We start from the raw sequence: 120,872 nt of genomic DNA on the forward strand, positions 1-120,872 counted from the left end.
AAGCCCTGCACTTCTTCACTCTGCTACTGTGCTTTTTCCACCCTGGGAGAGGCAGCCACTCTCCTGTACTCTTCCCTCCCAATAAATCTCTTGAATGAGGTTTGGGTGAACCTTAGACGGAGTGCCAAGCAGGGCTTTAACTCTTTAGCTGGGGAAATCTTCCCCTAGCAGAGCAGAGTTGTCAATATTCCTGGAGTCAAAACAGTAAGCCAAACTGCAACAGCTTTACTGGGGAGGCCTTCTGGAGCAGAGCTGTCGCCTTAGGGAAACCTTTCCCTAGAGCAAGACTATAAGCTGCTACACTTACTGTACTGTGACTGGCAGAATAATTGTCCACCTGAGCTGTAACACTCAGTATTCCCTGGCCCCCAACAGCCAGCATCCCTTTCCATCTGAGCCACAATGCTTACAATGTTGGTGTATGTAAGTGTGCAGGGTGCCCTCAGAGGCCTGTGCTACATGAGTCCTTGCTGCAGTACTTACAGAGGTGGCTTGAGGGATGTAGCAGACACTAAAACACATGGTAGTCCTTCCTTTGGGATCTTTGGCAAGGTTGACTAAGGAAGGAGTTGCAGATCACTGTGTCTATCCAAGGACATTACCTAGCCTACTTGGCAGTTTTTTCTTTTCCCTGGGTCTAGGGGACTTCCTACCAGAGCATGGGGGCACCACTAAGGTGCATCTTGAAAATGGGCAGCACCAAGAAGCCCTGTGCTCCCTGTGGGCCAACCGTGTGCATCTTCTGTGTCCCTGTCTGACTACTGTCTGGATTTCAGCGGAACTGGAGGAGTGCATTGCACATCTGTGAAAGATTAGGTCTGGGGCAGAAAAGGGTTGCAGGGGTTCAGATGAGTTCAGGCAGTTGTACTTGGCTGCGCCATCACCAAGATGTGTAACCTTGGTACAGGGCTCTCTTAGACACTCCCAAGTTCCTTATTTATTAAATGTGATTTGTTAACCCTATCTAAAAGGGATGGTGTGGACTCATAGGTCACCCACTGGTAAGCACAGTGAGTTCTAGACCAGCCAGGGTTAGAGAAAGACCTTGTCTCAGAAAGAAAAAAAAGCGGTTGACATGAGAAATCCAATCCTTCAGACTCTTAAGTCACTTGCTACAGAACTGGCAGGCATCTGGGCAGTAGTAACTACAGCCAAGTCCACTGCTCAGGTTTCCTGCAGGCAGGATAAGGTCCTCCTAAGACTGTGCCTACAGGCAGCCGTGAAGCACCAGCATGGCTTACATGCTCAGACTAAACCTCCGGAGCCCAGAGAGCTCTCTCCAAAGTTCCAGTGCCATTTCTCTGCAGGAACTTGGGTAGACCATATTCTCATGTATAAGCTAGGAACAAACTTTCCCTCCATTGTTTGTAAAAAAATGGTTTTTCAAGACAGGGTTTCTCTATGTAGCCCTGGCTGTCCTAGAACTCGTTCTGTAGACCAGGCTGGCCTCAAACTCAGAGATCCACCTGCCTCTGCTCCTGAGTGCTGGGATTAAAGGTTTGTACCACCACCTCCCAGCTCTTACCTTCTTCCTTATATAACCCTTGTGTGTCTGCAAACCACTTGCCTCCCCGGTGCCTGAAGAGCCCATCCCCTGATTCCCTAGAACTACAGTTACGAAAGGTTGTGAGAAAGTGTTTTTAACCACTGAGCAGTCAGTCTCTCAGGCGTGCTACAGTCTGGATGTCCTCCAGCGAAGAACTAACTTGTAAAAAACAAAAATTAATTTTGACAAAACAAAAGCATGATTAAAGATCTGGAGAGACACTTCACTCGGTACAGGCAGGGCTTGCCAGCTAAGCATGACGACCTGAATTTGATCCCGAGAACCCACCTTGTAATACCTACGCTGGAGAGGAGAGGCAGAGGCAGTAGAAACAGACCCTCAAGGCCATCCTCGGCCACTTCAGTGAGTCGGAGACCGGGGAGCCGGGGGTGGGGTGGGGTGGGGAACACAATCTAGTCTGAATAGAGCTGATGAGGAAAAAAAAAAAATGTTCCCCCACTATCTGCCCACACCCGTGCCCTTCCTTAGCCAACGCGCTGCGTGACAAGAACGCTGGGGTCGGCTCGAGACCCGAAACGGGGAGCTCCAAGCACGTGATGAGCTCGTGGGAGAAAGAACACTGCTTTAAAATACAAAAACAAAACAAAAACGCTATTGGAGTACTCAGACGTCGCGGGGGATAGACGCCGTCCCCCACCGGCACGCCGGTTGAGCTCCCGCGCACGCGCGCGCCTAGCCCTGAGCTCCTGTTGCGCACGCGCGCCGCTGAGTGCCTCGGGCCGCGCAGGGACGACTAGTTGAGCGTCGATCGGTGGGCGGTGAGGATTGTGGAGCGGCCTCAGCCCCAACGGTCGAGCCTGCCAGGCGGTTCGCAGGCGTGGCCCCAGATGGGGAGCTACTTTGCAGGACTCGCAGAAACGCAAGTAGGTTTTGGAATGCCAGACTCGAGAGCTCTGCTGGGGCTCAGGGGTCCGGCTCGGGAGCGCTAGGGTCTGTGGATGTTCCGGCGCAGCAAGGGCGGTTCCAGGGCGGCCTCCGGATGGACAGAGCTGTAGAGAGAAAAAGGGCTCGGGGCAGGTGCAACTAGGAGAGGAAAGCTCCGGGAGAGGAAGGGAAGGTCCATCCAGGTCACTGGGTTATGACGGTACCAGAGCTCCCCAAAGTAGGGGTTAGTTTGCGGCCACACTGGGAAATGACGGGAGGGCCACATCATTCATTAGCAGCCCCGCTCCTAGCTAGTGCCCAGCAGGTATTTATGAAATGACTTATAGAAATGAGTAAGTGTCCAGTTCTGAGTTTCATAAATTCATCCCACAAATGTCTTTATGTGGCCCCTGTGCTTGAGTCCTCCAAAAGGTATGTTCTAGAAGAGCCCTGATTTGATTAACCTATGCTGTAATTCTCTCTAGGTGCCTTGCGGAGCTAGGCCGCCTCAGGATCCTTTTCGTCTCTTTTGAACCTTTCCGGGCTGCTGTACATTTACTTTTAATCAGAGTGCTTCTCTTTTCCAGGGTGTCCCCCCAAGCTTGCTTTTCTGCAAAATGTTGAGATTTCTGAAGCGGCCTCTAGTGGTGACTGCTGACATCAACTTGAATTTGGTGGCCCTGACTGGCCTGGGACTACTGACCCGACTGTGGCAACTCTCCTACCCACGGGCTGTGGTGTAAGTGGAATGGGGAGGAGAGTATATGATCCAAGAGGCATTGGAACTAGTGATTTGAAGCACCTTGCTATACGGTGCAAAGGGAAGAGAAATTCTGAACTTCTGGGCTTCTCGGTGATGTGTTTTAGCATGTAGGCAAGTAGCCATCACAAGCATTGTGGGTGTTGATGGAACCCCCAGAACAGCCCCTATAGTGTATACCTTTAGGTCTTGCCCTGGAGGGATGTAGTAAGGAAAGCTTACTTAAGAACAGTAGAAGAAATTCTAGTTTGCACCCTTAATTTTCATTCTGAAGTTGAAAGGTAACGGTTTGATAGATTTGGAAGGGAGCTGGTTTTGTTCATAAAGGGAAAGTAGTTATTATTGAAAGGGTGTTTTTTTTTTAAAAGATTTCATTTATTTATTATGTATACAACATTCTGCCTCAATATATGCCCGCTTGCCAGAGGAGGGCGCAAGATCTCAATACAGATGGTTGTGAGCCACCATGTGGTTGCTGGGAATTGAACTCAGGACCTCTGGAAGAGCAGCCAGTGCTCTTAACCTCTGAGCCATCTCTCCAGCCCTGAAAGGGTGTTTATTAACTAATACATTCTTTTTTTACTTTGTTAGAGATATCAAGTAGAATATGATCCCGCTCCAAATAAATTCATTACCCAGCCTCAGCAACCCTAGTATAGTAGATTAGTTTGAAGAAAATCCTAGACATTATATTCTAATAATATTCCATTTAATTAAATGTATATAATTTAATTAAATGGATATATATATTCTGAAAGATGAGATTTTTTTTCAAGATAGAGTTTTTCTATATAGCCCTGAGTGTCCTGGAACTCACTCTGTAGACCAGGATGGCCTCGAACTCACAGAGATCTGCCTGCCTCTGGCTCCCCAGTGCTGAGATTAAAGGTCTGTGCCACCACCACACAGCTAAAAATAAATACTTTTTTTTCGAGACAGGGTGTCTCCGTAGCTTTTGGTTCCTGTCCTGGAACTAGCTCTTGTAGACCAGGCTGGCCTCAAACTCACAGAGATCCGCCTGCCTCTGCCTCCCGAGTGCTGGGATTAAAGGTGTGCGCCACCACCGCCCGGCTAATAAATAATTTTTTTTGTTTGTTTTTCAAGATGGTTTTCCTATAGCTTTGGAGCCTGTCCTAGAACTAGCTTTTGTAGACCAAGCTGGCCTCGAACTCACAGAGATCCTCCTGCTTCTGCCTGCCGAGTGCTGGGATTAAAAGCATGAGCCACCGCTGCCTGACAAAAAAATAAATATTTTTTAAAAGTTTTAAATAACAGCTAAGATTTCTAGTTGGCTATGGAAGTGTTTGTTTGGGGGCTGGAGAGATGGCTCAGTGGTTAAGAGCATTGCCTGCTCTTCCAAAGGTCATGAGTTCAATTCCCAGCAACCACATGGTGGCTCACAACCATCTGTAATGAGGTTTGGTGCCCTCTTCTGGTCTGCAGACACACACACAGACAGAATATTGTATACATAATAAATAAATAAATATTTAAAAAAAAAGAAGTGTTTGTTTGGGGGCTGGAGAGATGGCTCAGTGGTTAAGAGCATTGCCTGCTCTTCCAAAGGTCCTGAGTTCAGTTCCCAGCAACCACATGGTGGCTCACAACCATCTGTAATGAGATCTGGCGCCCTCTTCTGGTCTGTAGGCATACAGACAGAACATTGTATACTAAATAAATATTTTTTAAAAAAAGAAGTGTTTGTTTGTTTTTTTGTTGTTTTTAGCTTTGATGAAGTGTATTATGGGCAGTACATTTCCTTCTACATGAAGCGCGTCTTCTTTCTGGATGACAGTGGACCACCTTTCGGTCACATGCTATTGGCCTTAGGAGGTGGGTAAGAGAAACAGCCATTGTCTTTCAAGCCCGAAATATATTAAGTTTATCAAGTAAAATTTCTCAAGGGCAGAAAATCTGTGTGTTGTTTTCTTGCCTTATTTGGTCCATATTCCAAATTTTCTGTTTTAGGTTATTTAGGAGGATTCGACGGTAACTTTTTGTGGAACCGGATTGGAGCAGGTAAGGATTTTAACTTTCCTTATTAATCTACACATAAAATAATGGAGACATGACACCTTTTATAAGAACCAACAATTGCTATTTATTAATCTGAACCAGGGTATGATTGATTATTTGAATTGAGTTCCAGGATAGCTAGGGCTATTACAGCAAAAAACCTTTCAGAAAGAAAAGAAAGAAAGAAGGAAGGAAGGAAGGAAGGAAGGAAGGAAAGAAAGAAAGAAAGAAAGAGAAAAAGAAAACTTTGGTTAAAGGGGCTAGAGAGAGGGCTCAGCAGTTAAGAAACCTGTTCTTCCAGAGATCCAGGGTTCGATTCCCAGCACCCACATGGGGGCTCACAACCTTATCTGTATCCAGTTCCAGGGGACTTGACAACTTCTTTTGACCAGGCATATACAGTCATATATGCAGATCCGTATAGGTAGCTGGGAAGTGGTGGTGCACACCTTTCATCCCAGCACTCAGGAGGCAGAAGCAGGTGGACCTCTTAAGTTTGAAGCCAGCCTGGTCTACAAAGTGAGTTCCAGGACAGCCAGGAGTGTTATACAGAGAAACTTTGGGGGAAAAAGAAAACAAACAAACAAAAGCACCCGTATACATAAAATATGTAAAAAAAAATTTAAAAGAGAAAAGTCTGGTTAAAGTTTGAGTGTTTTGTGATTGTAATCGCTGATCTCTGGCTCTGTGCATATGTCCTGTGGGTTTGGTAGCCTTTTCTATGTGTGAACTTTTATGTGGCCACAACACTTTTAGAGCTACTTGGGGTAAATATACTAAGTCTCCATTAATTCCAGGATCCTTACTCATCATTCCTATGCGTGGTGAGAGCTGGTCTCTTGACTGTGTAAAGCTGGTTTCAGTATAGTGGGCACACGGTAGTTAATGCGTGCGTCCCGCCTGCACAGAGGGGCTGAGGCAGGACAGCACCTGAACTCAGGAGCTTGAGAACCTCTATTTTTTTCCAAGATGGGATTTCATGATGTAGTTCTGGCTGGTTTGGAACTATGTAGACCAGGCTGGCCTCAAACGCACAGTGATCCTCCTGCCTCTGCCTCTCAAGTGCTGGAATTTAAGGTTGCATCAGTGTGCCCAATGGTGAGACCCTGTCTCTAAAAATCACCCACCACAAAATCCCAGCGCTCATTTTAAAGACTTTACCCCAGGTTTCCACCCTTGGTTGTTTCATTTCAGAGTCTGTGAGCTGCCGTGTGTTCTCAGTTCTGCTGTGTGATTCCCTTTCCAGAATACAGCAGTAATGTGCCGGTGTGGTCCTTGCGCCTGCTGCCAGCCCTTGCTGGGGCCCTGTCAGTACCCATGGCCTACCAGATAGTGTTGGAGCTCCACTTTTCTCACTGTACCGCCATGGGAGCTGCCCTGTTGATGCTTATTGGTAAGCCTTTGGTTCCTGCCTGCCTGCCTGCCTTGGGCAGAGTACAGGAAAAAAAGCAAACATTTTGTGGCGTCTCACCACGAGGCTAGAAGACCTGGTGTTAGAGAGTGCACTGCCCTAGTGCACACATCTGCTTCATCCTGTTCCAGATTCGCCTCCACAAGACCCACACTTCTGGGCTGCCCTCTGATGTAGTGCACACATCTGCTTCATCCTGTTCCAGATTCGCCTCCACAAGACCCACACTTCTGGGCTGCCCTCTGATGTAGATTGATGAACTATGAGCTCAGATTCTTATCAGAAGTGGAGATGTGGCCATAATGATTAGATTAGAGGTGGGACAGTGCTCAAGGGCCTATGTACACCATTGTATAACACGTGCACACACGTACACACACTAGACAGTGCTCAAGGGCCTATGTACACCATTGTATAACACGTGCACACACGCACACACACTAGACAGTGCTCAAGGGCCTATGTACACCATTGTATAACACGTGCACACACGCACACACACTAGACAGTGCTCAAGGGCCTATGTACACCATTGTATAACACGTGCACACACGTACACACACTAGACAGTGCTCAACAGCCTATGTACACCATTGTATAACACGTGCACACAAGTACACACACACACACAAACACATAAACACACAATATTTTGTTTTTTGAGACAGGGTTTCTCTGTAGCTTTCGAACCTGTCCCGGAACTAGCTCTTGTAGACCAGGCTGGCCTCGAACTCACATAGATCCTCCTGCCTCTGCCTCCTGAGTGCTGGGATTAAAGGCACGTGCCACCTGGCACACACACAACTTTTAAAAACATTTTAATACCTAAAGAAAATAACCCTGAGCTTGGTGAAGTAACACAGTGATCAATCACTTGCCTATCATTTATGAGGCCGTGGGTTCATCCCCAATGCAAAAGCAAAACTATGCCATACTGGTTCTTGCTGAGTCTGGAACCCTAGCACCTGAAAGGCTGATGTGGAAGAGTCTTGAGTTTGAGGTCAGCCTGGGCTATATACCAAGAGTTTTTCTCAAAATTTTTTCAAAACTCCCTTCTGCATCAACTATGTAAAGGCTTTTTTTCTTGGGGACTGGACAGGTGGCTTAGATGTTAAGGGCATTTACTAATTTTGCAGAGGTCCTGAGTTTAGTTCCTATCATCCAAATAGTGGCTTACAACCATCTGTAACTCCAGTTCCAGGGGATCCAATGCCCTCTTTTGATTTTCATTGATACCAGGCTCTTACATGGAACACATATGTACATATAGGCAGACCACTCATGCATATAAATATTTATAAAAGAAGATTTTTGCCCCCTTATTTTTCCCTTAAAAGACAGTAAATTAACTAAGTGCCATTTATATGGTATTAGGCGTTTGGGTGATTCGTAAATGATTTAAAATATACAGCAGGAGAGGTGAAAGGTTATATGCAAATATATGTCTTTGTACAAACTGGGCGTGAGCATGCATGGACTGGCATCCTCAGAGGGGTCCTCAGTCCAGTCTCCATGGAGACAGCTGTCTGCATCTCCTGTGCATGTGCTGCTCAACACTGACAGCTGTTCATCTCTGTAACAGAAAACGCGCTGCTCACTCAGTCCAGGCTCATGCTGTTGGAGTCCTTACTGATATTCTTTAACCTCTTGGCTGTGCTGTCCTATCTGAAGTTCTTCAACTCCCAGACACACAGGTAGGCAAGTGAGGCAGGCCTCTGGCGAGGGTCTGGCTGTGGCGCCTAGCTGAGCAGCCCCTCCACCTCAGCCTCCAGAGTGCGCCAGCTCTGGGCCACTGCTAGTGTCTTGTATCTTGAGGAGCTGCTTGCAGAATGCCTTTTGATTACCTAATTCTGTGGGTCGGCCCTGAGCCCATGACTTATAATGACACCCTTTTTAACTTTAACCCACAGTAAAATTTTTCTTGACAAAAAGAAAAATCCTTTTGAGCCCCAGACTGGGAGGCAGGTTCTTTTTATGTGGCTGGTGCCAGGGCTGGGCAACCTCAACCTCTCAGAGAAACATGCCTGCCCCTAGTGTCAGATGAGTCTTGTAAATGCTTCCTTGTCCTGTTCTTATCGCAGCCCTTTCTCACTGCGCTGGTGGCTGTGGCTAATGCTGACTGGGGTCTCTTGTTCCTGCTCAGTTGGGTGAGTTAGAGCCCCTGACTTGGACAGTATTCTTCCTGTCTATGGGGTTTTCTGTCTTATAACCTTCTCTCATTTCTGTCTTTTTCAGTATCAAATACATGGGTATTTTTACCTACTTGCTTGTGCTCAGCATCGCAGCCGTGCATGCCTGGAACCTGATCGGAGACCAGACCTTGTCAAATGTAGGTGGTCCTGTCAGTGTCACGTGAGTCTGCTGTGTGTGGGGTTGGGGGTATAAAACTGTCCTAGGGAACTGCTGGCTCAAAGGGTGGATCCTTGGGGCTTCAGGAGCAGGTGGCAGTGAGCCGCTCACCTGTGCGCCTCCACTAGTGTCTGCATGAGAGGTGGGGCTTCTCAGTGACTTTCCCTAAGCCTGCATGCAATGTCTGAAAATGGTCCTGCTGCTCCACAGACAGGAAACCTTTCCTCTCCTCCCCTGGCAGATCTGCGTGTTCGGTCACTTGCTCGCCAGGGTAGTGGCCCTGCTGGTCATCCCGGTTTTCCTGTACTTACTGTTCTTCTATGTCCACCTAATGCTGCTCTATCGCTCTGGGCCCCATGACCAAATCATGTCCAGTGCCTTCCAAGCCAGCCTGGAGGTAAGAAAAATGATGTCCAGGTCGCTTCAGAACAAAGACAGTCAGAGGCTCAGAGTGTCTGTCTAAGCATGGTCAGATCCAGCCCGGGTGGTTCTTGTAGCCCCCAGAGGATCAGGTCCAGCATGGACGGTTCTTGTAGCCCCCAGGAGGAAGCGGTAGGTGGGTCACCATGGGTCAGGGCCAGCCAGGGCTCTATACAAGACCCTAAAAGCAAAATAAATGAATAGATAGATAGATAAATAGGTAGGTAGGTAAGTAGATAGATAGATAGATAGATAGATAGATAGATAGATAGATAAAAATGAAGTGTCGAGTGCGCAGTACAGTCAGGTGATCAATGCCGAGTGATCCAGAAGAGTTCTGAAGTATAGACTGTGGGAACAAGTGAGGCTGCCTCTCTTAATCTGACTTGCAGTTAACCGCCTCCTGAGATAGACTCGGGCCTGAAGTGTGACATTCTGACTGCAGATGTATCAGGTTGAACATCTCTAACATGGAAGTCTGAAATCAGCATGTTCCCATCTCCAGAACCTCTTGAGTGCTAGCACGACACTCAGACAGCTTTGGATTGCGGAACATTTTGCATTTTAGACTTTCAGATTGTGGGTGGCCCCAAACCCCGCCACCCCCCCAAACTGGAACACCTCTGGTTCCAACATTTCGAATAAAGGGTACTAGGTTATAAAATGTACCAAGCGTGGTGAGGAGTACAGCCTTGGGCAGGCCGGCTCATGCATCCTGGCTCTGCTGAGAAAGTGCATGTCCCCACACCTTGGTCTCCTCTCCTCAGCTCTTGGACACAGCTGCTTGGCTCACACAGAACACCTGTAAAAGGAATTTGTGAGCCGGGCAGTAGTGGCACACGCCTATAATCCCAGCACTCTGGAGGCAGAGGCAAATGGATCTCTGTTGAGTTTGAGGCCAGCCTGGTCTACAGAGCAAGTTCCCAGGACAGGCTCCAAAGCTACAGAAAAAATCCTATCTCAAAAAAATGAAGGAAAACAAAAAAAAAAAGGAATGTGTGGACAGGTCACCTGAATGCACACACCTCAACAGTTTGTAATTCAGTAGGACCCAAGCCTACAGAGTTAGTTACAGCTGATTCTATGACCATATTTACCACTACCCCATCTGTCATCAAGGCCAGTTGAGAATTGCTGGTCTTCATTCAATGAGATGGCTCCACAGTAAAGGGGCCGCCATGAGCCTGACACCTCTCTCCATCCAGGACCCGGAGGGTAGAAGGATAGTTCGTCTCTTGAGCTCACCTGAGACCTTTTCTGTTTGTCTTAGGGAGGGCTAGCCCGCATCACCCAGGGCCAGCCCCTGGAGGTGGCCTTTGGTTCCCAGGTCACTCTGAAGAGCGTCTTCGGCAAACCCTTGCCCTGCTGGCTTCATTCCCACAAGGACACCTACCCCATGATGTAAGGAAAGTGACCATTTTAATTTGCAGTCACAAATTGATTTACTAATCACAAAATGTTTTGTTTTCTCCCAGTTTGCTTATATTAAGAGTTATCAGTTTCTAAGTCTAGAGGGACAGAAGCAGCGGGGCCCAGGGCCCAGGATCACGATATCTGTGGCTCCCAGTGTGGCACAATAGAAGGGCTGTGACATACCTTGTGTCCTGCAGGGACCTCTGAGCAGCTCTGCCTGACAGCAGTGTTGTGTTTTCTATGCCCTCTGGTCTCTGAGACAGGCTGTATGATTGAGTTACGCATCAGGCTGGGTGGTCTCTGCAGAATGCAAGGCAGAGCAGAGCAGCCCATGTGTCTCGGCTGCCTGCTTCAAGTGTATTCTTTGTTGGCGTCTCACACAGATATGAGAATGGCCGTGGCAGCTCCCACCAGCAACAGGTGACCTGTTACCCCTTCAAAGACATCAATAACTGGTGGATTGTAAAGGACCCTGGGAGGTGAGTCTGGTTCCAGCTGCTCACAGCACAACTGGACAGATTGTTCTGCTGCGTCCTGGGCCTCCCCTTCCTGGGTGCTCCCTGAAAGACCAGCCTTAGAGCTAGAGTATGTGCCTGTTAATTCGTGAGCTGTTAGTGCAAGGCCAGGGCCTGCTCTGGGTCCTCAGTGACCTCCTCAGCATCTCTTAGTTGTAATGGGGCCGGTCGCTCCAGTGCCCTTCCATATCTGCTCCCCTGAGGAAGGCCTTGTGAAGGAGCCCTTCTGCACTCAGCCTCTGTCTAGGCCAAGGCAGTCTACCTGTTCATGAGCTTCCACCCTCACTGACCATTCCAGCATCACAGCCTCTAAGAAGGCCTAGACCAGGTTCTCTGTCCCTACAAATGAGTGTCATAGCTTCCAGTGGCACACACTTACCATCACCAGATCCTTTGCCATCTCTGCATTCACCATTCTTGCCAGGAATGTGAGGGCTGGATCCCTGGGGAGGCCTCCTAGGCCAGTCCATCTGAAGGTGTACCCTCCTCTCCCATCACTGTATCCACCTGTACATGGTTGCTGGCTTGGTTTGCATGTCTACGTGTAAACCAACTGCAGTGAGTGAGGCTTCCCTGATCACTGCTGGAGACTTGATAGGGTCTGAGGGGTTGGGTGGCCTTTTTTAGTTTTTTGAGAAACGGTTTCTCTGTTGCTTTGGAGCTTGTCCTGGAACTAGCTCTTATAGACCAGGCTGGCCTTGAACTCACAGAGATTAAAGGCACGCACTACCACCTGGCTATGGGTGGCTTTTTTGTCTGTTTGGATTTGGTGTGGTTTTTTTTTCTATCTTTAAGACATCTCTCCTTATAGCCTTGCTTCAGTTTCCCAATCCCCTTTCCTCAGCCTTCAAATGCTGAGATTATAAACTTCTTAATGTATTTATTTATTTATTTGTTTATTTGGGGGTATCAAAAAAGTATGCTGTCAACATAAGGATTTGGGGGTGTGCCTAGTTTATTTTTCATAGACAAATGTGGCAATGACAAATGGAATCACATTTGGCAATTTGGAAAGTGACCTTAGGTTAAGAAGTGTTAGAGGAAACGTAAGTGCCTTGATTCTATACAAAGTCACCTCGCACAAGGTATGCATACATTGGGGTGCACACTCCCCAGTGTCTGCTGGGAGACTGGAGCCTTGGCATTCCCAGGGAGTCTATGGTAAGTGGGTACTGGGCTGGATGGCATCCTGACAGTGCTGTCTTCTAGACACCAGCTGGTGGTAAACAACCCTCCCAGGCCTGTTCGCCATGGAGACATTATAGAGCTCGTTCACGGCATGACCACCCGCCTCCTTAACACGTGAGTGCTCGCCATGCTTGCTCTATCAGGATGTCTCCTCTCGCTCCCTCTCACCGCCCCACTCAGCCTGCTTCCTGCAATCTGGCTTCCTACCTCTGCCTTACTCCACTGAGGCCGCACTGGGCCCTTGAGAAGACAGAGTGGAGTTTCACTCTCTGCCCACAGCCCTCCCTCTCGAGTGACTCCCTCAACTCTCCTGAGGCCTGGTGACCCTGACTTGTGTCACCCTGGGCATTTGGCCTCCCTGCTAGTCCTGCAGTAAGCAAACACAGCATCTCTGGGCTGCCACACTCACTTTTCTCTTGGACTGTTGCTAAGGTCACCATACCAGAAGTCCTGCCTGGGTACTGTCCCTTTGTCCACAGCCTGTGTGCTGCTGTCTGACTCCACAGGGCACCCGGTGCATCCTGTGAAGTGACTCCTGCCTGAGTGGCCAGTGACAGGCTACTTCTGGCCACTAAGGCTGAATCACACCAAGAGCCTGCTCTCCTACCATGAAACCACTCTGTACTTGCTGGCCCAAGGCTGACAGTACTGCTTTTCTAAGTTCTGCCAGGCCAGTGACTTGGTTCTTAGACTTAGGACTTCCACTCCCTGTGGCAGCCATCTTTTCTCTGAGATTTGCTTCACCTGTCCAAAAAGTGAATGACACCCATCGATGGTTTTACATCAGCTCTGGCCAACAGGACAGTCCCATCTGTCAGCCCGCCAGTTGAGACTCCGTTCTCAGATGAGTCCAGGCTGGAGGAGTGGCCTCTGTGGGAGCCACCTTTCCAGCAGCTTCCCCAACCTTGGCGGGCAGAGCCAGCTTTGCGCTGAAAGCGCCTCTTCAGGCTGTGACACTTGGGGCAGCTCTGCTCTCTGCTCTTCAGGCACGATGTGGCAGCCGCTCTGAGTCCCCATTCTCAAGAAGTCTCCTGTTACATCGACTATAACATCTCCATGCCTGCCCAGAGCCTCTGGAAGCTGGTGAGTTCCATGTGGAGTGCTGGCTGGCCAGTGGGTACACCTATTTCTACCTCGGAGTACCCCAAATGCCCCTTTGGATAATGTGTTCAGATGCCAATGGGGTAGGGAGCTGCTATTCACAAATCAAGCCTGAGATGTTGCCTTGGGGAGCAGCCCCTTCAGCAGGTCTAGAGTCTTCGGTATGTCAGGGATGGAGAGGAAAGTTCCAGGGGCTGTGACTGGTCTGTGAGGCCTGCGGGGTCAGGGGCTGCAGCTGGAGTTGCTTCCTGGCCTGCTCACTGCTCACCTGCTGTCCTAGTTTCATCCTCTTGTGCCAAGCACCATGACCAGGACCAACCAGGAGGGCAGTCAGGGCAGAAGCTCAGCAGGAACCAGAGGACTGCTGTTCCTGGCTCACTCATATCAGTGCTTAGCCAGCTCATGTACCCCCAGGACCACCTGCCCAGGGAACCATACACCACAGTGCACTGGGCCTTCTCCTGTTAACCACCAAGGCTACAGACCAACACGACAGTCCCATCTGGGCAGCTCCTCAGTTGAGCCTCCCTTCTCAGATGACTCTGGGCTGTGTCACATTGACAATTAAAGCTGATTAGGACACCCTGTCACCACAGACAAGAGCTCCAACCACTTTGTGACCCAAGGGAAGCTTCTCAGCCAATTCTCAGGAGTTAATAGGAGCCCTAGAAATTGCCTGGTGAAGGACTTGGCCATCAGAGGGTGATTTTACTGAGACAGTGGCCTGCATTCACCTTCCCTTCTGGTGGCGGTCACTTGCTCCCCTTACAGTCAGGTCTCCTGGGAAAGTTGCTGTACAGAAGCGTTCTGGACCCGCAGACTGAGTACTAACCACTGCAGTCCTGGGCCATTGCCTAGGAGAGGTCCTGCTGCCCTAGCTTCCGGCTGACTGCAGCAGCCCTGGTCACTCAGCTTCCCTCCCTAGGGAGTTCCATGCCAATTTGATAAGGCACCCCTTGCCAGCTCCCTCGGCAAAGCTGTCCGAGGACTTTTCTTTTCTTTTTTTTTAAAGGTTTATTATATATACAACATTCTGCCTGCATGTATGCCCACATGCCAGAAGAGGGCGCCAGATCTCATTACAGATGGTTGTCAGCCACCATGTGGTTGCTGGGAATTGAACTCAGGACCTTTGGAAGAGCAGGCAATGCTCTTAACCACTGAGCCATCTCTCCAGCCCCCTGAGGACTTTTCTTAGACGTATCTGGCAACATCTCTGCCGTTTTCCCCTTGTTTGTGCCGTGCGTACTCGTAGCCCTCCTGTTCTCCAGCCTTTCCTTGAGCGGCTCTGCCTGGGGACAGTCCTGCGCCCCTTCTATGGGAAGCTGTCTCAGTAGGAATGGCGCTGAATCTCCCTGACCTCCCTGCTACTATGCTATTAATGGCTCCATCACTGATCCCCTCCCCTGCCCACTTCCTGACAGCCCTTTGAGTACCACTTGCTACAGGTCAAACAGAGATCCCAGATAAGGGGAGCAAGCTCAGGAGTGGCTACCCACTCGGTGCTCCAGGATGCCTTGCCCCGCTCAGCCTCTTGAGATCTGTGGTTCTCATCATGAGTCACAGTTGAGGCTCTAGCATATCAGACTGTAACAGGCAGTGCTGCCAGGGCCAGGACTCTCCTGGGCCAGTCTTGCGGGGCAGTGCTGTCCTGACCTCTATAACCACCGTATACTGGCCAGATAAAGTCTAAGAAACTCCCTGTTTGGGCTAGAGTTCTGAGTCATCTTGTGACTGACTAGATGGCTTTTGAGTGTCTGTGGGAAGTGCCATTTCTACAGCCTCAGACAGGGACTGGCTCACATGCTGTATTGTGAGGGCTTGTGGGGGGTCTTGGAGTCCTCATGGCACCAAGGCCAAGGACTTCTAGTGTGCTTCCTTTGTATGAGACCCACACTGGTTTCATAGCTGTGTGATTGCTCTTAACTAAGACAAAACACCGAGAAGCAGTAGGTGTCTGGTCTTTAGCTGGTCATTTAAGGCAATCTGAAAAGGATGCTATGACGAGACATATTGGGTTTTATCCTTGGTGTGTGGTGCTGGGGATGGGCCTCACAAATGCTAGGCAAGTGCTCCACTGCCAGCCCCCAGGGTGATAAGATCTCTCTCTGCAGGACATTGTGAACAGAGAGTCCAGCCGGGATACCTGGAAGACTATCCTGTCGGAAGTGCGCTTCGTGCATGTGAACACGTCCGCCGTCTTGAAGGTGAAGGGCAGCTCCTGGTCGGCCTGTGCTCACACAGACAGGCCATGTGATGAAAGTCATCCTGTGCTTACAGTTCACGTAGTGGCCAAGAATCCTGGGAAGACCTGGGGCGGGATCTGCTGACACAGCCCTGCGGTTAGCCAGCCCTATCACGTTCATTCCCTTTCTTGGTTTTGCTAGCTCAGCGGGGCTCACCTCCCTGACTGGGGGTTTCGGCAGTTGGAGGTGGTTGGGGAGAAGTCACGGGGCCACCACGAGAGCATGGTGTGGAATGTGGAGGAGCACCGGTATGGCCAAAGTGAGTTGGTGAAGTCCTGGGTCATGATACCTGGTTGTCTGTGGATCTTGTGGCACTCAAGGAAATACCAAAACAACACTGTTGGTTTGGAGGAACCGGAGTCCCTTGCACTGACCCATGATTACATGAGGACAATTGGGAGAATGGAACTCATGCTTCCTGGGTTCACTAGTCCCGACTTGGGGAGAATGGAACTCATGCTTCCTGGTTCACTGGTCCCGACTTGGGGAGAATGGAACTCATGCTTCCTGGGTTCACTGGTCCCAACTTGGGGAGAATGGAACTCATGCTTCCTGGGTTCACTGGTCCCAACTTGGGGAGAATGGAACTCATGCTTCCTGGGTTCACTGGTCCCAACTTGGGGAGAATGTCAGCTCATGCTTCCTGGGTTCACTGGTCCCGACTTGGGGAGAATGGAACTCATGCTTCCTGGTTCACTGGTCCCGACTTGGGGAGAATGGAACTCATGCTTCCTGGGTTCACTGGTCCCAACTTGGCAGGGGAGTTCAGGGTGTGGTGGTGGGAACCAAGTGGAACCATAACAGTCTGGTGAGGTGTCCTTGTGGGTTATTGGAAAGACCTGGGGGCAGCCTCTGTCCTCAGCTCTTCAGCTTGTGTCTCTTCCTTGGCGTTCACTCTCAGGCCAAGAACAGGAGGAGAGGGAACTGGAACTGCATTCACCCACCCAGGTTGATATCAGCAGGAACCTCAGCTTCATGGCCAGATTCTCCGAACTGCAGGTGACAAGTAGCTGGAGGGACGCCATCCTTGGTCAGCGGAAGCCAATTTCTGCCCATGAAGGCACTGCGTGCTGCCAAGTTCTGAAGTTCAAAGTCCTCCAACCTGGAACTTGAGACTCTGTAGCAGAATGAGTGTCTTCCCCTTCTGCAGGCTTCGTGAACCTGCACCCAGTAGTCAGGAGCAAGGGGTTTCTGCATCAGTGTGACATTGCAATAATGTCAGGGTGTCTTAAGGCCTCCCATCAGGTCAGAATGGGCTACATTCAACTAGTCTAAAGTCAGGCAGTTTCAGAGAGTCCATGGCATGACTCCTGTCTCTTAGCCTACAGAGTAAGTGCTCATCCATGAAGTCAGCCCTGAGCCCATAGCCCAGCTTAGCGTGCAGGGCCCCTCCTGCAGCACTTGCCAAGTGAGCTTAGTCTGGGCGGCAGTTGACATGCAAGGGACAGTGGTTTTGTCACACACTGACATCTTGGCAGCTGGAGGCATGGCCATCCTCTGCAACCTGTGCTCTGTTCTGTGGCAGTGGAAGATGCTGACGCTGAAGAATGAGGATTCAGAACACAAGTACAGCTCCACCCCGCTGGAGTGGGTCACCCTGGACACCAACATCGCCTACTGGCTACATCCCAGGACCAGTGTAAGCAAGCATGTGTGAGTCCTGGCTGACTTCCTGAAGGTGGCCGGGGTTTCTCCAAGGCTTTTTTTTTTTTTTTTTGGTGTGGGAGGGTGATTACTGGGCAGTCTGAGGCCTGAACTGCTCATTTCCAAAGAGCAAGGCCTCGCTTTCGTGCAGTCTGTTGAGAGATTGAGAGAATCCCCCGGTTAGCCTTTGTGGACGCCCACTGCCGCCTCACTCCTGTCAAGACCATTTAGAGCAGTGTTGCCCTGCAGCGTCCAGCTACTAGGCCGGCTGGTGCTGGCTATGTTCTGTACGTTATGGGTGTAATGTATGTTCTATATGTTATGTTATGGCCCTGGTTATGTCACCTCTGCCACAGCAGAATGGAAGGAGCATGGGCTACATGGAGGCAGAGCTGGGCATAGAGTCACCTAGGGAGTAAATGCTAAGATCTCCCCGACACACACACACAGTGGAACTGAGGGCAGTTACCATAGACGGCATATGAAGTAAGTCCCAGGGCTGCCCCGTAGCTGTGTGTGTGCAAACTGAAATCTCTTTCCAGGTATGACCTTCCTGTGAATAACTGCGTTGTTAAAAGAGGAGTCCCAAGCCAGGCATGTTTGAGACAGGGATCGTATATATGGGGCCAGGCTAGGCTACCTAGGAGAGTCTCACATGAATAGGGGCTGCGGGTAGATCTGTGTGCTCAGCATGCACAGACTTCCAGATCCGTGCTCAATTCCCAGTCTCCATTACTCCTAATTTCAGTTTTGACAAACAGGATTGAGAACCCTAGTGCATGTCTAGAAGAGTGGCTGGGAAGTTCGTCCAGATGTGTCCAGGCTAGAGTTCCAGATATGCCTGTGTGGTTTTGGACTGCTGAAGTCCATTTGGTTTCTCTCATGGCCATCGTCGTCCTCTTTGGATGAGGGACAGGTGGTGAGCGGCTCCTTGTCTTTCAGGCTCAGATCCACTTGCTTGGAAACATCGTGATCTGGGCTTCAGCCAGCCTTGCCACAGTGACCTACATCCTACTCTTCCTCTGGTACCTGCTCCGCCGGCGAAGGAGTATCTGGGACCTCCCTAAGGGTTAGTGTCTCCTCATAGGATGGATGTATAGGTGACAGCCAGCAGGTAGGGGCCCTGAAAAAAAACCTGTTGTAGTTAAGTTCCACACCACAGCTGAGACTTGTTTAGCAGAGAGTGCAGGGGACAGAGGCTTAGTTCTGGGTTGCCAGCAGGAACCAGCCATGCTAGCTGAGGCACAGCTGTCAGCAAGAGGCTTAAGGCCGTGGTGGTGAACAGCTGACAGAAACTGCATTTGGAAAGAAAACTTCAGCGCTGGCTTACCATCGCCTGGTAACCTCCAGCCCAGAAAACATGGCCCCTCCTTTCTCCTGACTTTTACTCCCATTCTCGGCTGGTCACAAATGTGTGAGAGGAGAATTCTCAGATGAGAGCAGCCTGTCTTTACACTGGTCTTGAGCTAAGGCTGGAGGGGACCTTGTAAGACTGGGCCTGGCCTCACTCGAGGCCTGCGGCCTTGAAGAAGAGCTGTCAGGACCTAGGAAGAAACAGCAGTGTCATGGATCAGTCCACTTGGTCCTGGGGGTTGGGAGGGTGAGGAGCTGAGGACAGTATGTGACAGGAGTGAGCCCATGACTAACCCAGTGGCAGTGCTGCTCTGAGATACACTCTTCCACAGATGCCTGGTCCCATTGGGTGCTAGCTGGAGCCCTGTGTACAGGTGGCTGGGCGTTCAACTACCTGCCCTTCTTCCTGATGGAGAGGATGCTCTTCCTCTACCACTACCTGCCGGCACTCACCTTCCAGATCCTTCTGCTTCCGATTGTCCTGCAGCACGTCAGTGACCACCTGTGCAGGTGCGGGCAGTGGGCCTGAGAGAGGCTTCACCACCTGCAGACCAGCATTCCAGGACAGCAGAGGCTCACTGCCCAGACTGGGGGGATGTGGCAGGCAGAAAGCCTTTGGTTGGCATGGTGTGGTGGCACACGCTTTTAATCTCAGCATTTGGGAGGTAGGGGCAGGCAGATCTCTGTGAGTTTGAGGCCAGCCTGGTAAATTCCAAGACAGCTAAGGCTGTTACACAGAGAAACACTGTTTTAAAAAAAAAAATCAAAAAGAAAAAAGAAAGCGTAGGTTTGGAGCAGAGGGCCTTGATGTGGAGGGCGTGAGGCACACAGCTGGCATTGTAGGTAGAGTCATAGTAAATCCCAGAAGCAGTGATGAGGGTTATGTGCAATGTGTCCAGGCAGATAAGGGCTGGTGGGGGCACAGAGAAGCAGGGGAGGCCTAAGAACACACAGGTGAAGTCCACAGGTGTCAGCAGATAGACAGCAGGTTCCTGGGAGATGGTTGGGCAGGGTTGCTGTGGGGAGGCAAGCAAGATGCTCTAACCTCACTCACCCTGCTGCCCACAGGTCCCAGCTGCAGAGGAATGTCTTCAGTGCCCTGGTTGTGGCCTGGTATTCCTCTGCATGCCATGTGTCCAATATGCTACGTCCACTAACCTATGGAGACACGTCACTCTCACCAGGAGAACTCCGGGCCCTTCGCTGGAAAGACAGCTGGGACATTCTGATCCGGAAGTACTAGAGAACGAGAGCACGAAGACAAGCATGCAGAACAGGATCTCAAAAATGTCGTCTCCCACCAGCAGAGGCCTCAGCAGGCAGGACTGGCTGGGTCCAGGAAGGACTCCAGGGATTAACTGAAGAGCCCTGTTCACTGGTTTCTCCTCAGAAGTGACTTTTTCCCTCTTCACACAGTGAAGAGTATGCCCTGCCACAGCATCACCCATGAGGCCCAACTCTGACCCAGCCAGTATTTGAGCTGCCAGTGTAAGAACACCAACACAGGCAGGAGCCCCCGGCCAGGGACAGGACTCCTGATGAGCCTGAGCTTCCCCAGCTGTGGGCTAAGCCCCCCGCCTTTCACAAGGCCTGCAGTCACACCAAACAACTCACTGTCTGCAGGCACAGCCACCTTTGTAAAGCCTACGTGGAAATCTGACAGCGCATTAATACCAAGACTCCTCACTGATCTGTATTTTAAAAACCCCTTCTGGGAGATTCCACCAAGTGTCTTCACCTGTCTTCCACAGCCAAGATGTCATCCATACACTTCTTTGCCTTGAATTTGCCTTTCCTAATGTAAATAAAAAGGAACACATTGATAACCATTTTTTTGTGTTATTTATTGATTCTTCCTCCAAAGAGGGGTTTCAGTTCAACAGAACTAGTACAGCACTAACAGAAACCAGCCCCTGAGCTCGGTGCAGCTCAGCTGCTGTCACGAGTGGGAACCACAGTGGTATTAAGCAAGAACAAAAGAGTGTGTGCGCCACGGCCTGTGACAACAGCCAAGGACACTTTTCCAGAAAGGGCCATCCCATGACATCATAGATGGACCATTGTGAAGCCATGAGCTCAGGTTTACCGTGCAGGAGAATGCTGGCTTCAGGCAGCCATGCTCACATGACTGCTCTGCACTTCTGTGATCCCCTGGCTGGAGATAGATAGCCTACCCTGGCATGCTAATCATGAACTGTACCAAGTGGTTGTACAGACAGCCCTGGCACTCAAGGCTTCCTGCAAAATTGTGAAGACACTACAGCCACAGGAGACCTAAGGGCCTGTTGCTGTCTATCCCACAATCCAGGCCCCAGAATACCCAGGAGTCCTTTATATTAAGTGTGATGCCTCTTGGCTTCAAGTGGAGAGACTTAGGGTTCTTTGCTGCCTCAAGCTCCTTAGACTGGACTAAGTCTAACTACCCAGTGGTAGGTTGTTAAACTAGGTTCATAGATCACAAACAGCCTGCCACAAAACAATAAGGATATATGACATATCTTCAAACTTTCCTTCTGCAACACGAACACGAACCACACAATACTGGGAAGCACGTCACTGTGGTTCACTGTCAACACCAGGCCAGCCAGTGCCAGGGCTGTTTCCTCAGCTGCCCCATAATGTATGTCCTGCATCCCTCTGGAAGCTGGCACCATGGGCTTTCTATGCAGTCTGGGACACTTCTCAGTGACCCAAAGACCTACTGGCTCCTCCAATGAGAGGAAGCGGAGGACACTGGAATGCTCTGTCAGCATGAATCTGCCCTCCCAAGTAAGGCAGGCCTTGGTCCTAGGTCATGCTGAGAGGAATCCCTGACTGTGCTTTTAAGAGCAAGTGGTTGTCCCCAGGCCCAGACCCTTAATCATGGGTCTGTGGGGAACCTACATATGCTGGTTTCAGTGGGGCCTGCTGCTAGACTCCAGGTGTGAGCGCTTGCCAGTGGCCAACACTCCAGGGTGCTCTCCTGGTTCAGGGAAGGTCCTCTTGTAGTTGCGCCCATTGGGCCCTCCTCGGTGCCGCTTGCACAGGTCACCATTGAGAATGTCCTGGATGTGCTGGACAATCAGGTTGATGGCAACTGCAATGAGACATGGAAATATCACATTCACTCCTGGAACCCTTGTGGCCTGCCCTTGCTCCCCTACTCTGTAAAACACTCAGCATGCAGGAAAGCCACTGAGCCTGCCTACCTGCCTGCAATCCCGACTTCCATGCCTGCTTGCAGTCCCAACCTCCATGCCTGCCCGCAGACTCGACCTGCCTGCCTGCCCGCAGTCCCGACCTCCATGCCTGCCCACAGTCCCAACCTCTATGCCTGCCCACAGTTCCGACCTCTATGCCTGCCCACAGTTCCGACCTCCATGCCTGCCCACAGTCCCGACCTCCATGCCTGTCCGCAGTCCCAACCTGCCTGCCTACCTGCCTGCCCGCAGTCCCAACCTCCATGCCTGCCTACCTGCCCGCCGGCCCTCCATGTCTGCCTGCCTGCCTGCCCGCCAGTTCTCCATGTCTGCCTGCCTGCCCGCCAGCCCTCCATGTCTGCCTACCTGCCCACCGGCTCTCCATGCCTGCCTGCCTGCCTGCCTGATATCTCATCCGACGAAGGCTTTTGTTGACATTGACTGAGTCTGATAAAAACACATCTCTATGGCCTAACAGGCCCTGCCCAGCAGCTCTAAGTGTTTGCAAAGTACACATGAACCCATGTCCCAGGTAAACACTGGCAGCTCCCATGCACGTACTTGGGAAGCCTTGCTAGCTAGGGTAAGCCTTGGGAAGCCTTGCTAGCTAGGGTAAGCTGTCTCTGCCTGGGAGTGGGGCTGGGGCTGCTTACCCATATTGTCTACCCCTCGAGGGATGATCACGTCAGCATACTTCTTGGTCTGAAAGACAGAAGGGTCTCCTGAAGCTGTTTCCTCTGGGTGACTTAAAGGTACTCAGGAACAAGGGATGAACGCCTGGGTGTTGGTAGCACTGGCAAGTTGGGGACAGCCTTACACAGGTGAGAGACGGGGTCTCAGCCATGAGGCAGATTACACTAGACTAAACTTGAACATCAGTGTCCCACTGTGTCTGCCTGGTCCCAGCTGAATCGCTGGCCTAGACAGGTGTGACACCTCCCACAGTTCTTGGCCTCTGAAACTGGGACTGAAGTCTGCAAATGTCCTATAGGAGTGAGCGTGACAGGACAAGATCCTTGCTATGCACAGGCCTGTTACCTGGCCCTGCACTGCATGGAGACACACATGGCACCTGTTCCACACATGTTCTAATGCCAGTGACAGCCCAGCAGACGCAGCTGAGGAAGTGCAGAACCGTGAGGAGAGCAGAAGGAAAGACCTCGCTGAGGGGACATAGCTGAACCAGGCAAAGCCCAGAGAGGGTAAAGTATACTATGGACCCAGGTTGATACCGCCAACCTGTGTGTTTGGGTCAGGAAGGCCTGTCCCTTGCAGAAGACAGGTTGCGGAAGGCAGTAGAGACTCTTCCCATGAGAGGCAAGAGCAGACCTGGGCTGGTACCCACTCTGGCAGCACTATCAGGTGAGGGGAAGAGGGGCTGCAACCCACTCCCCTTCCCCACCAGCCTGGGAAATGGTTCTGAGGGCCGGCTGGCTTGAGTGACGGGGAGGAAACTCCGAGGAGGTGAGCAGCACCTGGTCAGGGAAGGACACGGCAGGCTGCTCAGGAGGCTGCTCTGAGGCAGGGTGCAGGGCTTGGCTGCCAACTTAGCAGCTACTCAGCAAAAGCCCAAGAGTATAAGACTACACCACTTCACACTTTCCAGAAACGTCAGAGAGCATTAGTATTAAAGAAAAAACTCTGCTGGGCATGGTGGCACACGTCTTTAATCCCAGCACTCGGGAGGCAAAGGCTAGTGTGGTCTACAGAGCGAGTTCTAGGACAGGTTCCAAAGCTACAAAGAAACCATTTAAAAAAACCAAAAGGGGCTGGAGAGATGGCTCAGTGGTTAAGAGCATTGCCTGCTCTTCCAAAGGTCCTGAGTTCAATTCCCGGCAACCACATGGTGGCTCACAACCATCTGTAAAGAGGTCTGGTGCCCTCTTCCGGCCTGCAGGCATACACACAGACAGAATATTGTATACATAATAAATAAATAAAATAAATATTTAAAAAAATAAAAAATAAAAATTAAAAAAAACAAAAGAAAAGAAAAAGAAAAAAAGAAAAGGTTCTTTTAGCCTGGTGTGGTAGTGCACTTTAATCCCAGCACCCAGAAGGGGCCTTTTCAGTAGCGGCAAATGGAACTTATTTATCCTGTTTTTGATAGTTCTCGTTCCTTTACTTTCGTGGCTGGGGGAAGTCTCCATTTCTGGGGCACGTGCGGGTCTCTCCATTTATCTCTCTCTGGCCTGGAATCAAGCTGGCCTTGAACACATAGAGATCTCATGCCTCGGAGCTCTGGGGTAAAAGCGTGCACAACCATGCCTGGCTTTTATTTTCACCTTTAAGGGATAAAATACTGGGGGCTGAGAGACGGCTCAGCAGGGAGTTAAGAACAATGGCTGCTCTTGAGAGAGGACTCACGGTCGTGCCCAGAACCTACATCAGGCAGGTAACAACACCTATAACTCCAGCTCCAGGGGACCCCACACTCTCCCTGGCTCCCATGAACACACACATGCACATACACAACACACACAATACTTGTTCTTTTGTTTTTTGAGACAGGGCTTCTCTGTGTAACAATCCTGGCTGTCCTGGCTACTCTGTAGACCAGGCTGGCCTCCAACTCAGAGATCCGCCTGCCTCTGCCTCCTGAGTGCTGGGATTACAAGCACGCGCAACCACCGCCTGGCCCCAAGTAAGTACATATGTACATATTTGTATGTATATACATGTGCGTGTTCCTTTTTTCAAAGGCAAAATACTACTAAGCTTCTCTTTAAAATGCTCCAGTCTGAACTGAGCATGACGGCACACACTCGAGCTCGGGAGACTAAATGTGGAAGCCTGCCGTGAGTTCAGGGCCAGCCAGCGTTAGAACCCTCAGCTCCCTGTCACCTCCCTCTACCCCTGAACTGGGTACACTTCACTTCTGGTGAACTGTACAACTTCACTTCTGGTGAACTGGGTACAAGTTCACTTCTAACTCCAGAAATAAAAGATGGCCAACAGCAGACTCCTAATGTAAGTCAGCAGGCTCTGAGTATCTGGTCCAGAGCAGCCGGGAGGCCTCAGACCCTGGAGATCAGCCAGAACACCCAGGAGCTACTCTAGGCTCTGAGCAGAGTCCAAAGTCCTTACAGAGCAGCTCCAAAGGGAGTGAGCAAGCCACGCAGGTCAGGCTTCAAGGGGAGCTGCCAATGCAGATGCACCAGGGTCCTGCCTGAGGCGAATAGGCAGACAGTGTAGGCAGGGACAGGGGGGTAGGCTGGGACCCATGTTCAGTTCTGAATGGATAAAGGCAGTACCGGCAGGCAGAACTCCTCAAAGGCTGGTTTCACGAAGGTGGTGTACTGGGTCAGTATCTGCTCCAGGTCCCTCCCTCGATGCACGTCCCGGAGAACTGCAGCAACAGGAGCAAGGCACCACCATAAGCCCTCCTTGGAATCCTGGAAGACTCCAGCCCCAGCCAGGGACCTAGAGGCCCTTACCTCTTCGAGACAGCCGGACATCAGAGTCTGTGTCCACAAAGAGGCGCAGGTGGAACATGTCCCGGATCTCCTGAGTGTAGAAAACCAAGATGCCCTCGAATAGAACCACGTCAGCTGGGTAGACCACTGTGGTCTCTGGTAACCTGTCAGGGAGAGGCAGACGAGGCCCTGCTTGATAGTCCACAAAACCAGAGAGGTGGGATCCACCAGAGGACAGTGGGTGTGGCCAGCCCTCCCAGGAACTACTGGCTTACCTTGAGTGGGTCACAAAATCATAGGTGGGGACCTCGACAGTTTTGCCTTCGACAATGTTTTTTAGGGTCTTGTGCATCAGATCATTATCAAAAGCATCTACAAAAAGAGCAAAAGCCAGACTGCCCAGCTGCCCTGGGGAGAACTGCCCCTGCCCAGGGTCAGCACAGTGGGAGGCGGGGCTACTGAAGCGGCCACAGCACACCACCAGGAATAGACTTTCTCCTCTGCCCCTCTTTGTATCTGAGAAGAGCCGGTTAAGAGTGTGTTCTCTGACCTTCTTGTGTCCCTAGGACAGCTGACTTTCTAGGAATCACTGGCACCTCCAGACCAGGAAACAGCTCCAAGGCTTTGACTACCAGCCTCTCTGAAGATTGCTCCCAGCCAGTTTGGGGAATCCATAGGTCACCCAGGCAGTAGGGTGGTGCAAAGAGCCCCCAGCAGCAAGGTGCTGAGAGGCGATTTCAACACATCGAGAAGTGACTCGAAGACCCCTCTGCTACCTCCTTCCCAAGTGGCTCTAGCCAAGGCCTTGTGCCCCATGACCACAGCAATTCATCAAATCCTCCTAACCTAACATGGGTCGACTACCATGGGTAATGAGGGCGAGCTTCACGAAGCCTCTCTGCTCCTGTGTTCTAGTACAGCCTTGGCAGTTGGTATCCGGCAGCTCTGTTCAGCCTTGGTCTCTCTGCATCGCATCCTACACACATGCAGCCTCCCATGGCCGTCTGCATCCAGCAAACAGCTCGGTGAGCCCCTAATCTGGCAGCCTGCATCCCACAGGCATCTCCTACAGCCCTGGCCCAGCAGTCTGCATCCACAGGCACCTCTGTTGTCCTGCAGTGTGCGATCCCCGGAGAGCCCGCGTCCACCCTCCACCCCCACCTCTCCAGGCAGGCTGTCTGCATGTACCTGGGTGGTCGAAATTGTACTGTCCCTTCAGGGCCTTGGCCTTCTGCTCCGCAGTCAGAACCTTATAGAAGCAGTCCTGGCTCAGGATGACCAACTTGCGCTGCCGGCGGTCCACTTCGTTCTGTCCCAGCAGCTCCATGATCTTCTCGCACACAGTTGACTGGGGACAGAAAGGGCCGGGAGTGGGCTTGGGCAGTGACCCACCAGCCCCCGGGGGCGGCCCCTTGGCTGCTAGCAACAGGTGACGCGGCTGGGCGGGAGGCAATGGCGCCCCAACCCGCGGCCGTCAGTCCCTCCGCGAGGCCCGGGCGCAGGCCACCCACCTTGCCGCTAGCGGTGCCGCCGCTCACGCCGATGAGGAACGGCCGCGGCTGGGGACGATCGGCCTCGGGCGCGGCGCTCTCGCAGCCGCCGCCTCCCGCCGAAGCCATGTCAGGCGCCGCGGCCCTACATCCACCGACTCTGCCCGCTCCCGCCGGGACGCTGGGGCGAACGCCGTGCGCAGCGCTTCCGGGGACCAGCACGCATGCGTGCGGGGGGCGCGGCTCTCTGGGTGGAGGCCTAGGAAGGCCTGGTGACTCCTGGGTGACCCCGTATCTGGAGGCGGGGCCTGGATGTGGCTCCACCTCCCTCCAAGAAGTTTTTGGTTTTGGGTTTGGTTCTCTGTGTAGCCCTGACTGTTCTGGAACTCTCTGTAGACCAGGCTGGCCTCAAACTCACAGAGATCCTCCTGCCTCTGTTTTCCCAAGTGCGCCACCACCACCTTTCATTTTATTTTATGTGTATGGGTATTTTACCTGCATGTGTTTGTGTACTACATTCGTGGAGTTCCCACAGAGGCTCTTAGAAGAAGGATACTGGCTCCTCTGAGCCTGGAATTTCAGTCAGATGTAAGCTACTGATGGATGCTTGGAATTGAACTTAGGTCCTCTGGAAGAGCAGTATCTGCAGCTCCCACACCTGGTGTTTAAATTCTTCGTTGTTGTTTGCTTTGTTTGAGACAATGTCTAGAACTTGAAATGTAGACCAGGAAAGCTTTGAATTCACAGAGACCTCCTATTTCTGCCTTCCGAGTGCTGGGACTGAAGGCGCGTGCCTGGTTTTAAATTCTTATTGTAAGCATGCTCCTGACGTTCCTCTACTGTGAATAATGAAGGTGTGGGAGATGGAGTAGCTCAATTAGCTGCAAGCTCCTGGACTCTCGACCTCGCTGCCTGCCCTGAGCAAAAGCTCAGGCCGTCTAACAGTCAACTCAACGATTTTTATGCCAGCGCTAACTTTTCCAACAGTTGGCAGAGGCCTGAAGAATGCTACACAGTGACCAGAGCTCCTGAAGGCACAGCCTCAGCTAGGGCTGTTCCAGTTTGTTCCAGACTTTTCCAGCATAAACCTCTGTAAACGCCAGATGACGGCAACCATCCCACCTAGGCCAGAGCAGGAGCAGGACCTGATCATCCAACTGATCAAAGCAAGCCTAGGAGGGTAGCATGGGAGAAAAGGATAGCCCATCTCAGAGCAGAGTCAGACAGGCTTCGGGAAGTCAGGGAAGGACCTGAGAGACTCAGGACTGAAGAGAACAACCGTACGACCCGGCTGCTCCCTGCTCTCCCCCACCCTGCCCACATCTGCCTGCTCATTTAACTCCCTGTCAGCTTAGCAGGCCAGCTAGGTCCTCGTCTGTACTTGCCCGTATCTCTCCCCACTCCTCATACTCCTATTCTTTCCATTTTTACTTTCCCTGAGGACATACCTGACCTGGTGTGAGGAGCTCTAACTCAGTCTCCTGAGAGATGGAGCCCTTCTGCATCATCCGGTTGCATCTGTGCCTCCCTTTATCTACCTATAGCCGAGCTCCTCCATCTCCACCACAGCCGAGCTCCTCCATCTCCACCACAGCCGAGCTCCTCCATCTCCACCACAGCCGAGCTCCTCCATCTCCACCACAGCCGAGCTCCTCCATCTCCACCACAGCCGAGCTCCTCCATCTCCCCCACAGCCGAGCTCCTCCATCTCCCCCACAGCCGAGCTCCTCCATCTCCCCCACAGCCGAGCTCCTCCATCTCCACCACAGCCCAGCTCCTCCATCTTCACCATAGCCAAATGTACAAATGGAACATGCTAGATCTTTGGGGCTCTATGAAAATGAATTATGAACATAAAAGGATGAGAAGAACCTCAACCAAAGGATAGGAAACATTTTCTTTCCTTTCTTTTTCTGTTTTTTTTTTTCGAGACAGGGTTCTTTGTGTAACAGTCCTGGCTGTCTTAAAACTCTCTTGGTAGTCCAGGCTGGCCTCAAACTCACTGAGATCTGCCTCCCTCTGTAAGTGGAGACTGCTCATTCATTTTCTGGCCACCTAGACTCAAATAATCACACAAAAACTATATTAATTAAAACACTATTTGGCTGATGGCTCAGCCATATTTTTAGCTAACTCTTTCATCTTAAATTAACCCATTTCTGTTAATCTATGTATTACCACAAGGCTGTGGTCTACCAGTAAGGTTCCTGGGATCTCTCTCCTTCAGGAGCTATAAGGCATCTGCCTGACTCCGCCTCCTTTCCTTCTTTATCTCTGCTTGGAATTCCCACCTTGCTATAGCTATATTCTGCCCTGCCATAGACCAAAGCAGCTTCTTTATTAACCAGTGGTAATAAAACTTATCCCCAGGGGGCTGGAGAGATGGCTCAGTGGTTAAGAGCATTGCCTGCTCTTCCAAAGGTTCTGAGTTCAATTCCCAGCAACCACATGGTGGCTCACAGCCATCTGTAATGAGGTCTGGTTTCCTCTTCTGGCCTGCAGACATACACACAGACAGAATATTGTATACATAATATATATATATATATCTTATCCCCAGCATACAGAGGGGAATCCCACATCATGCCTCTGCCTCACAAGTGCAGGGAGTAAAGGTGTGCCACCACCACCCGGCAAGAAATATTTTCTTTTCTTTTTTTTTTTTTGGTTTTTCGAGACAGGGTTTCTCTGTGGTTTTGGAGCTTGTCCTGGAACTAGCTCTTGTAGACCAGGCTGGCCTCAAGAAATATTTTCAACAAACTCATTGCAAAAACATTTGTCAAATCCCTGTCCAGGTCAAGAGGCATTTAGAACACAAATGGACAAGTGAAGAAAGTTCACTCATCAAGTTATAGTGAAAACACTAAGAATAAAATATATTAAATGCTATAAAGGAGTCGATATAAACATAGGCAGGCCCCTGAGAATAACAGCTGATTTCTCAGTAACATCTAAAGTTAGAATAGATCAGAATGATGTATTTCAAGTTTTGAAAGACCACAGCAACCTGTATACCCAGCAAAACTGTCATACTTGAGAAAGAAAAAATTTCCATGATAAAAGCATGCAAAAGAGACTGAGTGGTCTGTGAGTTCGAGGCCAGCCTGGTCTACAAAGGGAGTTCCAGGACAGGCTCCAAAGCTACAGAGAAACCCTGTCTCGAAAAACCAAAAAAAAAAAAAAAAAAAAAAAAAAAGAGAGAGACTGAGTGGTGGTGCACACCTTTAATTCCAGCACTCGGGAGGCAGAGGCAGGTGGATCTCTGTGAGTTCAAGGCCAGCCTGGTCTAGAAGAGCTAGTTCCAGGACAGGAATCAAAAGCTACGGAGAAACCCTGTCTTGAAAATCAAAAAAAAAAAAAAAAAAAAAAAAAGCAGGCAAAAGGAATTTATGAAGACTAATCTCTATAGAGAAAACTGACAAGAATGGTCTGGACTGAGGAGAAAGATAAACACATCCAAGAGGCTAGGGGGAAGCATCACCATGCTAAAATGAGAAACAGGAAAGCAGGCAGCACAAAACTGGCAGGTATGTGCCAACATCCAGGCTCAGATTGAGTCTGAACTACCTGTGTGCCTCTGTAGCTGAGAACGACCTTGAAGTTGTGAGATCCTGCTTCAACTTCCGAACCACTGGGTCGGCAGGCATGCATGCTACGCCCTGCCTGGTTTATGTGGTACTAGGGATTGACCCCAGTATGATCGCCAAGCACTCTACCAGCTGAGCTATTTTCCAGACACGATGACTTACTTTTTGTTTTGTGATCTCCTTCCCTTGAATATAAACCCCACAAGGCAGGAGTGTTAGTCTGTTTTGTCCAATAATTCACCCCTGGAATTTAGAGCCCCTAACACTTGGTGAATGAGGGAATGAACAAATGAATGAGTGAATGAATGAGTGATACAAATGGCAGCTGGGTAGCTATAGTTCCGCGCTCTTCATACTCTAGCCCACTTCCATATCACCCTAGCACCCAGCTGATGGGTGTTCACCAGCCATGCAGACATCCTTCATGAAGCGGACCCTTCTGTGAAGAGGTCACCACGGACATCAGCTACCCTCTCTCACAGACAGTGCGGTGAAGTCACCGGTACTCTGTCCTGTGTCTGTGTACACCATGCTGAGCTTCCCTGTTCAGCCACAAATAAAGCTGAACAGCAGCAGGCTGGTGTGATCGTCACCTTTATCGCCACCGTGGCAAAGAACCTGAAGGAAGCTACTGGGAAGGGCTGCTGTGGCTCAGGGAAGGCCCTGCGGTGGGACTGGGAGGTCACGGCCACGTTACAGCCATAATCAAGATGCAGAGAGAGACGAATGCTGGCACTCAGTGTTCACCTTTAAAAATATATTTATTTATACTTATCTTTCTTTTATATGCATTGGTGTTTTGCCTGCACACATGACTGTGAAGGTGCTGCATTCCCTGGGACTGGAGGTACAGACAGCTGTGAGCTGCCATGTGGGTGCTGGGAATCGAACCCTTCTCTGGTAGAGCAGCCAGTGCTCTTAACCACTGAGTCACCTCTCGAGCACCCCCAGCTTTCACCTTTGTGTTTGATCTGCGATCCCAGCCCATAGGGTGGGCCTAAACACTCTCATAGACACACCCACAGGTGTTTCCATAGGATCCTAAATCCAGTCAAATTGACAATGAAGGTTGACCATCACAATCAGCATGAAGGTACATACTTATAATCCCATCATTTAAGAAGCTGATGCAGGAGGACTCCAAGTTTGAGTCCAGCAGCGTTATATAAGAAGACCCTGTCTCAAAGAAAAAAAAAAGCAACCAAACTCGTATCGATCATCATATCATTGGCATTGTGTTTCTTCTGCAGCTTTTGCTCGGTCATGATGAGTTCTGATCTTTGAGCACCACAACAGGAAGCAGCCTTCTCCCAGGGATGGTCTGGATAGCAGGACCACAGACGTCAGTCACACTAACCTAATGGAGTTTCTGAGTGGTATACGCTGTCCATGAGGACGCTGGGGAAGTCTGTGGAGGCTGATACAAGAGCTGCAGATGAGGACCATGGTGTGATAGTAAGATAGGACTGTCTGGGGGCCTTCCAGCCCCTTTAGGGCCTCCAGAGCAGGCTGCAGTCCGAGTGGACCTCCTGCTACATGAACTGTTCTCTAAGTGGTCCCACCTATGACCCTTTCAGAAGAATCCAGAAGAACCCCAAGATGGCAAGACAGGCCCAGATCCTCCCTGAAAAAAACAAAAAACAAAACAAAACAAAAAACAGCTGGGCAAGTTTGCTGACATCAGGGAGGAGGGAGGTGGGGCAGGTCAACTCCAGAGATAGAAGGAAGTCAACTGTCAACGGGGGTCAGGAAGACTTCCTGGGGAACAGCCAAATCAGGTCTTCTGGGTGATGGAGATTGAGACAGCGTTGACATTTGGGATCAGAGAGCACAATGGAGAAGTTTGAAGGCAGGTGTGCAGTAGGATTTGTGAGGACATTATCACTGATGCTCGGAAGCCCATTTATTTCATCAGCCACCAGGGAACAAGAAGCAGAGTGAAAGTGGCCATCAGCAACAGCTCTAAAAACGGGTCTGGCCGTCCCATTTGAAGTTGGGAGTTTCTGGGGTGGTGGTGGTTTATGGCTCTAATCCCAGCACTCAGGAGGCAGAGGCAGGTGGGTTCACTATGAGTTCGAGGCCAGCCTGGTCTACAGAGCGAGTTCTAAGACAGCCAGGGCCACACAGAGAAACACTGTCTAAAAAAAAAAATTCAAAACCAAAATAAACAAACAAAAAAGTTAAGGGATTAGTTCAATAGCACACTTGCCTATCAAGCATGCGGTTCAATTTCCAAGCAAAAATGAAAACAATAAAGAGAGAACCGAGGAGATAGCTCAGTTGGTAAAATACTTGCCATGACAAACACAAGGATCACCCGAGTTCAGCGGTTAAGAGCACTTGTTACCCTGACCTGAGTTCAGTTCCAGTACCCATGTCAGGTCACACAGCTCACAGTCCCCTAACTCCAGATCCAGTGCCCCCTCTGTCCTCAGAGGGTACTGCACTCACACAGCACCGCCCTACATCTTTTATTTTTAAATTTTTATTTATTTATTGTTTATACAGTATTCTGCCTGTACGCCAGAAGAGGGCGCCTACAGATGGTTGTAGGAATTGAACTTAAGAGAACAGCAACCTCTTAACAGCAGCTTAGCCACTGAGCCGTTTCTGCAGTTCACACAAACCAACCTTTTAAAAACTTATAAAAGGCAAAATTCTGGACCTGAAAATTTGGAATTCCTAAACACTGAACATCCAAATTGCAAAAGCATTTTTTTTTAATCTTTGTCCTGGAACTCGCTCTATAGACCAGGCTGGCCTCAAACCACAGAGATCCGCCTGCCACTGCCTCCAAAGTGCTGGGTTTAAAGGCATGCACCACCACCACCTGGGAGCATATTTATTATTTTACGGTGTTAAAGGTAAAAGTCAGGTCTGTAGATGGAGACAAATATTCTAATACTAAGCTATACCCTTAGTCCCTCCCCTGCTTTGGTACTGGTTTGAGAAAGTCTCCCTTTGTATCCCTGGATAGCCTGGAACTAACCAGCCTAGGCTGGCTATGCCTGCCTGTGCCTCCTGAATGCTGAGTTTATAGGCTTGGGCGACCACATCTAGTCAAAGGCAGATGTAATTTCTGAGAAACCTAATAGAGGTATGTGGCTAAGATATTGGGCATAAGGGTTCAGAGAGATCTGGATTCAAATTCCAGATTCTCCCTAGATAGTATGTTGGTGCATACCCACAGTTCCAGCATTTCAGAGGCAGAGGCAGGAGGATGAGTTCCAGGCCAGTCTGGGTGACCTTCCCTGACATGTTCCCCTATATAGCCAAGGATGTACCTACATTTAGCCATCCATCAGCCTTAGGCTTCCCTGGATGTGGGGATTGTAGGTGTGAGCCATCATTTCAAGAGAAGCCTGTCTGCTCTTGGGAGTCAGAACAGCTGGGCTACTTGTTACATCTAGTGCCTCAGGTGGCTCGGTTTGGGAATGGGACACACTACTGAACCTTACTCCATTGTCAGGGCCAGAAAGATGCTACAGGTGAGCTGGAGAGATGGCTCAGAGGTTAGGAGCTCTGACTGCTCTACCAGAAGTCCTGAGTTCAAGGCTGGGCGGTGGTGGTGCACCTTTAATTTCAGCACTCAGTAGGCAGAGGCAGGCAGATCTCTGTGAGTTTGAGACCAGCCTGGTCTACAAGAGCTACTGCCAGGACAGGCTCCAAAGCTTCAGAGAAACCCTGTCTCGAAAAACTAAAAAAAAAAAAAAAAAAAAAAGTCTTGAGTTCAATTCCCAGCAACCACAGGGTGGCTCACAATTATCTGTAATGAGATCTGGTGCCCTCTTCTGGCCTTCAGGGGCACAGGCTGACAAAACACTATAGATAGATAGCTGATAGACAGACAGATAGATAGATGGATGCTGTAGGTGAGGTGCACAGATCCCACTGAGCCAGGTAGTGCAAAGTGTCTCGTCAGCCCATGTCTGATGGAACAGTTGGCTGGTAACTAATCTGAATGTGTGATTATCATCTCTCACCTTTGTCCCTGTCCACATGCTGCCCAATTATCCATTAAGCACATCTCTGAGTGGACACTGCCCCCCAGAGGCTGGTGCCTGCCAATAGCACATGGCAGATCCTTTTTCACACTGAACAGCACCATACCTGCAATGCCATGTGAATCAGACAGGCCTTCAAGTCACAGAGGTTCACCTCTCTATGCTGGGATTAAAGGCATGTGCCACCACCACGTGGCAACATTCACATAATTAAAACATTTTTAAAAACAGACTTATTTGTATGTATGTGTATACGTCTGTGTGGGAGCAGGAGTAGTAGTGAGCTACTGGTTGTGCACTAGGAACTAGTATGAGATAGGGTTTTAACTATGCAGCCCTCGCTGTCCTGGAACTCGCTACATAGACCAGGCTGGCCTCATATTCGAGACCCACCTGCCTCTGCCTCACGAGTGCTGAGATTAAAGCTGCCTGCTACCCGTCACAACTCAGGTTTTCCTAACAGCTGAGCCAGCTTTCCAGACATCTGTCTATTGTCTTTTTGAGACACGGTCTTGTACTGTAGCCTGTGTGGCCTAGGCTGGCTTGGAACTTTGGTATTATTGTATTAATGTATATATGTGCACGGTGTAGGAGGCATGTGTGCCATGGCACACAAGAGCTTTGTGAAAAAGAGTTTCTCCTTCTACCTTTATGGGGGTTCTGAGAATTAAAAACAGCCCATTATCAGCTGTTGTGGTCCACGGTGGATGTGACTAGGACTGGTGGAGGAACGGGATCAGAACCACACAGAGACTGCTCATGTTTATTAGCAGAAGGAGAACCCCACACATCCATTCACAAGAACACTAAGAATCTTAGAACTGACGATACCCACCCCTCCCAACACCCTTCTTCTCTAAGCCCCACCCTAAACTTAGTTTGGGCCCGTTAGAAAATTTTGGGCTTCTAGCATTTTTTATCTGGAAACCATATGAATGTACTGTCTGGACTGTTTTCATGTCTCCATCCACCTGTCCCTGTGGGCTGTAGACAAAAATCTGCAAGACTCTCCTCAGTCACTCAGTTCTAGATCAAAATCTGGATATAACTCCTTGGTGGTGACACCGCGGGTCAGAGCTGAAAGAAAGGAAGGAAGAATTACTATCCAGTGGAGAAGGTCAAAACCCAAAAACTAGCCGGGCGGTGGTGGCGCACGCCTTTAATCCCAGCACTTGGGAGGCAGAGGCAGGCTACTGTCCTAACTGCCCAGACCACCACCCAGATTCACACCTTACCCAAATGGCAAAGACAATCTTCCTGTTTCTCTTTCCAAGCCTTGCCCCTGGGGGTTTGGCCTGGCTACACCACATCAACCAAGTATTTCGGTGTGGCCTGCAGTCAGCCTTTCAGGCTGCAGCCTGTGTGACCTTACTCTTGCTGCTCTGCCTAGGAGACTCCGCCTCTTTTTCTCCACAGGGAAGCTCTCCTCAGAGGCCTCCTCCAAGCACCTCATCTTGTGCCCTCCTGCCACCTTCTGCAGACCTCAGTCTTCCATCTCCCCTGTTTCCTTCACAGAACTTAACATGGCTGCATCTCTGCTCAGCTCCTGACTGGTCATTCTGCCCACTCTAAACACTAAAACCCAAGGCACGTGTTTCACCACTATCGGCATCGAGTGCCTGGTACACAGCAGATGCTCAGTAAATATTCACTGAAAAAACCACAAAAGTGATAGGACACTGGCTCCAGGCCCTTGGACCTAGGGGTGACAGGTCTCCATCTGACTTCTAACAAGAACACTTTTATGGCTATTGTTGTTTTGATCAGGTCTCACCATGGAATTTAGGCTGGTCTTCACCTTATGATCCTCCTGCCTCAGCCTCCAGAGTACTAGGATTTCAGATGTGCACCACCACATTGGTGACCCCTCTCCCCCTTTTAAGCTATGACCACTGCCCTTTGAGACACTTTCATTTCCGTTCTATTTTCTTCTCCCTCTGGAGGACCCATTCTTTTTTTTTTTTAAAGATTTATTTATTGGGGGGGGGGCTGGAGAGATGGCCCAGTGGTTAAGAGCATTGCCTGCTCTACCAAAGGTCATGGGTTCAATTCCCGGCAACCACATGGTGGCTCACAACCATCTGTAACGAGGTCTGCTGTCCTCTTCTGGTCTGCAAACACACACAGATTGAATATTGTATACATAATAAATAAATATTTTAAAAAAAATTTATTTATTGGGCTGGAGAGATGGCTCAGTGGTTAAGAGCATTGCCTGCTCTTCCAAAGGTCATGAGTTCGATTCCCGGCAACCACATGGTGGCTCACAACCATCTGTAACGAGATCTGCTGCCCTCTTCTGGTCTGCAGACACACAGAGAAAGAATATTGTATACATAATAAATAAATATTTAAAAAAAGATTTATTTATTTATTATGTATACAACATTCTGCCTCCATGTATGCCTGCATGCCAGAAGAAGGCACCAGATCTCATTACAGATGGTTGTCAGCCACCATGTGGTTGCTGGGAATCGAACTCAGGACCTTTGGAAGAGCAGGCAATGCTCTTAACCACTGAGCCATCTCTCCAGCCCCCCTGGAGGACCCATTCTTAGAGACATGATTCCTCTCTGCTGCTGTGAACCTAGGTTCCTCTGGCCTATGGAATCTTGGATGCCAACAGGGATTTCTGTAACAAACACTAAAATTGAGGCAGCAGCTGGGCAACAACACAGCTCTAAACCCTACCTCACTGGCTGCACCACTCTAGGTCAGTGGAAGGGCTAGAGAAGGCTACCTACACATTATGTTACCCCAAACCAGCTCAACTTCCATGTCAGGCAGGCTGGAGGAAGAGCTAAATCCCACTGTACGTCATAAAGAGCTGCCCTGGTCCCTTGCTCCACTTAAACAAGCCGGCCATCAGAAGTATCCATGGTATCTCAAGGTCTCTCCATGCCGTGGAGATCAGGGACCTTAGTCTAGCCTTGCAGGTGGTTAAGTCCTGTTCAGACTTGCTCCTAAGTAGGCCCTGTGCTTGAGATTCTGGGGACAAAAGCAAGAACTGCACAGCTGCTTTACTGGGTCCCAGGGAGCGGAGCCTGGTGACAAGAAGGGTTGGTGTATTGCAGGGGCAGGGTAGCTGACAGGAGGGGAATGGCCAGCAAGTTAGGGGACCCTGGGAGGGAGGAGCCACCTTCCCACCCCTTCATACTCACCCAGCTTTCCCAGAAGCATCTGTGCCACATCCTTGATGTCATTGTACTCATGGAGAAGAGCGATATGGTCCTCTAGTTCAATCACACAGTAGCCTCTAGGGAAGAGCAATGGAGAACGAGCACCATTAGGTAAGCTGATGAAGGTGGTAGTGAGGCATTTAACAAATATTCACTATAGTCCTATTGGGTGCGAGGCCTTGTGACAGCGATGGCAGGATGGACCCTGTTCTCCTGAAGCTTATAATGGGCAGGGGGTCTACTCATCCTCATCGCTAGCAAACTTGTCTGGTCCCTTAAAGAAGGGGTTTCCAGACACAGGGCTACTGTGTGACCCTGGCTGACTCTCTCCTGTGAAATATACATCCCCGTGTACCTTAGCCTCTGCCCTGAGGCTGGTGTGAGGAGCATGGAGAAACCCAGGGGTTATGGAGAGAGAAGCCAGCTTCTCCTAGATGCTGAAACTCCACACTGAAAGGGCCCATGGCTGTCAGCAGTGCCTAGACTACACCAGAGTGAGAGACCAGAACAGCCACTGCTTCCACTTCCATCAGCTTTCTAGACCCTGGTTCTAGGCTTGTCCTAATCTGCAAAGATATTCAGAATCCTATGGCACTATCTTTTGTATGCCAAGCTAGTGTAGCTGAGTTTGTTACTAGGCACTAATTAAAAGGATGTTTGTGTGTGGCTTGGGATTAACCCCAAGGCTTTATGTACAACAAGTGAGCACTCCGCCACAGAGCTCCATCCCTTGCCCTGTTTTCCTGCATAGCGGTGGAACCCAGGGCTTTATGCTCCCACACTGGGGAGGCAACAAGACTTGCTCAGAAAACTAGATATTGGCCGGGCACTGGTGGCACACGCCTTTAATCCCAGTACTTGGGAGGCAAAGGCAGGCGGATCTCTGTGAGTTTGAGGCCAGCCTGGTCTACAAAAGTCCTAGGACAGGCTCCAAAGCTACAGAGAAACCCCATTAAAAAAAAAAAATCAACCTCACACACACAAAAACCCAAATTAGATATTGTTGCCCACACCTATAACCACACAATAAGAGGAGAGAGGAGGATCAGTTCAAAGTCATCAGTTACAGAGCAAGTTTTAAGGCCAGCCTGGGGTACCAGAGGGTCTCAGAAAACAAAATTACAGAGACTTACTCTTTTACTAACTGGGAAATCTCCTTGTCCAGCATGTCCTGTTTCTCCTTCAGTTTCTGAATGTCAGCTTTCAAAGACTCCTCACTGCTGTCATCAGGCAGTTCAGTCCTGGGAAACAGACGCTGAGTGGCGGAAAAAAGTCATCAGCTGGACTGATCTGGACTCACCCATCAGAGCCTGTGCGATGCCTCTTAATTTCTCCTTATTTCTGCTTGGTAATACACCCCTCAAATGCCACGTATTTCTCAGCTTTCCTTGGAACTAGGTTTGGCCCAAGTTATGACAAGGGTTATGTGACAGGTTTACGGCGAGTGGAAATGCCACCAGAAAAGACACGTGCAGTGTCTGAGGGCTGTCTCTCCAGGGAGAGAACTTGCTTAACCCTGGCCCTTCTCTGCCTGACATGCTGACACAATGCTGGAGCAGACCAGCAGTCTCAGCCTCCTGGAGGCTGAAGCGAGGGAAGGATGGAGTCCATGATGGCAGTTATGTGGTATTTTATTTCCAACCAAACCCAACCCTTAGCAGCTGGCCACTCTGGCCTGAGGTCTGAGCCCAGATCTGCAATGTCACTGGATTTATAGTTTCATTGGACAAGATCTTTCCCTGAGGCTACACTTCATCTTTGCCCTTTTGGCCTGAGCCTATAAAGCAGTGGTTCTCAACCTGTGACTCACGACACCCCAAAGGCCATGTATTACATATCTTGCATATCAGATATTTACATTATGATTTATAACAGTAGCAAAATTAGTTATGAAGTAGCAAAAAAAATTATGGATGGGGTCACCACAACATGAGGAACTGTAGGGCTGTGGTGTTAGGAAGGATGAGGACCACTGTTGCAAAGGCTGGCATCTGGTGCTCAGCTTATCTTCAGGAAGTCGATGCTGGAAGACCTGCCTAGCGAGAAAATAGAGGAAGCTGTGGTTCCTGTTCTTAGCTCTCTAGCTGTCATCAGTCACTCTGCAATTATGACTGAGCACTGTCTGCCAGCTTTGCAGTCAGGAAGACATTCATCCAGGACACACAAACCAAAGAGAAGGGCCTGCAAGGTGGCTCAGCTGGTTAGACCACTGCTTTGTAATCCTGACAACCTTGAGTCTGATACTCAAACCCTGGAAGAGAACCGACTCCTCAGAATTGTCCTCTGACCTACACACTCGCACACTACATTCAAAGTTTCAAAAAGGCCACTGAGATGGCTCAGCAAGTAAAGGTGTTTGCTGTCACACCTACGAGACACAGGTCGTACTCCTGGAGTCCCAGGGCAGAAGAAATGACTCCTTCCAGTTGTCCTCTGACTCCCACTTGTATACCATAGTGCAGCGGACCCTTTCCTACAGTTCCTCATGTTGTGGTGACCTCCCAACCACAAAGTTATTTCGTTGCTACTTCATGACTAATTTTTTTTTTTTTTTTGGTTTTTCGAGACAGGGTTTCTCTGTGGCTTTGGAGCCTGTCCTGAAACTAGCTCTGTAGACCAGGCTGGTCTCGAACTCACAGAGATCCGCCTGCCTCTGCCTCCCAAGTGCTGGGATTAAAGGCGTGCACCACCACCGCCCGGCAAAGTTTCGTGACTAATCTTGTTACTGTTACGTGACCCTGTGAAAAACTCATTCAAATCACAAAGGGCTCATTGTTATAGTGAGTACCTCCTGATCCAAATAAAAAAATGCAATTTTATTTACTTTTTACTTTACAAAAAGGGGATGTGTGTTTTTGTGGTTCAGCAGGCTTGTAAACTCAGTATATAGACCATTCTACCTCCAACTCAAAGATACATCTGCTTCTTGCCTGCAGAGTGCTGGCATTGAAGGCATGTGCCACCACGCCTAGCAGAAATGAATGTAATTTTTTTCTATAGGGCTGGAATGATGGTTAAAAGCACTTGCTGTTCTTGCAGAGAATCTGGGTTTGGTTCCTAGTACCCACATAGGATTCACCTGTAACTCCAGTGCCAGGTCAGAGCTTCTGACCTCTAGGCTCCAGGCATGTACATGGTACACATATGTAAGCAAACACTCATGAACATCAAATTTATTTTTATTTTTTTATTTTTGTTTTTTTGAGACAGGGTTTCTCTGTAGCTTTGGAGCCTGTCCTGGAACTAGCTCTTGTAGACCAGGCTGGCCTCAAACTCACAGAGATCAGCCTGCCTCTGCCTCCTGAGTGCTGGGATTAAAGGCGTGTGCCACCACTGCTCAGCTTGAACATAAATTTTTTTTAAAAAAACTTATTTATTTATTATGTATACAATATTCTTTCTGCGTGTATGCCTGAAGGCCAGAAGAGGGCACCAGACCTCTTTACAGATGGTTGTGAGCCACCATGTGGTTGCTGGGAATTGAACTCAGGACCTTTGGAAGAACAGGCAACGCTCTTAACAGCTGAGCCATCTCTCCAGCCCTGAACATAAAAAATTTAAAAACCTTTTTTGTATTATTAAATGATTATCGTTTTTTTAAAGCTTTATGTATTTATTTTGTATATAGTCTTCTGTCTGCGTGTATCCCTGCAGGCCAGAAGAGGGCGCCAGATCTCATTACAGATGGCTGTGAGCCACCATGTAATTGGAATTGGACTCAGGATCTCTGGAAGAATAGCCAGTGCTCTTAACCGGTGAGGTATCCCTCCCCAACCCCCCCCCCCCCCCCTTTGAGACAGGGTTTCTCTGCGCAGTCTTAGCTGTCCTGGAACTTGCTCTGTAGACCAGGCTGGCCTTGAACTCAGAGACCACCTGCTCTGCCTCCCCGGTGCTGGGATTAAAGGTGTGTCCCCACCACCACCCAGCTCTCATTTTAATTAAGTATCCGTGGTTGAGAGCAGGTGCCTGGAGGCAGAGGCAGCTATCTTCCTGCAGCTGGAGTTCTAGGAGGTTGAGAGGCACCTGACGTGCTGATGTAGGTGCTAGGAACTGAACCCAGGCCCTCTACAAGCAGTCCACCCTCCTAACCAACGAGCCATCTAGATCTCCATGTCCAGTCTTTTCCCGAGACAGGGTCACTCTGACTCTACAGCTCACTATTTGGCTGGCCAGCTGGCCAGCAACTCCTAGGGTGGTTGGGATTACACTATGTTTGTGCTTCTGCACCCAGTTTTCACATGGGTGCTACTCAGTTTATGTGGGTCCTTTCATGGCAAGCACTTTACCCACAGCTATCTTTCCAACCAATGCTGACAGTTTAATTCATTTCTCATCATCTAACATGTTGTACGTTCCATATTTATGTCCACACCACTGTTATCCTGTTGAATTCCAATTCCAAACAGACAAGGACTTTGTGTGTTTGTCCACTGCTGACACCACAGGGCCCACAGCAGTAGTTTGGTACACAGTAGACAATACTCATTACACAAAAGACCCAACAACTAACCAACTAATTATAAGTCTAAAAAGAGCTTTGAAGAACAATGTGCTAAGGAAGCGTATAGAATTGAGAACCAGAAGTGGGGAATAAGGTTTTTGAAAGAAGCTGAACTTCAAAGGGTAAGTCGGTGTTGGCTTGGTCAACAGCTCTAATAAAGGGTTAGCCAGGTTAGCCTAGGGAGTTCTCCCCAGGTATTGACACTCAAGCAAAGTTGGATCCTTAGCTTTGTCATAGAAAAGAATATCAGGACAAGCCCATGAGAGAAAAGTTACAGTTTATTAAATAAAATATATTTCTTTTTTCTTTCCTTTTTTTTTTTTTCAAAACAGGCTTCCTCTGTCAAACAGTCCTGGCATTCACTTTGTAGACTAGGGAACTGAGATCTGCCTGCCTCTGCCTCCCAAGTGCTGGGATTAAAAGTGTGCATCACCACCGCCCGGCTTGCAAAAATAATACAATCTTAACAGATTTAAGAACAGGAGTTAAAGGCATCCCGAGAAAGAATGAGACAAACTCAAGTAAGGGTGTGGGCTTCCAAAGAAGAATTGAATTTGTAGATTTTTTTTCTTATTTTTTTTCTTAGACAGGTTCTTACTACATAGCCCTGGCTGTCTATGCAGACCAGGCTGGTTTCCAACTGCACTGAAATTTACCTGCCTCAGCCCCCCAATACCAGTACCTGGTATTAAAGCACAAGCTCCACCACTCCTAGCCACATTTCATTGTTTAGGCACACACAGGTGACTTCTGAACTTATTCCAAGGTTTCCTAAGGCATTTTTAGGTGATGACATGGTCCCACGGTTCCTGAAACCTGCCTGACAGGTTTACAGTGGATCATTAGACTCTTAGATCACAAGGGTGCAGACAATTAGGATAGCATCATCTCCACTGTAAACACTGTCTCCTGAGACTCCTGGAAAACTTCCGGGTGAGAGATGCCCTATCCAAGGCCCAGCCTTCAGTCTGGCTTACTGACATCTTACCACCCCTATTCAGAAATTTTTCTCCCTAAAAGAATTATCAGGGCCAGTGAAATGGTTTAGCTGGTAAAAGTACTTGGTGACAAGTTCGAGGACCTGAGTTGGTTCCCTGGTGGACAGTGTGGAACGGAAGAATCAACCCTCAAAAGTTAAAAGTTGTTCTTTGACCTCCACATGTACTCTGTGGCATTCAAGAGCCCACCACAAACCTAAACTCATTTTTGGGCACTTCTTTTTTTTTGGAGACAGGGTTTTTTTTGTAGCTTTGGAGCCTGTCCTGGAACTAGCACTTGTAGACCAGGCTGGCCTTGAATTCAGAAGATCAGGAGGCAAAGGCAGGGATTAAAGGCATGTACCACCACCACCTGACCTAAACTCATTTTTAAATGTAATTTTAAATTATTAAAAAACCAAAAAGCCAGGAGTGGTGGTGGTGGCATAAGCCTTTAATTTTGGTACCGGGAGGCTGAGGCAGGTAGCTATCTGTAAGTTCAAGCCCAGCCTGGTCTGCAGTCAGGGGTACATAAAAACACTGTCTCAAAAAAAAAAAAAAGTTTTAAAAGGAAATATTGGCTTTATATTGGCAATATTCACAGCAAATATTGTGCTGGAATCCCAAATTCTAAAATCAGGTTCTCTCTCTTTTTGTTTTGCTTCATTTTTCATGATAGGGCTCCCTTGTGTAGCCCTGGCTGTCCTGGAACTCACTCTGTACACCAGGCTAGCTTGAACTCACAGAGATCAGCCCACATCTGCTTCCCCAGTGCTGGGATTAAAGGCCTGAACTACCACCATCCTGCTTAAAGTGCTCTTTTTTTCTCCCTATGTCCCCATAATTTTCCTTGGCATTTTATCCTGACTCCCCAGCATTTGGGAGTTGCTGAGGCAGGAGGATGATGTGTAAGACTTTAAGACAATCCTAAAGCCATTTTTGACAATTCTGAATCCTCTCAGGCTCTGTGCCATAGTGCTTCCCCTCCTCCCCTGGGAACCAAGGACCTAACAGCTACACTCGCCCGTACTCAGTTCCTGAACAATTACCCATATACGTATGCTTTGGTTCGGTCCCCTGGGAAATGGGGTCAAAATGACCTCTTATCTCATCTCATCTGGCAACAGCTCTCCAGTCAATTATTGGTAATAGCCCTTTAAAATAAGTCAATAAGAATAGTCAAAGAACAACCCCCCTTGCTTCTGTGGCCCCTTTAAAAGTAGACTGTACCCGCTATTTGAGGTCCCTCGGCTTCCCGAATGCTGGGGGACCCTGTCATGACAGAATTAATAAAATCCTCATGCTTTTGCATTGGCTGTGGTGTATGAGATGGTCTCTGGGGGTGACTCCTTCTCGGTGTTTGGACGCTAGAGTCCAACAATGAAAAGTATTTGTCAGTCTGGGCTACAAAGTGAGACCATGCAGGGCATCCTTGAATACAGAGTGGGTTTGGGACCTGCTTGGGACACACGAGACTGTGAAGAACCAGCCTGCCTTCACCTTCGGCTTAAAAGCCATCTCATTACTAAATAAAAGGGGGGAAAAAAGCTGTTGGGACTGGAGATGGCTCAGGGGTTAAGAGCACTGGCTGCTCCCCCAGAGGTCCTGGGTTCAATTCCCAGCAACCACATGGTGGCTCACAACCACCTAGAATGAGATCTGGTGCCCCCTTCTGGCCTGCAGGCAGAATACTGCATATAAAAGAGAGAAAGAAATCGATCTGTCTTGAACCCTACCTTTGTTCAGAAGGTTATATGACCACCTATGACTGCCTTCTTATGCCCACCTTGCAAGCATGTCTATGTTTCAGGGGCCCATGTAGGACGAACTTGTTATGCCTCTGTTCTGCTCCTGTAACCCAGCCTATTTTGCTACCCAAGTCCCCATTTGGAAACCCCCTACCCGAGTTGTAAAAGCCTTGTCTTCCTCACACCCGTGGCTGACCTCTTGAACCCAGCCTTAGGGGGAGGCAGCCTGTGTCCACGGATAGCAAAGCTTGTTTTAATTGACTTGCCATGATGATTTGGGTCGGTGGTTGTTCTCCATCCACCTTGGGAATTAACGACTGTATGACAAAAGGCATAAAGAACAAAAGGAGCTACTCAAAAGAAGTGACCCATCATTCATCGAAGGGAGTGCTTGAAGAGTCCATCTTTGGGGATGAGAGGAGGGACGCTGAAAAGGAGCTAGCTCTACCGGTAGTTTAGGGCGTGGCCAGCATCAAGAGAGATTCCCTGACTGGGAAGCTGCTCGCAGGACTGAAGGCAGGGCAGGGTGAGGGGGACAAAGCTGCGAGCAGGAGGCGGCTGGAGAAGCGTGGGCATCGGACAGGTAGGAGTGGAAGGTGAGGACCCCGTTTCCGAGGAAGGGAAAGTGGGACCAGGAAAGGACCAATGCCTCAGAAAAGCTTGGCGGAGGGAGGCTCGGGAGAGGGGAGAGGGGCGGGCGGGTGTCGGGATGCAGAGGGGCAGAGGGCGGGCTGGGGCTGACATACTCACCGGCGATCGGAAGGGCCCATAGCAATTTCGGCCGAGTCCTGAATCAATCCTGGGGGAAAACCCGAACAAAGGGCTGATGAGATGGGGTCACCGAGGGGGTGTGGGAGCCGCAGAGGGGAGGAGGCTGGACCGCGGTCTAGCTGCAGGGAATTACCCTGAGCTACCGGGATGGGGCAGAGGCCTTGGAGTTCGGGGTGCGCATGGTGGGAAGGGAACTGGGAGGAGAAAGGGCTGCGAGAGGCCTGGTGAGGGAAAGTCTGGGATGAGGCTTTAGAGTAGGGAAAGGGCTGGGAAATGAAGCGCCGCGCGCTCCTCGCCCACCTCCTGAGCCCCGAGGTCCGAGGTACCCGGATCGGGGTCGTCTGATGCATAGAAGGGTCCAGGGTTGGGGTTTAAACGGCTGCCGCAGCGCCTTCAGGTAACCAGAAATCAGCGATGGAGACCACCAAGCGAAGCCCGTCAAGCTGCGCGCGCACCAAGCTAGGGAGGTTCCGCCCCTCCTTCCGATAGGCGGCCGAACGGGGTCATGGCTGCGCGCGCAGCTTTCCCCGTTCTCTCCACCGGTTGCTCCCGCCTCGCGGCAGTGCGGCCACGCCTCCCCGTCATTCATCGTTCTCGTCAACCAATGGGCTTGGAGAGGGTAGGCCACGCTGCGTTTCCCAGAGGCCTGGTGGCGCCTGGCACCCGCCTTCTCTGCCACTCAGAGCGCTGTAGCTGCCGGAAGCAGTTCCGCAGTGGCTGTCGGGATCGTGGTGATGTGGCCCCCCCGCTTCCCCCCTCCCCACCCCGGGATGTCGGAAGAAACCAGGCAGAGCAAATTGGCTGCGGCCAAGAAAAAGGTAAAGCGCTTCGGGTCGCGGCCCCTTGACCCCACCCGAGCTCCTCCGACGGCCGGACCATGACCAGAGTCCGAGCCTTTCCCGAGACACACGGGAAGAACCCCTCAGCGCCCTGGGCTCCCCAGTAAAGTCTTCTCAGCCAGCCCCGCCCCCTCAACAACCCAGCCCCCCGCCCGCTCGCCCGTCCGCCCGGTCGCCCCTGGCTGACTTTGGCCAGTGACTTCAGGGTCTTTCGGCCCCCAGCTCCGAACCAGAGCTCCCTGGGCCCCTGTCTCCAGGGACCTCGCTCCTGGCCCTGTACTCTTATCCCCCGCAGCTCCCCGGAGCGGCGAGGCGGGCGTTGGTAGTGTGGAGTGGAATGTAGTTACGTCACAGGCCCCCTCGAAACTGTCATTACTATCCGGAGGCCGGTCTTGGAGCGTCCCTCCTGCTCACCTAAAGTCGTCAGCCCTTTTCCTGTTTCTGGGGGAGCACCTATTTCCACCTGGAAGGGAGGAAGCTCGAGTACGGAGACGATTCGGGCGCCCACAGCCCTTTAACTTAGCCATTACTGTGAGCACAGGACACTGTCAGTGTCTCTGGCTGACATGGAAGAACGGGTGTGGGTTGGGTTGGGATTTTTTAGTGTTCCACTCGCTAAGACACTGAAATGTCTCTGGACATTTGCAAAATGCATGTTTACTGTGGATCAGTTTTTTGGGAAACTGAACAGCTTCCAGTCGGCTTCTCAGACTAGGTGGTGAGCACTACAGGGTAAACATGAGGCATCTCTCAGAAGCATCCCTTTCCCATGAGCCTTTTGAGACACTAACATAAAAGTCAGGCATGGCGTTTTCATAGATTTGTCAGAATCTTCCCTCTGCAGTAAAACCTTCTCTCTGAAATGATGCTTAGGTTGGGCTTCTCCGTTCTCGTGTTCACGAAGGCGAGCCTTCGTGAGTTCTTCCCCCGTGTTAGGTTGTAAAAGTTTTAGGAAGTACTGCCGTGTTGGTAAAGGGCCCCAGTGGGGTTGGCATGTAGCTAAGTTGTTAGGGTGTTTGTTTAGTGTATGCAAGGGCCGGTTAGTTGGCAAGAGTATTTGCCTAACACGTATGAGTTCTGGGTGGGTCCCAACACTGCCTGAACTGGGCAAGACAATGCAAGCCTGTATCCCAAGACTGGGGTAGAGGCAGAAGGATCAGAACTTCAAGGTTATTTTTGTCTTTATATGGAGTTTGAGGCCAGCATGGTATATGTAATATTCCATCTTTACAAAAAAAATGGTTGGGGCTGGCGAGATGGCTCAGCAGGTAAAGCACTTGTTGGCTCTTGGAGAGGACCTAGGTTTAACTCCTATCACCCACATGTCAGCTAGCATCCATCTGTAACTCCAGTTCCAGAGATTCTGTATGACGCCCTCTTCTGGCCACCTAGGTTACCGCATGTACACTATGTACAGATAGATATGTAAGCAAAAACTCATAAAATAAAAATAATCTTTTTTATTAAATTAGATTAATTAATTTTTTTGTTTTTGAGAAGTGTCTATGTACTCCTGACTGTACTGGAACTCACTGTGTAGACCAGGCTAACCTCAAACTCACAGAGATCCACACCTGCCACTGCCTCCCTAGTGCTGGGATGAAAGTTGTGGGCTACTATGCCCAGCAATCTCTTTTTTTTTTTTAAATGGAAACTATATATGCTCAGTAGTAAAGTACTGGTGTCTCATGCATATCGCTCCAAGTTCAGCTTCCAGTACTACCATACGCACGTGCACACACACACACACACACACACACACAAAGACAAAAAAAGAAAGAAAAGAGAAAGAAAAAGCCATTGACTTGAGGTTTTATTGACAGTACTTTGGCTTTTGAGAATAAGATGGTTCATTGGGTAAAGTATTGCCACACAAGCAGAAGAACTTGAATTTGGATTTCTTAGAACCCACATAAAACCAGAAATGGCAGCATGAATCTGTAAGCCCAGGTGTTTTCTGGCTAGATGGAAGGTAGAGACTGAACTCGTAGGAACAGAAGGGCTACCTAGCCTGCTGTGTTTGCTGACAAGAGACCTGTCTCAAAGTGGAAGAGACTGTCCTCTGACACTCTTGTGTGCACCATGATATACCCAGGGACCCTCTCCCAGTATACAGACATACATGTGCATGACACACACACACAGACATGCACGCACGTACATATTTTGAAGATGGAATTTTTGGATTTCACTTCCAGCACCCACGATGATTGACAGTAATCTGAGACTCCAGTTCAAGGGTTCTGACACCAACTTCTGACTTCTGTGTGCGTCACTACACCCAGTGCACATATATACACACATGTGGGCAAAATATTCATGCACATAAAATAAATTTAAAAATAAGTAAGAATAAAGACAAGGTCCTGCTTTGTATCCTTCACCGGCCTGTACTTGCTGTGTAGACCAGGCTAGTTTAACTCATCACTCCGTCTGCCTCTCCTTTGAGTGCTAGGATTAAGGGTGTGTACCACCATGCTCAGCAAGATAAAATGTTTTGAAAAAAGGAAGGGGTTTTAAGGTTCAGTGTGTAGTTTTTGTCTGCTGGTTCATTTGTTTGTTTGTTGTCTTATTCTGAGACTGGGTATTGCTGTGTAGCCAAGGCTGGCTTCAAAGTCTCATTTCTCTTGCCTGTCCCTTCCAAGAGTTGGGATTACAGATAGGGGAGAACACACCCAGCTAGTTCTTACCTGCTGAATGTTTACTCTCTGATTGCTACCTCTAGATTTTCCCTTGGGAGCTGCAAACCCCAGAGCTGGGAATCAGAAGATTGAGTTTAAATTCTGTGTCTGCTTCTGTGTCTGTGTGTGTGTGTGCACACACATGCGTGTGTGTTGCTGGGGATGGAACTCAGGGCCTCTTGAATGCTAGGCAAGTATTTTCCACTGAGCTACATTCCTAACCCAATTACTGCCTTCTTAGCCATTTCTTCGGCCATTAAAACGTCATTATGATATCTTGTAGAATTGTGGTACTATTATATAAGACTTATGTATTTAAGAGTATTTTTATTAAAAATGCATGGGAGGGCTGGAGAGATGGCTCAGAGGTTAGGAGCATCGCCTGCTCTTCCAAAGGTCCTGAGTTCAATTCCCAGCAACCACATGGTGGCTCACAACCATCCGTAATGCCCTCTTCTGGCCATACACACAGACAGAATATTGTATACATAATAAATAAACAAATTAAAAAAAAATAAAATAAAAATAAAAATGCATGGGAGGGAGCTGGGCATGAAGTTCAGCTGGGAAAGTACTTGCCTTGCTTGCCCAAAGCCCTAGGTTTGCTCTCCATTACTGTATAAACAAGGTATGGTGGCACATATCTGTAATTCTAGAGCTTTTAGAGGTTGAGTCTTCCATATCTACATAGTGGGTTGGAGTTCACCCTGGGATACATAAGACCCTGTCTCAAACAAACAATGCATACAGAAACACCACACAAGAACTGCTTAATAAACTGGAATTCCAGCTGGAGTGGAGGCTGTGAGTATGGGACAAACGGCTTTCATGAGTAGTTGTTCTCTTTTTCACAGTTGAGAGAATATCAGCAGAAGAACAGCCCTGGTGTTCCTGCAGGAGCAAAGAAGAAAAAAAAGATTAAAAATGGCAGTAGCCCTGAGAAAACCACCGCCAGTGATTGTCAGTCACCAGAGGATGTGAGTCTGGGTTGCAGAGTCCTGGGGATGGGGTGGAGAGGGCTGTGGTTCAGGTGGAAGTGTCAGTGATGGTTAAAATTTCTGGCTTTGAGGACTAGGAGCCTAGTTCAATGGTAATGAATTAAGCCTCACTTGGAAAGAGACCCTGGGTTTTATCTCAGCACAGAAAAATAAAGTAAAATCTGGGTCTGAATCCTATCTCTCCATCTGCTAGAAATATGATAAGATTTAGGGCAAGTTGTATGAACATTTTGAGCTTCTTCTTACATATCTATAAAATAGCAGCAATATTGTTTAATGTATATTTATAAAATTTAAATGAACTTAGTTGCTGTTGTTTTTTATGTTAATTCCCCAAATAGAGAGCCTGCTTGGAGTAAATAGTGATTCAGCATTAGGTGCTGCTTGATTTTCTTGGTTTGTGGGTAGAAACCATGCCAGAGGGAACATCATTTGTTCTCAGGCTTTCCTAAGAGGAAGCAACAGTAAGAGAAGATCTAAGTTTTAAGTCCGTCTTTGTCATGAGCTTGCTGGGTTTCTTCAGGAAAGTCACCACACAGTTTATCTGACAAGATGATGGTGGACTCACTTGGTGTCTTACAGACTTGCTTTTCAGCTGGATGATAGCAGTATAAGAGAAGTCTTAGCTGAGAGTCTGGTTTTGAAGGTGGACATGGGTTCTGGGGCTTTTCAGATTGTTCCTGCAATCCTGGGTCTGTAGAAAGGGTCTCAATGTTGAGTTGCTGCAGTGGTCAAGCGAGTTGATTGCATCTCTTGGGGGACTCTTATTTACTCTGAGGGCTGCAGCTTACGAAGCAGGAAGTGGTGGTTTGGACAGATGGTGCAGGCCCTGGGTGCTAATCTCTGCTCTTTGAGTGTTCCATTTCCTTGACCGGTTCTCTTCTTCCCGCCCTGACTTTCTTGCCTTTCTCCCCCTGCCCTTGTTTTTCCTTCTCGCCTGCTATAGATTCAGGACATTCTGAAGGTGTTGGTGTCCGACCTTAACCGTTCCAATGGGGTCTCACTCCCCCCATTAGACAAGAGGAAGGTGAGGCAGTGTCGAGACTCCCTCTGGCTTGCTCTCCCAGCCATGCATGCTCCAGAGGCTTCCCTGCTTTGGGGAACCTCTGCCACTGGCTTATTTTATGTTGCCTCAGTTAACCCTTAGCCCCCATGTCTGCTTCGTCAACTGCTTGCTTGATTGGGATTCTTTTTTCTTTCTCCATATCATTTCTCATCCTGGAGAAGGAGTTGAGACCCACCTTGAAAGTTAGAGCTGACTGAAGAGATAACTTTCAGATGAGGTGTGAGTTGTGGGCTTCTGAAGGCCCAGCATGGTGCTGTTAGACGGGGACAGGTGGAAACAAAACACCTTTTGGGCTTGCCCTCTGGGCATCTGTCTCCAAAAGACCAGACCATGGAAATGCGCAATTCTTTTTTATGATTCATCTTGCTTTGAAACTTAGGAAAATAAGGTTATGAGAAAGTGAATTTGCATTATAGTTTCTGGAATTAAGACTTTTTTTCTAAGAAACTAACTGGGCAGTGGTGGCACACACCATTAATCCCAGTGAGTGAGCTCCAGGACAGCCAGGGCTACACAGGAAACCCTGCCTCGTGGGTGTGGGGGAGAAAGAAACTGTCAGAGGTAAAGTTAACTAACAAATAAATGACCAGGAGACTCTGCCCGCTGTGTCTTTGAAAAATCAGTGAGCCCTTGATAGGAAAGGCTCTGGTAAACAGTGACAAAAGTAGACAAACACCCAGGTGTACTGGCACATGCCCATAAAGCCCAGTGCTCGGGAGACTGAGACACGTGGATGATAAGTCCCAAGATAGCCTGGGCTACATAGTGAGACCCTGTCTCACACAAATACCAGATTACCTGAGCCAGATGCAATGCTGTGTAGTAACAGATGCTTCCCAGTGGACTCGAGGCTGGAGAAGGGGCATTCGCGGCTATCTGATGATGAAAGATGGTTCCTGTTCATCCACATGGAGAGTTGAGGAGCAGAGGAGCAGGGAGCTCACAGGCAGGCACCTTTCAGAGACACAGGGAGTCTGGGTGGCACAGAACCTGTGTGCGCAGGGCTTGGAGATGGCCTCCTGGGCGTGACTTTAGTCCTTGTTTCAGTTAACACTTGCCAAACAAAAGGAACAGGCTTTTGTCCAACTGAAGGAGTGGCCTGAGCCAAGGCCACATCCTTTTAGAGCTGAGTGTTGGATGGACTTTTTCAGCCACTAGCGCTGCTCCTGGCCAGATGTTGTGGTGTGCTCAGGGGCTGTGCTCCATCTCTCAGTTCATTTGCTGTGCTCAGGAGTCAGTCACACTGAGAGCCTGGGCCTCAGTTTCCTCACTGGAAAAATTAATCTGAGTACCCAGCCCCCTTTTCCTGGTGTTTCTGAAAACTTTCTTGAATCAGTAACGGATTTTCCAAACCAGGAATGAAGGAGAATGGTGTCTTCTGAGCAGAGAAGATACAGGAAGTTATAGAAGTCTTTCTGGCGTGGTGGTGCCTTTAATCCCTGGATCTCTGTGAGTTCAAGGCCAGCCTGGTCTACAGAGTGAGTTCCAGGACAACCAAGGAGACACAGAGAAACCCTGTCTCGAAAAAACGAAAACAAAAACATAGTTTCTAATTGGCTGGGATGTTTTAAAAACTCCATGTTTAGCCGTAAGACTTAAAATTGGGGAGTTATTTGGTGCTCATTAGCCGTGTGTGGTGTCTTATCCATTCCTGAGATGCCCCAAGGGACCCAGAGCCTAGGAGGGTTCTGTCACTTAGTGGCACACTCCCTGACTGCCTGTGTCCCTGCTCTTACTGGTTATATTCAACTGTAGAGCTGTCAAGGCAACATGTATGGTAATTCCAAGCTGATAGTCACATGGGATTCCAGGGACTTGGCCACAGTAACCCTGCAGAGCGAGGCTCACCCTTGTTCTTCAAGGTTCTCGATTGCTCAGTGGAGGTCAGCGTTCAGGAGGCTGAGACTCAAGGCTCAGAAAGCAGGCAGCCCGTCTTTGAACAAAGGCATGGCCATTGCCTCCCAGACCAGCCTTGCTGGGCAGGCATGGGCTCCCTGACTCTCACCCTTTGGCTTCCTATTCTCTGCCCGTCTAGCTTATTGGACATTAGAAGACCTCTAAACCAGAGACATTTTGTTTTGTCTTTGTTTTTCAAGACAGGATTTCTCTGTGTAGCCCTGGCTGCCCTTGAACTCAGAAATCCACCTGCCTCTGCCCCCCACCCCCAGTGCTAGGATTAAAGGTGTGTGTTACCACCACCCAGCCAGAGACATATTCTAAAGTAAGTCCTAAACCACTGGGCATGGTGGTGGCACATACTCAGTGAGTTCGAGGCCAGCCTGCAGCCTGGTCTACAGAGTTAAGTTCTAGGACATTCAGAACTGGATAGTAAAACCCTGTCTCAAAAATGTGTGTGTGTGTGTGTGTGTGTGTGTGTGTGTGTGTGTGTGTAAGAGTGAGGTCTAAGCCTGAGGAGTGACTGGGTATAGCTGGTAAAGCAGATGGTTCCCACAGGGGAAGTAAGGAGGTTTCCACAAACTGCCACATTCTGAATCCCTGGCTGCTGTTCCTAGGAAGGTCACCTGATCTCCAGGATGCTGCAAGCCAAAAGGCAACCATTGGTCTCTGCTTTAATTAACAAACATAGCCAGTGCGTAGTTCGGGAGAAGGGAAGGCAGGAAAGCAAGATGAGAGGGGTGAATGGTTATGTTGACCATGGTGACTAGTCCATCCCAGGAGCAGACCGTAGTCAGGGTCACAGTTGGTACAGGCTGGCTCTCTGGCTCCTGGACTTGGGCACTTCCTGCTGTGGCTTCCACAGGTCACAGAGCTCCAGAGGGAACAAGGTCCTCGGGTGTTCAGGAAGGAGACCCTGCAGCCTTTGCTTTGAGCTTTGGTCTTCAAAATGCTCCTCAGTGGCCTGAGGCCTGGGCAGGCCATGTCTGTCCCCAGTAGCTCCCAGCATGTGCGACTGTCTTGTGACTGCTGCTCTCCTACCCTGCTTGCCCCATCACCTCATGTCCATGGCAGCGAGGCTCCTTGTGGTCGTCTAATGCCCCTGCTCTGTTCTATGACAGGCCCCCACAGACTGTGCTGCTCCTGCACCGCCAACTGCTGATGATGACACTATGTTTCTTGGTGTTGTCCCTTCCCCTGATGCTGACCTCACTAGCATGGCATCACCTCAGGTTTGTGCTTTTTCCCTTTTGCTTGCTGCGCTCCTGTCTGCTTGCCAAAGGACTTTACCTTCTCCGAATTCTCTTCTCTCTTCTGGTAGCTTGGTCCAGGTGCTGCTCCTGGAGCCTGATGTGGGGAGGCTTGGGGAGATGGGTGTTGATGAGCTTGGCCTACCTCGTCCCTGATGATAAGCAGAAACTGAGTAGTGACCTGATTTGTTTCTACCCATACAGAGCCACGACGCTGGCAATTGTTCTAACCTCATGGAGGAGACCAAGTAAGCGTTCTTTACTGAGGGAGTCAGGGCAGGCCTCTGTCCACGAGTCGGGTTCCTATCAAGCCACCTGCACCCCTGACCTTCTGTCTCCTTCCTTAGGACTTTCTCATCAACTGAGAGTCTGCGACAACTTTCTCAACAGCTCAATGGGCTTGTGTCTGAGGTACCGCAGGATTGGGGTCCAGAGAGAAGGTAGAGGGGAAAGAAAAGCATGGTAGAAGCTGAAGCAGGGATTCTCAGGAGACTGACTCATGAGAGGATCCTGGCAGACTCAGAAGACAGATTTGGACCCTGACGGGTGATGTGATTTTATCCTGGTGTAGAAAGTGCAAGATGACAGCTGTTGAGGGCAGGGGCTGAGCCGTGGTGGGATGAGAACCATGAGGGGTGTGAGAAGAGAGGTCCAAGGTCGGCAGGAGAGCAGATTCTGCTAGTTGAGGGGAAAGTAAGGAGGCTGGAGGGATTAGACATTGAGGGTGACAGAGCATCTCCATGTGAGATGTTGTCTCTCCTAGACTACATCCTACATCAATGGGGAGGGCCTCGTGTCTTCCAACATGAAGGAACTGGAGGTGAGTAGCCGTGGAACATGGCTCAGACCCTTTAAGCCAACCACCTATCTCCTTGTACAGTGGGACCTGAGTGCCCACTGCCAGCCGAGACAGCCCACCACCCCCAACCCTAATGATGCTCTCTCTACCTTTCCCCCCTCCCTCCTCCAACTCCTCCTCTCTGCATGCGCCTCAGAGCCGGTACCAAGAGCTAGCCGGAGCCCTGGACTCCAGCTATGTAACAAACAAACAACTCAGTAGCACGATAGAGGAATTGGTAAGAGTCCAGTGGGGTCCCTGATTCCTTCTGCCAGTCCTGGGCTTCAGTTTCCCCTTGGGGCTCTGAAGAGAGAGACTGGGAGCCCCTGGGGCCAAAGGGTAACGGGAGACCTGGGGGCCTCAGTCTCAGCTGGAGGCAGCAAGAGCATAGAGCATGCAGCATGGTTCTTCTTGCTGCTCCCACCTCTTTCTGTACTCTAGACTCCCAGAGTGAGTCCTCATCACACTTGTCCTGAGCTTGGTGCCTCCAGTGGAAGAGAACACAAACCCAGTTGGTTTTCAGGAGCTCCATGTCTTGCCCTGGCTTAGGTCCTAATTTTCTTTTTGATTTTGGCCACAGTACTCCCTGGGTTTGAGTTTCCTGTTGAGGCAGAGTTGGAGAGTGTCAGAGCCCTCTTGCCACTCTTAAGTGGCAAGAATTTAAAGACTTAGCTGGGTGGTGGTGGTGGTGCACGCCTTTAATCCCCAGCACTCGGGAGGAAGAGGCAGGTGGATCTCTGTGAGTTCAAGGCCAGCCTTCTCTATTAGAGTGAGTTCCAGGACAGCTAAGGCTATTACAAACTTGAAACCCTGTCTCAAAACACCCCCCCCAAAAAAAAAAATTTAAAGATTTACTGAGCCGGGTGGTGGTGGCATACTCCTTTAATCCCAGCACTTGGGAGGAAGAGGCAGGCAGATCTCTGTGGGTTCAAAGCCAGCCTGGTCTACAAGAGCGAGTTCCAGGACAGGCTCCAAAACTACAGAGAAACTGTCTTGGGGAAAAAAAGAAGACTTACTGAACTGTCAGAACAAAGTACTCTCCCGTTCCTCTCTTGGCTGTACAAGATACAGTCAGTTCTTAACTCTGCACATTGTTCCAAGTTGGCAGAGGGTAGTCTTCTTTCTCAAACTTGTTTCTAGAGTTACTGTTCTTTAACTTAGACCCAGATTCAGACCTCTGTGGCATAGTTGTAATTGAGAGGCATCCAAGACACAAACTGTAGTTTCCTTGGGAACTTGAGTAGTTTGTTGGTTCATGAGCCTCTGGGATTCTGAGCTCCTTTTTCAAATCCATCCCCCTGCTCTGTCTTGGTCTGGGATGGCATAAAAGAGACCAGCCCCAGTCACCTTCCTTTGACTCTTCCCACAGAAACAACAGAACCAAGATACTCTGGATCAACTGGAAAAAGTACTGTGGTTTCTGCGTTTGCTCTTTTCTTGGCTGATGGGGTTGGGGGAAGGCCTTAGAGCTGCAGGCCTTGATCTTGCTTGCTTCCCTCTTGGAGAAGACTCACCCCACAGGGTGTCCTCCTGCATGATAACCTGGCTTCATGGTGGACCTGTCCTGGGCCACTGATGGTTTTCTGGGGGCTCGTCCCTGCTGGGATTCTGCATCCCTGCTAAGAGCTGCACTTCCCATGCCCATAGGAGAAGAAGGATTATCAGCAGAAGTTGGCAAAGGAGCAGGGAGCTCTCAGGGAACAACTGCAGGTGAGTGGCCTGCATGGTGTCCCTATGTCCCCCAGAGAGCATGTCTCTCTTTTCTTTCAGCACTTTTGGACTTTTCTCCCAAAGGTTCACATTCAGACCATAGGCATCCTGGTGTCTGAGAAGGCAGAATTACAGACCGCCCTGGCCCACACGCAGCAAGCAGCCAGGCAGAAAGCAGGTAGGATCAGGGCACCCTTCAGCCTTATGCTGATGCCTTGGCAGCCCTGAGGGAGGGTCCCTAGGGCTCCATCTAGACCACTCTTATTTCAGGAGAGTCAGAGGATCTCGCCAGCCGTCTCCAGTCTTCCCGACAGCGTGTGGGAGAGCTAGAGCGGACCTTGTCTACTGTGTCAACGCAACAGAAACAAGCAGACAGGGTAAGACAACCCCTCTGGCCATCAGCAGCTTCCTGGTGGACAGTAAGCCTAAAGTGCTCTTCTGCACGGTCCAGTGTCTTGCTGCTGACAACCCAGCATGGACTGTTTGTTGCTGCTTTTGTTGTGTGGTTGGAAGAAGTAAACTGGGGATGAGTCCACAGCTGTGTAACTGGGGACTGTGCCAGTGAGCTCAGGTGGGAATCATTTTGCTTCTGTCCCCTCTGAGTTTTGGAGTGTGTGAATAGACCGTCAGTTCAGAGGAGAGCACAAGATCCAAACAGAAGTTAATTTTCCTCCTCTTATCTACAGCCCCCAGGGAGAAAGTGCCTAGAGATTTAGACACCCCAAAGTGCTCAAGTCCCACCCCTGCTAAGTGACTTCAGGCCAACACTTTTGTATACTGTGTTTTTGCCCTGTGGGGATGACAGCAACTGTTCTTGATGGGTGTGAGATTGGTGGATTAGCAGTGGTGTCTGGTGAAGTGTTCAGTGAACAAATTAACACCAATAGTGTCTGAGAGTTCTGGCCAATCGTAGTCTGTTGTGAATGCCTTGGCCTCTATATGCTAAAATCAGTCTTAAGCCAATACAGCCTTTTTCCTCTGCCTACTTCATCTTATGAAATTCTTTTTTGTTTGTTTGTTTTTGTTATTTTGTTTTTTCAGGACAGGGTTTCTCTGTGTAACCCTACCTGTCCTGGAACTCTGTAGACCAGGTTGGCCTCAAGGATCTGCCTGCCTCTGCCTCCCAAGTGCTAGGATTAGAGGTGCAAACCACCACCACCTGGTACAAGAGTTCTCTTATCTATCTATCCATCTATCTAGTTTTTCAAGTCAGGGTTTCTCTTTAGCTTTGGAGCTTGTTTTGGAACTGGCTCTGTAGGCCAGGCTGGCCTTGAACTCAGAGATCCACCTGTCTCTGCCTCCCAAATGCTGGGATTAAAGGTGTGAGCCTCCACTGCCCAGTTTATTTCTATTTTTAAGGCTTATTTACTTTTAGTGTGTGTGTGTGTGTGTGTGTGTGTGTGTGTGTGTGTTTGTGTATTGCTTGCATATGCACTACACGCATAGCTGGTGCCTGTAGAAGGCAGAAGGCTCTTGGATCTCCTGGCACTGGGTCTGTCATGTTGGTGCTGAGAACCAAACCAGGTTTTTCTTTTTTGGTTATTGTTTTGTTTTTGCTTTTTGTTTTTTGAGACAGGGTCTCTGTGTTGCCCTGGATGGCCTGGAACTCACAGAGATACCTCTGCTTCCTGAGTGATGGCATGTAAAGTGTTGTCCCACCACTGCCTGGTTCAGGAGTTCTTATTTAAAAAAAAAAAAAAAACTAGAAAAAAACAAAACAAAAGAAAACAGAAAAAACCAAAAGAGTTAGCTGGGAAGTGGCCTTTAATCCCAGCATTTGGTAGACAGGGGCAGGTGGATCTCTGAGTTTGAGGCCAGCCTGATCTACAGAGAGAGCTACAGGATAGCCAAGGCTACACAGAGAAACCCTGTCTTGAAACTCCCACCTCTGCCCCAAAAAAGGTGTTACCAGGGAGGCATGGTGGTGAATATCTTTAATCCCAGTACTATGGAGGCAGAGGCAGGTTGATATCTGCAAGTTGAGGCCAGTCTGGTCTACATACTGAGTTATAGGACAACCAGGCCAGGGCTATATAGAAAGACCCTGCCTCAAAAAAAATTATAAATAATTTTTTAGAAAAAAGAGTGAGCCAGATGGAGTGGCACATGCCTGTAATTCCAGCACTTGAAAGAGACAGGCCAGCCCCATCTGCTTGAAACTCTTCTCATAAAACCAACCAGAATGAATGCTGGGCACCAGGAGGCTGAGGCAGGAGGGTTCAAGGCCACCTTGGGCTATAGTGTAAATTTTAATCTTGCCTGGTTGCTTAGACCCTGCTTCAGAAGAAAAAATAAAAGAGAGCCAAGGTGTTATTGGTCAGTGGTAGAGTAATTGACTGGCCTGTACAAGGACTTGAGTTTGATCCCTAGCCTTGTAAAAAAATTATTGTTGTTAATTAAAAACAAAAATGGGGTAGGGGCATAGAGATGGCTCAGTGGTTAAGAGTATTGACTGCTCTTCCAGAGGTCCTGGTTTCAATTCCCAGCACCCACACAGCAGTTCATAAATGTATGTAACTCAACAAGTTTCAGTGAATCCAACTCCCTCACAAAGACATGAAGGTCAAACACCAATGCATTAAAAAAATAAAATAAAATAAAATAAAAAACAAGACTAGAGAGATGGTTTAGCAGATAAGAGCACAGGCTGCTCTTCCAGATGATCCAGGTTTAATACCCAGTACCCACATGGTGGTTTATAACTGCCTGTAATTCATGCTTGTGGAGCATAGACATATATGTAGGCAAAACACCAATACATGTAAAATAAATAAAAGTTAAAGAAAAATTAAAAAATAAACCAACCCTGAAGGCTATAACTGGACCTTTGGTCCCAGCTATTGGGGAGGCCAAGTCAGGAAGATCATCTAAACACAGGAGTTAGAAGCGAGCTAGGAAAACATAGTGTGACCCAATCTTAAAAACAAAACAAAGCTGGGTATGGTGGCGCACACCTTTAATCCCAGCACTCTGAAGGCAGATACAGTGGGATCTCTGAGTTTGAAGCCAGCCTGGTCTGCGGAATGAGTTCCAGGACAGCCAAGGCTACACAGAGAAACCCTATCTTAAAAAAACCAACCAAACAAACAAACACACAGAAACATAAATGAGACCACAGGCCTAGAAATGCCTTGTGATAATGTTAAGTGTGACTAGAGGGAGGAAATGTCACTGTGGAATATCACTGGGTCCATTGGTGTTGTGTCAGCTGTCTCTTCAGCCTGCCAGATCCAGACTCAGCTTTCTTTATCTGCAGTACAACAAGGACCTAACCAAAGAGCGAGATGCCCTCAAGCTGGAGTTGTATAAGAACAAGTAAGAATGGGAAGGAGGTTGGGCCTTCTGCAGCCTTTTGCAGGGAATGGAGGGTCAGAGGAGACGGGTTTGGGCTTGTGTAAGCTGTGCTCTTGTCCTAGCCATGCTCCCAACTCAAGGTGTGGCCTGTTACTTGTGTCTTGATGCTGTGGCTTAGTGGCAAGGCTCATACGTTACTCAAAAATGTGGTCCTTTCTTTTTTTGGTTCCTTCCTTTCTGCACTGCCTCTTTGGCCATAGCAAAAATAACGAAGATCTGAGGCAGCAGAACTCAGAACTGGAAGAGAAACTTAGAATCTTGGTGGCGGAAAAAACAGCTGCACAGTTGGGGGTGGAGGAGCTGCAGAAGAAGCTGGAAATGTCGGAGCTGCTGCTGCAACAGGTGATAGGTGCAGCCCACACCCCTAAGCCCCAGGCACACAGTCTCAGCATCCTTGTAAGCGACCTGTAGCCAAGCACTGGACAGTTTGAAGCCTTCTCCTAGCCTGCTATAGAATTCTTTGCTAAATGTTCAGCAGTGGAGCTCTGACCATACCTGTGGAGTCATAATCTTAACTGGTCACTGGTATGGCTGTTAAATTTTTATTTTTTGAGATGTATTGCTTGAAAAAAGATTGTTTTTGTTTCTTTATTTATTCATGTTGTTGAGTCAGAGACAGTAGCCAAGGTGACTTTGAACTCATGGTAGTCTGCTTACCTTAGCCTTCCAACTGCTGAGGTTGCAGGCATGAGCCACCATGCCCAGCTGAAAAGCCACCATTCTGTTTCATTTAAATGAAATCTATGCAGGAGGCTGCTTACCGCTTCCAGACACTTTTCTCATATGGCAATGACCCTGAGTTGTTCATTAGTCCTAGCTCACACTCTTGTGGGGAGCACTGCAGTGGAACCCCTCGTTTTCCTTCTACAGTTCTCTAGCCAGTCTGAGGCCTCCGATAGTAACCAGCAGCTACAACATGTCATGGAGGAGCGGGCTCAGCTAGAGACCCACGTAGGCCAGGTGAGGATTTGTGAGGGGAGAGGAGGGGACAATCCCAGGTGGCCATGAGAACCAGGGCAGCCCTTGGTAACTTGTGTGTTGACTGATACAGCTGATGGAGTCGCTGAAACAGCTCCAGATGGAGAGAGACCAGTATGCAGAGACCCTGAAAGGAGAGAGTGCCATGTGGCAGCAGAGGGTGCAGCAGATGGCAGAGCAGGTGAGGCCTGTCCCTGGATCTCAGCTCTTCCTGAGCAGCAGTGGAGCGCAGCTGACGGGCTAAGGGCCTCGATTTTGCAGAGGTGGGACTGGGAGTGGATGGTGCCCGGGATCTCCAGCTTTTTCCCTGTGCCTTTGGGCAGGTGCACACACTGAAGGAAGAGAAGGAACACAGAGAAAGTCAGGTACAGGAGCTGGAGGCCAGCTTGGCGGAACTCAGGAGTCAGACGGGTGAGTGGGGCGAGGGTGACCTGAGAGCAGAAGTGGGCCCAAGGCCATAAAGGTGGCTTCCGTTGCCCTGGGGAGGCAGGTGGGTACACGGGCATTGTAGCAGAGGACAAGCGGGCTCTGCAAGGAGATGGCAAGTTTGTCATCCCTCTGAACATGTGTCCTTCTGTGCAAAGCAGGGTGGCATGCCACTGCTACTCCGGCAGGTGGCTGAGCATCACAGAACTGTACTAGAGTGGCTTGAAATGCTTGCCCGGTCTGAGACCCTGACAGAAAAGAAGCCAGGGCTTGGGGCAGGAGCCTGACTCCAGCTCACAATGGAGCCTGTCTGAGAAGTCAAGTGACTGTGCCTGCTTCCTTTCTCAGAGGAGCCACCACCCCCACAGCCTCCAGCTGGGCCCTCCGAGGTGGAAGAGCGGCTGCAGGGAGAGGTTGAGCAGCTGCAGAACGAACTGGAGAAGCTGACGGGACAACTGAGGGCCCAGGTACAGGACAATGAGAGCCTGAGCCTCCTGAACCGGGAGCAGGAGGAGCGGCTGCTGGAGCTGGAGCGGGCTGCAGAGCGCTGGAGTGAGCAGGCGGAGGAGCGCAAGCAGATCCTGGAGAGCATGCAGAGTGACCGCACCACCATCAGCAGAGCGCTGTCACAGAACCGCGAGCTAAAGGAGCAGTTGGCTGAGCTGCAGAACGGCTTTGTCAGGCTGGTGCGGAGCTTGCAGGCCCTCCCTACTCAGGGAACACACTCACCCCTTCTGGTGATGAGCTGGGGATGGGGTGCTGTCCACCTCCCGTGAGGCCTGTGGGAATGATCCAGCAGCCTTCCCTGCTCTGGGGGAGGAGGTACTCATACAGGTCTGGGCACCCTAGCCACATTGGGTCCTTATGACAGCTGCTTTCTGTCCAGACCAATGAGAACATGGAGATTACCAGTGCGCTGCAGTCAGAGCAGCACGTCAAGAAAGAGCTGGCCAAGAAGTTGGGCGAGCTGCAGGAGAGGCTGGGAGAGCTAAAAGAGACAGTAAGGCCTACCACATGTGGTGCCAGCCACTGGATGTGGGGGTGGGAGTAGGGGTGGGGGTGCAAGGCCCATCACAGATTAGCTGCAGCCTGTGGACAGGCTTGCAAATCAGCCTATGACTGTTCTGTTATAGATTATAGAACCTGGGCCAAGGCCAGAGCTGACTCTTTTTTTTTTTTTAATTTTCTTTCTAAAATATTTATTTATTTATTATATATACAACGTTCCTTCCATGCATGCTTGCACACCAGAAGAAGGCACCAAATCCCATTATAGATGACTGTGATCCACTATGTGGTTGCTTTGACTTGAACTTGGGTCCTCTGGAAGAGCAGTCGGTGCTCTTAACCTCTGAGCCATCTCTCCAGCTCCTAAGAGCTGATTCTTCATAGTTGAAGGTTATACAAGGCTGGATTCACATCCATTTGTTCAAACGCTTCCCATCACCAAACCTGTTTACTAAACTTAAAAGATGAGTTTCCTCATAGAAGTGTTGGAAGTTAAGTAAGAATATGTGCATAAACTAGTGGGCACTAGTGGTTTGTGCAGAACAATATGTGTTGATTCCATCTGCTTTTCCATATGTGAGGGAGGCCTAAAGTGGCGGAAAAGGTGACTGGGCGCCCAGGCTTGGGCCCAGATGTGGAAGCCAGCCCCTGCCAGTCCTCAGGCCTAGCCTTCCTGCAGGTGGAGCTGAAGAGCCAAGAAGCACAGGGTCTGCAGGAGCAGCGAGACCAGTGTCTGTCCCACCTGCAGCAGTACGCTGCCGCCTACCAACAGCACTTGGCTGCCTATGAGCAGCTTACCTCCGAGAAGGAGGCACTGCACAAGCAGCTTCTACTGCAGACACAGCTCATGGACCAGTTGCAGCATGAGGAGGTACAGGGCAAGATGGCCGCTGAAATTGCCCGCCAGGAGTTGCAAAAGACCCAGGTAAGGCAGTCACTGAGGCTGGGCCCCAGTGGGAGAACCTGGCCACCTCTGTACCTTCTCACTCTTTCCTTGCCCCTTAGGAGCGCCTGGAAGCCACCAGCCAGGAGAACCAGCAGCTCCAGGCCCAGCTGAGCCTCTTGGCTCTCCCTGGGGAAGGTAAGACCATACAGGAGAGGGAGACCCAGACTCTTAACAGAACTGAGCGGACATCTTTGGAGAAGCTTTCAGAATGCTTGGGCATTTTCTAGTCAGTGGCTGGCTCCAGGGTATACAGTGGGGGCACAGAGGTGGGGTCCTGAGGTGTCTTCCCTTAGCCCACTGTCTACTTGCTGGGATTGTTAGAAGAGGCAACCTACTGTCTATTCCCAGGAGATGTGGAGGAGGAGGAGGAGGCTCCTCGGCCTAGTCTGACTATCCCAGAAGACCTAGACAGTAAAGAGGCCATGGTGAGTTGGCCTGTGCCCTGCCCCTTTTCTTCCCTGCCTCTATGGTCCCTAAGTTTCCTGTCCTCTCATTTCTTTTGATTACCACGTTGTGCCTGGGAGCCTGTGGTCAGACACTCTCCCATCTGGGAATAGGTGCTCCCACTCTACCTCCCTGCCGCCTCTTTCCTGAGCATCTTCCTAAGAAGCACAACTCCTTCTTTTGTGCAGGTGGCGTTCTTTAACACAGCTATAGCCAGTGCTGAGGAGACGCAGGCCCAACTACGCATGCAGTTGAAAGAGCAAAAGGCACGTTGCCGGAGCTTGGCTCACCTGGCAGCTCCAGTCCAAAGTAAGCTCGAAAAGGAGGCAGTGGTTCCCAGGAGTGTGAGTGACTCTGTGTCTGAGGAGAGCAACCAGGCCCTACATGTAGCCATGGAGAAGCTGCAGGTGAGTGTGTCTTTGGGGGCTGGGAGGATGGGGCCAGCCAGGGCTCCTGAGTCTCTGAGACCTCTATCTTGGCTCCAGAGTCGCTTCTTGGAGGTCATGCAGGAGAAAGTAGAGCTCAAGGAGAGGGTAGAGGAACTTGAACATTGCTGCATCCAGCTTTCTGGAGAGACGGACACCATTGGTGAGGCAGAGCCCAGCCTAAGGCAGTTGGGGCTACACATGGGGCAGACTGGGTGAGCCTCGGTGACTGAGTGTTGTCCACCTGCCTGCCATCCCCACAGGAGAGTACATTGCTCTCTACCAAAACCAGAGGGCAGTGCTAAAGGCTCGGCACTTGGAGAAGGAGGAATACATTAACAGGCTAGCCCAGGACAAGGAGGAGATGAAGGTAAGCCCACACTTCTGTGGTCTAGGCCCCATCTAGGCTGGGCTGGGACACTCAATTTATTGAGTGCTTTTACCTTCAGGTAAAGCTGCTAGAGTTACAGGAGCTGGTGTTGAGGCTTGTGAACGAGCGCAATGATTGGCAGAGCAAATTTCTGGCAGTCTCTCAGAACCCTGCTGATGTGCCCACCACAGTGCCCACGGGCTCCCAGGAATTTGGAGCTGCTGCTGCTGAGCAGCAGGGTGGTGAGTATAGGAGCCCTTGGCTTGGGCAGGCACAAAGGGAAGAACCACCTTTGCATGCAGAACCCTGACACCCCTCTCCCCTTTCTCTAAAGACCTTAGGGAGGTGAGCCTGGCTGACAGTGTAGAGACTACACAAGGAGATGCTGGGGCGCCTGCTCCCCCTGAGAACCATACTGCACAGCAGATCATGCAGCTGCTGCGTGAGATCCAGAATCCCCAGGAGCGTCCAGGCCTGGGCAGCAACCCTTGCATCCCCTTTTTCTACCGTGCTGATGAGAATGACGAAGTGAAAATCATGGTTGTCTAAAAGACTGGCAGCCAAAGACTCACCACGGGCAGCCAAAGGTTCTGCCCCAACCCACCCTCTCAGTCACCCTTATCCTTATAATAATAAGGTCATATCCACCCCCTCCAGGGGCTGAGGAAGTAGCTCAGTTGGTAGAGTGCTTGTCTGCCACGCACATAGCCATGGGTTCTGTCCCCAACACTCTTGAAACTGGTGATGCTTGGAATTCAAGCACTTGGGAAGTGGAGGCAGGAGAATCAACCACCCTCATCTAGCTAGTAAGTTTGAGGCCACAGTAAGCTACACTGAGACCCTGTCTGAGAAAAAAAAAAAGACTCAGATGATCAGACTTCCTATATTACTGTGGGATACAAATGGGGACAGTCTGTGCCCTTTGGCCAGGGTGGTTTTACTTTCTAAACTCCTGTTAGAGAAAGAACACTGGACTTGGTGACTGAACAGATTGGGTAGCTGATGGCTTCCTGACGAAGTTGTCTTGAATTGAAGGCCTCAGTCCTTACTCTAGACACTGGGACAGAACAATTTGGCAGCATTTTCATGGCCAGGTACAGCATAGTCTGGCAGGTGCAATCTGGCCTTCAGCAGGGCTCCTTTATTTTACCATCTCTCATTTCTTTCCACCCTCCTTTTTTTCTTTATTATTATTTTCTTTAGACAGTATCCCAAGCTAACCCTGAACTCATTACACATTGACCTTGTGATTCTCCTGCCTCAGCACTGTGCCTGGTATCTAGCAGTGCTAAGTAGCCATTCTACCAAATCGATATACACACCCATCACTATCTACCTTTCTGTGTGGTAGTGCTGGGGATGGAACCCAGGGCCCAGCACATCCCTAGACCAACTCCCATCTTCTTAGAGGCACTTTAGGGCAGTGGGGATGGGCAACATTTCCATGGTCCCCAGGCAGTTGGGATAACTGTCTCTGGAAAGCATCCCACTTAGGAGGGCTTCCATCTTTTTAGAGGCACTTTGGGACAGGGAAAGTGGGTACTATTCTCTCAGGCCTTATGACAATTGGGGTAACTGTACACTAAGCAGGATAGAGGCTGCTGGGGGGGGCTTCCCCTCCCCTGGTGTACATATTGTACCTCTGTACCATTTTGTATATTCTGGGGTAGGGACACCCCCTGTATCATAGTGGAGGTTGGAGCTGGCAAGTGGGGAGGTGGTTCTAATTATCACTTGGGGCTGGGAAACTTATTTATTGGTAGTATAGGACAAAAGACAGGAGGCGGAGATGGGGTTGTGGCACCCTGCTGATGCAGCTCCTCTTTATTTTGCTTTTTACTTGGGAAATAAATGGATTTAGCCATACTACTGGGCCTAGGGTGTTCCTGTCACTGGGTTCTGGGGTTAGCCTGAGATTGTAACCAAGCAGGGAGTATGTCAGAGAGTGGCCTTCTGGCCTTTGTGGAGCCTAAGGTCTGACGTGCTTAGCAGGTATACTGTATTGTCTGTATACTGCTTACTGAAGCTGAGGGATCCCAGTGAGAATGTCATGGGGTTACAGTCAAGACTGACCTATATGTAGGTGGAACACCATAGATAGGGTACAACACCTAAGGGTGCTGACTTACAGGCCAGACCTTTTCCATTCTGTCCCCCATTTCCCCTAGCCTGTCCATACATTGGCCCATTTTTGTTCTCCTTCAGGCTGCAGGCCTCCTCAGTTCAGTCTCCTGGCTGAGTTCATGGTCTTGCCCCCTAATGGTGGAAGCAGTTCATAGGATGAGGCCCTACTAAACTCACCTTATAGCACCCTAGCAGGGGCTCTTCCTCATCCTGCATTTAGTGCCCAGTGTTTACACCTTCCCCTCCCCTCAGCTCCACAGAGAATATGAACTATGAACCAGCAGAGGACACACAATTCCCCGTCATCCAGAAATGGATTTTATTCTCAGCCAAGACAGCAAGACTGGTGGCTATGAGAACCATACAGGTGCTGGTGCAGCATCCCAATGCTGCAGGGTGGGGATGGCTGAGGGGATGGCCATCCACAGGCCAAGAGGACAGAGAAGCTCACTGGAGGTGGCACATTGGGGGAGGGTCAGAGTGACAGTGTTCCCTTGTAGTTGGACCACAAGACTCCACAAGGACAGCATGATGGTTGATTCTGATACTATAGGCGAGGCTGTGTCAGCCATATATATGTATATATATATATATAGGTATATTTATAGATATTTATAGAATGTCGCAGGAGCAATACCACAGAGGGCACAAGTTTTCACCAGCATCACATCTGGATGTGTAGCTCACCACTACAACAGACTAAGTCACAGATGAAGGGAACACGCTTTAGGACTGGGGGAGCCACTGTCAAGTCACAGAACAGCTGTCCAGGCAGGCTTGGTAAGGGAGGTCTCCGAGGAGTAGAAGGGATCTGGTTAGAGGTCGAAGGGGGGCCTGGGGCTCTCAGGACGGGATGGACTTGCCTGACCCGATCGGCTGGCAGTTGGAGAGAAAGCAAAGAGAGAACCGGAGAGAGAAAAGGAAGGAGAGCTGGTAAGGCAAGAGTAGCCACCCCCAGCAGAGGCAGAGGGGATGAGGCAGGTGTGGATGTGGGCAAAGTTCCCAGAAAAGAGGCAGACAGTTGATGAATGAAAAAGGCAAGATGGGAGGTGCCGGGCCATAACTTGCAGGTAGTCTGGGTGGAGGCTGGTGGCCCTCTCTTGCCACGCACACGGCCTCTCACACACCACCCAGGCAATGTGTCCATAGGGTCTCCCTCTTCTCTGGTCACTCTTTCTCCCATCCCATTGGCCCTGGGCCACCCCAAGCCTCAGGGAGTCCCATGTAACAGCCATGAGGCCAGAAGTGCTTGAACCAGGAGAGCGAAGCTAAAGGGGATGACTGGAGGGAGCCCTGGAGGCCCCTCAGGTGGTCAGAAAGCCCAAGAGTCCTCTGAGGGGACCCTGGGGAGGCTGGGAGGCAAGCAGCCGATGCCTGTGGCCAAAGACTTATAAGTCTAAGAGGGGAGCCTCCGCTGGTCTGGGGGCTGCAGGTCGCGTAGGTGAGGCTGGGCCCTTCCTGCTGGGGAAAAGCAGAAGGGTGAGCGTCAATGGCTGGGGAAGAGCTGGGACAGGTCACAGCGATCCTGTGGCCGGCCAGGCAGAACTCAAGCTGACTTGCCAAGTCAGTAGACACTGCAGTGCCATTAGCTAAAAGGTACAGGCAGTGTAGGAGCTAATGGGCTGGCTCTGTGTCTGGGGCTGAGAACATGGCCATTAATTGCAGATGTGCAGTATTAAGGAGGAAGAGAAAAGGGGGCTACTTGTCCTTGCCTTGCCTGTGAGCTCTTAATGGGCTGACAGAATGGCAAAGGCTTTTAAGTGTTCTGAAATCATTAGCCAACCAGAGCCCTGACTCAGCTATGGCTACTGTCTAGTGTCAGGTCATCCTGTTTGTTCTGTGGTGGATTTAGATGCCCATGCTCCAGGGTGGGAGCTAGATGCTCTACCTTGGCAGCACACTTTAGGTATGAAGGCCTCTAGCCTCGTCAGAGGCCAGCCACAAACATCCTCTCCAAGCTCTCAGTCCCTACACTGTCAACAATGAGTCTGGTGTCTGGTGTCTCTGACAGCCCACATCTACCAGCTTGGGCATGGAACCTGCCCCCAGAGCCTTCGGTTTAGGCAAAAGGGCCTTGAGTAGTGGCGCTGAGTCCCGAGGCTCACTGGGAAGAGAGAGAGCCAGCTGGCAGAGGACAGGAAGAGGGAGTCTAGAGCTGCAGAAGGAGGAGGGGCCTGGCTCAGAGGTTCCGAGGTTGTCCTCAGCATGGAGCTGGTGCAGCGAGGAGAGAGGGGGCAGACACACTTCATGCAGCAGGCTGAGAGCATAACCTACCGTAGCTGACACTCCTCAGGGGTCACTGATAGTGATTCTGAAAGACAGCACGAAATCAACAGGGCAGTTCACAAACACACAGGTGAGCCAGGCGTGGGGTTAGGGCACACACACACGCACACGCCTGGGCGTGCACACACATGCTGTGAGGCCTCAAGGCCCTGCATGCACACACTAACACACATGCCCACAAACACGCATACATTTCACCTCCCACTGCCCAGCACCATTGCCAGCCAATACATGCAGCACAGATCTGGGACATGCAGCCACTCGGCACACTGAAGCACACGCATGAGCTGTCACAACACAGAAGCTCGCCTGCACACAGAAGGCCTTTGCACCAGCTCCCTGCACACTCAGGCCTGGTGTGCTGATAGGGTTACCACACTGCTCCATAAGGGACTGGGGCTTGTATTCTAGGACCCAGCTTCATTTCTTCGCCCAATAACCTTCCATGGTTCTCTAGAGCATTGAGTCTCCACAAATCTGTCTCCAGCCTGTGACCCACCCTACAGCCAGCCAGCCACATTTCCCATCAGTATAGTGGTCCACTGTCTCTATCTGGACATTGCCCTGGAAAAGTGGAGCATACTTACTCAGGAGAAGGGAAATGGAAGCCCTGGGAGGGAAGGTGACTTGCTAAAGGGAATAAACCAGCATCTCTGGACTCCCAACCCCAGGACATGCTTGCTGCCTGCCTTTACCCTCCTGTTTCATCATAGCCCCATAGAGCCCCTGCCTCAACTGGTGCATGGGGATTGGACACCCAGCTCTGCCGTTCAGCCATCTAGATTCGCAAACAGATGCTACTGGTCTATCATATAATGTGTTCTTTCTCAGAGACTATGGTCAGTGGAAACTGGGCAGGGTGAGTCAGCTATTAGAGTGAACTTACTGGAAAGAAAGCTGGTCATGGATCAAGAAGGCAAAGCCAAGGGCTGAAGTGTATTCCTCTTCCTAGAGATCTCTGGTGGTAGGATAGTCTTCAGTCTCTGTCCCTGCCCCACACCCACCCTCTGGTTCCAGACTACCAGATTGTCCATGATCCCCACCAGACCCCTTCCCCAGCTGCTTCCTATCCTTCTCCATGCCTGGGTGCCACTCTCAGACTCACACCCGTGTGCACGCCCATACACACATCATACACCCTGCTGGTCACACAATCACAGTCTGGACTGATCCTGTGTGCCAGAGGCTGGACACCACCCTGGGAAAGCTTAAAAGAGTCAGGGCTGGAAAGTGGGGCAGGCATCAAGGCAGTTCTGAATGTAATTGTAGAAATCTTCGATCTCAAAGAGAGGATCTGGGGTCAGAGCCCTAGTCGTGAGGTAGGCTCACCAGGAGTTGAGCGAGTGAGTGGAGAATGGAATGGAGGAGGATGGAGGGCAACGGTTCAGAAATGCAAAGTGTGGGAAGAATGGAGAGAAAAATGAAAAAAGAAGGAAGCGCCATGCAAGTGCTGAAAAGGAGGGGGCAGGTGGTATAAGCACCAGTGCCTCCTCCCCAGAAACGACCACCTCCGGGACTCAGCGCCCTCTGCGGGGCAGGACCGTCAGCCCGGAGGTCGCTTGACCTCGCAACCACCGGCCCCAGTGCCTGGGATGGAGAGGGTCGCTTCCACTGCTAGGCCAAGGATCTGGAATCCGACTCCACTTCCCTCCCAGTCACGCCCGCCTAGCGGCCTTTCCCGCCGCTTTCAGCCCTTACTCACCTGGGAACCCCAGGCGGGGCGCGGTTGGGGCGCGAGGGCACCTGGGGAGGGGGGCCGAAGGGATCAGGGGAAGCCCCCGGCCTGGAGGGCACGGGGGGCGCCCCCCCCAGGGCGGATCCAGCAGGCGGAGGCCCAGGAGCAGGGCCCCGCGACCCGGGCCGGGCTGGGGGAACGGCGGGGGCTCGGCGCTGCGGCGTGGGGCTGGACGTGGGCGATCTACGAGCAACAAGGGCCGAAGAAGCGAGGAGCAGAGATGAGTGGCTCCGCCCCCACCAGAGACCCCGCCCCTAGCCCAGGCTGTCCCCGCCCATGCAGCAAGCCCCGCCCACCACGGCCGCGGATTGCGTCGGAGCCTAAGCCCCGTCCCCCAGCGGCGCCGCCCGCCCCGCAGCCAGAGCTCATGGCAAGCCCCGCCCCGCGACAAGCCCCGCCCTCTTCTAAGCTCCGCCCCTCGCTCCAGGTGGGAGCCCCCGAGACCCGGGCGCGCCACTGCCCGGTCCCGGCCCTCCTCCCGCGGGCCCCGGGCTGGGGGGCTTTGGGGCCGTGGGGGCCGGCCCTGGTACCTGCGTCCGGCCGGTACGCTCTGCACCTGCAGCCAGGAGTCGTCCACGGGCGGGGGCATGGGCGTGCTGACGGTGGTCGTGTTGATGTCGCCGATAATGCTGAGCGCCTCCTTCAGTGCGTGGTACATGCGCAGCATCTCGTCACGCCGCTGAGCCTGCTCGGCCGATTCTTCCATGAGTGTGTTCTGGTCCCCGCAAGAATACAGGTTGGCCAGCAGCTCGGAGAAGATAAACTCCTTGGTCTGTGAGGGGGCAGAGAGGGAAGGAGGCTGGAACCCTGTCGCTGGCCAGACCCACTGGGACTGGATGTAGAACTGGGAGCTGGGGTTGGCATTTCAGATGCCAACTTCTGCTTGGTGCCTAAACCCGCAGGTCTCTTCAAAACCTCATCTAATGTTTTTTCCTTAGACGAGAATATATGGTCAGAGAGGAAAGCCTTAGGTCTGGGATGTGGGAGGAGATCCAGAGTCTAATGTCCTACTTACTAGGACGACTGCCTACTAAGGCTTTCTCAGTACCAAAAAAAAAGGAAGACAGTGTAAAATGTCCTGAGTTCCTAAGAAAGAAAGTAATAAATATATAATTATAATGTGTCCTTGGATTGAGACAAAGTTGTCAGTGTGTAGTGGACGGTTAATTTCCACTTAAAATCCCCAGGCATTGCGGAGTGGTGGAACGCCTTTAATCCAGCACTCTGGAGGCAGAGGCAGTTGGAGCTCGATGCCAGCCTGATCTACAGATTGAGTTCCAGGACAGCCAGGCTACACAGAGAAACCCTGTCTCAAAAAGCCAAAAACAAAACAAAACAATCCCCAGTCTGAGGCAATCCTTGTCCAAAAATCTACCAAACACCGCCATGTGCCCGGCTTTGTGCTGCTCCACACTTCCTGAGCATTCCGTCCTGACCTCTGTCTATCGTTACTGTCCGCAGTTACACATCAGGAAACAGACTCAGAGCTGGTAGTTCACCTGCTCAAAATCACACAGGGAATTCGTGACACAGCCAGCAGCATTCCAACCCGCTTCTGCTTTCCTGAGGCTCTGCTTTCTCACTGAGCCACGGGCTGTGGAGGTCCTGTAAGTGTGTTTCAAAGCGACACCTAAGGTCTCAAAAAGCAAAGACTCCTGTCTCCTCTTGAAGAGCATGCATGTTTGGGTCAACCCAGGGATGCATATCCATTTTGCAGCTGCAAGTTCCCTGAAATTCAAATTAATATGATGTATTTTCACGGGATATGTAACATCTGGAGTGGGTTTACAAAAAACTCAATGGGAAAATAGTATGTAACATATCTTGTTAAATATTTTCTAGATTGGAGCCAGGTTTAGTGGGACGTGCCTGTCACCTCAGCAATCAGGAAGTAGAGAGAGCCAGGCAGAGATCATCCACAAGTTTGAGGTCAGCCTGAGCTCCACAGCAAGACCCAATCTCAAAAGTCAAAACAAGAATATTTTTGACATCTTGAGCTTAAAATAAATACTATTAAAACTAAGGGTTTTAGAAGCAGGCATAGTGTTAACACCTTTAATCCCAGTACTTGGGAGGCAAAGACAGGCAAACCTCTGAGTTCAAGGCCAGCCAGACCTACAAAGTAAATTCCTGCTTTGAAAATGAATAAATAAAAATTAAGGTTTGGGGGTTATGGGCTTATGACCGAGTTCAATCCTTAAGACCCACACATGTTGAAAGGAGAAACCAGCTCCCTCAAGTTATCCCATGACCAACACACAAAAAAGATGGCAAGTATTCCCCTGCCCTGTGCATATGTAAATAACGTAATAAAAAATCCAAATGGCTGCGTGGTCCTCCGGAACCCCCTGCATCACCCCCAACTATAGACATACATTGTTGATCATGAGGTGCATGATGGTCTTGGGCATAAGGTCCCGCACAGTCTTGTTAACGATGGCCATGTACGAATCCACCAGGTTCCGAATGGTCTCCACCTGCCGCTCCAGCTGAGGGTCCATGGAGTGCATGAAGCTATCAGAGCCGTTCTCCTCGGTCTCACTGGCCTGCATTGGGAACACAGGGATCGGTGTGTCAGGGCCTGTGCAGTCAGACTCCAGGTGTCCCTAAACCTCGGCCCCTGCAAGGGTGCCTGCCACACAGAGGCACTGAGGACAGCTGGGGCTCTGGGCTCCCCACTGAGCCTCTCAGGACCCCAGACTCGGTTTTGACTTGACTCTAATGCTAGTGGCTAGTCTTTGTCCCCCTTTCTCAATCTATACTTTGGAAAAGAACATCTCAAGTTCCCTCTCTTGGCCAGAGTTGGTGTCAGGCTCCAGGAACCTGGCAGGAAGCAGGAAAGGGCAAACTTACTTTCTCCTTGTCCTGGAGGCCACATCAGAGGCACAGAAGCCACATCATCATTGCCATCAGCATTGCCACCAGCATTGCCACCAGGGAGCACATTCGAAGAAGAAAGAGAGGGAAAGGGAGGGATTATGTGAGCCTCGTGGAGTGTATTCAAATCCTGGTCCGCACAGACCCTGCCGCAGTGACGGGTGTGTGTGTGATGGGAACTTGAAGCCACCAGCGTATGAAAGTTCAAAGATGCCCTCTGGCAGGGAGGGGAAAACACAAAACAAAACGCCACTGGAGGAAAACAACGGGGAAACTGGGGAGCTTTGTTTGAAACCCATGCAGGTAGCTTGTTCTTTGTCAGCCAAATACGGACTAGGAACCTCTCAAAGCCTGGTGCCCTGGAACCCCCAGGGACAAGCAGCTGGCCCCTCCCCCTTGCTCCACCACCGCTCACCCCAACACGCTCAGGGTACACGCCAGCTCTCAGGAAGGAAGCCTTCCAGCTGTCCACCTCCTCCTGCGTCTCACAGGCCAGCTCCAGCTGCCGGTAATCCTTGTAGACATTCCTGCAGGATGGGGTAGGCAGGCGGGAAGATGAGGAAAAGCCCCACCCTGCTCAGGGGATAGGGACCCGTGTAGGATTTAGGGTCCTCATGCCTAGTATCTATCCCTAACTTTCTTGTGAACCCTAGGCAAGGTCCCTCCTCTCTCCAACCTCAGTGTTCTCATTTGGAGGTAGGTTGGTAATGATTCCTGTCTGCTGTGGCCACTGGGACATGTCAGGAGGAAAAGTCACCCAATGTGTAGGAAACAGAAGCCAGGCATGGTGGCAAACTCTAAAGCCTGTATTTGAGGGGTTGGGGACTTAGCTCAGTGGTCGAGCACTTGCCGAGCAAGCATAAGGCCCAGGGTTTGGCCCTCAGCTATGTAGGGGGGGAGGGACGGCACAAAGCCTGGACTTAAGAGGCTGAGGCAGGAGAATATTCTGTGTGAGGCCAGCCTGGACTACTTAAATGACCGCAGTCAGCCAGTAAGCCCCGGCTTGGGTCTCAGGCCTCTTCAGCACACTCCTTGGCTTTCTGGAGACTTCCAAATAGCAGCCGTTTGTGAGTCTTTTTGATTTTGTTGTTGTTTGTTTTTGTTTTTCAAGACAAGGTTTAACTGTGTAGCTTTGGAGCCTGTCCTCGTACTCACTCTGTAGACCAGGCTGGCCTCGAACTCACAGAGATCCGCCTGCCTCTGCCTCCCGAGTGCTGGGATTAAAGGCGTGCGCCACCACCACCCGGGTGGGATTCTGAGTAGGAAATAGCCTATATCAGAGCCAGCCTGGAACTGGAGATGTGAGGTCTAATCCCAAACCGTCCCAGAGGAGACTGGGCCTTTAGACTTTTTGTTTCTAGTGCCTGGCAGAGTGTTCTGTGCCAAGTCAACACTATGTGGTTGGCTGTGAAAAGAGGGACGGAACGAGGAAGGAGAGGGGAGAGGGGAAGGGGCAGAAGATGTCTAGACATGGACCTATCACTGAGTAGAAACTTAGTAGTTGTCTGATGGCAGGTCCCTGCATTTGTGTACCCATTTTCTACACAGCAGGCATGGTTTGGGGCTTGTGGGGTCTGGGGTCTCAGAAGCTCAGCCAGGGGCAAGCAAGCACCTCTGCTCTGTATTGAAGAGGGCAAAAATATGCTTGCTTGACATGAAGCCTTTCTCCACATCACGAAGCTTCAGATTGTCCACAGATAGCATGTACTTCTTCTCTTTCTCCTGTTGGGAGGAACGAGGGGTCAGTCTGGCGCTGCTATGCCTCCAACCCTCAGAGTTTTCCATGTTGGTGAGCACCTCAGGGCTGTGAACACCCAAAGTAGCCCAGGGCTCTAACCCTTCCCACTGCACGTGGTGCTATGCAGTAAATCCTAGCCATGGAGCCCTGACCATCTGGGTACAGTGCATGCACTCGTGTGCATGTACACACACACGCACACATCACACACACACATCACACCATGACTTTCAAGCCAATCCTAATAGCCCTGTATATATGCCATAGCTTAAGGGGCTGGCGAAGGCAGTGAGACTGAGGGTGTCTCCTTCATCTTACCCTAAGCGAGTCCTGGAGACGGGCCAGGTTGGGCCTCAGGCAGAGATGGCTCACATGAGGCTCCAGCCTCCAGCCTGACTGCCTCTGACTTCATTTCCTGACTACAGAGATGGGGGGGGGATATACTAGCCCCGGAAGCTTCAAAGGGCCGGTTCAGTCCGCTCCCTGCTCTGCTCCAGCCATCCATGTGTTACCAATCAGACACACAGCGCAAGCCTGGAAATTGTATGTCTGTGAGCACGTGTGTGCTTGTGCGGTTGTCGCAAAGCCAAGCAAGCAAGTCCATCACCATTGTGTGTGCTTATGTTTCTAGGATATAGGTCATCTATGCATGGGACCATGTGGAAACATGTTTGTCACTGTTAGATGTGTGTGGCGATTGTGAATAGAACGTAAGAATAGTCTTACATGGTCTGTGCAGTGGGCTAGACTGTTGGTGTGTTGTTTGTGGAAGAAGTTATGGAAGTCTGTGGACAGATGTGTTTGTGTCTGTAGGCTGTGCGTCCCAGAGGAAGGGTTTGAGGACCCTGGGAGGAGGCATCCCAGATGGGGCACCAGGAAGGAGGAGAAGTTTCTGCTCCCTGTATCCCAGTGGCCCACCTACCTAATACCACCATGGGGCCTATGCAGGAGGGATGGTCTACTAGAACTCCATAAGCTCTGCCTAGGATCTCAGGTGGGGGGCTGGGTTTAGGAGGACCTTGCTTTCCCACCCTGGCGTCATCTCCACCCCTCTGCCCCACACACCCGCCTGGTCTATGCAGCCACATAAAGCCCTCTTTATGCCAGGCGGGTGGCCAGGAGCCCCAGAGGGCGGCTGGGGGAGGAGAGGAGGAAGTTGCACACGCGGCCAGGGAACATCTGGAACCCATCTAGGGAGGCCCGCCACAGCCGCCTTGTGCTCAGGGTTGGACATTAGGTAGGAGTGGCCTCCTCCCCCAGCCCTCCCTTCCTGCCGGCCCCCTCCCCAGGCCCCTCCTTCCAGCCCAGCTCCCGCTCGCCCCTGCCACGTCAAAGGAGGCAGAAGGGGAGTCAGGAGCAGAGAGGGACCACGGCTGGCTGACTGGGGCTGGGGGACATGGGAGCTGGGGCTGGGGACATCGTATCTCCAGGGGATGGGACCAAAGCTCCCACCGGATGGACAGATGCTGCCGCCTGGATGGACCAGAGGATACCTCCACTCCGTCTACCCAGTGTTTAGACTACCTGTTCAGGACTCCCAAATTGTACAGTAGTCTGCACATTGGTTAGGCTGGGCTGGGTTAGACCCTCGGCACCGTCGCTGGAGAGCCACACCAACCCCGCTGTCTTCCAGAACCAGAGCCTGTACTTGGGGAAGGGAGCTGGGGGGCACAGGGTGGACTGGAGGGAGGTGCAGAGCTACGGGACCGATGGGAGGTTGTGGTGATGGGGGAGGGCAGTGGAGGAAGACAGAGAAGTTGGGGGGGTCCGTCGGGGCTGGTGATGTGGGTGATTGCCTGTCTGTGAAGAGGCTTCCCCAGCCCAAAGACTAAAGGGTGTGCGACTGGGCAGAGGGGACCAGACGCCTGCCCAAGCCTGAACTCCAGCTATTCTAATGCAAAAAACGCACTCCCATCCCGACAAAGCACTCACTTCAGCGCTCACACTACCAGAACTGAGAGGTATAATCTGTGCACCCCAGCTTTAAAGTGCACACCCATGCCCAGGCACGCACACAAACACAAATTCACACTCAAGTGCATGCACTCACACTCAGACACTCAGCCTCACAATGGAAAGTTCCCTTCCCCCATCCTCACCTCCCAAACACATACACATATTCTCAAATATCTCTCATTCAGTCTCCCTCTTCCAGCCCACCCCCAACCCCACCCTGACACACAAGCACAGACAATGAAGTCACATGCAAGCACACAAATTCACACCTAGGTGTTTATACCCCCAACACCAACACGCTCACAACACCCCCTACTACACACACACACACACACACACACACACACACACACACGTGCAGGTCCCACTTCTCCACATACACTACTCAGCCAGTTTCCACTTTCACACACAACTAAATTCAAATCTATGCGCAAAACTAAAACAAAACAAAAAAGCCCACCCTGGGTATACATAGCCCCTCCAGTTTGGCTCACCCGGTGAAGCCAGATTATAGGGCCACCATCCCCTTAACTCTGTCTAAGGGGATCTTAGATATGGGAACATGAGACCCATGGGGGCTGTCTAGGGGGACTGTTAGGATGACAGGGTAGGAAGCCACCTCCCAGTCCCACACCACCTCATACTCCATCCCTTCCAGGGGCCCCTGGGCTCGAGGAGAGGCCAGGGTTGGGGTAATGAGGTCCAGATGGCTTGGCGCCCCCGCCAGTAACGACAGAGGACCCCGCCCAAGGTGGAGAGGTGGGGCCCTGTCCCAAGGCAGGCTTGGAGGATAACAGTGATCAAGGAGGGAGCACAGTGTCCCAAATCACAGTCCCCCACTCTAAAATGCTACTGCCCCATTGAGAACACCATCTTAGAGCAGCCCACTCAGGAGGAAGAAGGTCCCTTCCCCCACTCCTTGGCCAGCTGGAGTTCATTACCACAACACCCCCTGTCTGCCCCCCCCATTCTCGCTGGTCACCTCTGGAATCCAGATGTGAAAGCCAAAGAGACTCATTCTTAAAGGAGACCAGTAACAGGAGGGGAGTGGTGGGGGCCCCTGGGGGCCCTAGGAGGTAGGGAGCTATTCTGGGGGGGCAGTTCTGCAGGCTGTCATCGCTACTGGTCCCTTGGCCTGGATGTATCGAGAGCGGCTTGCCTCGGTTGGCAGGGGCTGAGGGTACTTGAATGCAGGGGTTAACTGAGTGTCTGGCAGCTGGACATGTATGTGTCATGGTCCTGTAGGGGCCACAGAGGAGGCGGCACACCCTAGAGTGAGAAAACAGGAAGGCCTGGGCTGCTGTGTCAGGGAGCAGCACCCAGCACCCCTGCCTACCCACTCCAGGGTGCTTCCAGGCTTGCCACCTTCTCCTTCCAGCCTGGATGAAAGGGCACCTCTCTGGCTGTATAGCCCACCCTGCCCCCTATACGAGTCTTTTCAGACTTCTGGGGTGTGGTTTAGCCACTGTCAGCCTATGGGATGTTCCAAGCCTGACCCTTGGCCCTTGACAACCAGGGGCCCTGGACTCACCTCGTCATCCTTGTACCAGGACAGGTTCTCAGCAGTCAGCACGAACCAGTACTCTTTGGAGCCTCCTTTCATAATGCCAATGTTGTTGATGGTCAGCCACCCCTTCCGGATGACCTGGAGCAGGAGGGGGCAGGAGGTTGGTGGGCAGGGGCTAGGCTTCCCCATGGAGGATGGGGTGAGTGAAGAGGCATTCAAAAGCCCCCTCCCTTTTTCCCTGAGGCCTGACTGGTCAGAGGAGGGGGCCAGACCTGCCCTGGTTTGAACCACAAGCCGACAGAATAGAAGACAGGAAAGCAAAGGCCAGCTGGGGATAGAGAGCCTTCTAACAAATAGCCGGAGATGTGTGGGCCACTTTGGTAGAGGGTAGAGAGTGGGTTCCCCATAGCTAGGAGTGTGCAAGCAGAGTTTGTCGGCTGTTTGGATAAGGCAATTCCAAGTGTCTTTTTTGTTTGCTTGTTTGTTTTTGGTTTTTCGAGACAGGGTTTCTCTGTAGCTTTGGAGTCTATCCTGGAACTAGCTCTTGTAGACCAGGCTGGCCTCAAACTCACAGAGATTCACCTGCCTCTGCCTCGTGAGTGCTGGGATTAAAGGCATGCGCCACCACCGCTTGGCTCCAGGTATCCTTTGAGGGTCTACTCTGACATATATTCCTAATCTTGGGAACTTTGTGCTCGTTGCAGTTGCTTCTCTTCCCTTTGCCTGGCCTATACCTACTGAGCCTTCCTGAGATACAGTTCCTTCACACCTCATTGTCTGAGCTCCTACTACACGCTGGGCCCCAGGACCTGAGGTTGGGTATAGCCAAGACTCAACCAAGCCTGACCGGGAAACATGTTTAACCAGCATAGCCTTTGGAAACCATGGAAACTGCTGAGGATTCCAGGGCTCATGCGTATAACTGGGGTCAAGCAAGTGCCATTCTTGCAGACATTTTTGTTTGTTTGTTTGTTTTGTGGGTTTTTTTTTTTTTTTAGGTTTGGAGTCTGTCCTGGAACTTGCTCTGTAGATCAGGCTGGCCTCGAACTCACAGAGAACCACCAGCCTCTGCCTCCCAAGTGCTGGGATTAAGGTGTGCACCACCACTGCCCGGCTTCTGCAGACATTTGAAGCGTGGAGCAGGAAGCCAGGTGAGGAGGGACTGGGCCCATGAGTTTTCATCATCTTGTAACGTCCATTGGAGGTCATCGTCGGCTTCTTAGAAACGTGCCTGTCTTGTATCCACTCATCCCAACATTCATCTCGTGGACTTTTAAAGAGCACCTCCCTAGCTCTGGGCCCACTCTGCAGGTGTGGAATTCCTGTGTGTGTGCTGTATGTGTAAGGTGCTCAAGCCGCAGGGTGCCCTCTGCCCACGTGCAGGTCCCCATCACCAATGAGACTCCACCTCCCATCACTGCAGAAGCCAAGACCCCCAGTCCTGGTACTCACCAGAATCTCATCCTGCAAAGAGGTAACCATAGCAACCAGGAGAAGCATTGGGGAGAGAGGAGAGAGGATTACTGAGGCAGAGTGGGTAGCTTGTGGTTGGCAGATGACAGACAGGATCTCTGGCCCCCGTGGGACCCTTCCCCTTGGGAGGGGGTTTCCTCAGAGCTCCGAGTCCATCCGGCACCCTCCGTCCCTCAGACTGGGGCACTGGGGTCACTCACCTGGTTCCCTGAAGTCTTCTTCTTGCTCATCTGGTTGCTCCTCTGCTGAGCACTAGTGAGGGAGAGGAGAGGAGTCTCAGAACTCTCAATAGGCTCAGCCCCACTGCTCATGGGGCTCAGGACTTGGAGGGCAAGAATTTACTGCACATACACACACACACACACGCGCGCACATATATGTACATATGTGCACGCACACACACAAGGGGTCACTCCACAGCCCCGGGGCACTCACTTGGCAAAGCCTATGAAGTCCTCATGGTTGGTGTTCATGTAAGCCAGCTCGATGTCGATGAGAAGCATGACCTTCAGGGGTCCACAAGTCGGCGAGCAAATAGAAAAGATGCCACAAAGTTTAAGAATGTTTAACAAGCTAGGAGAGAGATACTTTCAGCACATTTAGAAGGTTAGTGTCTATAAGCAAAAAGTCCCCACTGTCAATAACTGAAAGACAAAAGAAACAGAGGTCAAATGATCAAAGAATATGAATGGCTATTTCATAGAGGACATACTAACAGCCAATAAGAATACGGAAAAACTGAAATTATTATATATAATTAATATGCGCTATAAAATCTTTTTAAAATCTGCAAAAAAGTCAGCTGGTGGTGATGGTGTAAGCCTTTAATCCCAGCACTTGGGTGGCAGAAGCAGGTGGATTTCTGTGAGTTTGAGGCCAGCCTGGTCTACATGAACTAGTTCCAGGATAACCAGGGCTACACAGAGAAACCCTGTCTCAAAAAAAATTTTTTTTGCAAAACTTGCTCACCCTTGTTTTTAATGAACTCTTAGTTAACACAATAAGATCCCTCTTAACCCTAACAAATAAAAGGTATTAGTAAAGGGTCAGGATAGGCATGTGCTTAGGGAGATGGAGCTGTAATTTCTCCTTTTTTACTTTGTAAAGATTTATTGATTATTATTTATATTGTATGTGTGGAAGTTTTGCCTGCATTTTTGTATGTGCACAATGTGTATGCAGTGCCCACAGAGGCCAGAAGAGGGCATCAGATTCCCTGAGCTGAGGTGGTTTTGAGCCGCCATGTGGATGCTGGGAAACGAACCCCACTCCTCTCTAGGAGTAGCCAGTGCACTTCACCTCTGAGCCACCTCTCCAGTCCCAGAACTGCAATTCTTATTTTTTGTACTGCTAAGGTGAGGATGAAACACTGTTCCCAACATATGTGAGGCAAGAGAAACTACCTTGTGGTGGACAGTTTGGTAATGCTTGACGTTAAAATGAACACAGACCTTTCTAGCACTGTATCTCAGATAAACTCACCAAATAATCAAAGATGTAGCTGCCAGGATATCTAAAGAACGGAAAGTTTTCCCCCTTTTGTTTATTCTTTCTTCTCCTCCTTTTCTTCTCCTCCTCCCCCTTCTCCTCATGTCCTCCTCCCCTTCTCTTCTTCCCCCTCCTCCTCCCCTTCTCCTCATGTCCTCCTCCTCTTCTCCTCCTCCCCCTCTTCCCCTTTTTCTCCTCCACCTCCTCCTCCTCCCTGCTTTTCCTCCATGTCCTCCTCTCCTTCTCCTCCTCCTCCTCCTCCCCTTTTTCTCCTCCACCTCCTCCCTGCTTTTCCTCCATGTCCTCCTCTCCTTCTCCTCCCCCTTCTACTCATATCCTCCCCGCTGCTTCTCCTCATGTCCTCCTCCTCCTCTTCTCCTCCTCCCCTTCCTCCTCTTCTCCTCCTCCCCTTCCTCCTCTTCTCCTCCTCCCCTTCCTCCTCTTCTCCTCCTCCCCTTCTCCCCTTTTTCTCCTCCCCCTCCTCCCCTTCTCCTCCTTTCCCCTTCTCCTCATGTCCTCCTCCACCTCCTCCCCTTCTCCTCCTCCCTGCTTCTCCTCATGTCCTCCTCCTCCCCTTCTCCTCCTCCCCTTCTTCCTCTCCCTCCTCCTCCCCCTTCTCCTCATATCCTCCTCCCCTTCTCCTCATGTCCTCCTCCTCCCCTTCTCCTCCTTCCCCTTTCTCCTCCTCTTCCTCTTCTTCTTTGACATAAGATGTTGATGCTTGTTGCCCAGGCTGCCCTCATACCTCAGTCTTCCCAGCTGACACAGGACAATACGCCTATGTCAACCAACATACATGGCTGTGGTATCATTTGTAATGGAAGAAAACCGGGAACAAACTAATGGCCATTGGAAAGTGAAATAGATTAGGGTGACCTGACAGTGAAAGACACTAGCTGGGCAGTGGTGGCACACGCCTTTGATCCCAGCTCTCAGAAGGCAAGGCAGGCAGATCTATGAGTTTGAGGCTAGTTTAGTCTACAGAGTAAGTTCCAGGACAGCTAGGGCTGCACAAAGAAACTCTTTCTCAAAATACAAAAATAAAAAACAAAAACAAAAGAAGAACGAAAGACTCTTGATGTTCAAAAGCATAGAAAAATTCTATGCTGTGGTGGGGGAACACATACTGCAGATTCCAAAGTGTGCAGGCATTTGTATCTGAGTCTTTCTTTTTGTTTTATAGTGTGAGATTAGGTATATCTATCGCTTGATGCATGTGGCTGCTAGGTCCAGCCCCAAGTCTGCTCCTTCCTGTGGGCCCGGAGCCTGTCCTTCCTGAGGCCCACATTCTGCAAAGGAAGCATTTCTGCCCACAAAGGACTGGCGAAGACTCATTAGGATGAAGTGAGTCACTTGCCCGCACATCAAAGATGTCAGCGGATGTTAAGTAGTGCAATGATTGTCAAGAAAAAGGCACGGAGAGAAAAAGAAAGAAGAAAGAAAAGAAAAAGGCAGGATGGACAGCAAGAATCGGATTCCGAGAGGCAGAGGGGAAGCTGGGAGTGTGGCTCAGGTGGCAGATCCTCGCCTGGAATGAAAGAAGTCCTGGCTTCCATTTTCAGTTTCCAACACCACATCAACTGGGCATGGTGGTTTATTCCTGCAATCTGAGCACTGGGGGGAAGAAGGAGGCAGGAGCAGTAGAAGTTCAAGTTTATCCTTTGCTACATAGCGAATTCACACACACACACACACACACACACACACACACGCACGCACGCACGATCGCCCACTTGCACATGCAACTTAAAGTGGTGGGGGGACGGAGGGAGTAATAGGGAGGGAGGGAGGAAAAGAAAGGGAGGGACGCTGGGCAGCAACCCACAGCGATTTTGTGGGAGGAGGCGGGTCACGTGTGTGAGAGCCGTGTGTGTGTGTGTGTGTGTGTGTGTGTGTGTGTGTGTGTGTGTGTATACACCGTGTACCATGATGTGCATATGGAGGTCAGAGGGCAGCCTTGACTGTCCTTCCTTACCTTCTGCCTTGTCTGGGACAAGGTCTCTTGTTAATTATCATTCCAAACACCAGGCTAGCTGGACTTTGGGCTCCAACCTCCTCCTCTTTCTTTTGAGGGAAGCTGTCAAGACAGGGTCTCTCTATGTGGTCCTGGCTGGACCTTGCTATGTAGACCAGTCTGGCTCACGTTCAGAGCCCCTCTTGCCTTGCCTCCCAGGTGCTGGGGTTAAAGGTGTGTGCTGCCGCACCTGGCTTTCTTCAGCTGCTTGCTTTCCGTCTTACTGTAGGAGCTCTGGGATTACAGGTGTGTACTACCCGACCGTGCCTGATTTCCCACAGGTTCTGAGGATTCGAACTCAGGTCCTCACACTTGCATACCAGAGGCCTAACTCGCTGAGCCCCAGCCTGGCTTTATTTTCTTTGTTTTTTTTTTTGTTTGTTTGTTTGCTTTTTGTTTGTCTTGAAACAGGATCTCTGTATGTTGTCTAAGTTGGCTTCAAACTCTTGATCCTCCTGCCTCACCTCCCAAGAATCTGGGATTATAATTGTTCATAAAGGTATCTGGCATAATAAGGATTTTAAACATGCAGGCAGGTCTCTGTGAGTTTGAGGTCAGCCTGGTCTACATAGTGAGTTCCAGGCCAGCTACATAGTGAGACTCTGTTTTAAGCCTCAGGAGGTCCAGAATGGGTCAGAATATCTCTGTTCTTCCAGGCCCAAAGATAACATCTGGAGTTTAAATTTGTGAATGAATGAATATTTATTTCATAAACAGAGATGCAAAAGGAGCAGTGTCTGTGAAGGGTAAAGGTTAACCAGAGACAGCAAACAAACAGAGAGTGGCCTCCAGGGAGATGACCAGACAGATGGCCAGAAAGCCGAGGAAGCCAGACAGACTAACAGAAAGGAAGGGGGTGGTATCTGGGTGAGGTGCTGCATGCCAGTAATCCAAGTGCTCCAGGGGATGAGGCAGGGGTATCATAGGTTTGTGGCTAGCCTAGACTACATAGTGAGATTCCAGTTAGGGGATGGAAGGCGGGTGGGAAGGGAAGAGAGAGAAGAAAAGAAGGGAGAGAGAAATGAAGGGATGGACGGAAGCAGAGACAGAGGAGGGGCAGAAGGGACGAGAAAGGGAAGAAGGGGAAAAGAGGAACATGGTGGGAATGCGAAAGTGTGCACTCAGGATGGTGGTTCCTCAAATGGCACTAGGGATGGAGCTCCGTGGTAGTGTGTGTGCTTAGCATGTGCTCAGCCCTACATTCAATTTCCAGGACCATTAATAAAGACATGGTATCTAGCATTACCATATGGTCCATCAAATCCACAGCTGAGTACAGAACCCAAAGAACTGCAAGCAGGGACCTTGAGCAAGAATTTGCACAGCTGTATTTCCTAGCAGGATTACGTACAACAGCCGAGAGATGGTGGGGAGAGACTGGAGAGATGGCTCAGCGATTAAGAACACTGACTATTCTTCCAGAGGACCCTGGTTCAATTCATCCACAAGGCAGCTCACAACCACCTGTAATTCCAGTCCCAGGGGAGCCAATGCCCTCTTCTGGCCTCGTGGACACCAGACACAAAAATGATGCAAAGACATAAACACAGGCAAAATACCCACACATAGACATGTTTTAAAGGTGGAAAAGAACCCAATGGATAAACAAAAATGTAGTGTCTAGTCCACAGAATATTATTCAAGTATTTAGAAAGGAATAGTCTGGTAGATGCTACAGTATTTTTGGATAAACCTTGAAGGCATTAGGGCTAAATGAAACAAGCCAGACACCAAAGGATTGACACTGTATGATTTCACTTCCCACAGGAGTCTAGATAAATTCATAGGCACAGAAAGAAAGGTGTCCGCCAGGAGCTGGGAGGGGACTTTTATGACAAGCACAAAGTCAGCTTTTCTGGAAGCAAAGCCTTCTCTGGATGGTGGCAAAGTCAAGCTACTCGATACAGCTGAACTGTGTCCTTCAAAAATGGCTAAAACAATCCACATTCTGTTAACGATATCATCCCATAAGAAAACAGACAGAGAGGATCAGTAAGTTATTCTGAAAAGATGAAGGGAGACGGAGCCTGGGAACTCACCTGTTCCTTGGTGCGGCCCTCACGTTCCCGGATGTGGGTGGTCACTATACGCTCCATCTCCTCCCGAAGACGCGGGTATTGCTGGAGCTGGAGAAGGGCAGGAGAGAGAGCCACGTACACACAGGGCCTGGGCATCAGGCACCCAAGCCGCACCTGAGTACAGGGACCCAGGGGTGTGGGGTGGGAGATATGCATGGGAACACCGGCCAGGCCAAGAAGAGAGCCCTGGAGCCCCAAGAGGCTGATGGCACCAAGCCATGGCCACCCCTTTCACCCAATTGTGGGTTCTAAATGGCAATTCAAGGGTCTTCCTGGTTCCAGGACCATCTTTACTGGCCCACGTGGGCAGTTTCAGTGGACAAGGGATAGTCTCCATGGGGAGAACTACAGGAAGAGATGGCTGCGGTGGCTACCATCTTGACAGTGGCCATCTTGCAACTGACGTGGCAGATGGAGGCCTTTGAGGAATCCTTAGTTTCTAAGGCTTTCACTGACCCTCGGGGTGACCCCTTGCCTTCCTAAAGGCTTTGAGTGACAGGCAAGTGAGGAATCAGGCAAGGAACAGCCGCCAGAGACCTATCCAGGAGAAACTGGGAAGGGGAGGGCCCATGGTGCCAGTCAGCCTCCTGAGTCAGGCTGGGGGCAGAGCCGAGAAAGGATTTACAGGAGGACACGGCAGTCACACTAGAGGACATGCAGGAGCTCCCTGGCACAGGCATGCAAGGACACGGGGGACATGCGGAGACAGTGTCAGCAGCATGTGCAGGACCCCGCGGGGGCCTTGCTGGGCCCTGGGACCACTTGGTATAGCCCACCCAGTCCTGTCTCCCTTGGCATGCCACCTCTCTGTCTGCCACCATCACCTCCAGATACATCTGCCCGGATCTCAGACTAAGCAGACCCAGTAGGCACACACAACCCCACCCCCCATTTTCAAGAATGACCTTGACCTCCTACGAGCCCTGTCCTCAGCCCAGCCAGGTTCTGGACAAAGCCCAGACAACTTGCTCTGCTGTAGCTTCCCTTAGCTGCCACCTCTTCCTGAAGTCTGTCCAGATTGAGGACTAAGAGCTGAATTGAGGGTCCCCTGTGCTACCTCAGCCTCTTTTATCTCTGGGTTACAATTGTTCCCCAGGGCCGCGGCAGGGCTGGGCACCACCAGCACTCAAAGAGGGCGTGTTGGAGGAATGAGGAAATGAATGGAAGATGAATGTCTTTGTCCTCCTTGCTGGGTGAACAGGCAGAGGCTCCTCCATCTTCTGGCTTGGAAGGAACTCTTAGCCAGGGCTTCTGAAGGTGGAGCCCACCCACCAGGATCACCCTTCCCCCAGGGGAAGCTTGAACACTTCCTGGTGCCGCTTTTCACCCTGCACTGGGTCAAGACTCTCAGGTGGATCCTGCGGGAAGATCCAAGCACTCTGTGCCTCATTCTGAGGGCAATATGAAGGCCAAGAGGGGCTGTCAGGATGGACTGGGGGGGACGGGATGGGAGTGGAGCTCAGGATACCAGCTCAGGAAAGGCTGACTTGTGAGAAGCCCACATCCAACCTTCCCTGTGCCAAGGGTGCAGCTGAGGCCGCCTAGCACAAGGGGCTGAGACTTTGTGGCAGGACCAGCCTGAGACCCCGAGCTTTAATGCTGGCTGGAGCTGGAGGTATCTGCTGCCCTGTGTGGCTCCCTGTATGCAGCCTCTGAGTCTGGACAGAGATCTGGGGCTGAGTCACAGCCACCAGGTCTCTGAGGTGGTCCAAGGCTTCCTCCCAGGGCAGGGGTGGGGGTGGGGCTGGGAAGAATGGAGCCATTTGCCAAAAAGCATGGCCAGCTCCTTGCTAAGAGCCTGGATCTATGTTTCTCAAGTTTTCCACATGTCCCATGCGGACAGGGCCGCCTCAGCTCCCTCGAGTTCCGCTCCTTCCAGCATCTTTTTCCATTCTGCCTCAGAGCCCCGCCAGGACTTTTAGCCAGTTTTTAAAATGGAACCTCTCTCTCTCTCTCTCTGGGTTCTTGGCTGGGTAGAGTAGCCAGCCTGGAGCCCATTGGTTTTGAGGTCAGGGATGAAGCTGCTGAAGTCACGAATCCTTGGTTCAAAGCCCAGCCCTGCCTGCTGACCGCTGAGCACTGTTCAAGTGTCAGGCATGGTGCTTCTTATCCTTGCCTAACATCAAACTCTCGGCTGTGTCCAGAGATGAAAAATAAAAAAATCTAAGCCAGCAGTGCTAGGAATAACACCAAACCTCTGTCAGGAGTGGCTTAGAACAAACATAGGTATTAAAAAGAAAGGAAAGGAAAGGGAAAGAAAGCAAAGCAAAACAAAGCAAAGAAAAGAAAAGAAAAGAAAAGAAAAGAAAAGAAAAGAAAAGAAAAAGAAGTCCACAAAACTATGGTGATGCATACTTTTAATCCCAGCACTTGGGAGGCAGGGGCCTGCCTGGTCTAAAGAGTAAATTCCAGGATAGCCAGGGATACACAGAAAAATTCGGTCTCAAAAAACATACTTCTTTTTTTTTTTTAAAAAAAAAGCACAAATATAAGTGGATTTTGTCATATAAAGATAAATGACTATTGAAGTTATATCATAAGGCAAAAATACGGTTCTCCCTTAAGAGAAATGTTCTCTGTGAAAGGAGCCATCTCAATAACCACAAAAGACTTAATGTGAAATAGAAACACCCCTATGTTCCCTTCTCCTTCAAAACAATGGTTTTGGGTATGCATTGGGTAAATATGACTGGATTTTAGTGTTCGGTTCTTACTAATTTCTCCTCAAAATGCTACATGTATTCTTTTCCGCAATGTTTTCTACACTCCCTTTACATCATAGGGGGCCGCATGGACGAGAGCAAACAGCCTGTCTCACCGCGTGGAAGGGAGCACACAGCCTGTCTCACCGCGTGGATGGGAGCACACAGCCTGTCTCACCGTGGACGGGAGCACACAGCCTGTCTCACTGTGGACGGGAGCACACAGCCTGTCTCACCGCGTGGATGGGAGCACACAGCCTGTCTCACCGCGTGGACGGGAGCACACAGCCTGTCTCACCGCTTTTCTTTTGAGACAGACGAGGTAACCTAGGCTGGCCTCTAACTTTGTAGCAGGGGTGACCTTGACCTCCTGACTCTCCCGCCTCCACTCCAGAGTGTGGGACTGAGGCGTGGCCCTTAGCCACCTGCAGGTTTCTACTGTAGCTCCTTGCTTTACCTACCGACTGCCTCTGGATGGGCACTTGGATTGCTTTCCAAGTTTCCCAGTCACCATTACTGCTCTCTGTAGGACAAGCTCAGCAAAGTGCTCTACAGCTTTGGAGTGTCTGTATCTACCCATCTACTTCCTGGGGCTCTCCCTTAAGGGGACCATCCAAGAGAAAGAAGCATGGCGGATCTCCACCTACAAAGGCGAACATTACCAGCTCTTTCTTTGTGCACCTGTATGTGTGCGTGTTCACGTGGGGGGCAGAGGTCAGTGTGGGGTGACTCCTCAGCCCCTTCTCCACCCTATATTTGAGGCAGAATCTCTAACTAAACTTGGAGCCACAATTTGGCTTGTGGGTCAGCAGCTCCCAGGATCTGACAGTCTGTATTCCCAGCCCTGGGACCACAGTGTGTGGCTGCATCTGCTTTCCACATGGGGATCTGAACACGGGGCTTCATGCTTGTGCGGTAAACACTTTACCAACTGAGCCGTCCCCAACCCCGGTTTCTTTATGATATTTAAAAAAAATAGAGATTAAACGTTTAATGGGAAAATGGTCAGGCAAATTTATGTAATGGCCTCTTGTATCACCATTAAAAAATGATTATATATGGCCAGGTAGTGGGCACACCTTTAATCCCAGTGCTCTGGAGTTAGAGGCAGGTGGATATCTGAGTTTGAGGCCAGCTGCTCTACAGAGAGAGTTCCAGGACAGCCAGAACTACACAGAGAAACCCTGTTTCAGAAAAAAAATATTTCTATGGGCTACATAATAACTCTACCCAGTGTGTAGAAGGAAAAGAGCAATATATGGATACAGAGCCAGCATGGCTAAAATAAACAAGCCAATTACGTTGTAGAAATAGGAAAGCTTTTGAAGTTAGTTATTTTACTGTATTAATGTGTGTGCATGACGTGCGTGTGGACACATGCGCTCAGTGAGTGCTTTACGCACTGAACCGTCTGGTCAGTCCGGAAACACGGAAGAAGGTTTTAAGTGGGTATGGTGGCTCATGCCTTTATTCCTGGCACTCAGGAGGCTAACACACGAGGACTGCCATGAAATCTAGCTCAGCCTGGGCTATATAGTGGACTCCAGGTCAGCCTCGGCCAGAGAGTGAGGTTGTCTCAAAAAAAAAAAAAGGGTGGGGGGAGAGTTGGGAAGAAAGGAAGGATGGAGAGGAGGGGAGGAGAGCAGAGAACAGCAACTAATGTAAACATGGAGCAGGCTAAGGGCCTGTCGGGAGGAGGCTGGGGGGAGCACGCTAAGGGCCTGTCGGGAGGAGGCTGGGGGGAGCACGTGAGGTGCCTGTTGGGAGGAGTCTAGGTACACAGAACTTACATCCACCTGGTAACCTTTCTGCCATAGATTGAGCCCAACAGACAGAGAACCTGGGACACAGGGACTCCACAGCACAGGGCCCAGAAAAAAAGAACTGGGGGACACTTACTAGAAACTCAGAGTTAAGTAAGATGGGTATATCACACATGTACCTCAGCCGAGGGATATTTCAGATCTACTCCTGAGCCTGGTTCAGCTCACTGCTGGGGGCTGGGACAGCGTGAGAATTCTGGCAAGGCTCCCACTGCCAATGGGAACTGAAAGCAAGCGCTACTTTGAACAACCTGGCTAAAAATCCTCAAAATGGCCAAAAGTGGACAGATAGAAAAAGGCACTTAGGAACAAACTTCCTTGATTCCCCATGGGAGACCACACCCTCTCTGAGGAGAGAATGGGAGGGGGTGAGGGGAAGGTGAGGGAGCAGGATGAGGGGAGGGAAAGAGAACTGGAACCGTATGTAAAATTAAAAAACAACAATTAAAATATAAATATTCAAAATTAAAAAAAAAGGTGTCTAAAGGTCACAGACAACTCAAAAGAGGTTCCCAGGCCTGACTCCTACAGACTGTTACTGAGCAATCCAGTACGTGCTGGCGCAAATTGGTTTTGAGGTCCTGAGACAGCTCTCCGATCCCCAGAGGCCCTGATTCTGGGCTCTCTTCCTGAGTCTAAATCCCCTTCTACTTTTCCTGAGACCTGTCTGGTCACCTGTAAAGCGAGGGTAACGATGCTATCCACTTCTTAGAGCTGCTGAGGGAACTAAATCAGACGGTAAGGCCCAGCACTCAGCCCACTGAAGCTCAGAGCAGCAGCGCGGTACACAGCCTCCGCCCTGACATCACTGTGGCTGTCCCTGTACAATCATCCTAGCGATGGAAAGGAGAAGTGTGGGGTGGGGTAGAGCCCTACCGGCAGGGACAAGGCTCAGTGGAAGTAGATCCGGAGTTATAAGGCCAGCGATTGCCTGGCCTGAATGAGTGCCTGAGTCCCAGTGGGGAGCCAAGAGGCCACCACATCTGCTAGGCGGATGGTTCTGCCCGTGGAAAGCCACAGCCCCCGGGAAGGGAGTGACGGCCGGGCCCAGCCCCTCCCAGGTGGCCGCCATACCTTTTCGCTACACTTTCTGATGGTGGACGTGAGTTCACTGACTACCATGTCCACACACTTGATACTGGGCTCTTTAAGCTTCTGCACCTGCTTTTTCACTGTGGCTTCAAAAGCGAGGTCAGGTGTGAAGAGGCCCGTCCTGCACCCGAGGAGGAGGGGGGGGCAGGGAGGGAAGCAGCCGGATGGGCAGAGGGGAGGAGGATGGGAGTGAAAGCCAAGCGGCCGGGCTCAAGGGTAGGTGAGGATGGCACAGGCATGGGGGAAAGAGAGAGACACCAACAAAGAGAAAGAGAGAGAACAGAAGACAACATGAGCGTGGGACCCAGCCCCCCACCTCTCCCCGGGGTTGCACCTGCCAGGTGCTGCCAAGCATCCCCTCCCTCAGGGCTCTGGGGTCGTGGCCAGAGGTGTCAGGGACCAAACTCCTGTTCTGAGAGCGCCTTCCGCAGTTCAGATCTTCTCCCCAGGGATGCCCCCTAGAAAAGCATACTCCTCAACAGCACCAAGCGTGCCTGCCCTTTTCCGGTACCAATTTAGTCTACACCCTTGTGTCCTCCTAAGAACCTGACCCGGATCAGGACCGAGCCACACATTCTGTTTGAATCTAGGCTTTGGAGTATCCCTGGATTGCTTCAGCCTAACTCCAAAGCCCAGCCCCATTGGCTACCTCTGCTAGGCTGTGCTGTGTGTCACTGCCCAGGCTGTGGTGCAGCAGCCTGACCCTCCCTGCCTACCCCTGCTCCTCCTTCCTCAAGGGGAATCCCTCTCGCTTCTAACAGACATGTGGGGACTCTGGAAAGACAGAAAGTGAGAGAAGAGGAAAGACAGTGAGAGGAGGGTGGTGGTGGAGAGAGGCCAAGGCAGCAGTGGAGGAGCAGGGGTGGGATTGATGAGCGCTGGACTTAGAGTCTGCAGCCTCCGCTCCCAGTAGCAGCTTCTTAGCAGATAAGGCCCCGGGTAAGTTACTCCACGTCCTGAGCCTCAGTTTCCCTGCTGTGAGATAAGAGCACCATCCTCCAAGCCCTGCCTTCCTGGGCAGTTCTGTGAGACTGGCTGCCTGGCAGGAGACATCCCTGTCCCTGGAAAGTTGAATGTGGAAGGGAGAGGATGAAGTCCTGAGTGACAGTCCCCAAAGGAGAGTGGAAGGATGGAGGGGATGAAGGACAGTAACGAGATGTGGTACCTGCCAGGCCTGGCCCTCTGCACTACTCTGGCTGCCCAGGTTCCTGCAAAGCACCCCGGAAGAACCTGTCCCCCACGTGTCCTAGGCTGAGGCTTCCCCAAGACCCTCTGAGAGCTTTGGAAGGTTACCCCACTTCTACGGGCAAGGCAGAGGCCCAGGGTTTCCTCAAACATGATTCTTTCTGGGCCAGGGGAGAGCTCTTAGTGTCCAATTCTTTGATTCCCCAGGTCTGGGGATCAGGGTGTGGGCGAGGTTCCCTCAGAGGGCTCCCCTGTCCAGGTTCCCCACCCCGCTGAGGCCTGTGCATGCTACCGAGGAGGTGGTGGAGATTGGGGAAGGAGAGCCTGGCTGAGCAGTGCGGGGAGGGACGAGGCAGGGCTGACGGGGGGCTGGCTGTTACCTTCTTGGTGCACTGTCTAACCGTGCTGATTAGTTCTGAGATAACCATGTCCACACACTTGAGACACGGTTCTCGAATCTTCTTCACCTGCTTTTTCACAATGGTTTCAAAGGCCATGTCTGGGGTAAACAGCCCCGTTCTGAACGCCCGGAGCAGGAGAAGGGCACAGTGTCACAGGCTGGCACTGGCCAGGAGTGCCAGGCCAGGGTCCCTCTCCAGCCCCTAGCTGTGCCTGTGGGAGGAGTCTGCCCACTACCCCCTCTGAGCCTCAGTGTCTCCATCTAGTCAGTGGGTTGGAGGGGAGTTCTAATGAGAGGTTTTCCATCTCAGAGTGGTCCTTGGGACAGACAGCTCTGTTTGAGTCTCTTCTGCAGCCATTTGGCTTCGTCTTAAGTGTTTCTGTAAAAGGTTCTACAGCCTCAGACTGTTTGGAAATGACAGAACTGAGGCCCCTTAAGAGCCATTCTGGGAACTGAGCTCTTCTTATTAGGACTAGGAGATGAGGTCTCCTGCTTTGGTCAAATGCAGCTATGGAAACATAGGTGCCATGCCGAGATAGAGCACGAGGCCTACAGGGGCACAGGCTACTTCTGTCTCCTTCCCAGAGGGGTACCATGGGCATGGCACCGTCCAGGATCTGGGTCCCTGAGAGTACCTAAGGGCCAGTCTAAGGAGGGAAGTAGGTAGAATGGGTGAACCTGGGCTAATGGGAGACCGGGAACATCTGGCATGGTGAAAACTACCCTCGTGAAAGGATTTAGAACGCTATCTGGGTGCTATACCCCAAGCGCTATCCAGTGACCTCCAGGCCATACTCCCAGGGACAGACAGCCAAGGAGGCCAGCGGGCTGTAGGCTGCAGGTAGCCCAGGCCTCCCAGCCACCTCTTTTAGCTGGAACCTGTTGATCTGGGAGCCAGAAAGTTGGGGTTAAGGGATTGAAGACCTGAGGGAGGCTCCTTCAGGCCCAGCGCCCCTGCCTAACAGGGTGCAGACCCCACCCTGGTCCCAGTACATGCCTGATGCCATGAATGTTCTTAATGGCATAGCTGATCTCTTTTCGGAGTTCCTTCTCATCAAACTCCATCTGCGGTGGACAGACGGAAGACTGGTCAGGGCCAGCCCTGCCCCAGGAGGTAGAGACAGGCCCACCCTCCTGCCTGGGACTACAGTGCCCTACCTTAACCAGCTCAAAGGGAAAGCGTTCGTGGAAGATCCGGTTAATGCGGGCTCCACCGGACAGTTCGTAAGTGTCGATCTGGTCTCCAGAACCTTCGATGCGCTTCTCGAAGTCAACTGCAAACTGCTGGACCATCCTGTGTGGGAGAGGGGCGTGGCCTGAGGAGGCCCTGGAGGGTGGGAGGGGCTGAAGCGGTTCAGCCCTGGAGTCGGGGGACTTACTGCAGCAAGGCTTTGGTCTTGCGCGCTGGGTCGTCCGGTCGAAAGTTCTTGTACTCGTCCACCTCCTTCTCAATGGACAGCAGCTGGCTCTGCAGTTTGTTCCGAAGCCCCGGCAGTGTGTCCCGGATGTGGTTGGTCAGTTGCTGGGTGTGGTGGGTGGGTAAAGAAAAGGTTAAAACCAAGGTCACAGCCCCAGATGCCCACAGGCCCAGGCAGGGGAAGTGATGCTAGGAGGCTGTGTGGACATCTCTGTGGAAGACCAGGTCAGGAGCTGTGGAGCGGTGGTTCTGGACTTCCTAATGCTGTGACCCTTAAAAACAGTTCCTCATATTGTAGTGATCCCAACCATAAAATCATTTTCGTTGCTACTTCATAACTGTAATTTTGCCACTGTTGTCAATCAGAATGTAAATATTTGATATGCAGGATGTCTGGTATGTGACTGCCATGAGGGGGGTCACGACCCACAGGTTGAGGACCGCTGCTGCAGAGGGTAGGCCTGGCACTCCACGGGTGCTCACAGAGATGAGCCGTCAGAATTAACATACCGTGGCTCAGTTTCTAACAGAAGCCAGGAATCTACACGGATACACGGGAAGCTACCTAACTTTGAGTAACTGAATGTTTTTAGATTCCAGACCCCAAATGCATTTAGGCAGGGAAAGCTGATGGGCAAGAACCCGTGCATACTCTGGGTTCCTGTTACCCACAGGTAATTCTCAAGTTCGGGCACTTAAGTCTACTAGGTTCCCCTATACCCTGCCTCCCTGAGCCATCATGGTGACACTATGGGGCAGAGGTAGTGGTGGAACATCAAAGAGTTTGAGTATCCCAGTGGGTGAGTAACGGGCAAAGCTGGGACTCAGAGCCAAATCTATGGTAGTCTCAACAGCCCCTACACACTCCAGAAGGGGAAGTAAACTAGGGAAGCTTCTGGAATGTTCGTGGTTTCTGGGTCAGCCTCCTTTTTTTTTTAAATTGATCCTTATAAAAGAAATTATTTATTTACATTTTATGTATGCATTCTCTGCATATACACCTGCAGGCCAGAAGAGGGCATCAGATGGTTGTGAGCCACCATGTGGTTGCTGCTAACTGAACTCTGGACCTCTGGAAGAGCAGCCAGTGCTCTTAACCCCTGAGCCATCTCTTCAGCTCTTAGGTCAGCCTCTTTGGTCATGCCAAGAGCACCAAGATGTCCAGCTGAATACGTTCCAGTCATTACTCTATGCCACCGTCCACACAAAATCCTGGTCTTCCATACATACCGGGAGTCCCAGAGCTCCCCTTCTAGGTCCAAGACAGGAAAAGTCAGCAGAATTCTTGCCACTAACGCCCTGTGGGACTGAGACAAGTGGCTCCTTTCCCAGAGTCTCAGTTTACTTTGCATTGGTGAATGCTATCTCCATTGGTCACCCTTACGATGTACTGAGAAGACCAGGCTGGTGAGACAGCTCATCAGTCAAGAGCATCGACTGCTCTTCTAGAGGACCCAGGTGTGGTTCCTAGCATCCACATGACAGGTCACATCTGTGACTCCAGTTCCAGGAGATCTGATGCCCTCTTCTGACTTCCCCGGGCACCAGACAAGCACTTGGTACACAGACAAAACACCCACACGTATAAAATAAATAACACACACACATACACACAAGGAAAGATGCATTTGAGATTATTCTTGTTTCCCCAGACCCTGGCCAGGTCTGCCCCCCTACCTGGTTGAGGACTTTCTGCAGGTAGGGCGTACCCATGCGGTCAGCCAAGTGGCGGTAGGATGGGTGAGAAAGAAAGAATTTGCGCTCAGCAGCCAAGGCGGCTGTGATGTCCTTCTTGCCATCTATGTCCTTCTGGCTGCGGTTCACCACTCCGATGTAGCCTGTGGGACAGAGCGAAGGTCAGGGGCAGGCAGCCTCCTGGGAAGGTCAGGGAGGGAAGGCAGGCGGTGTCTCCTACCTCTGCGCAGAGGGAGCAGCTTGTTCTCCAGCACATCCCGAGCATCGGTGCCCTCATCCATCAGGTCCAGCTTGGTGATGACCCCAATGGTGCGCTGACCTGGAGAGTGACCACAGGAGGGCTGTCATGCTTGCTCCTGCCCCCGCTCCAGATCCCACGCATTCCCAAACATCCACACTATGATCTCATCCTTTGCCACTCCCTTGCCCACTCAGCCGCCCCTCTGTCATGATCCAAAGGGGCCAAAATGATTTTTCTGCTGATACCATATCTCTTTTAAGAAATTATTTTTAGTTTCATTTTATGTGTATGTGAGTGTTGCCTACAAATGTGTCTGTACCGCGTGTGCACCTGGTGCCTGCAGAGGCCAGAAGAGGGTGTCATAGTCTTTGGAACTAGAATTACAGATGGTTGTGAGCTATCATGTGGGTGAGGGGAATTTAACCTTGGTCCTCTGGAAGAGCAGCCAGTCCTCTTACCCACTGAGCCATCTCTCTAGCTCCAGGTTGATGCCATTTTTAAAATTTTATTTTATGTGCATTGGTGTCTCATCTGAATGCATGTCTGTGTGAAGGTGTCGGATCCCCGGAACTGAAGGTACAGACAGTTGTGAGCTGCCATGTAGTTGCTGGGAATTGAACCTGGGTCCTCTGGAAGAGCAGCCAGCGCTCCCAACTGCTGAACCATCTCTCCAGCCCCCACCCATGCCATTTCTTTTAGAGAGGATCTGGCTATGAAACTCAAGCTGGCTTCAAACTTGACATCTGTAGGGGCTGGAGAGGTGGCTCAGTGGTTAAGATCTCTGGCTGCTCTTTCAGAGGTCCCCAATTCAGTTCTAAGCACCCGCATGGCAGTTCACAACTATCTGTTCCAGGGGATCTGATGCCCTCTTCTGGCCTCTGTGGGCACTGCCATCAAATATACTAATAAAATAAATTTTTACTCATTTTTTATTTGATGTAGCTGGTGGTGGTGGCACACGTCTTTAATCCCAGCATTTGGGTGGTAGAGGCAGGTGGATCTCTGTGAATTCAAAGCCAGCATGATCTACAGGACAGCCACAGCTACACAAAGAAACCGTGTCTCAAAAACAAACAAAAAAATTGATCTGGCCTGGCCTCATACTCACGATCTTTTTGCCTCCACCTGGGATGGGATCCTGAGTGTGTAGTGCCAGACTGAGTGACAAAATCATGCTTTATTTTTTATTATTATTATTTTGGGTTTTTTTTCCAGACAGGATTTCTCTGTGTAGCCCTGGCTGTCCTGGAACTCGCTCTGTAGACCAGGCTTTTACTTATTTACGTATTTATGTACGTGGGTGCACCCATGCCACCACAAACATGTGGATGTCAGGGAAAAACTTGCAGGGGTCAGTTGTTTCCTTCCTCCTCAAGGATTCCCGGGATCAAACTCAGGTCATGGTTGGCAGCAAGCACCTTTTCCAGTGAGCCACCCTGAAGGCTTTTTTTTTTAAAATATAGCTTTTAGCTTTTTGAGACTGCATCTCATGTAACCTAGGCTGCCTTCAAACTGGTCATGTAGCCAGCGCTGGCCTCAATTCCTGGGTCTTCTGCAGGAGGGGTGCCTCTACTGCAGCCAGCTGAAATGAATCTAAAGATTAGATGATCCCAACACTATTCTACTTAGACCCTTCAAAGATACTTCTAAATCAAAACTAGATTACTGCCGAGATATCAGCTGGCATTGTGTATCAGCTGCCAGGTAGGAACCTACCCTGGGGGTCCACCTCCTTGGCGATCTTGAGGGCATCCGAGTTGGCCAGGTCCGAGTTGGCAGGGGACACAGCCAGGATAAGACAGTTCTCCTTAGTGACAAACTGCATAAGCATGTCCCGGATCTGAAACTCGATGTCGGGAGGTTGGTCCCCCACCGGAACCTTGGTCATTCCAGGCAGATCCACTAGGGTCAGGTTCAGCACTGGACAGAGAGGCAAAAAGGGCAGGCCCACGGTGGTGGCGTGGTCAGGTGGGCGGAGTTAAATAACAGGGTCCGTCGGCTTCAAGAGCATCTAGTGGTGGGCACGGTCAGAGTGGGAGGGGCTAGTCAGGTGGGGTTTTAAGTAAGTGGACTCAGAAGCTCCTGTGCAACAAGTATGAGAACTATGGGGCCCAAGGAATTGATCTAGGGGGCGTGGCTAGGCAAAGAAGCCAGAAGGAGAAGGCGGGGCCAGGCCTCCTCACCGTGGGGCGAGTAGACCCGCAGGTTGATGGGTACCGGCGAAATGCCTTTGTTGGTGCCCGTGACCCGGTCAGTCTCAGCCTCGATCTCCAGGCGCACCTCCTCGAAGTCGGTGAATTTCTTCCCCTTGCAGTGCAGGAACTCGGCATATTCTGCTCCAGAAACCGTCAGGAGAAGGGGAGAAGGCATCAGACCTGGGAAGCCCACCTGGGTGGCGTCGTTCTACCTTAATCTACCCGTGACCTCAAAACGCAGCGGTCCTAGTCTTCATTTTACAGAGTGTATGTGTGTGTGTGTGTGTGTTTAAAATTTTATTTTATTGCCTGGCGGTGGTGGCGCATGCCTTTAATCCCAGCACTAGGGAGGCAGAGGCAGGTGTATCTCTGTGAGTTCGAGACCAGCCTGGTCTACAAGAGCTAGTTCCAGGACAGGCTCCAAAGCTACAGAAAAACCCTGTCTCGAAAAACCAAAAAAAAAAAAAATATATATATATGTGTGTGTGTGTGTGTGTGTGTGTGTGTGTGTGTGTGCGCGCGCATTGGTATTTTGTCCACATTCATGTCTGCGTGAGGGTTTTGGGTCCCGTGAAACAGTAGTTACAGACAGTTGTGAGCTGCCATGTGGGTGCTGGGAATTGAACCTGGGTCCTCTGGAAGGGCAGCCAGTGCTCTTAACCATTGAGCCATCTCTCCAGCCCCCGTTTTACAGTTTACCCACTGTCTAGATTGGGATCGAGGCCTAAGGAGGGAAGGGTGGCCGGATCTAAAGTAACTCTACACACAGCTTCAGTAGCTAGGCAGAACTTCACCTTAGGGAGGGGCCACACCTGGCTGCTGACAGAGGACACCCACCTGTGGTAGAATTAACCAGCTGCAGAACCAGGGGACGTCGTGTGACGATGCCAGATCCTCGGGGCAAGAAGTCCCTGCAATGAGTTGGGGGTTAGAAGAGGGTCAAGATCTGGGGGCAGCTAGCTACCTTTCCTCAGAGAGCACCTGCCCGGCTATTTAGGAGACACAAATCCTCTCACAGGGCCGGCCCACAGCATCTTACATTAAGTCACTATGGGAGTGGGCTTCCCCAAGTCATTGCTTCAGGTTGCCATGAGGCTAGGGCAGCAACTCCCCAGACGCCCCTCAAATATATACCATGTTGAATCTGAGTCAATAGGAAATCCCGGTCAGCATTCTAGCCGCTGTTATTCTGCTCAGGAAAAAAAATGAAGCACAGGGTAGCCCAGTGACCAGTTGGATCTCAGCGAAATCAGAGCAGAACCACCCTCCTCCCTGTCCCCTGGGACAGACAGGCTCGGTTCCTCTTCCCCAGGCCCCATCTGTCTAGAGCTGAAGACAAGGCAGACGCAGCCTGGAGGAGGCAGGGAACAGAACTCGGGCTTCTTGGGCGCCTATTGCATGCCAGCTGCTTTGTGGGCGGAGCGCATGAGCGCCAGAAAGTGCCCTGAGAGGAGGATGCAGCCACTGCCCCCACGCTAAAGACGTTCCAGTTGCAGGATATAGCAGAGAGGACCCTGGGCTCAGCTCCGGGAGAGTTCTTGGTCTCCAGGCCCCATGGACTTAGCCCCTTTGAAGGACCACACAGAGGGGCCCCAAAGTGCCATCCATATCCCGAGACCTGACAGTCTATAGCCAACATCTGCTCCTGCTGATACCAACTTCAGCTGTCCTTTTGGCTGACTCTGTCAGCTATTCTCGCTTCTGCCACCCATGACTCTTCCATGGGCTGGCTGGAGGGTGGAGCTCTTTCCAGGAACCAGGGTGTCAGAACTAGTAGCAATGGAACCCCCCAGAACCCAGGAAATGGGAAGCAGACCAGGGCCTGGGGGGTTGTACCCATCCAGCCATTCATCTGCGGAAGAGACCCAGGAGCCCAAGAGAGGACCAGATACTCAGTCTCAGCTCAGATCCAACTCAGGCTCATGTTTCCTGCACCCCAGGCTCAGGGGCAAAGGGTCAGGAAGAACAGACAGGCCTAGAGGCCACAGGTTCAAGCCCTCCCTCTTGGGGCTCTCTCCTCTGCCACCTCTAGAAAAGGTGAGGCTGCTGGGGGTCAGTGGTCTGGGGAAGGAAGGGGAAACTTTCCGGGTACCTGCTCACCATGCTAATCTCAGGACAGGGCTGGTACTTCCCGTCCTCCACCATACACTGGGCCCAGCCCAAGGCTCAGTACTCCTGAGGTGCTCAATGCATTCTGCGAGAATCCCCTAGTCACCAAACAAGACTCCCCCAGAGACTCTCATTTTATATATAAAGCAACTGAGGTTCAGAGAGGGGATGTGACTCACTCGGTCACACAGCAGAACTGTATTTCACGTGAGTTTTGTTATATTCATTTGGGTTTTGTTGTGGTTTGGGTTTTATTGTTGTTTCTTTGTTTTTCAATGCCGGACTTCAAAACCAGATCCGCGAATGTGCTGAGCAAGGACTCTATTATTGGGCTATACACTCCAGCCACGGGATTCGCATTCAAACCCAAGTGTCTGTTTTACCCCAGAGGCTGAAAACATCTGCATCCCTCTGTGCCATCCCCTAAGCCCAAGGAGCCAGACTTAGCTTTTTATATAATTGAATTGACTCTGATTTGTACCAGGCCCTGTGCTGGGCCGTGAGGATGAGAGATGAGTCACCCAGCTCCCCACCCCAAGTGCTCACAGCGCGAGGGAGGCAAGTAAACAGATTGTGCATCTCGCCTGCGGTCAGACAGAGATGGCCAGGCAGGCCAGGGAGAGCAGTGCCGAGGGCACTTCCTGCCTCATGGCCAGCCTTCACTCAGTGACGCCTCGGAGGAGGTCACCCGTCTGTATAGGGGTCCCCAGGATTGCAGAGGTTGCACAGTTGGTTTTGCAGTGGCTTTGGTGGGTGTAGGGACCTCCAGTCCACCCTCTTCCTCACCAGTTGCTTGCCAAGAAAAACCATGGCAACAACAGTTGCTGTGGAAACTGCGGGACGGTTGGAAAGGGTAGGACTCCCCACAGAGAGCCCTCCCCACGCAGAGATGTGGACCTTCCCTGGAGTTATTCCTGAGAGGCCTCTCTGTGAGTGGATGCGCCCACACAGCCCTAAAGGCCTGATGGTGGAAGGCTCTGGAGATCCATGAAGACCAGGAATCCCAAGGCCCTCCTGATGGCTGCTTAGTCTGACCCAAGTCACTGCCACCTCAGCGGAAACCTATAAACCACAGAGGTCAGGACCAAGCTCTCAGAGGGCTAGGCTCAATCTGTGTCGGAATCCACAGGCAGTGGTGGCGCACACCTTTAATCCCAGCATGTGGGAGGCAGAGGCAGGTGGGTCTCTGATTTTGAGGCCAGCCTGGACTACACAGAGAAACCCTGCCTCGAAAAATAGTGTGTGAGCCTGGCGGTGGTGGCGCACGCCTTTAATCCCAGCACTGGGGAAGCAGAGGCAGGCGGATCTCTGTGAGTTCGAGGCCAGCCTAGTCTACAAGAGCTAGTTTCCAGGACTGGCTCCAAAGCTACAGAGAAACCTTGTCTCAAAAAACCAAAAGAAAAAAAAAAGAAAAAAGAAAAATAGTGTGTGTGTGTGTGTGTGTGTGTGGTATATAATGCTGGTTCTTCAATGTGCTCGGTTCAGATCTCCACAGATCTTCCACTAATCAACCAGACCCTTTGTGACTGTTATGTTATTTCACTACAGCCTGCTATTTTAGTGGTTAAGAGACAGTGCTAGGCAGAAGCCCTGCATTCAAATCCCAGCCCCGCCTTCCCCTTGGACTCACCCCTTCACTCCAAATCTGTACCGAGCTCAGCTGTGGCGGAATGTCACAGTGTTGCTAGAGCGTTTGTGGGGCCTCTCAGGCAGAAAGACCGAGTCCATGCCCAGGACGTGGAGACCACAGGGGGCTACAAGAAGGGTCCTTCATTTTTAGCCTCCTCTAGGAGGAACCCCAAATTCCAGCAAGAATTCTGCCTCACCTCCTCTGGGTACTGAATCCTGACCATGACACCACAAAAGATAAGATGAAAACGGGAAGAGAGAACACTCCGGTCACCCGTCACTGTCCTGAAGCGGGGACTGAAGCCCAGAGAGCAAGGATGTTTGAGGATCCACAGTAATGGAGAGGGGCTGAAAGAGAAGAACGCCCGGATGTCTCACATCTGGACAGACAGCAAGCAGGGCCAGTGGGTCCCCACGTGCAGACACAGAACTGGACACATAGTAGGTGCTCCAGCCACACTAGAAGAAACAGCTCTTTCCGCTGCTGGAAACACTGTCTCTACAGCTCTCTGAGAAGGGTCAGGGTCAGCATCTTTGACTTGACCTCCCCGTCAGAGCCACACTTCCAAAACCTTGCTTAGTCCTAGGGACAGCAGAGCAGGTGTTTCAGGAAAGTGTGCGGGCCTGTAGCCCCAGAGGCCAGTGTGGAGCCCAGCATGGGAGGGCATCTGGTGGCCTGCCAACTCTCCCACTCATTTCGAGCAGATGGCGATTTCACGGGGAGCCCTTGCCTTGCCATCTGCAGAGACACCTTCAAACCTGAAGCACAGAAGGGACGAAACAGACGCCTCTCAAGACCTCCAGCACCACCTACTTGCTAAATAAATTGGCAGTGTCATCTCCTCCCTGGGGAGTCTCGAAACACCACACCAATGAGCCAAAGTGGCTCCCCTACTCCTGCTCCAGAATCCGAGGCTTGGCGTTAGAGTGCCCTGACTTCCAGACCCTGCTTGGGTGCAAATGATGAAAGAAGTAGCATGTCTCGTCTGACAGGTGACCGGTCTGTCCTGTTTCTTGGGCTCCGAGAGCAGGCAGGTTTGGCCCTGTGAGTGCCCACTTGGGGGCTGCAGACGAGTGACCATCCCTCTTGTGTTTGTCTCCTCACTGGAGCAATGGGTGGTCCTGGGGTTTACTGCAGTTAAGGGATGGACAAGCACGGCTCATATGGCTCATGAATGATCAGCTGGGGAGAGATGGGAAGTGGGTTTCCAGTCGGTGGCTTGGGAGAGCAAGAGGGGTTTCAAGGACAAATGCGGCTCCTGAGAGTGGCAGGCAGGGCTGGTCATTCTCCGAGGTGGCCTCTGAAGCACCAACCCAGAGTGATGGACAGAGATTTTTGTAGGCCAAGAAACACACTGGGAGTAGGTGAGGCTGCCACAGGCAACAAGACCTTCTCTGTTTTCAGGGTGCCTGGGAGACCTGAGGCAGCCCACACCCTGCAGCGTGTAAATATGGAGCTGATGCTTGGACATTTGGTGCGGTCTAACTGTGGACTCCTGTCATGTGGTAATGGCCCCCCAGCAGGGACTGGGTGGGACCTGCCTTCATCCATACCCCAGTGCCCGGGATTAGTGGGCAAAGGGCGGACACTCAGATGCCCTGTTGAGAAAACTGAGGTTGGACAAGGAGCTTTCCCAGTTCCCACTTACAGCTCACTGGACAACAGGGGACACCGAATCCCCAAAAGAAGCTTGCTGCCCACGGTCATGGTGCAAGTTGGTGACAGGGTGGTGCCCCACAGAGCAATGTCCGTCCTTCCCAGCTCTCCTCCGTTCCTTCTCTTTGTCTTTCCATCCATGCTTCCTCCTTTCTTCCCTCTCTCTCTTTTTCCTCGCTCCCTCCCTCCTTCCATTCCTTCCCTCTTGCGTTGATTTTTAACATTAGGATGCTGTTTTTCTTGTTGTTGTCTTGGCTTTTCAAGACAGGATTTCTCTTTGTGTAGCTCTGGCTGTCCTGGAACTCACTTTGTAAACCAGGCTGGCCTCAAACTCAGAGGTCCACTTGCCTCTGCCTCCCGAGTGCTGGGATTAAAGGTGTGTGCCACCACCACCCCAATGGAAGTTATGTTTTCAAAATGGAAATAGTTTCCTTTTTTTTTAACCTAATTTAAAAAATTAAAATTTTGGACTGGAGAAATGGCTCAGTGGTTAAGTGCTCTGGCTGGTTTTCCAGAGGACCTGGGTTCAGTTCCCAGCACTCACATGGTAGCTCACAACTTCCTGTAACTCCAGTTCCAGGGTACCCAACACCCTCATGCAGGCAAAACATAAATGCACATGAATAAGAAAAAATTAGATTTTAGTGAGGCTTGGTGACACACGCCTTCAATCCCAGCACCCTGGGAGGCAGAGGCAGCTGAATCTCTGTGTATTTAAGGTCAGCCTGGTCTACATTATGAATTCCAGGATAACCAGGGCTGTGCAAAGAGTCCTGTCCTCGTCTAAAAGGAAGAAAAAAAGAAAGAAAGGAAGGAAGGAAGAAAGAGAATGAAGGAAGGGAGAAAGAAAGAAATTTCCACTTGAAAACTTCAAGAGATATACAAACTATTTTACAAAGTAAAATATAACTGTTGTCCCAGCCCCTGGGGACGGCCACTGTAAGCAAGGCTAGCACCAGTGGCTGTTGTCCCTGCCCCTGGGGACGGCCACTGTAAGCATTGTTAGCACCAGTGGCTCTTGTCCCTGCCCCTGGGAACGGCCACTGTAAGCATTGTTAGCACTAGGGGCTGCGGATGTTGGCCAGACTCTGCTGGAGCCTTGGAAATCTGCAGCGTTCTGAGATTTCATTCTGGGGTGATAGGAATGTTCTAAAATTAGTTTATGACGATAGCTGCAGAACTCTGTAAATACACTAAAAAAATCACTAAATTGTGCACTTAAAATGGGTGGGGTTTATAGTGCACACATCGCACAGCAGGAAGGCTATTCAGGGCTCCGTCATCTGGACCAGGTGCTCTTATGGCTGAGGTGGCTGTGATCAGTTTCCCTATCTCATGGGGGAAGGGAAATTGAGGCTCAGAGGGAAGAAGTCACATGACCCTCAGCTGGACTACCACTCAGGCTCCTACAAGACACCTGGTACGAATACCTCTGAGTTGGTATTTCCTGTCACAGCAGCATGGGGAGAAAGCTCCAGCTTCACCACCCCTCTCGGGACGTGTGTCCTACTCAGAGCCTCAGTTTCCCCATCGGTGAAACGGGACTCAGTGTAGCTCTGTTCCTGGCTCTTGAGATGATGCCCTGAGAGCCTGGCTGTGGAAGACCTAACCCAGGGTGCCCACTGGCATCCAGAGAGGGGGCTGGCTGGTGAGACCTGGAGGTCGGAGCCAGTGAGGGAGACGGGGGCAGAAGAGCAGAGCAGACAAGCCATGTTAGAGACCCCAACCATTTCTTCCATGAGTTGCCAGCTAGGCAGGGGACCGTGGGGATTGGCTGAAGGTGATGAGGCCACCAGGGCTCAGCTGGGGTCTGGGGCTCAGTTTTGAGGGGACAGGGTCCAAAGAAGGCTTCAGCTAGAGGAGGTCAGGAGGAGGGGAGTGTTATAGAGCTCCCTGCTGGTGGCCAAGAGTGGACTCAGTGTAACAAGAGGTCACTGCTTTGATGACTGGCTTTATGGGGCTTGGGTACTGGGCATCTACCGCTTAGGGATTGGCCTTAAGCACCTTCTAAGCCTAATTGGCCATTCCTTGTTGCCTGTAGGAATTCCAAGTTTTTCGAATGCTGTTCTATAAACCTTCCTTGGTCCTCAGACTTCTGTCTGAGAAGGCATAAGAATCACAGAGATACCCAGAGGGAGAAGGACAGAGACAGGGCTGTGCAAACGGGCAGGGTGTGAAGTGTGGGCAGGCACATGGGAATGTCTGGCCTAGAAGCAGGAGACCTGTCAGTTCCTCTATGTCTTTCATCCAATTGCTGTGTGACTTCAGGCAAGATCTCCACCTTCTCTGAGCCATCCTGAAAGCCTGGGATGACAGTCCACTTCTCCTGCCACTGGTCATTGGTTTCACAAGGACAATAAGCAGTGTTGTCCTTAGGTGTGGGAAACAGGAGCTCCGACCCCAGGAGTCATTGTGCCTATGGAGAAAGGTCTCCAGGGTCCTGGGGAAATAGCCCTCATTTTAGAGGTTGCCAAGAGAGCAGTCCCTTTTGGAGCCATAGATAATATGACAGTTAGGGTGTTTACGTGTGACAGTTGCTCAGGGTGGGGGGCTTTGTGGTGCAAGATGGGATGGAAAGGGATGGGGCAGCCTGAGAGAGAGGCCACCTGTCTCCATGCAGGCTAGGTTTGCCAAGGGCAGAATGTACTGCCTTCCGCAGCCTCGCCCTGATTTAGAATAGCAATCCCAGACACATGGCACGTGGGCCCTGGTTCTGCTCCTGCCCACGCCTGACAGCACCGTGCCCACACCTGGCTTCCCGCACCAATGTCCTACCTGGACGCTCACTACCCGACCAGCCAGGGTTCCCACCTTCTGACCCCAATCAAGCCCAGGAAACTCTGCTCTCCGGGTGCTGGGATCAAATGCCTTCTGCCAGGGTCACCTTTCATCCTTAGTTCCTCCGGGCCACTGGGATGGCAAGGATGGGGGAAGGGGTCCCCTGGCTGAGACCAGCCCCAGCTGTGAGTTCCAGTGTGGCTCAGAGTGCTCTGTGTGTGCCAGGGGTGTGCTCTGGGGAGACCATGGGGTGGGGCGGGGGACTTGATGACTGCCCCCTTCAGGAAGGTCCTCCCCACACCTAGAACGGCTTATTCTTCCTCCGACTTTTCAGTCTATTTAGTTTCACTCTGGGTAAGCCCAGGCCTTGTCTGTTCTCTCTGCCCACCCCAGGCCAGGGACCCCTTGCCTCAGATGGCTGTTATGTCCTCTCTCTTTCTTCAATGTCAGTCTCCAACTCTGAGAAACGGGCTCCCTAGGAAACTGGCTGGGGGGAAAACTGAGCTGAACGCTGAGGGGTAGGCAGTCTCCTGTGGGAGAGTGAAGTCCAGCGCAGAGAAGGGCAGAGAGGGGAGCAGCCACCTGCGTCTCCTCCTGGCTCGCTGTGGGCTCTGAACAGGCGCTCACTCACCACCCCGTCCCACCTGCATGGGGAAGACACATCCCTGCTGCACCTGCATCCTCTCAGCCCTCCACGAATCTCACGGGGGTCATGCTGATATGTTCCTGTCCCCATTTCACAGATGTGAAGATAGTAGATGGTCAAGGATAGAACAAAATGCCTGGGGCTGTTGTGGTCACCACTTTCTCACTGTCCTCCCCACCCTCGGGATCGGGGCAAAGAGTAAGTGCTTACCTGCCATGCTACCCCGGAGGAATGCCGGGAGAGGGGACATGGAGGTGGCCCCACATTGGAGCATCTGTTCAGGAAATACTAGACAGTCATGGGGGTCACAGACACTCCTCCACAGTGACCCCTGCACGATCTCATCTCTCTCACGGGTTTAAATCCCATGTCTGTACTGACAGCTTCCAAATTTATATTTCCCATGTGCCCTCTCCCCAGCTCCCCAACACCTCCAGAAGATGTCTGGAGCATCTCTGGCTCAAAGCGCTCAAGACTGAATCCTCGCTGCCTTGAGCCTATCACTGCCACCCAGTATTCCCTGAGGTTGGTCCTCCCAGACTCTCCTGAAGGTACTAGTGTCAAAGTTACCCTTAATCCCCTCGCGGCCCCTCCCACTCCTGCTCCTGTCCATCAACCAGTGGGACCTGGCCCCAGACAGATCTGAGCCCACATTCTTCGACATCCTTGTAGGAGCCTCCAAGTCCTCCCTCTTGCTCCTCCCTGGCACACATCTGTCAGGATCATCTCAAGTCCTCCACGGATAATGAAAATAAACCAATCTCCTGACAGTGGCCTAAGGCCTCACAGATGCAGCACGCCTACGCCTATCACGGCATCGTTCCTGCCTGGGCAAATGCCAGCCCTAAGGTGCCTGTTTGTGTTTCAAATGGATCCTCTCCTGCCCCGGGCCTTTTGCATTTGCTGTTGCCCGGCCAGGGATCTTCCCCCAGCTTCTCACACAGCTTGGCCCTGCTTGGTTCTCCTGGGTGCGACCTTCCTCTAAGACCTTCTGACCCCTCCATGTGGAAAGCAGCTCTTCTTCCTCCGGGACACTGGCCACATCCTTCAGTTGTCTCAGTTTCTCTGGCTCTAGCATGACCACCGTGGACCCTCCGTGAATGACTGCTAAGGACTGAATGAACTGGCCTCAGTCTACCCCATCTGGAAATGGGAAGCTAAAGAAACAGCACAGACTCAAACAAGTCCTAGCAGGGTCCTGGACCGCTGCTGGGTCGCCTCCATGGCAGAGCTGACACTGGGTGCTTCTGGGTGCCTGGGAACCTGGCTGGCCTGGATTAGCTTGCTCCCTCCAGGGAGTTCTCCACTTCCTCTCCGTGGGGGCTGGTGTGCTAGAAGCCCCAGGAGAAATGAGCTGTTTCCATGCTCACGGGTCTGGGGACCCAGAGCTAGGTAGAGAGGTCGGGAACCCAGGAGGGCTCTTGTAGGGCTGGCTGGCCTCGATTTTGCAGCTCATGTTGCAGCCCTGGCCTCTTCACTAGCTTTAGGGGTCAACACTGCCTCCCACTGGCTCTTCCGCTCTTCCGATCTGGGAACAGTCCTCCTCTGCTGGACACCTGCATCGGGACACTCCTTCCCATCCTACTGCCCGAGCCGAGCCATGGCCAAGGGCACTGGGGTACAAAGGGCAGAGTTCAGGCCTTGCCCTGAAGCTCAGCAGGTAAACAGCGGGCTGTGCCTCTGCCATGGTCTGGGCCGTCCTTCTGCACTCCCAGAGGGCAGGAGCACCATGGATAGGTCCCCAGGCTAAAAGATTCTCAGAGTGTCTCAATGACTCTCTTCTAATGAGCTTAGTGAATGGCTTTTTACCCTTTTAGGAGGTCAAGGTACGTTTCTAGGGATCCCATTCTACAGACAGGGAAACCAGATGACTACATTCCAATGAGTCCCACGGCCAGTGTAGGGTCAAGATGGAGTCTGGTAGGTATTACCCTTCCCGGATAAGTGACCTTGAGTAAAGTCTAAGTCCAGTTGGTCCAGCTATAGGGTGGATATCTATAGGGTAGACATCTATGGGGTGACATCCATAGGGTGGACATCCATAGGGTGAACATCCATAGAGTGGACATCTATAGGGTGGACATCCATAGGGTGGACATCCATAGGGTGGACATCTATAGGGTGGACATCCATAGGGTGTTTGCTTCACTGGAGCTGTCTCAAGGCATGGGAGGAGCTCTGTGGAGATCCCCAGTCTGCACCCCTGACCAGATCACAGCCGAGCTCACAGCAGTGCAGCGAATGCTCAGGGAGTGAGAGATGGGGCCATGGTATAGCGCAGTAAGTGCTCCATAGTCCCCCACCCTGAACAGTCCTGAATGCTGGTCCCCGGGAAGGGGGGCTCATCTATATGATGAGCTGCCTGTATCTGCAGCTCTGGGGTCACATGATCCAGAGACAGCTGCTCCTCTCTGCTGACAAGACAGACACAGCCACTTCTGCTGTGCTATGCCCACATCCCACGAATACATAGCGCTACTCGGATCCTCCCCCTACCTCCAGGGTGGGTTTGCGATGGGTTTCCGGGGGCAGGTGAGGGGTCGTCCAGTCTGCCCATATCACACAGATGTTTGGTAAAGGCAAGGGACTCATCCAAGCTTTTCTAGCAGAACCTGACTTAGACCCAAGACGTCACCCCACAGAGCTCCTGTTCCTCTGGAAGGAGGAGCCCCTGCTTCCCTCTCCCTCATGCCAATCATCTTCTTAGGGATGAAGGTCATTGCAAGAAAGCAAAATTTTCTAGAAAGATGAGAGAGGGAACCATGCAGGTGAGGGGTGAAGGTCAATGCTCCTGTCCCGTCCCTCTGTCCCTCTGTCTGGCACCCCTCCCCACACTGCTCCTGAGCTCATAGAATGATCTACTCTTTCTAAGAACCGGAAATGCCATCTCTGCCTTCCCTTGCTCAAAGGGAGTCTGGGGGGGGGGGTCACGACCCTGCCTGTCCCCCTAAGTTCAAGACCCTTTGTTTCTAAGGCAGCACCCCCACTCTGCCACCTGGTTTTCCCAGCGCCTTGTGGGATCAGAGGCCTGAGGAGGATTAGGCTCTGCAATGGCTCACCACCCTCCACCTCCCCGCCATCCTGCCTCCCGGACTTAGTCATCTCTGCCCTCTGCCGCCTTCTCTCTCCATCACAACCCTTCTACCAGGCCAGGGAAGGAGGACACTGACAGGCCGCCCCCACCCAAGGGGCGGTGAAGCCAGGGGCCGGCTGCTCCGCAAAGGCTCACAAGCCGCTTCCCCTCCCTCCCCATTCCCTTCCTCGCCCCGCAGCCCGCGCCTCCCCCTCCGCCGCTCTGCGCACGGATGGCGGCGGGAGCCGCAGAGGTGTATGTGTGTGTATGTGTGTTTGTGTGTGTGTGAGCATGTGCGTGTGTGAAGGGGAAGGCTGCGCCTGGTCCCTGATGCCCACGGGGCTATATCCTTTTCACATACACAAGGGCTGTCCCTTGTCACGACCAGGAATTCCCACGGGGGCAGAGTCGGCTCCATGGATCCTAGGATGGGAAGGGGGACACTGCCCTCCGGGTGCTGTCCGCTCCCAGCGAGGCGCTGAGTAATGCGGGGCCCCACGGTGCGGGTATTGGCGATCAAGGACAGCCTTTTGCCGGGGTCACCCTGCGGAGGATGGGGTGAAGGAGGGGGCGTGAGAGGGGGACTCCACCGATGTCCGTGGTCTGACGGGGTCGCTGCGGACCCCAGGGCTCGCGTGGGGGGCGGGGGCGCTCAGTCCTCGGGGGCAGCTACCAGCCCGTAGGAGCCCGGGGCGGGGACCCAGGGCACCGGAGCGCGGGAGTCCGCGCCGCTCCTACCTGCCCACGAAATTCTCCAGCACCGAGCTCTTGCCAGCGCTCTGGCCGCCCACCACGGCGATCTGCGGCAGGTCGAGGTCCGCGTTCTGGCCGATGGCGGAGAAGGCGTCCTGTAGCCGATTGACCAGAGGGATGAGGTCTTCCATGCCGCGGTTGCCCATGACTGCAGCGGGCCCGGCGGGCTGCGATCCCGGCTGCCGCTCCTGCTCCGGCTCCTGGCCCCCGGCTTCGCGGCTGCAGCAGAATATCCCGACTGCGTGCGCCGCGGGTCCCCCGCCCCACGGGGATCGGAGCGGAGCGCTTCTCCAGACCTCCGCTAGATGGCGCACGGGGTCTCGCGGGCTGGTCACCATGCGCAGACGCCGCGCGGGGCGCTATGGGTGTTGTAGTTTTCTCCTTCTGCGGCTTTCGGGGCGACTTACCTGTGTTTCTGGGGTACGGATGCTACACCAAAGATATTATTTCTGGCGACGAGAGAGGTGCTAACTCTAGAAGTTGGTTATTATATGGTGGCCATGAGTACTTCATTCTAGGATTCATTTCCAGTAGAGAAACTGAGACCTTAGAGGAAGATCTGGCACCCTCAAGATTGTGATCAGCTGACAAAAATAAGCTCTAGTCCATTTAACCTTGGATGCTTTCTATTCTAGGTTCTGACACTAATTAATAATCTTCAGTATATTCCTTTCTATTTTGGGGCTTCAGTGTTTCTGTTTCTAGGAGAAAGAAAAGACCATTAATTCAACGAATTACATGGAACCTATGATAAGCCAGGCCCCATCCTAAACTCACAGATACAACATAACAAAACAGCAAGACAGCTGTGGTCTCCATGCTCAGATCTTACAGGTGGTGGGACAGACTGGACACAAATAGCCGGAGGCTGGAATGAGAAAAACGGAAGTCGTCTGGGTTAGAAGGCTTGGAAGAACCCTACAGGGAGTGGAATGCCACGTTAGCCGGCAGGAGTCAAAGGTTTTCCGAAGAAGTGACCTTTGAAAAAGGGCCTAAGTGATAAGAAGGAGCCACCAGTAGATCAGGAAAAAGCTCCCTGGTAGGAGGAAGGCCTTCAGGGAGAGATGAAAGCTCTCGTCTTAAACTCTTAGGGCTCTAAAAGGGTGGTAGCCGGGCCCAGAGCTTGTGGAGACTGCCAGGTAGCAGGATGCAAGCCAAGGGCTCTTACAACTCTACTTGCCTGCCTGTGCCTTTCCCCCTGAGAGACCGTGAGACACCATGCCCAGCTACCCATTTTGCACCAAAAGGGACCTAAGTAGGACTTCCCACAAGGAAGCCAAGAAAGGAAGGGTCAGCAGTTCGCTTCCACATGCAGAGACTAGGGAAGGGTCCTAGGAGTTGGAGGCTACTAATTTTTCACCCACTGAATCATGGTTCCTGAGCCAGGCACTATGCCAGTCCTCAGAGACATAGCAGTGAGAAGAACGGCCTTTACCTACACAAGACTTACAGTCGAGTGGGAAAAGGAGGGGCTATAGGCAACTAAGCCAATAACCGTGACTGTTGGATGGCAAGGAGCAGGGAGCGGGGCTGGGGCAGGAATTGTGTCATTAATGTCTGCAGGGTGATCAGAGACTGTAATGTCAGGCAACTCCAGAACAGGGACTAGAAGAAGATGGACAATGAGCCAGGCAAGAAGGGATTTCCAGGTAGGTAGAGAAGCCCCTGGGCCTTACCGACATATATGATCTGGATCCTTCCACATTTCTGGGTTCTAGTTACATAATCTGGAGAGTGGGCACAGAGACAGAACAGAATGCCTGGTGCTCACTGGTCCTCAGTAACCATGCCAACCACATCAGAAGTCCAGGTAGCTGAAGCACCAGTCCCAGCATCCTCCATCCAGAGCAACTGTCCTTAGCCAAGCTGTTAAGGACCAGAGAGGGCAGGGATATATGCCAAGATGACCAGCGCCATCAATTTAGGCTGGAGTACAGTCTGAAAATGTCTGTCTGGACCATTGCAACTGGGATTTTGTTATTTTTTTCCTGAGTCTTTCTTTTCTTTTTTTAAAGGGAAAGTGTGAATGTAGTCTTCATTACCACAAATTGTGCAATTAATGTTTCCCATATTTTGGGAAATCATGGGATTAGTACAGAGTGGATGAACCTCAGCCTGTGAAAACCTCTTTCTTGATCTTGGCATCTTTCCTGCCGGGTAAGTAGGATAACTTTCTTCTTAAACACAAAAGCGAAACTTACTGTGAAAAGACCAGACACTCCAGAAGTATTTGAAAGCCTCAGGCTGTCTTTCCTTCTATGGATCAACACCACAGCCTAGAGTTTATCCGCATTGTATCTTTTGTTTTGTTTTGTTTTGTTTTTGAGACAGGGCTTCTTTCTGTAATAGTCTTGGCTGTCCTGGAACTCACTCTATAGACCAGGCTGGCCTTGAACTCACAGAGATCCGCGTGCCTCTGCCTCCCAAGTGCTGGGATTAAAGGTGTGCATCACTACCACCCAACTGTGGCATGTCTTTATCTTTACAAAACGGGATCATGCTAAATGCCCTGCAATAATTGATTCCTGAGCCCTAGGACCTGGTGGGGAGTTGGTTAGAAATGCAGAGCTCCAGGCCTCACCCAGGATGTTCCGTGTCACAACTTGAGTGTAACGAGGACCAAAGCCTGCGGCCTGCAGGAAGCTGCTGTGCAAAGGAGTGGGAGTGTGGAGGGTGGTGCTCCGCATAAAGGGAGTTCCGTGAAAGTGTGAATTCAGAAAGTGAGCACACCCTGACACACACTCTGCCCTCCTGCAGAAAGTGAACACTCCCTGACACACACTCTGCCCTCCTGCAGAAGGTGAGCACGCCCTGATACACACTCTGCCCTCCTGCAGAAAGTGAGCATGCCCTGATACACACTCTGCCCTCCTGCAGAAAGTGAACACACCCTGACACACACTCTGCCCTCGTGCAGAAAGTGAACACACCCTGACACATACTCTGCCCTCGTGCAGAAAGTGAACACTCCCTGACACACACTCTGCCCTCGTGCAGAAAGTGAACACTCACTGACACACACTCTGCCCTCCTGCAGAAAGTGAACACTCACTGACACACATTCTGCTCTCGTGCTCTCTGTATGGTTTTGAAGAGGCCAAAAGAGGGCTGCTGCAGAGAGGCCCCCAGGCTCAAAGAAGCTGGGCACTCCTAGGGACAATACATCCATCTAATCAGAGCCCCCAGAAACACCAAATGTTTTGGCCCTCTGCTCTGAATTTTGGGAAGGGAGAATGCTTGCTGAGCTCCCGAAGTTGGACTGCCATGAAACTCAGTTATTAATAGAAACTCTCCATACGTGGTTCCTTCCAGCCAGTGACTATGCTTGGTGACTCTCCTGGCAGTGTCTCAGAACTTTTAGTAGCTTGCTGTGATAGATGAGGGAAATGAGGTGCAGAGATACTACTGAGGAATGTGTCCAAGGTCACAAGGCCAAGCAGAGTTGGGGACTGGAGAGAAGGTTCAGCAGCTAAGAGCACTGGCTGCTCTTCCAGAGGTCCTTAGTTCAATTCCCAGCAACCACATGGTGGCTCACGACCATCTGTAATGAGATCTGATGCCTTCTTCTGGTCTGCAGGCAGACCACTGTATACATAATAAATAAATTAATTAATTAAAAAAGAAATGACAGAGTCAAGCTGTCAGTGGAGGGGTGTGGCCCACAGCATTGTCTGCATTGCATTGGAAGTCTGTGAAGTGTGTGTGTGTGTACAGAAGCTAGAGGAGAGACTCAAATGGTGTCCTCATCTGCCATCCACCTTGTTTTTTGAGACAGGCTCTCTCATCAGCCTTGGTCTCATCAAGTCGGTAGTAACTGACACCTTGCCCCATCGTCCTTCTCTGCACTGGAGTTACAAGCATGTACCTCCATGACTGACTCTCTTGTGTGTTGTGGGCTTCCAATCGCCATCCTTAGGCTTACAAGGCAAGCACTTTAAAGACTGAGCTATGTATTTTGAGTGCACATAAAACCATACAGCAGCCTCCTGTTACGTGTGCACAGCAGATACTGAAAAAAATCAGTTGAGGGCCAGAGAGATGGCTCAGCATGTGAAGGGCTTTCCACCAAGCCTGCCTAGCTGAGTTTGGTAGAGAAGGAGAGCCGACTCCCTCAGGTTGTCCTCCAACCTTGACACAAACTCATGGACACCCCCCCCACACACACACCTCCCACACACAAATAAAGAAATAACAATGAAGGAAACCACACCAGCTGATTGGAACATTTGATTTGATCTTCAGATAAAAGCCTCTAGAGCAAGCCATTCAATTTTCTCTGGGCCTGGCATTTGGATCTATCATTCATTGTGTTTTCTTCAACGCACAGCAATCAATGTCTATTTGGTGGCAGAACTCATGCAAGACACAGGTCTATGAAGGGGTTAATAACAAGGCTCATCCTATTGCAGCAGGGATTCCCAGGGGAGAACTAGATGTGCCCAGCAGATCAGGCACATGGAGCAGGAGCACTGTGGTACTCTGAATATGCAAGGCCCCCATAGGCTCCTATATTTGGATACTTTGTTATTAGGGAGTAATGATACTTGACAGGGATTAGGAGGTGTGTCCTTGTCGGAGTAGGTGTGGCCTTCTTGGAAGAAATGTGTCACTAGGAGTGGGCTTTGGGTTTTAAATACTCAAGCCCAGCCCAGTGTCTCTCTCTTCCTGCTGCTTCTGATCCAGATGTAGAACTCTCAGCTCCTTTGCCAGCACCGTGTCTGATTGTATACCACTATGCTTCCCACCATGACAGCAATGGACTAAAACCCTGAATCTGTAAGCCAGCCCCAATGAAATATTTTCTTTTACAAAAGTTGCCAGGTTGTGCCAGGTAGTGGTGGCACACGCCTTTAATCCCAGCACTCAAAGGCAGGCAGATCTCGGTGAGTTCAAGGCCAGCTTTATCTACAAAGTGAGATCCAGGACAGCTAAGACTGTCACACAGAGAAACCCTGTCTTAAAAAACCAGTAAAAGAGATGCTATGGTCATGGTATCTCTTCACAGCAAGAAAAACCCTAAGACAGACACCCAGGGCAGGGGCACTGCAGGGGAAGCACCTGAGCCAAGCTGAGGCATGCACAGTGCCCTCCTCATCAAGGCTGGGAGGCTGGGGACAAAGGCATTCTTGGAGTTTGGGTGAGTTGCTGGTCTAGGTGTCTGCATTTGCCGTGTCCCGTGCTGTGGAGAGCACTCCCCACGAGCCTGGGAGAGGGCCTGACTTACTGCTGATTCTGCCCTGCTGATGCATGAAGCCAGTCGTCTGGTGTTCGTGTTCCTTCTCTCTAGACTGCTTTGTGGTCTGATGACTTAGAGCAGCCACTTCACCTCTGCGAGCTTCAGCTCTAACTTTTTGTAAAAGGGGATGGATAATAAAATCTCTGAGTTTCAGGATCCGGAATGGATGAAGCAAATTTGGGTAGAGAATCAATGAAACAGCAATTAGCATAGCTGTAAGCAATACCCCCCCACACACACACACACTGCACCCTCTCAAGGAATCCTTGTGTCTTAGGAAGGCATAAGAGGGTGTGGCTAGAGGTAATGACAAGGTATGTGGAAGGAAGAGGCTGTCACCCACAAGTCAGTTCTGTCCAGCAGAAATGACCAAATTAAAGCCCCTAATCAGAAGGATGCTTGCTCCAGAAGGTAGGGATGGACTCAAGGCTGTGCACATCAAGTTTGCCCCCACCTCTGTCCTCTCTCTCTCTCACCGTGTGTATTTATAGGAAGGGGCACAGGTGGGCAGCAACCATTGGCAAGGCCACGTGAGAAACACACCGGCTCACACTCACTCTGACTCCTGCCCAGTGTGGAGCTTCTGCTGAGCATGGCCAGTTCCCAGGAATCCTGAACAGAGCTGGAAGGTGGCAGGCCCACCTTGCTGTCTGTATCAGTGTGCCCTGCTGGATGCCTGACTGGGATCTCCCCTGTAGGGGGATAGGTGTGGATGTCAGTCAAGGAAGAGCTGCTCCGTGGACCATCAACCCCAGGGACAGAGAGGAGGTTCTTGAATTCATGTACTGGGGTAGTCCATTTCTCCATTCATTCATCCATTTCATTGATTTTCACCAGATAAGTGTGATGAGCAGGAGTGAGAGGGATCTCAAGGACGTGGGGACAATTCAGCAGCTTCTTTTGCCATCTGGAGGCGCATGATATCACTGGGGATAGAAATAGTGTGAGCTGAGGCGGTAGCAGGTTACAAACAAAGATGCCATATGGGATCGATGAGCACACAGAAAACAGTGATGGAAGCCACTATAAACGTTGCACAGGTGCTGGCGTGGGAACCTGCAAGACTAAGACGCTGCAAGGCTTCAGCAACAAGACACCGTCATTATTATTGCTAGCATCACCACCGTCAGCATTGAGAAAGGGTCTCTTGTAACCCAGGCTGGCCTCAAACTCTAACTGAGGATAATTGAGTTCTGATCTGTCTCCCTTCACTTCCCAAGTGCTGGGGTGGGGTTACAAGCATGTGCCACAGTACCTGGTTTTCTGCAGTGCTGGAATCAAATCCAGGGCTTTGGGGCATACTAGACAAGCATCCTACTAGTTGAATTATGTCCTTAGTCCATCATCATTATCATCACTATCAACCACCACAACCACAATAAACAAAGTCCGTTTATGTAGCCCTACCTGACCTAGAGCTCACTATCTCAGTGGTTCTCAACCTGTGGGCTGAGACCGCTTTTCAGGTCAAATGACCCCTTCACAGGGGGCTCATATCAGATATCTTGTATATCAGATATTTACATTATGATTTATAACAGTAGCAAAATTACAATTATGAAGTAGCAAAGAAATGATTTTATGGTTGGGAGTTGCCACAACACGAAGAACTGTATTAAAGAGTTGCACCATCAGGAAGATTGAGAGGCACTGCTCTATATAAACCAATGAGGCTTTAAATTTACACCAATCCTTGGGTTTCTGCCTCCTGAGTGCTAGGATTACAGGCATGAGACTGCCTGGTTTGACCTCAGTGTTAACCTGAAGAACTCAGGATAAGCCTGGAGAAATGGCTTAGCAGTTTAAGCACCTCTTCTTGCTAGAGGATCCAGGTTCAATCCCCAGCACCCACACGGCAGATCACAATTGCCCATAACTGCAGTTCTAGGGGACCCAACACCTTCTTATGGCTTTTGATGGCACAAGGCATGCATGTGGTGCACAGACATACATGTGAGGAAAACATATAAAATAAATCTAAAACCTTTTAGAACTTAGAGTAAAAATAACAGCTTTTCTCCAAGTAAAGCACATTTGATACAATATCAATCAAACTTCTGGCTGAATTTTAGAGGCAGCAAGAGGTTTAACAAAATTCTATATTCCATTTGAAAAAAATACAGGATCCAGAATTGGTGAGTTGTATTTACTTCCTGATTTTATAGTACATTGGACATAACCAGAAGGAGCCGGTGTTGACACAGATCCACTAAGTATGGGAATTCCATGATAAAGAGACTTTTCAAAACTCAGTTGCAAGGGCCCGGGGTCCCTCACTGGGCAATAACGCTTGCTGGAACAATGGGTGCCCTGAGTTGGGTCCACAGAACCCATGTAGAGATGGAGAGAGAGAGCTGACTCTACACTATGGCACACATACCCTGCATATAATGCACACATATATATATACACACAACACACTAGTAATAAAAGTTAAGCGGCAAGAAAGAAATTTCAACAGTTTTTTTCAGCTTCCACGGGGAAGGTCTTTTCTTTCCAAATACATATTTTTATATACATACATACATGTACACATGTGTACATACACATACATTGGGAGGGGGAATTCTGCCTGCCAGAGTTGAGCAAAGATAATTAGCCCCCAAAAGTAGACCCAAGCCCTCCAACCCATGGCCCCAGCTGGCCTTCAAGGCTTGAGATCATACGTATTAAAGTAGAAAAAAAAGGGAAAGGAAAAGAAAGCCTTTCTTCTCATGATCAAAGTCATCCAAACCAACCAATGCAAACGGGGGCGCGAGAGGGGGCGGGGAGAGTGAAATCGCCTCTAGCCCACTACACACTGTTATTCCCTGCCCCACAAAGCTCAGTTCGTAATGGATATGGAGTTTTGAGAGCCTGCTGAGTTCACACCATGTCATATTGTGAATATGTAACAACATTTGAAAATAATTTCTGATGGCTGTTAGCTTCCTATTTGAGAGGCAGACACTATGGCTTCTTTAGTTTTTCCCTCCGAAGTTGACTGTTTTCCAGGCTGCTATTATACATAACGATTCCAGGGACAAACCTGTTGGCTTTTAAAGTCTTTTCTGATCATTTTCCTGGGCTACATTCCTACAAGGGGGTTAGTTGGTCAAAGGGCAAAGGGTGCTTAGAGCTTTGATAAACACTTGGCAGATGCCGGCCTGAAAGATGCGCGTGCGCACTCAGCTCGCGCTGGCTTCCCATCTTCGCCAGCACCAGCATTATTTTTAGTGTTTTCACTTTAGCAACTAGCTAAGCTCGCCATGTGCCGGCGTCAGTGCTAGGCATTATGTAATGTCATCTTCACATACACCTACAGGAGGGGACACTTATTTTGTAGATCAAGAAGCCAGCGGAGAGGACTCCTTCAGTCCCTCAGGGTCGCGAAACCAGCAGGAAAAAAGCAAAAACAAAAACAAATAACAACAACAAAACCCTGACCCCTTCGTTACCTGCGCCTGGGTTCCCACCAGGCTGCAGCATTTGTTTGTTTGTTTGCCACAGGGTCTCGCTAGTCCAGGCTGGCTTTGGATTCGCGATTACACCGCCTCTATCTCTCTTGCAAGAAGCTCAAAGGCTGGGGCCAGTATGCCCGACCAAACCAGAGTGCGTTTTCTTTTACTTTAAAATAATGATGTTATTTTGACCCAAGATCTTACTGTGCAGTCCCAGCTAGCCTGGAGCTAGCGATCTTCCAGCTTCTGCCTCCCATGTGCTGTGCTGGGTTTATGGGCATTTTCCGACCTATGGGCTTACTCTTGTCACTTGCTCCCTTCCTAAATACCCCTGTCCCTCAAGGATGAAGCCCGTCCTTTCAGCTCGCCGTTTTCAGCCCCACCATCCAGGCTTCCTAAACACGCATCTCCCAGCCGCGGCTATTCTAGCGCCAGGTTGAGCACTTTGGCGCAATTAACCCCAACTACTGCTCAACAGGTCCAGGTGGAGTGAGAAGACCTGGCACCTGTGCCTGCGGCACGAAGACCAGTCCAGAGCCTAGCGGACAGAGCAGTCACCTGACTGCAGCGACCGTGATTTGGTGTCTGATGTACCTA

The 120,872-nt window shown here is 50.9% G+C and overlaps 5 protein-coding genes across 17 annotated transcripts; 2 read left to right on the top strand and 3 right to left on the bottom strand.

Annotated features, from left to right (window-relative positions):
• The first annotated feature begins 2,296 nt into the window (after positions 1-2,296).
• Pomt1 (protein O-mannosyltransferase 1) lies at positions 2,297-20,676 on the top strand. Of its 2 annotated transcripts, none has more exons than XR_012911824.1 (20): positions 2,297-2,430; positions 3,019-3,170; positions 4,918-5,024; positions 5,160-5,210; positions 6,454-6,600; positions 8,201-8,312; positions 8,700-8,765; positions 8,854-8,947; positions 9,209-9,364; positions 10,658-10,788; positions 11,184-11,279; positions 12,525-12,617; positions 13,490-13,586; positions 15,719-15,811; positions 15,992-16,109; positions 16,752-16,849; positions 17,376-17,503; positions 18,437-18,563; positions 19,180-19,357; positions 19,916-20,676. XR_012911824.1 is itself a non-coding variant. In XM_075985807.1 (20 exons), the coding sequence occupies exons 1-20, from the start codon at positions 2,395-2,397 to the stop codon at positions 20,088-20,090; spliced, it is 2,241 nt and encodes a 746-aa protein (XP_075841922.1). In that variant the 5' UTR covers positions 2,297-2,394; the 3' UTR covers positions 20,091-20,676. The 2 variants fall into 2 exon arrangements, 1 of the variants encoding a protein (XP_075841922.1); XM_075985807.1 differs by having other exon boundaries at positions 17,376-17,489.
• On the bottom strand, positions 20,671-27,147 carry Uck1 (uridine-cytidine kinase 1). The gene is made up of 7 exons (XM_075985808.1): positions 26,954-27,147; positions 26,631-26,790; positions 25,718-25,814; positions 25,464-25,606; positions 25,281-25,375; positions 22,680-22,728; positions 20,671-21,923 (listed from the first exon to the last, which is right to left on the bottom strand). Exons 1-7 carry the CDS (start codon positions 27,059-27,061, stop codon positions 21,742-21,744), a joined length of 834 nt encoding a protein of 277 aa, XP_075841923.1. The 5' UTR covers positions 27,062-27,147; the 3' UTR covers positions 20,671-21,741.
• An 8,123-nt stretch (positions 27,148-35,270) lies between these two features.
• On the bottom strand, positions 35,271-46,180 carry Swi5 (SWI5 homologous recombination repair protein). The gene is made up of 5 exons (XM_075985809.1): positions 46,000-46,180; positions 45,679-45,727; positions 38,836-38,957; positions 37,685-37,779; positions 35,271-35,600 (listed from the first exon to the last, which is right to left on the bottom strand). The coding sequence occupies exons 1-5, from the start codon at positions 46,047-46,049 to the stop codon at positions 35,536-35,538; spliced, it is 381 nt and encodes a 126-aa protein (XP_075841924.1). The 5' UTR covers positions 46,050-46,180; the 3' UTR covers positions 35,271-35,535.
• Positions 46,181-46,382: 202 nt separating this feature from the next.
• Golga2 (golgin A2) lies at positions 46,383-66,794 on the top strand. Of its 6 annotated transcripts, XM_075985810.1 has the most exons (27): positions 46,392-46,517; positions 50,074-50,196; positions 51,164-51,244; positions 54,301-54,411; positions 54,634-54,677; positions 54,777-54,840; positions 55,193-55,249; positions 55,425-55,505; positions 56,637-56,675; positions 56,915-56,977; positions 57,062-57,155; positions 57,248-57,354; positions 60,234-60,292; positions 60,532-60,673; positions 61,202-61,291; positions 61,383-61,490; positions 61,633-61,720; positions 62,084-62,421; positions 62,622-62,735; positions 63,423-63,668; positions 63,749-63,824; positions 64,038-64,114; positions 64,322-64,540; positions 64,619-64,721; positions 64,822-64,928; positions 65,008-65,170; positions 65,263-66,794. In XM_075985810.1, the coding sequence occupies exons 1-27, from the start codon at positions 46,434-46,436 to the stop codon at positions 65,475-65,477; spliced, it is 3,093 nt and encodes a 1,030-aa protein (XP_075841925.1). In that variant the 5' UTR covers positions 46,392-46,433; the 3' UTR covers positions 65,478-66,794. The 6 variants fall into 6 exon arrangements, with proteins under 6 accessions (XP_075841928.1, XP_075841925.1, XP_075841927.1 ...); XM_075985813.1 differs by lacking the exon at positions 55,425-55,505 and having other exon boundaries at positions 46,383-46,517; XM_075985812.1 differs by lacking the exon at positions 54,301-54,411.
• Positions 66,795-67,347: 553 nt separating this feature from the next.
• On the bottom strand, positions 67,348-111,870 carry Dnm1 (dynamin 1). Of its 7 annotated transcripts, XM_075985822.1 has the most exons (23): positions 111,585-111,870; positions 99,792-99,865; positions 98,943-99,092; positions 98,476-98,679; positions 96,739-96,837; positions 96,501-96,661; positions 94,786-94,928; positions 94,565-94,700; positions 94,404-94,471; positions 91,804-91,942; positions 86,166-86,252; positions 81,060-81,130; positions 80,825-80,876; positions 80,604-80,615; positions 79,176-79,289; positions 75,563-75,672; positions 74,366-74,477; positions 73,927-73,938; positions 73,449-73,619; positions 71,604-71,845; positions 71,041-71,256; positions 69,327-69,363; positions 67,348-67,928 (listed from the first exon to the last, which is right to left on the bottom strand). In XM_075985822.1, exons 1-22 carry the CDS (start codon positions 111,743-111,745, stop codon positions 69,342-69,344), a joined length of 2,556 nt encoding a protein of 851 aa, XP_075841937.1. In that variant the 5' UTR covers positions 111,746-111,870; the 3' UTR covers positions 67,348-67,928; positions 69,327-69,341. The 7 variants fall into 7 exon arrangements, with proteins under 7 accessions (XP_075841937.1, XP_075841936.1, XP_075841932.1 ...); XM_075985821.1 differs by lacking the exon at positions 69,327-69,363; XM_075985817.1 differs by lacking the exon at positions 69,327-69,363 and having other exon boundaries at positions 67,348-68,510.
• Positions 111,871-120,872: the final 9,002 nt, after the last annotated feature.

Source organism: Microtus pennsylvanicus, chromosome 9 (assembly GCF_037038515.1).
Source record: "Microtus pennsylvanicus isolate mMicPen1 chromosome 9, mMicPen1.hap1, whole genome shotgun sequence".
Lineage (NCBI taxonomy): Eukaryota > Metazoa > Chordata > Mammalia > Rodentia > Cricetidae > Microtus > Microtus pennsylvanicus.

What these genes read in the sequence shown, in the direction of transcription:
- Pomt1 (XM_075985807.1), top strand. Translation starts at nt 2,395, where the DNA reads ATGGGGAGCTACTTTGCAGGACTCGCAGAAACGCAA. An exon ending in CATGCTATTGGCCTTAGGAG is followed by an intron (nt 5,025 to 5,159) that starts GTGGGTAAGAGA and finishes TTTCTGTTTTAG; the next exon opens with GTTATTTAGGAGGATTCGAC. An exon ending in TTCAACTCCCAGACACACAG is followed by an intron (nt 8,313 to 8,699) that starts GTAGGCAAGTGA and finishes TTCTTATCGCAG; the next exon opens with CCCTTTCTCACTGCGCTGGT.
- Uck1 (XM_075985808.1), bottom strand. Translation starts at nt 27,061, where the DNA reads ATGGCTTCGGCGGGAGGCGGCGGCTGCGAGAGCGCCGCGCCCGAGGCC. An exon ending in GTACAATTTCGACCACCCAG is followed by an intron (nt 25,815 to 26,630) that starts GTACATGCAGAC and finishes CTCTTTTTGTAG; the next exon opens with ATGCTTTTGATAATGATCTG. An exon ending in GATTTTGTGACCCACTCAAG is followed by an intron (nt 25,607 to 25,717) that starts GTAAGCCAGTAG and finishes TCTCCCTGACAG; the next exon opens with GTTACCAGAGACCACAGTGG.
- Swi5 (XM_075985809.1), bottom strand. Translation starts at nt 46,049, where the DNA reads ATGCATCAGACGACCCCGATCCGGGTACCTCGGACCTCGGGGCTCAGG. An exon ending in CGGACCTCGGGGCTCAGGAG is followed by an intron (nt 45,728 to 45,999) that starts GTGGGCGAGGAG and finishes GTTTTCCCCCAG; the next exon opens with GATTGATTCAGGACTCGGCC. An exon ending in ATGGGCCCTTCCGATCGCCG is followed by an intron (nt 38,958 to 45,678) that starts GTGAGTATGTCA and finishes TCCGCCACTCAG; the next exon opens with CGTCTGTTTCCCAGGACTGA.
- Golga2 (XM_075985810.1), top strand. Translation starts at nt 46,434, where the DNA reads ATGTGGCCCCCCCGCTTCCCCCCTCCCCACCCCGGGATGTCGGAAGAA. An exon ending in GTAGCACGATAGAGGAATTG is followed by an intron (nt 55,506 to 56,636) that starts GTAAGAGTCCAG and finishes CTCTTCCCACAG; the next exon opens with AAACAACAGAACCAAGATAC. An exon ending in AGGAGTTGCAAAAGACCCAG is followed by an intron (nt 63,669 to 63,748) that starts GTAAGGCAGTCA and finishes CTTGCCCCTTAG; the next exon opens with GAGCGCCTGGAAGCCACCAG.
- Dnm1 (XM_075985817.1), bottom strand. Translation starts at nt 111,745, where the DNA reads ATGGGCAACCGCGGCATGGAAGACCTCATCCCTCTGGTCAATCGGCTA. An exon ending in TTCCCTTTGAGCTGGTTAAG is followed by an intron (nt 94,472 to 94,564) that starts GTAGGGCACTGT and finishes TGTCCACCGCAG; the next exon opens with ATGGAGTTTGATGAGAAGGA. An exon ending in AGCGTACCGGCCGGACGCAG is followed by an intron (nt 71,257 to 71,603) that starts GTACCAGGGCCG and finishes TGTTGCTCGTAG; the next exon opens with ATCGCCCACGTCCAGCCCCA.